This window comes from Xiphias gladius, chromosome 16 (assembly GCF_016859285.1).
Source record: "Xiphias gladius isolate SHS-SW01 ecotype Sanya breed wild chromosome 16, ASM1685928v1, whole genome shotgun sequence".
NCBI lineage: Eukaryota > Metazoa > Chordata > Actinopteri > Istiophoriformes > Xiphiidae > Xiphias > Xiphias gladius.
The window spans coordinates 16786063-16928109 of NC_053415.1; the positions used below are offsets into that span (position 1 = coordinate 16786063).

A 142047-nucleotide genomic window follows, 5' to 3' on the forward strand; every position below is an offset into this window, starting at 1 on the left:
TGGCTCACTTGATTCAAGAGTCAGCGAGCCAACATGAAAAAAACCAGGACCCTGAAACCAAAATCAGCTAAATATAATTTTGCCATCATCAGTTTTATTATCTAAATCTTTTACTCTTTCTACTGTGACATGTCAAAATGTTGTCCATGAAAAAGGCCTATCAATGAAGTGTGGGTTACCGGCCAACTGCTAGCTGTGGTACTAAGCAATGCTGTAGCTATCTGTATTTTTTTTTATTTTGGAGATGTTACTTTACATAGCTGCTAGCATGACTGCCAGTTCTCATAAGTTGCCACTATTGTTGATATTAGTATGTTTGCAGGCTCAGGGAATCACACCTAAATGTTTTTTTTTAGGTTGAGCCTAACAGGCAGTCCTAAATCCTGCCTGTTTTTGAGGTACTGACAGACTTTAACCCCAACCCCTAGGCCCTAAGCCTTAATCATCCATTTAACGTGATCTATTTGATTAGTAGAGCTTGTTGGAGTCAGCAGAGAGCATGTCAGGATACGCTACCTCAGAGGATAAACTCAGCATTAATGAACTTCTCTTATTTTACATCCCCCGCCGCAAGATCACCACCCTGAAAAGTCCCATAATGTGAAGACAAATTATAAGCAGAAGGCTTGGTCACTGTAAACACTGGCAGACTACCAACGGGATGCGAGTGGAGACTAACTAGCTTATTTTTATGTTATGGTGTTTCATTTGTCTAAGTCCCGCTCGGTATGCCTTTAGACAAAAGAATGACGTCTTATCCTCCACAGAGTTCATCTGACAGTGATATGTTGCTAGAGTAGGCTGAATATTTCCAAGATATGTAACCTTTACATCTGTGAATATGACATATGGAATGTTAGGACAGGTTTTCATATTTAGACTGAATTTGCAAGCCTGCATAAAATGTAACAATTCAATATTTAATAACATTCACACAAAATGACTAAATTTAAAAAATTTTTTAATGCATGTGACACATAGCTATTGACAGATTGTAATGCATGCAGCCTAATTTATCCCGTCCAATAATATCATAATTCCAATGCTGTGAAGCATTGGAGCGTTTGTTTAAGACTGTTGTTCGTGTTTTCACTGTCCAAAATGGACAATGAACAAAGCACGGCCCGGATGCCAGTACTTTTCCACAAGGACAATATCATTAGTTTCCTCTTGGGAAAGAGGGAGGGTATGAGTCGACAGGGGGCTGGTGGAGGAGTAAGCAAAATGTGTAGGAGAGTTGGAATGATAAATGACAAAGATAGTCCCAACTGGACTTGAAATACAGCACTGTCAAACTCAAAGTGTGTGTTTACAACAGTGATATAAAATAAAAATTAACACAAGAGATATGAAGTCCTGGCCTGCAGCTTTAATACAATTAGAAGGGAAACACAAGCACAGGTGGTGTATCCATTAATTGAAATCTACTACATGACAGGTATCCATTCGGTAGCATTTAAATAAACAGTGGTGGCGTGTTCAGATCATTTACTTAAGTAGCAAAACCACACTATGAAGTACTCCATTACTACTCCTGCATTCAAAGTTTTACCTAGAAGTTTATTTTATTAAACTTTTATTTTACATTTTATTAACTGGTGGTAAAGGAAAAAATGCAAATTGCTAATGGCGTGGCTCGAATGGCGGCCTGTCAGTCAGTCTGAAGTCAGTTTGTCCAGACTGAAATATCCCAACATCTACTGAAGAGATTGAGATGACATTTTGTACAGACACTCATGGTCACCAGAAGATGAATCCCACTGACTTTGGTGATCTCCTGTCTTTTCCTGGTTTGCTACCAGAAGGGTGACACTTGGGCCTTTTAGCGAAATATCTCATATTTATCATATGGATTGGCACAAAATTTTATTTTTATTGTTCATGTTCCTGAGATGATGTCTCCTAATGACTTTTGTGATTTCCTGACATTTTTTACAGTGAAATTTGTGACACAGAGTCGTGTTCCTCTCAGAATTTAATCCAATCACATTGGTGATTCCCTACTTTTCCCACGGTGTCATCATCAAGTCAAAATTATAATTTGTCCAACACTTTGGTTCATGACCACATACCTGAAAACTAAAGACTATCCCATTACTCTCAGCTATAGTTAATGTTTTGTGGTACTTAGCAAATGTCAGTATGCTAACATGCTAAATTAAGATGTGTTAGCATTTAGCTCAAAGCACCGTTGTGCCTAAATAGACTTAGACTTTGTTTTAGCAACTGATTGGTTGTTAAAGAAAAAGTATGAAGCTTTATTTATTTTTACACTGAATTTTCATTATTGAAGTAACAATATTATTTATTGACGTAATCGGGTTTTCATATTTTAGACTTGAACCTTTCACTACATGATTTCAGTTTTGGAGCTCCATACAAAAGTACAGTATTTAAGTAAATGTTCTTTTCCACCACAGAAAATAAATGTGCTGACACCACAGCAGCAAAAAGAAACCATTGTTCGATCAGTTAAGTAGCAACACTGTAACGTATTTGGTTGTCAATATATAATTTACGTGACATATGCCTAAAGGGTGTAATGGGGCGTAGTGCTCTTCAAGCAGAGGTGAAATAAGGTTACCTGATGTTGAAATATTTATAGTCATTCACAGTTATTGTCGAGTGAATGATGCACAAATATTAATCACATTATCCATCACGCTATTTTGAGAGAAATGTACTATTTCTTTGATCAAATGAGAGCTAGCTAACATTCTGACAGCAGTTTAGCATAAAATTGCAAGACGATAACCTTTCGTAAAAATCTAATTTTCATAACACTTTACAAAAACTGTCACAATCAACAGTGACATACCAACGTAACTCTCATATGACATTCTAGTTTTCCCCCTATTAATACATTTGAAAGTAATGCAATAGAGAACCAATACAGTGTTTGACACTGACAAACCGCAAATCAGAAACACAACTGCAGTACATTGAAATACTAGAGCTGGTAGTAATAAAAATTACAATTTGTTAAGTTTAGTTATGATTATGATTACATTTGCTAATGATTATTTCAGACAGCTGTGCATGGTTGCCTGTCATAGCGTAATTTTTTTTTCTTTTTATATATATAGTTTTTTATATAAATATATGGAGGGGGGGGGGGGCGTTATATCTGAATATTGAGGGGGTATGTCCCCCCAATATATATTATAATTACGGCCCTGTTTTTTTTGCATGCCTTGTTCAAGGCACCAGCTAAAAACCTGTAAGGAAAGGCAGGTAATTTTCTCAATTTATTCCCAGCTGCTACCCACACACTCCCCTCTGGAGTTTGCATGCTACATTATAACTTGTTGCTATGGAGTCACAGGACATCACTGATATGAGTCACGGTCTAAATGGGAATACAGATCATGGCCTCTGAATGCCACCCTCCGACTAAAAGAGATTAAGTCAACAATGTTGATTTTGTTACTCCTAAAAACAGTGTATTAGTCAACACATTACCTAATCGTGTGAAAAATTATGATACGGCTTAGTTTTGTATTTCATATTTTGTTGTCTGTGCCTTTTAACAAGTAGCTTGACATGTTGAAAGTGTATTTTTATGTGGTAACTTGTTATTTACTCTCATTAAGTTATGGAAAGTTACAGAGGTGCAAGTTTTGGTCAACAGGATAAATGGATGTATGGTCCTAAACTGGTAAGAGGTGGAGATTTGTGCCACTGATCCTGGCTTTTTTATTGGTTGAATCTTGTGTAAAGAAGCCCGGAGTCGCCCAATCCTCTTCTGGCTCAGAGCAGATTAATAAAGCCTTGCTGGGGTTTATGTAATCCTGGTCAGCAATAACAGAAAGCCCCAAAATATATAGAAAAAACTGAATCGGAAGATTTTCCTATTATCCAGATCAAGTGTGAATTTCTTTGAGTTTTGAAAACAACATCTCAGTCACAACATACTGGAACAAGTTCCAGAAATATTACTGACAAAACAATGCAGTCATCCATAAGTTGTAAAGGGAGTTTCAATAACAACATAACCACATGAGATAAATTGCAAAATCGAGTCCACAGCTAATCTGGTTTGAATTAAGTCATTCAGCTATTTCCTTAAAACAGATGCTTTGACTTCTTATAACTTGGATCCAGCTGATAATCACGTGATCAATTAAGAATGTCTCTGGTCACAATATTCTTTAGTAAACCAAAATTCAACATATCACCTGAATTTACAGGAACTTGAAAGCACGTTCAAATAACACTAAAATGAATACTAATGTTAAGCAAAACTGACTTTGTTAGCCAGTTTGACAAGAAAGTATATTCTCCAACTGTTCCTCTCAGTTTTGGTCCCAACATAAGGAATGAGTACACATTTGTCTTTTTTGTCTCCACAGAAACTTTATTTTCAGCCTCTAAAAATAAAATCCATAAAAATAACAATGTATATTCTCTCAGAAAGAAAGAAAAGGTTTTTAAAGCTCTTTCCCAAACATCAATCATCAATTATCAATCCTCCAGTTGTTATGCATCATTTATGCCTGACATTGATAAGAAATGGCCTGGCACATTATGACACTGACTGTTTGGACTGAGGTGAATCAACACTGCTTACAAATTACAATATAAACACGTTTTTAGTTTTTAAATTCTGAAGGGGGGGGGGTCATATTTGGACACCTTACACTGTGGAAATAATGAGCACAATCCAGAAGGCCAGTAATTTTATTTACCTGGTTGAATTACGCTTATTAACATCATGAGTAAACTCATCCAATCATGTGCTAATCCTGCAACAAACATTATCATTCTCTGCTGATATGCAGTTAACTGAAAATGAACAATATGAGCTGATTTATGACATGGCTTTGAACAAATGTGGTATTCACTGCACAAAAAATTTCAGGACGTAAAACTGAGCACTTTATTTTTTATTTTCTTTGTATATGTTTTTTTTTGGGTGTTTTTTCACTTTAGCATTGCACACTAAGACACATTTGGTAGGATTTTTATTAAAGATGCACTTGAAACAAGATTAAATGACATTTCAGCACTGCAGGGCACTAGAGGTACATTGACACACAGTAGATACACAAGAGATAGCCTACTATACTATGATGAACCCTGTGTTATAATTGTACGCAGCGTTAACACAATGCAACAGACTCAACACACTTTTCAACAATGTGAAACATAAAACCACATATGGATAAAATGTAAATTGATACAGAATCATAAGCATAGGTACTTTTTATTATATAATAGTAGTGCATGAAACGATGTGTTGGTATTGAAATCTAACAAAGAATACAGCCACACACACAAAAAAAAAAAAAAAAAAAACACAGTAGTAGAAAATGAAGTATTTAAACCATTTAAAAGAAAATACCAGCATAGAGCCAGATGCGAGTAGTAATTTGGTCATCAGTGACAACAGATGAAACAGCCAATCAAAATGAATAAGTACCACACAATGTTAAGTTTGGCTATTTCTTCTCTTCTGATGGAAAAGAAAAATCTTAAAAAGGGATAACAATTTCGAATCTTGTGCTTCTTCTCTGTATGTACATATTCTAAATTCCAGGTATTGACTGTAAGCTTGACAAAATGATTTTTGATGCAGTACCTCGAGTAGGCTAAATCAAACCAGTAAATATAATTATCACCATAAACATATTGGTCATATGCAGGACCAGCAGAGAAGCAATGCTTTTAAGCACTTAATACTACCTCGTTTTATAAGTGTCATAATGATCCCCTCATAAAAAAGAGAGGCTTCGATATCATACTCCCTACAGCAAAACATTTGGACATTTATCATGTAATTTGCTAATAACCTTGAAGATATTGTCCAGGGCACAATAAAAATAAATAGCAATGACATACTTGAAATTCTACTGATAAAAATGTAGTAATAATCATAGTGATCAGTGGCAGAAATTTATATAAAATTCTCATGGCCTATAACCTAAAATAGATTTGAGTTACTACAGACATATGTATGCTACACCAGCAACTAAGCCTACAGTCACTGTCAACAAGAGTCGAAAAAAAAAGCTTAAATCACAAAATACATGTTTTTTTTTTCCACCATACAAAAAATAAAGACAAGTGCATGTGTCAAATAAGGCATATATTAAATTCACTTAGAGTACTACAATTCTAAAAATCCCAGTAGATATTCTGAATGAAGGATTAACAACAAGCACTGTACAAAATGGACACACCAGTGCCAAATGAGCTTCATAGTCATACAGGTGTACAGTTTTTTTTCATGTAGAGAAGCTTTAATCATTTAAAAAAAAATGATTAGAATAAGCTTAGATCCCTGTTAGAGAGCTACAAAAGACAACTGTAAATATTACAGACAGAGCTTCTCAAATCTCTGAAAATTCAACTGTTTGTTTGTAACAGCCCCCAAACCCCCCACATACCTTCCACGTTCATAAAAGCCCCCACACCAGTCCCCATTAGTTCAGTGCAGGATTCAGTCAACTACAGTGAAAAATAAACAAACATGAAGATGCCCACAGAGCAGACGCATAACAAACCCAAGTTGAGGAGAAGTTTAACTCTTGGTGGCTCGTACAGCATCTCTGCGATGACTCTTGCATCCTCCTGCATCCCTTTTTGCTGAGCGTTGTGTGCTCCCTCCTTATAGCCACAAAACCAGTCCATTAAGCGCATGCACCTGCTACTGTCCCCATTCCCATTGCAGCCTTCCTCTGCTCTGATCATCTCCATCTTTCCATTATCAAAACGATCTGCAGGGGTGGTTGCAGGGGATGTTTCTGTACTAGGGGTTGCTGTGTCATAGTCAGTGGATGGGACCAGGAGTTTGACATCCGCCCCATCCAAACACCTCTGCTTTTTGACATCTGGGGGCATTTCTTTATGGAGGCTTCCATCACCGTTACAATGGCTCTTGTCAGTCAGCCTGTACATTTCCTCTCGGTCCTTTAAGGGAACCATCTCAATGTTGCGTAGCCCCCAGACTGTGGTGGTGCGAACCTGGTCCTCACCTGGTGGAGAGGTACAGAGACTGACCACCACCGCGACAAGCCCTGAAATCCAGAACAGCCCAGCAGCAAAATACATGTAGTGAACATGAATGATGAAGGCAGGCCTATCATCTGGCTGGTCACAGCGAGGCTGGCGGTAGATAAAAGCTAAGATCAGTCGTATGGTACCTAGTGTGAAACCTGTCATGCCTCCCCAAAATGCGCCTGTCTCATTACACCGTTTCCAGAACACACCTAGCAGGAAGAGGGCAGCAATCGGTGGAGTGAGGTAGCCAGCAACTTCCTGAATGTACAGGTATGTCTGTCCACCTTGCATTTCAATAATAACAGGGACCCAAGCAATGCTGATGGCCACCATGACCACAACAAACATGCGGCCCACAATCAGCAGCTCACGCTGCAAGGCCTTCTTCCGAAAGGTTTGGTAGATGTCCAGGGTGAAGATGGTGCTTGCACTGTTGAAGATAGAGTCAAGATCACTCATCAGTGCAGCGATCATGACCGCCATCATCAGACCCCTGAGTCCCACGGGCATCACAGCCATGACCAGGCGCGGGTAGGCAATGTTTGAGCAGCCGGCCTGAGAACCACACACAGCCATGCAGTGTTCTGGCCCAATGCAGGCGATCTCATCTGCAAACATGATGCGGGAGATCATTCCAGGAATGACTATGACAAACATGGGCAGGATCTTGAGAAATCCAGCCATGAGGGTCGAGCACTTAGCGTGAGAAATGTTCTTTGCTGCTAGTACTCTCTGAACAATGACTTGGTCTGCACACCAGTACCAGATAGATGCAGGGGTCTGGCCAAGAATGAAGCCTGGCCAAGGAATATCTTCATCCAGAGGACCTCGAAGGATGCGCAGTGAGTTTGGTTTAGGCTCAATGCGACAGGAAGGAGAATAGGTGAAATTTCCAGTAGCCATTATAGCAGACACGTTGGGAACTGCCTGCATGTACTTAGTTCTGACACCTTCAAGTCCACCCACTTTGACTAGGCTGATGATGGTTAAGGTAAGGGCTCCACCAATCATCAAAACTGCCTGAAGGGCATCCGTGTACAGTACTGCCACCAGTCCACCAGTGACAGTGAGTAGTGCAGTCATGCTGATGAGCAGGACGATAGAGAGATAAAGGTTCCACCCTAGGGACTCCTGAATAAAGAGAGCTCCAGCATATAGGTCGACGGACAGCTTGGTAAAAATGTAAAGTAACACAGACAGGAAAGCAAAGTAAACCTTTAGCCTATTGCCACCATAGCGTTTCGACAGGTACTCAGGCATGGTGTAGACTCCTGAGTGGATATACACAGGGATAAAGACCCAGCCAAGCAGCTGCAGAAGTAGAAGTGCATTAAATTCCCATGCTCCAACAGCAAAGCCACATGCTGCTCCTGATCCAGCGAGGCCTATGAAATGTTCACTGCCAATGTTACTCACAAAGAGTGATGGACCTATCACTATCCACGTCATGGAGCGTCCAGCCAGGAAGTAGCCACTCACAGTGCTGCGATTGGCTTTCCACATGGCAAAAAACCCGATGACTAGCACCAAGACAAAATACAGTGCTACCACAGCTATGTCCGCTGCTTCCATTCCAGGACCCATTTTTAGGAGATCACTTTAGAAAAATCTGTCTTGGAAGTAAAGCTCACAGCTAAAGGAATACTTCCAAAAAAGGGAATATAAATAGTCAAAGATATGGATTTAAGTAATAAAAATGGAGAAATGGAAATGTTCTGCTTTGGTTTGCTGTCTGGATGGAAGCTGTAGTATCCACCGTCAGTACAAATTCAATAGGTGTGCTTCGGAGGGGGTTATCCACCGGCACTGAGGTCGTTCTAGATTTAGAGGAGGATGTTGTAGGCCTCTGGTCTAGAAAAGCCTAGAGTTTACATTCCTGCAAGACAGCAAAGACAAAGAAAAACACCTCATTAGAGCCTTGATTTGAGAGGGGGAAAAAAAAAAACAAAAAAAAAAAAAAAAAAAACAAAAAAAACAGCGAACACATGCTTCAGAGTTTACAAGAGTCTGTCTGAAGAGAGGGTAGAAACATGAAGTAATGTGTAAAAAAATACTGTAATCAAACTGAACAACATATTACAATCCATAACATAAAATCATTAATAAAAGAATTGGTCAAATATGGCATATCACTATAATCCACATGAAGATTAATAAAATTGTTGATATTAATTAATTCAGTTTCGGAAAAGGAGTATTTTTTCAGTGCCGGTCCTTGGGTTTAGCCTGCATATGACTTTCCTCCTAAATCCTTTTAACACAAAAGGACCTCAAGTCGTGCCACTGTAGGAACTTCAAAAGAAAGCTTAATAACATTATGTAAGAAATCAAGAAAAGTCTAGAAGGAACAATGTGTAGCCAAAGCCTATGTACCTCTACATTACCTAATAAAGTAGCCTGACTTACTTCATTTTGAAAATCTTGCAAAACTGCAACCATACCTGCAGAGTCTCAAGCATTTTAGGAAAATTCTTAAGACAGCCAATCTGTGCTGCCACAAAATTGATGATGTTCCATTTCATGGTTTAGGCCATGAGTAAATAAAGAACAGGGGGAAGTACAAGCTAACAGGACATTACCCAATCACACGAAATAACCAAGACCAATTTAAAATTTCATTTTGATATTTTGCAGTACCATACTCCATATACACACACAATTCAGTTACAATGACATTAACAAATCTAAACCTAAACACTTGCCTAGAATTGACAAAACCCAAGTTACCTCAGCCTAGGAGTGAAAACACCAAAGTACATTTAGTTGTATGCTATATACTGAACATATGTTTATAATTCAAACTCAGATACTAGTGCATCCAGACCCCTACACTTTTTTCACAAATTCTTATGTTGCAGCCTTAATCTAAAATTGTTTAAATTCATACTCACTCATAGCCCATAATAACAAAGCGAAGACAGAATTTTTGAATTTGGGGCAAATTTATTAAAAAAAAGGCACACCAAGTTTTCACAGTTGACAATGCATATCAAAAGACAAAAAAAAACAAGCCATTAGGTCGAAGGAACTGCCTGCAGAGCTGGGAGACAGGACTGTGTCGAGGCACAAATCTGGGGAAGGCTACAGAAAATGTTCTGGTGAATTGAAGGTTCCCAAGAGCACAATGGCCACCATAATTCATCAATGGAAGAAACGTGGTACAACCAGGATTCTTCCTAGTGCTGGCTGCCCATCCAACTGAGCAGTTGGGGAAGAAGGGCTTTGGTAAGAGAGGTGACCAAGAACCTGATGGTTACTTTGGTTGAGCTCCAGCGATCCAGTGTGGAGATGGGACGAATTTCGAGAAGGACAACCATCACTGCAGCACTCCACTCCATCTGGGCTTTATGGCAGAGTAGGCAGACAGAATTCTCTCCTCGGTGCAAGACACACGAAAGCACGCTTGGAGAAAAAGAAGCAGCTAAAGCAGAGACTGTGAGAAACAAGATTCTCTGGTCTGACTTAACCAAGATTTAACTTTTGCCTCAGATTTAAGCATCATGTCTGGAGGAAACCAGGCACTGCTCATCACCTGCCCAATGCCTTCCCAGCGGTGAAGCATGGTGGTGGCACTATCAAGCTGTGGTGTGTTTTAAGCAGCAGGGACAAGGAGACTGGTTGAGGTTGAGGGAAAGCTGAGTGGAGCAAAGTACTGAGATATCCTTAATGAAAACCTGGTCCACAGCGTTTAGGACCTCATACTAGGCCGAAGGTTAACCTTCCAACAGGACAATGACCTTAAGTAAACAGCCAAGACAACGAAGGAGTGGCTGTAAAAGTCATTGAGTGGCCCAGCCGGAGCCCTGACTGGAGCCCAATCAGACATCTCTGAAGAGACCCAAGAATGACTGTCCAACGACGGTCCACATTCAACCTGACAGAGCTTGAAGGAGCTTGAAGAGGTGTATTTTGTCCATCCCATTTTTATTAACAGGTTTACAAAATATTAGGAACACCTCTTAGTATAAACCAGTACAGTTCAACAGCACCACAAATTACAGCCTACAAAATGACCATTAAAGTAAATCAACAGCTCTTCCAAACTTTTTCAATAAAAACTGAACATTATAATCCTCATGAAGGGAGGATTTATTGCAGGCCTGTAGTATCCTGCATTCATTTCATTTCAACTGTACTTAATAAATTTGCAAGAAAGAGTAGATTAATTTAATTGCTGTCATAGTAATCCTTTCCCTGATCTGGAGAATTTGTATTTTTACTGAAGAACTTGACTTAAAACTTGAAATTGGTATGACATGGATTAATTTCATAACTAGAGTAATATGCATTTAAGAAAATCCCCGGCAAATGTATTTTTGCATCAGCAAGGAAAACTTTTGGGGATTTCCCAAGTTATTAGCAGGATGGGGTATTGACTGTAGGTTGGTGAGGCAAAAAATGAATTTAAACGATTTTAGCATAAGGCTGCAACATAACAAAATGTGAAAAAAGGGAAGAGCTCTGAATATTTTCTGAATGCACTGTAATAGTGAGATGGACCAATTTTAAATCAGTAAGTCAGCAAATAATTTGCATGGTGATGTGTTAGCACATCAGTTTTGTGTTAATTACACACACACACACACACACACACACACTTGGCCGGCCATGCATGGTAGAAAATAACCCTACGCCATTGTCTTCAATACCAGGCTTTATAAATAACTGTCTTTCTCAAAGAAAGAAGTCTTTGTTTTCATTTTACCATCTCATCATCAATGTCCATGTCTCCCTTTGTTCACCATAAACTGGCCATAAGTGTCCCTGGCTCTGAATTACAGCAGTGTCATTCAATAGATTAATATAATTTTATTTGCAAAAGTTATATAATGTGGGATTCAAACATATAATCACTACCATCCCAATATGCCAGGACCTACTTGTAGAGCGCTCACCCAGACCACTGCCAAAATAATATGGTGCTGCCTGTACCACACGGACACTAACATTAGCCCAGGCTGATTCATATAATTGTCTTAAACAAAAACAACAGGTGTAATTTGTTCATTCTTACCCTTCCTACATCAGAAGCCAATAAATGGAGCTCTGCTATAAGAAAGTTTAATGTGAGTGTCTGTCCTAGGTATTCAAAAGCCAACAGAGATGCCAAGGCAAATCAGCACTGACATGCATGAAGCACAGGGAAGTCAATTAACTAAACCTTGGGGGGTCCATAAGGTAAATTATCCATTGCCAAAAACATAGCCAAACTTACTTTCTACAGCTGAGGGGAAATTAAGATGAATGGTACTCTTGCACAGGTCCGAACAGCTTAAAAAGTGGGGACTTAAATGCCCCACCTTTGTATTCTATTATAATAAAGAATATTATATCCAATCCAGGCTGAATTGGACCGCAGGTAAGGCAAGCTGACGCCACGACGGAGCAGCGGAATAATGGACAGTTGGTGTCCAGAACAATGCCGCTTTAATTAACGGGCAGATGTGGCTGACAGCTTGAGACCGCCTGTGCGAATACAAAGGAGAGGCGACACCAGCCCACAGCGAGGCATGTAGTGCACAGATGCACCTATCAGGCGGTAGGAAATTTCTAGAACAAGAGTCATTAATCCGACTGAAAAAGCTGCGCATCTTCAAGGACCTTGCATTTACAATTATTATCTATCTTAAATGTCCCAAAGGAGAGATATGTGTGTGTGTGTATATATATATATATATATATATATATATTATATATATATATTATACACACATATATACACACATATATACACACACACATTTAACAGTACAGGCGAGTGAGGTATGTGATGTTAGTCAGGTGTTTGAAGCATCTTTGCCTGGTTGACGTCAGTGTTAAAATATAGGCCAGCCACGGTCTGTTGAGAGAGATCTGACAAGAGATTATCAATTAAACATTAACTGTCATGTCCGAAAACACAGCGTTGCGGGGTTAACGCTGACAAACGATCACATATTTTAAAAATTATAGAAAGTCACTCGGGGGCTCAGGTGGTCGCCACACACTGACTCACTGGCTCCGCTGCTCAAAAACACAAATCAACACTAAACATGTTACCTTGTTTGCTAACGTTAGCAGACGCGTTTAAGATGCTAAAACGATACTCCACGCCCCGGAGACGAGATTTGGATGAAGAAGAAGTGGCCCAAGCCCCCCCCCACACACACCCCCCCACACGGTCGCAGCTTCCTCCACGTACCACACAGTGGTCCTTGTCAAAATACCGATTAGACGTGGGCAGCTCCTCATCTTCGCCTCCGCGCGTCCACTTTCCCGGGAACTGTGCCGCTCGTCAAACAAAGCTGCCTCTCCTCCTTATAGGCGGCGGTTCAATTCCACGCCCCACACGTGTAGCACACCCGTGACGCGTTTGGGTGCAAATCGTCTACTAGAAATTACTCCAGCTAATTATCCCGGTCTTTTGTATTGACCTGAATGTTTATATAAAGCAAAGAACAAGAAGGGCAAGTGTATTTTAAGTAAATGTCACTCAAAACGGGAAGCCAGTGGCCATAAAACACACCCTATTTGCACAGCGTGTTTTAGCTGCGGATGAGCACTTTGTTTTAGCTTCTTTTGAATTAACACAACAAGTAAATTGGACCTATAAATCGGATCCAACTGATGGGAATTAAGTGATGACAGCTCTTCTAAATACATGTAATGCTTTTTTTTTTTTTAATTTTACTGGAAAAGAAGATTTGTTTATAGATATTTGTGTATATTGGTGATTAACCGTAGAGAGGTGTCCAACTTTTTGTTAACCCAAAGCCTTAACATAAGCAAATCTTCTACATCATGCAACTGCAAATAGATACCAAGGCTCTTAACAGAGCTGTAACGTCTCTAAGCTGTTGTAAATCATAGAAACCTCTAGAAACCCCAACTCTGACTGATTAGAAGTCTAACTGCTGAACAGATTTTAGGAAGAAGCTTGCGATCTGGAGTAATCTAGAAAATGCCAACCGCTGCCTCTTTGAATAATAGTTAAGGGTTTTATATTTTATATTGCCTTTGCCACAGCGCTTTATTTTTTCTTAAGCCTCACTTGAATGGAATTTCATCCTGTATGCCAATAATAATGCCCATAAGAGATATAAAGTTACACACACTTTAACTTTTGCAACAACACGTGTTTTCGTTTCACAAGTGATCTGGCGCAGATGAAGCTTTTCATTGAAAAGCATCAGGCTAATGATCAGGAGGAAATGGTTGTCACTTTAGAGCAACAGGCAGAAACTGTTTGCTCATAGCCTGTCATCACAAGCACGTAATTTATAGCAGCTATTGTGCCATGATTGTATGAGGTTCCATCATAACGCTGTTTCTGAGGGTTAAGCCATATTGGGGTCACTCAAAAGACGTTATATGAAATATGGGAGAAAATGCACATCTCCAACATCTCTGTATATTATCCAATATACATGTGGAAAAACTGGATATGCATGTGAAAGCGTGGGTCATCACAGTCAGACCCCCACCTAAACATTTCAGTTTGCTAACTTGTGCATGTGTCACATACGTTTGCACAATTTTCTGCTCTATACCGTAGTTATACATTTTTCAAGTGTAATATATTGCACCGGCTATTTACTGGATGGATATTTTGCATTTCATCTGAACGTGCGTGTGTGTGTGTTTTGATCTACCTGACAATGGAAGCCCTCCAGTTAATTTGATCCCATGGATGTATGTGTATGTAGCAGTCTTGCAATGACACTGTTGTACTACTACTACTACTACTACTACTACTACTACTACTACTACTACTACTACCACTACTACTATTAATAATAATAATAATAATAATAATAATACAGCATAACATAACATAACAGGACGTACCAAACCACATCAATTACTCAACATAACAAAAATACCATAATACATAAGCATAACTGTTGTAATAATAGTGATATCCTATCAATCACAGTGTTGACCGTCGGCAGAGTCAGCAGTCAGATGAGAATATTCTGAACATGGTTGACTTCTAACAAAACATCCTGCAAGGCAGACACGGCTATGCATGTTACAGGGGGAGGGAAACAGAGTAAATTTCCACTCACTCCTCTGGACAGATATCTTGGAAATTTCCATTTCATCAAAAACTACATTTCCCATGAAATCCCGGGCGTTTGTGTTGCGCATTTCTTGCGCGACAGCAGCCGGTCGCTGGGAGAGAACTGAGCTGGAAGTGGGAATTCATTGCCTTGTTATTTTGGTACCGCGTCACTCCCCCGTTTATTTTTCAGCGCGGAAACCTTACGTGGTTACATTTTCACTCGACTTTAGATCGCGGTGCCTTCAAATGCTCAACCCACGGTACAGTGTGGCGTTGCTACGACGTTAATACACCGAAGAGAATGAATTCGAGCCATTCATTCACTGCATCTTTCACACAAGCACATGCCCACCGGAGATCTTGTTTGTTTTGTGCACAGGCAATAGACGTACTGTCTAGTGCACAGTCTAAACGTATGCAGTTAATAAATAAATATGACATCGTCGATAAAAGCCTAATGATGTAGTTTATCGTGTTATTTTTCTCCTCCTAATAAAAGCTTTGGAAATATATCCTGAGAACACAAAGACATGATCGAAAAGTTATCAAAACAATAAAGTCTCCATCCTCACTTCTACTCAAATCTGAATCTGGAAAGTGATCTTTACAGTGTTTGTCACTAAAAAACATGACATAAAGGCCAGATGTATGAAATAAATAAATAAAAGTTTTGGGTTTTTTTTAATTATATTTTGCATTATTTGTGTTACCTTATTTTAAAGGGATATGTAAAAAAGTAAAGGCAAAAAGTTTTAATTCACTGATGTATCAAATGTAAAATATCCACTACACACTAATCTTTAAACAATCATAAAAACCATTTTAAAAGTCAATAATAATTATTCACTTATTGCAAGTATCTGGAATATTTTGGGTAACGCCCCATTTTCTACACTCACACACACACACATTTATATATATATATATATATATATATATATATATAGTCTATGAAAAACAACCGTGTTGATCATACTTCTGAGTCATTGAGCACTTAGGGGAAAGCCAATGGTTTCCCATTAGTGGAGAGCAACTGCAGCACCTGGATCTAAAAACTGCTGCCACTTTGGTCATGAGATATACTGTCCGCATGATTCAGCTAACTGCTATGCATTGTACACTGAGTTATTGATCCTCTGCAGGCCTGGCCTCATCCCCAGAGAGTCTGATGATTTGCACAGACGCAGTTTCAGCGTCAGTGCAGTTTCGGTTTAATTTTGGCCATCCTTTGCTTTATCCAGTCATAAGACTCGTGGTGCCGATTAGCATCAGAGCTCAACAGCTGTGTTTTATGGTGGGTTAAAGTGAGAATTCATGACCAATTGCCAGTTCGGCAATTGGGAACAAATATAAAAGGACTGTAGACTTTGAAATATTTTGAACACTTAAGATTCATGCTTTTGTGTTTCTGAGCACTTTGCTTGAATCAAGGATCCAATGGTGATGGTGATTCCTTCATGGAAAGTTTTCTCCGTGGTTAATGAATTGGGGGGGGGTTTCTTAAGCAGTGGAATTTAACGACGACGGTCACACATTAACTAGATCTTTTAGCTAATACATAAACAGAAAGCTCCAGCATTGTGACCAAAGGCAACATTGAGATGCTACATTGCCACATACACCGTCGGACTGATAAATTCTGTCAAATATTGTTTAAAACCTTTTAAGATTTTTTTCAGCAACACAAAATTGTCAGATTTCTCAAACAGTCCAATACTAAAAACTGTTGTAAAGTCAAAGTACAGTATGTGTTGTGTAAATTTAATAGGGCTTTTGATTGACCACTAACTAGCATCTTATTTAACCTATTATTGGTGTGTTTTTTTGTGCTTTATAACAATTTACACTGTGTATCCGTGTCAACCTTCCTGCTTTAGCATCTCAGTCAGGTTTATGGGCAGAATGCTGCAAAGCCACAGCTTTCTTTGCAAACAGAAAAAAAGTTAGACCAGGTGTACCAGGAGCGGACTTCACTGTCAGTCAAGTTATTTTCAGCTGGCTTCTTTTCTCGGATGTATTACCTTGTCAGTAGTCAGCCACACAAAAGGAGTGGCCACTTAACATGAAAACCATCGGAAACATTATTTTCCCCTAACTAAGAATTTAAGTTCACGATTTCTGTACTCTTGCTCTCATGTCGCAGAACTCCAACACTGTAGATTTGTGCAAATTTCCTCCCATTGAGGAGCAGGATAAAGTACCATCAGTAATAACAATCTCATATTAAGATTTACCTTTGGCAGGTACATAGGAGAGTTATGGCTGTGACTACTCCTCAGGATCAATCCCCACAAAGCTGTTTAAAAGGTCAAACCTCAGAGTGATAGGGGCTTATGCACAGGAAAGCACCTTTCTGTTTTGTCTGATGTAGGATGTTTGTTGTTCGTACCAACACTGCAAGGGTAAGAGTGGTATTAGACATGAGTGAAAAGCTCTGCCACTGGCAGTCATCTGCAGCTCGTAGAAACATAATTACATCTGTAAATTATTTTTTTCATTCTAGCCGTCCTACTTCACTTTTTTAAGAAGTTTCCCCCTGTGGTTGAAGTTGTCCTAATTAGTACAATAATATGTTTTGATAATCTGTGTAACTCTTTTTCCACAACAGCATGATAAAAAAAAAAAACAGTCCTCTAAATTTGTAATGTAAGAAAATGCTAAGACAATTTTAATCTCCATCTGGATGCAGATATTTATCCAGATACACATAGTGACGGAAAACTGTGCTATTTTGTAGAAACTACCTGAGATACTGCATGTCTGAATTCATCATGTTGCCGTAGAGCCACCGGCGCCGAAAATGGCACCGAATTTTGGAGATGCAGATGTCAAATAAATTTGGCGTAGTACACTTAAGAATTATGGCTGTAGGCAACACTTACAAACATTTAGAAAATGGGTTGTAGGTAAACGGTATAGCATATCAAAAAACAAATGATGAACTTTCAATAGTTGGTTACATTTACATTTACTCATTTGGCAGACGCTTTTATCCAAAGTGACTTGCAAGTGAGGGACAACACCAAAGTACAGTAGGAGACCTTGAAGTAAGTACTAAGCGCTAGATCTGTTCAAAAGACTACGCGCAAGCAGAGCAGATAAGGAAGCGCACCGAAAGTGCTAGTGTGGCATGTTAGGGTGTTAGTGGTGTTAGGAGAGGAGGTGCTCTTGGCAGAGATGAGTCTTTAAGAGATTCTTGAAGAGGGACACCGCTGCTATGATAACATTTGGTAGCTTGTCCGCCATCGGGGAACCACAAACGAGAACAGTCTGGACTTTGATTGTCTTGAACAGAAGTCTAACCTTCCATTAAATGTCTTTGAAATCTGTTTATTAGTTTTTGAGATATATCTTTAACTGACACAAACAGGGGAAAAAACTTACCCCACAGGTGAGGCAACAATAAATTCATTATTCCCCCCTCCCTCATGTTGGGGGTGAGTAGAAACACCAGTGTCCTGTTAAAACACCACTCTTCATGTGTACGGTATACACACATGACCAGAACTCCCAGCTCGTGACACACAGTTTGTGAACGCATATAACAGGTTCCACGGGGACTACACTCTCATTGTCAAGTGTTAGATGTAAACCTGAATTTTCCAAACCAGATGTGAGCTTGTCTAAGAGGTGGTATTTGTAATGAATAGTCCAGTCAGTTCAGGTGAAGTGCAAATGATACAACCGATCGAAAACCTATAAAAACACTCAGAGGCCACATACAGCTACAACGGCTGCACAGTCCAACAAAAATTTTGAATTTTTTAATCTGCATCTGCATGCGTATCCTTGGTCAATGACAATTTTTATGAGAATAACACAAATTCTGGGAATGTTAGAGCTTTGTACAAGGATGAAAACTTTCTGTTGAGTTGAGGCACATGACCACTGAGTTTAGCCCATCAAAATTTTCACGTGGCTATAGCGCTACCTGTTGCAAAAATTCCATTACACTGTATTTGAAGGATCACCCTGATTTGATATGTACAGGTGTCTCCAGAGTGTTTCTTGCAATTGCCCGATGTGTTTAATAATTATGTCAGTTTGTGCCAGTTTGTCATGCCTTGAACAATTTGGCAGTCAGTTGTAGACAAACACTAAGTACAAGCTGTACTGAAAACTTAAACTCCTAGGTGGAAGTTAAATGAATGAATGAAAAAAAAAAGAAAAGTGTTCATAAATAAGCATGAGAAATAAAAAAAAATTAAAAAAGCATTTTTAACATGGAAAAGAAATTCTGTTGCCAAGGCTAGATAGGTTTTAGATGGTGTCAATGCAGAAATAGCAGGCTTATCACTGCCCCACTTTAGGAAAACAGTGGGCAGGTACTTTCCAATACTAGGTTTTCTCACTCTGTCTATATAAAGCGCTTCTATTATTGGACATTCTTTCCTTGGGTAAATACTGTATTATCCCATTGAGTCTATAAAAAGATTCTCTCCTCTAGAAGTGGGCCCATGTTTTTCTGGTGCGGCATTGATGACATGAGCAAAGGCCAAATCGATCCAATCCCTGTGAGATAACAAAAAACATATATGCTTTTCACTATTAATCACTTTTCACTTCTTTTCTTTTTCTTTTCTTCACTTACATAAAACATTCAGTACAGGAGTGGGAGAGCATGTGGGTGAAGAGTCAAAACCTGAAGACCAACCTCTGTTTGACGTCTCTCCTGACTCACAACGTCAAGGGATTCTTTCAACTGTCACAACAGAAGAATGAGTAGTGGTAGTTGTCATTTCATAACTGCCTGTGTTGTACAAATACTAAGAGTTGGAAGTTTTGTGGTCAATGCATAACAAATGCTTATGCCCCTTTATCCCAGGAAGACCCTTCCCTGCTCCGGTGGAATGTTGCTAAAAATGGCTTTTTTGGCCAAGGGTGAGACCGCGGTAAACATGTCCCACAATTTAAGAAGTGCATGTATGCTATGTCAGGACATTGCAGTCTTTAAAATCGTTCATTTGTAGTGATACTTTCAACATAAAGCACCGTCACTGGCCACATTACTGCAGTACAGGCAGGTTCAGAAATGTTTGCAAATACTGGAGCTCCATCTACAGCCATAAACTTGCACATACAAGCCGTTACTGTATATAACCAAACAAGTTATAATCCAGACTTACAGTAAAATAAAAATGCATAACTCTCAGAATCATTACATTTGTCCAGTAAAAGGGAATTTTGTCATGATGACACTGATATAAAGGACTCTCAAACAGGAATATAGTACAAAAGTGAAACCTACAGTACGTAGGGATATGAAGGTCTTATATATATATGAACACCTACCATGCTGTGTTTGGGTTGGTTCTGTTGTTCCCTGCAAACGGCTGTTTTCGAGGTGCAGGAGGAGCAGAGTTCGTATTCGGGGTCGGAATCTATTTTGGTGTGAGTTGATATACGTGTTTAAATGGGGTTGGAGGGCTTTCGTCGTCAGGGCTGCAAAAACAAACACGCAGTTAAAGGGTGTGAACGGTCTTGGTCAGAAGCAACGGCGATGACTGCCGGTTTCCACGCTCAACCACTCGCCCGCGTCTAGTCGACCCATCCGTCCACACCGACCTCCGCCCCGTGCGGACGTTGTCGCTCTCCGTACGGCGTCAGTTGACTTCCTCCTTTGCTCCTGTAATAATTCCTAAGCGCCGCGAGAGGTCGCATGAGAGTAAACCGTAACTATGGGTCATAATAAGCTGCCTGTACAGATTTTATACTTTTTTTTTTTTTTTTAGGGGAGGGCAGCCTCCATTGGGAGAGACATTTTTTTTAATCCAGTTTATTCTAAATGTCAAAACGAGCAATTCAAAAGTCCTCTAATCCAAGTTTTCCCAACTCCTAACTAACTGGGATTTTCAAACAAAGTTGATTTTATTCCTCCAAATAAAATTAAACATTGTAGAAATTATAGAAGTTAGTGTCTCTGATGTAATAAATACAGAGTGACAAGGGTATGTTAGTTATTACCAAAGATTAGTTTCATGGCATCAACTCTTCCAAAAAAAAACACTTCTCTGATACATTCATTTTTATATATAACAGTCTCAAGGTATTTCACCTCCTGCTTAAGTTGAATGTCATTTAGACTTGTCACAGCAGGAAAGCCACAGGTGAAATTACATCAATGACGGCTCCATTCGGATTGAGCGTACAAGTGAGCTAGTCCAGTCAGCTGCAAGCATGCAGGCTTATCACAGATATAGTGGTATTGGCTTTTAAATCACTCGATGAGATGACAAGAAAATTGTGGTACGTAGCTTCCCACCGCAGAGCATTTACAAGTCAACGGTAAAATAACCCACTCAGTATATAACTTGGTTAGAATTCTGTAATAACCAAATCTGAGTGATATTTGTCCCAAAAAAAGTATGCTTCAGTGCATCAGTAAAAGGCTCACACACTAATGCACACACACTAATGCATCAGTAATAATTGCCCTAAATGGTCCATAATGGTGTAACACTGATAGGAGTCATTCTGCTCCATAATGAGTACTTGTACAAAGTATATTTTGCTGTTAAGTAAGATGCAGGACTTTTACTTGTAGTTGAGTATTTTTACCTTTTGGTATTGCTACTCTAGTTTATTAGGTGGTGATGATGATGTGAAGAGGATGAAGGAGACTCCGCCGACACCGTCTCGATTGCATATAAAGGTTTATTACAGAAGTACAGCGTCAAGTCAAGCATATGCAGATCTGCTTGTGAGAGGGTGTGAAGCCAATGAACCACTCTGAAAATCAGCCTTGGTCACCGACTCTTAAATAAGGCAATTGTTTTCCTAAAAACTGTCACGAACACATGGTTTCAGTCACAAAGCATTAACTTCCTTTTCCAAAGTGTGAGGCACCCTCTGAGGAACTTTGACCTAGGGCCTCTATGTGAACACAGCTCTACATATGTAAACATACACCTCACTACTTTAACTCACGTAAAGAATCTGAGTGCTTCATCCTCTACTGATTTTATGAACCCTCAAATACTGACCAGCATCAGCCCCGAAAATCCAGTATCACTGCGGCTCTATTATTTATTGCACCTCTGCTTTTCAGGCTATGGGCATCAAAATGTCTACTCTGGAAAAGGCCCATATTGGACTGTTAACTATGCCAGTGTTAAGAGTATCTAAATTCATCCTATCTAAATTATTGTGGCCTAGCTGTATATTAGGTAAGCGCAACCATTATAACCAAATACCTACATTTCATAGCGGAAACTGGACGACATGAGAGCCTAAAATTTTTATTTACATTAACAAAAAATCAGTATGGTAGCGTTACAGTGTGCTCGCTTTCAAACTATATCTGACAGCGAGGTGAGAGGTTTGTAAACACGGCACATCCTGGACCATACCAAGCCGGAAGGCAGTGAGTTCACAGTAATGTCCACATCTCCATTCGAAAGCTGTAACCAGAGAAGCCGGTTTGTTTTTGCTCCGGGCGAGAGTTTAGCACAGGTTCTTCGTGTATTGACTTTTTAAATGAAAGTTTGGAGGCAAAAATCTCCTTTACCGTTCAAAATATCCCCGCCCCACCCCTTCTCTCTGAAGAAGTGAACCGTGCGTCCGCGCTCGGCTCTGAATCAGCTGAGTTTGAGGATCCCGCCCCGTTGTGACTGTCATCAACCCTGGTAGTCGGTGGGTGGTTGCCGACATATACAGACACATACACTCTCACACCCTCAGGGAAAAAATTAAAGCTTTTGCCTGTTTCCTTTTTTATTTTTATTTTAGCCGCGCTAGCGTGAAATGTGCACCATGAGGACCGAGCGTATTCGGGTCGGGCTGCTTTGAAGCGAGTGTGCTACGGTTAATCCTCGTCTGGTTTCGCAGTTGGTGAGTCATTGATGCACCTGATAGCTGGCTAATTTTGTTTACGGCTGTTTGTCCTACAGGTACACGCTGTCTTCATTTAAACAGAGGACTCTTTTATCTCCTCTGACACTGTATAAATGAAAACCCGTCGTCATAATACGTGTAACGTTACGTTTTTTTGTAAAAGCTAGCTAGCTATATCTCCGAATTGTTCAGTTGTAGTATTCACGAAAATGTGCATAAGCTAGCTGTACGCAAACATATTTTACCACTGCAAAAACATCTAGTCTTTTAGGCAGTGATGTTATCATCCAGTCTGTGGTCTGAGGTCGTGCAGTTATATAATATACTCAGCTGTAGGCTCCACTGATACTACAGTATATTCACAGGCCAAAAGCTGCAGCAGCCAACATGTTATTTGACCACAGGTTTAAGTTGCATGCAACATCTTCTCATGTGCCATCTCACAGCTAAACACCGACACATTAAAGCCTGTTGTAGTGGTGGTGTCAGTCAGGTGACAGTGCATAGCGGGGCTCGTTGTGTGCCATATAGTGTCCACCCTCAAAGCACACACTCCTCTGCTCAACAACAGCCTCTAGAAATGCATGGTTTGATTGCACTGGCCGTTTTGCTGATAGTGAGAGTGTAGGCTTAGTTCCGCATGCCCTACACAATGTGATTATCAGGCTGTCACCTGCGATCAAGCTGAAATTTTTAAGATCCTCATTTGCTTGATGGTTGCACACACTTTAGTTGTCTTTTTACAGGAAGAATTATGGTCTGTGCGCATAGAAACATCCGAATGAGGTCTGTGTAGAATAGGATCACTTAATCAAGGGATAGTTGCCATTTAGACGGATTCATCTATCACGTGCCGTCTTCAGGCACTTAAATATTAATATCAAAGCTGTTAGTGGGGTTGAAAGGCACAATGGAAAGTTTAATCCGCCACTGACAGGGCTGTAGTCAGGGTTTTACAAATACTGAGGTCATGAGTCCTGCATGTGGCTTTTGAGGGTAAGAAGGGCTTAAATTTCAACAATTTGAGCATTTTTAAAAAGTGACGAGCAGCCTTATTTTTTCATGTAAATGGTACCAAAAATGGGGGCATGTAAGCAAAGGAAATGGGCCTCTTAAAACAAAGTTCATGGTGACACACATCACATATTACTATGTACTGTTAGGTTACTTTATTGATCAGATATGGCACGCTGACATTTTGTTTTAACCACCAAAAAAACAAAACAAAAAAACCCCACAGTGATCCATCAGACTATTTTTCCAAACCTGATTCTTCCTCAAAATTAAAAGCACTTAATTAAAAGAGCACATGACCTCAGTGAAATCCAGACCCTGACCAGCAAAACCACAGGCTGATATTATTGTCAATATTGTTGTACATGTCAGCCAAAAAGCAACAAGAAATTGCAGTACAGGCGTACAAATGATATGTTTCAGGTAATTTGGAGACACCAGTACCGTTTTTATTTTTCAACTGTAAAATGTCTTGCTTACTTAATAACCAAATTTAAAGGACCCTCATCAAAAACAGTTTTTTATGTCATATTGTTATGCAAAAATCAATCTTGACCAATATATCATCAGTGTCAGCTGGGTTCCATGGTTGCTACTTCCCCGGCTGATGTGGGAGATATTTGAATATTGGAATGAGAAGAGAAATGCTCTCTCCATCACTCTTCATCACTTGGGGATTTAATTATTCACTCATTTTACAAGTTATGCCCCCAATTTTAATATCTAGTTCACTGACTGTCTCACTACACTGAACAAAAAAACAAGCCCAACTTTTTTTCCCTCTCATTCCCGTGGGTATAGAACTGGGTTAGCCTTTTCTCAGTTGTTTTTTTTTTTTTTCTTCTATTATTGTACTGAAGGTCTGCTCTAGGCAGTGCGGTGCTGCAACTACCAGCTAATATTTTCTTTGTTGATTAACCTATTGACTGTTCTCAGATGTATTGAGTAAATGTTTAGTCTGGAAAAAGTTTTGAAAAATGCCCGTCACAAGTTATCAGAGCCTAAACCTTTGTCTTTAAATTGCCTGTTTTGATTGCGCATCAAAGAACCCACAGTATTTAGTTTTTAAAGATACGAGATGGCATAAATCAACAAATCCTCGCATTTTCAAAGCTTTAACCAGCAATTTGCTGGGTATTTGTATTTTGCAAATGACCCAAAAGAGTAATCAGTCATTACATTTTAATCGAGTTTTTTTCTGTCAGTCACTTGTTTGTTTAAGCACTAATTCACTGCCATCCCCAGCAACGTGTTGTTGAGGATGTCCACGATGATAAAGCCCCTCTCAGTTCAGCCACAGGGAGTCCAGATGTCTGTGCTCCTCTAATCCTGCCTTCCTACTCCCCCACCCATCTCTCTGTTTTGTTATATTCAAATACACTAGATGCACCGCACACACACACCGCTGCCTTTGCCATGTGCATGAAAGCAAGGAAGCTACTCTTTCTAGATCATACAATACATTTAGCAGTCGGGTACGTTGTATCAAATTTTGGTGTGTTTTTTGCCAGTGTAGCCTAAAATAAGATAATTTGCATATTTAAGTTCTTCCTCAGGACCCTTCTAAAGCTGCATTAATCAATATTGTTATATAAACAAAGGATAAAACGTCTACATTTAATGTGAAAGTGGTTACTTGTAGTCTGCTCAGAGCTTTACAGTTTGGTTCAGGCTCACCGCTCTCATCACCATCATTTCCAGGTGCAGCAGGCGGCTTTTTTCAGCAAAAAGGTTTTGATAAAACCACTGAAGCCTACCCGACATTACCGACGGGCAGACAGAGCAAGCTGGTGAACATTAGTGGAACATTAGCAGCTAAAGAGCCAGATATCTCCGTCGGGATTTTGTGGAGACAAGGAGAGTGAATATTAGATTTAGATGCAGCAGTTGGCCAGAAACACAACTCCAAACAAATGGTTTGGAGTTATGGTAATGATATGTTGCACTTTGTCTGTTGGATGTGTAAAAAGGCAACTGTTTGGTGAGATCTTAGCAATAACAGCTTTATAAGGTGATTATGTTACCCCAATTTTGCCACTAAGAGGCATAAATTCAATTAATGCAGCTTCAAATTTCACTGTGTAGATGAGAGAAATAGACTGTATCCCTCCGCATGTTTGTGCCCAGTCATAACTTGTTTTTCTCTAGAAGTGCACATAGGGCCACAAAGTTTATGTTAGGGCTCTGGTAGGACTCCTCCCTCCTCGGCCTGAGAGACAGGTCAATCAGACAAACACCAACCAGTCATGAATGAGGACATTTGTTTCCTTTTCCTCGAGCATGTGTATGACAGTGAACACGGCTAAATTGACTGATTTTATTTACCATAAATAAGCCTCAGAGGCAGAGGGATATCCAACGGGTTGCAGACAGACATATACTACTACAGAACTGATGTGTCTTGTGAGTTTGATAAACTTGCTGTTCCTTTCCTCGAAACCTCTCATTTGTTTTGCCTCTTTTCATTTTTGTTTTGCCTCTCAACATGCTGGGACCAGACTGATATATCATGGATCCTGAGGAGTTAGAGCTGCAGAATGACTACCGTTACCGTAGCTATGCGGCAGTCATTGAGAAAGCGCTGCGAAACTTTGAATCTTCGAGTGAGTGGGCAGATCTCATCTCCTCCCTGGGAAAGCTCAATAAGGTACAGTGCATACCATACAAACACTGTAGCTGCTAATGACTTTCTCTGAATATCCCATTATGTGCTGTACATGAATAACCTGTGTTCAGGTGTTTAACCTGAATTCATATTAGGATTTATTGTATTTCGGTTTTCTTTTTCTGTGTTGATATGATGTGTGTCTTTCAGTTCTCGGTGGTTAAGGCGAAGTTCTTCTTTCTCATCAAGATGCTAGGTGTTACACAACCTTATTGATCCTCTGGCCATTTATTTTGGGCAATAAATGTGCCACTTTTCTGTTGACTTACAAAGCAGCTATTTATTTTGGAGTTTCTGTGTGTGTTGATATGCAAAAATTTGTCCTTAAGGTACACAAAGATTGTGAGGGAGAAAAAAATTTCATCTGTTATGCACTTAGACCTGTTTAGAACTCATTAAATTTTGGTGCTGATCTGGTTAAAGATGTGGAAACAGGATTTTTTAAATTTTTTTTATCACTTTCTTTAAAATTGAAGGATAAGGCATTTTTGTATGGCTCTTGATGTAAAAAAAAAAAAATAATCACATAAACGTATGATGTTGAGATCTATGATCCAGATAATAATCCGGATCTGTTTCGAAGAAAATGCTGAATCAGCATTACACAAACAGTTGTACTTACCATGTTTTATTACAAATTAATCTTTTAAGCTATCAGACTACTTCCTTTTCCCTTTTATTTTTCTATTGTAAAAGCTAGACAGACGTGTAGGATTGTTTGGCCTTGGCGGAGGTATTTTCCCTATTGAGTGCTATTCTAATATTTTATTTATTTATTTGATTTTTTTTTATTTTTATGGTTTTGCCAAATTCACTCTGTGTGCCAATCCAGCTTCTCCATATTGTATCTCTCCTTCTATCAGGCCCTGCAGAGTAACCTCCGCTACTCACTCCTACCCAAGAGGTTGATCATAGGGAAGCGTCTGGCCCAGTGCCTACACCCTGCCCTGCCCAGCGGAGTACATCTCAAGGCGCTGGAGACCTATGAGGTCATCTTCAAAATCATTGGAACAAAATGGCTGGCCAAGGATCTGTTCATTTACAGGTGAAGAAACTAACCGGAATCTTTTACTGCTTCAAGGAGACTGCTGGCCTGATTATGAATGCAGTTTTTTTTTTTGACTGATGTGTTTGTGTGGCTGTTTGGTTTTTAGCTCAGGATTATTCCCGCTGTTGGGCCATGCAGCCATGGCAGTCAAGCCTGTGCTGCTGACACTGTATGAGCGTTACTATCTCCCGCTGCAGAGGGCTTTGCTGCCCAGTCTTCAGGCCTTCATAACAGGACTCCTACCAGGCATGGAAGAGGGACTTGAGGTCTACGACAGGTACAAAGCACATACAGTTTCTTACAGGTGTCAGAAGAAAGAAAAAAACCTCAAACCGTTTTTTTTGTTTTTGTTTGTTTGTTTGTTTGTTTTTTTAATTTAAAGGATAAGTCTGACAATATTCCGTATTTTTCTTATTGTCAGCAAATCTCATGAAAAAACCAAAACCAATATACTGTCTGTGTAACCAGAGTGTATTGTTCTGTGTTACAGAGCTCTATTGTTGTCTAAAAACTATTAAAACACAACAGTGAACCAAACCATTATATCTTTCATTATATTGAACATGGACACTGTAGTTAATTTGAGTCAGTCCCACATACACCGTCCTGCTGCTGTAAACACACGCCAGAGTACCAAATGAGTATTAATCTGCTGCTGAAAATAGTCCCTGAAATGCACTATTTACTACTGTTTGAATACCATTTACTAAAATCTACAGTTCCCATCTGTTTAAGGAAATTATTGAACCTTTTTTTTTTTTTAACACAAAGTATACATTAGTGACTTGCTACAGAAGAAACAAATGGGCTTGTAGCTGAGCGTCACAGACACAGTTGGAATGTCAGAAAGTATCAAGAGATGGACAGTTTTTGGTTTTCTTATGGGATTTTTTGGGTCTTTCTCTAAACTATAGAATCCTTTACCAACAGTACAGGAATTGCTCCTTTTGAGGTGCTGGGTGATTCAGCTTGTGTGATGGACCTGGACTGAACATAAGTTAAAGCATAATCACGGGTATTCTAATCCTGGAACTGAATTCTCTCATTATTTTTATCTATACCGACTCATCGTGGTAGAGCAAGTTGTATCTTACGTTCCCTTGTTGTCTTTGCTTATTCAGGTTTGCGCCATTTAACATTACAGTTTAGAGTTGCATGCAAAAGTTAGGGCTCAAACATTCGTACATGCCGTAAATAAAAAGTAACAGTGCATTAACATTTGAAGAAAGGCCAATTTCAGTGTCTGTTTGCTGCAGGGGTTATATTTACTTGTCTTCTTTTTAAAAAATCAGCAAAATATGGAATTACCCTGGGGTGCCCAAACTTTTGCATACAACTGTATCTATGATCTGACAACTTTCAGTGTTTATTTTGCACTACCTTTGCTCAGTAGTGCATGTAAACTGGAGGCCACAGCTTGGTATTAAAGTGTAAATCAGAAAGTGCAAAAGCAGCGACAAAGGTTTCATCCAATTGGTATGAAGAAGACAGATTTACAACTTTGGATCTGTATGTTTACGACTTTCAACAGATGTGTCTTTAATAGGATGACCAGCTAATTAACTTACAAAGGCTTGCTCTAGTTGCTTTTTGGGGTAATTGTGGTAGAGTTGGTTGACAGCTAAATGGTATTACTATACCGAAGGGTTGTTTTGATCAGAATTAATTGGTATGACCACAAAGGTGATCTGCCACTCAGAAATACGGATTTATTACCATATGTGTTGTTGAACACATGCCAATGACTTTCCTCCATTTTGTCCTCGCTCTCTCTCTCTCTCTCTCTGTCCAGGACTGATGCGTTACTGCTCAAGTTGTCACTGCTGGTGGGTCAGCAGGTCTTCTATGGTGCCCTGTGGGGCACTATGGTGGTTAGCCCCATGGTGCGGCTGCCCGCCTCGGTCTTTATAGTCACACATTTTGACCGCATGGCGTCCCTGCGCCAGCAGACCCACATGCTGGGCTACGACCACCGCCTAGTGGTGAATGTTTGTTTTTGTCTTACTGCACACACGTGACATGAAACACATTTAATCATGAAGATCTACACTTATGGGGATATTTAGTATTATGGACATATTTCAGTTAAGTTCTACAATCCACTCAATTTCTGAACTTCTTGGCTTCTGTCTGTTTCCAGATAAAATCGGTGTGTCTTTCTCTGCAAGATTCAAATGTCCTGGTGCAGAGGAACATGCTTGAAATCCTGCTATACTTTTTCCCCTTTGCCACATGCCTGGTAGGTTCACACAGGGACACGTTTCTCTCCTGTTTTTCTGGACATGCTTGTTTCTAAGTGATCTAAGTAAAGTGTTTCTCCATGTCTACTCACTTGTTAATCAGAGTCCTGTAACATCTTTTCCCTCTGTTTACTGTACAAGATACCGTTTTATTTATTTACAACCAGTCTTATTTCAAATCATTATGATAACATTTTATGCACTAAATATCTGGGGACACTGCCATATCACTAGAATGCAGTCCATTCTTGCAGGTAACATGAGTGATGAGACAGTCAGAAAGGCTGGAAATAAAAAGGCTGGAGATAAACCCACAGTTAATCCGAACTACAAATAGATTCAGGTTATTTAGGAAATAAAAACCAATTACTGTAATTGTGTTTCTGTGCAGTGCACCCTGTGATGGTTATCACTGCTATTGTCAGCCATAAAAATGTTCTTTTCATTTATTTCTGAGCAAACCCTTTGCAACTGCTTGAAACATAAAATATCTTATACACCCGAGGATTTTCCTGGAAAAGACGTACTCAGTGATGGATGTTTTAGAACAGCAAATGTGAAAATCTTCTTTAACTGAGTCTTAGTTGGATCACTGTGTGTAATGTATATCAGACATAGACAATAGTAAAACATTTCTTATGAAGTGTTGTGTAAAACTGTTACAAGTTGTTTATAATATGCCTTGTTTTCTCTCTTCTCCACTGAACATGGCAAGTGTTGTGTTATTACTCTGCCATTCTTTCCTGTTGTTCCTCCGCTTACTGTCACTATGTGTGTCGTTGATGTAGGACCCAGCGGAGACTTGTATTGCTTTGAGTGACGAGGACATGATCACAGTGGTGTCCGCAGCTTCACTCACACTGCTCCGCAGAGACATGTCCCTTAACAGACGCCTTTACGCCTGGCTGCTAGGTGCTCACTTTAGTAATGAAGCATGCGTATCACACCACTATTTGGCAGAGTTCGGTCAGTAACTGGTTCTCAGTTCACTTGCTAATGTTTGTCCTCATGCGTATGTGTTTTCAGGCACAGACATTAAAGGAGAAATGGTGGCACCACACCCCACCCTCTCCACCACTACAGAGGAACATACATCGTTCTACTTCAACACCCACTCTAGAGATTTCCTTGTACAGGTAACTTATTCATATGTTAGCACTGAGACACAAATCCAAAAAAATACATAAACATATATTTTTTTATCATAACCTAATTTATCAATGGTGTTAAAGAAAAAGTTTTGAGAAATATGCTGATTTGTTTTCTTGCTGAGAGTTAGATGAGAAGATCAATACCACTCTCATGTCTGTACGGTAATTATGAAACTATAGCCAGTAGCCGGTTAGCTTAGCCTAGCAGAGCATAGCGACTGGAAATGGGGAAACAGCCAGTCCTAAAGTAACGAAATCCATCTACAAGAACCTCTAAAGCTGACTAATTAACACATTATATCTCGTTTGTTTAAGCTGTGAAAAAACAGAGGTGTGAAGACCAAACGTTATGGTGTTACGGGGTTGATGTGCGGGACTGTTTCTTGGGAGCAGAAATTTGTTTTGTTTTCACTGTGAGGTTTCAGGCAAACAGCGGAGACTCGAAGTGACTGTGCCCAGGAAAGCAGTAGTCCCACACATAACTTCTATCCAACTCTTGGGGAAAAAGCAAATAAGTATATTTCCCGAAATAGCTAACTAAACAATTCCTTTAAAGGTTTTAAATCGGATCAATCCTGAGTAAAAAGAGTACGTTTCAGCTTTAATGATAGCTCAAAATGATAAATGATAGGAACCATAATTAACATGTCACATCTTGGTCAGGGGTGTCTGTTTGAACAGAGTACTAATGTACTGTATGTTTGTCACCTGCTTCTCTTAATCACATGCGTTCATTTCTTTGACTTCAGGCTCTGATTAACATCCTCAAACAGAAGGATGTGGAGAAGGACCCAGAGAATGTGATTGGATACCTCAGGCCCTTTCGCATCATCATCAGCCTGCTGGATAAACCAGAGATTGGTAGACAGCACTCATCACAACAGTACACAAATATGTCAAAATGCTGAATTACTTGATCCACCACTCTCTGTTAATGTCTCAGCCTTACTCTAAGCCTGTTTTACTGTAATAATGATGATGTTTCTGCCCAGGTCCAGCTGTCTTGAGCAGTGTGTTGTTGGAGGTGGTCCGAGCCTTCTACAGCTACTGTCGAGAGATGCTGGGGGAGGAAACCATCGCCAGCTCAGGGCTCTCAGGCAACCAGCTAGCCAGGTGAGAGTCATAGATGATAGCACACAAGCAAGGATGTTCACTGGAACGTGATAAAATTACAACCAGCGAGGTGAACACAGAAACAGATGGTGATTTTGCTGTGTTTTCCTGAACAGCAAGATAAAGGAGAATAAGAATGCATCAGAGATCATAAAGACGGTGAATATGCTTGTGAGCTCCTTGAACAGTGAATACCTGTGGGAGTACATGACACGACGCTTCTGCACTTCTCTCAGGTATGGCGGGGCTGACTGTGACAGAATCTCTGAATATGATTGGAAAATCTTCATGTTAATCTCTAAAACTTAAACCTCTCAGGTGTTGACTATGCAGTATATAGTGGTGACACAGAAAATACAAGACTATAAGAAGTGTCAGCATGCTGAAAAAAAATAGCTGTTGGTGTGACTGTCAAGAATACATTCGACATATGCTCGGACTTTCCTTGTTTATCCTCACATATCAACCCACAAGTTAAAAGAAAGAATCATTTTATTTTCTGTCTTTCTCTATAGTGAGAAAGACGACCCACCAACGCCTCCTCAGCAGGACCGCAGTCATCCTGCTCCCTCTGTCAAAGAGATGTCCAGTCTCATCATTTTCCTGCTTGATGTTCTTCCTCTGGTAAACAACACACACACATACACACACACACACACACACACACACACACACACACACACACACACACACACACACACACACACACCTGCATATCAGTAGATCCCCAGTTCCCCATGTCTATATTGGGCAAGACACTGAAGCCTGAATTGCTCCCAGTGTCAGACCAGCACCTTGGTCACACTCCAATGGCAGCAGTAGTGTGTGTGAGTAGGTAGATGAGTGACAGAATTATAAAAATGCTTTGGATAAAAGCTCTATATGAATGCAGCCATTTAAGTTTTTTCTTTAATTCGTTTTAAATTTAAATAATTGAGAAAAACAGAAAATTGCTTTTCTTTGTTTGACATTTCTCTCATTGTGCAAGACTGCATCCCTCTGGTAGTCAGTTGCAGTTAAATTTAAACCAATATTGACAATTATTCAGCTCTATTTGACCCAAGTCTGAATCATACACACACACCTGAAGACATTTCTATACACAAAGAGTATGTTCTACATGTCTGTTTTTATCCTCAGGAGCTCCATGCTGACATCCAGTCCCAGTTCCTCCCTGAGATGCTGGGCATCATGCTGCGGACCTTGCGCAGCCAAATGGACTCTGTTAGCCTGGAGGATGTCACACATGCCCTGCGTGCCTGCTTCAGGGTCCTGAGTAAGATCCAAATGCCTGTGGCTTATATGGACATTGAAGCAAGGTCTCATACAGAGGAGCTGGAGTTACAGACACCAGCGGAGGAAGGACAAGAAACGCAGGTAAGAGATTTTACAGTCAGTGCCATGTTTAAATATTTTTGACGTTTCACTGTGCCTCACCATAAAAATGATACTTTATCTAGGATATCACGAAGGAGGGAGAGAAAGATGTTGGTGTTGGTCAGGTTAATGGTCACCATGGAGATGAAGAGCTGAACAGAGATGGGGAAGATGAGGCAGAGCCGGCAAATGATATTTACCCAACACTCAGGTCTGAAGACAGCGGATTAGGGATCAGTGCCTCACCGTCAGAACAACATCTCCCACCAGGGATGGGGATAGGGGCCGAGGGAAATGGATTTTGCAAAGAAGGTGAGGGAGTGTGGAGGAGGGGAGGCAGTGTAGACACAATGGCCCTGTGTCTGCAGGATATACTGTCCTTCATAACCACAAGGTAAACTACTCAGCCATGGAATACAAATGGACTTCTCTATAGGCCACATTTTTCAATTGTGCTCTCTAAATATATTCACCCCTTTCATGTTTTAGATACCTGCTGGTGCAGGTGGAGGATGTCAGGGGACCTAAGGAAGGACTCCAGCCTCACCTAACTGCTGTCCCTGTGGATCAGAAGGCTTTGTGGACGAACATAGGGGGACGTGAAATTAAAGACAAACTGACTGGACTGTTCACTCCAAACAAACTTAAACCCCAACCTATATCTGACGCCCAGCTCTCAGCAGCCCCTGTGGAGAAGAAAAAGGAACGCTGGCCTCTAGGATGTCTGGACTGGGCGGCGGGCTACATGCCGCGGGGCAGGGCAGAGATATCTGAGGCCTGTCGACAGGCCTTCACCGCCACCTGCCACCTGCTCCTGGAGTGCTCCACCTTCCCTGTCTACCTAAGTGAAGAGGAGACTGTGGATCTCCACACAGACATGTTTGGTAACACAGGTCAGCTCACAGATGGAAATTATTCATGCGGCTGACTTAATAGGACCGTCATCTCCATGCTTTAACCCACAAAGAATTAAAACATTTTTGCTTTTCTTAGGCAGTGAAGTGGCCAGTCTGCCAGTATGGCTGAGGTCTTTGATGACACTGTGCTGCCTGTCCAGGGAGTACAACATCCAACACACAGCAGTGGCCTCTCTGTTGGAACTTATCAACCACTCACAGTCATTAGCACTGGTTATCCAGGACAAGCACAGACGCTACCAGACCTCTGACTCTAACCCTCTGAGTGGACGACTGCAGATGGTCACTGTGCCACCCATCTACCCCGCTCTGCTACGGGCCATAGAGGAGGGCACAGATTTATATCAGGTAAGATCATCAAAAAGAAAATGTCTGAGCAACTCAGAGCTGCAGTATAAATGCGGTATTTTAAGATTTTGCAATTCTGCGCTGTGATCCAGAGGGTGTCCCAGGTACTGTGGAGCCAGCTGGACATGGAGCGGAGAGAGCAGCACATTTCCTGTGTGGAACTCTTTTACAGGCTCCACTGTTTGGCTCCATCAGCGTCAATCTGTGAAGACATCATCTGCCAGGCGCTATTGTACAAAGAAAAGGTGTGTATGCCTGCACACACACTGTACCAGAATTTGTTCTCACGTTTTAATTTTCTCCTTCATCTTCTAGATGTGTCAGTTTAACTGGGGCACACAAACAGACCTACTACGAAATGTAATCAGTTGAGCAAATAAGCCAATGGTTTGCCTTGTGTTTGTCTGCTCCAGGCTGTTAGGCTGGAAGCACTGCACCGCTTTACAGTGCTATGGCACCTGACCCGGGAAATCCAGACCAACAGGACCATGTCTCTCAATCGCTCCTTTGACCGGTTAGTATGTAGTTTAAAAATGGAATGCAGTTAAGACAAATGGAGGGTAGTGTCTGTTAATGTATATACTGAGTCTCTTTGTCATTCCTGAATACTTTATATTCTGTCTCAGCTCTTGTCTTATGTAGTTTATGTAGTTTATCTTCAACATATGGGTCAGTGCTACTCTTTGGATTAATCTGCTACACAAGGAGGCAAAGATGTAAAGTGGGAACCAGGAAGACAAAGTTGATAAAACTTTATGCAAATGTCCTCCAATGCGAAGAATGAACCTTAATTGAAGCAGTAGCACTTGTGTTGATTCCGACAGAGAAGAAATATGCAACTGCTAACCACTGCCCAAATGCCCAGTCTGGATATGTAAATAACATGATAAACTTTAGTGCAAGCAGGTCGATGCTCGATGCTTTATTTGGTTATATGGAAAAGTCTTTGATTTCGTGCCACCAGCAGGTCAAAATTTCAACCTGCCCAACACTGCAGTTAGTGTCAGGATACCTTTAAAACAAACTGAAGTTGCATCAGGCTCACCTTTTACTGTGAAAATGAATGCTCATGTTAAGTGTGTTAACTAATAATACTATGTAAACATAGTAAATGCAATGTCTTACCAAGCAAACTATGCACATTTTCATGCCATCATGCTAAATTCTTTGTTGACGTGCTACCACTAACATGCTTTCACTAAAATTTTACATGCAAAAAAGTGAAAATGGCCCATCCTAAAAACAGAACTTTTGTTGAAGTGGTGTTACAACTGGCATGTTAAGATTGCTAACTTCAACAAATAACCATACTCATTTTAGGACTCTGAGGTTGGCGACGTACACTGGAATATTACAGCAATGGACAAGCTGACTTTGAGATGTCCTAGAATAGCCACTGAAGAGGGGAATGCACCCTCTGGCCAAAATGTACAGTTTTTTGCCCCATTATCTCACTTAAGTCATTCACAGCATGTTGTCAAAATGATGAAAACACTCAAAGAAGTACAGAAGAAGACAGGTGACGTTTGGAAAATTGTTTCAGTCTTTACTGAATCTGACTTTTGAAATGTGTCTGTCTCTCTCAGGTCTCTGTGTGTTGTGGTGGACAGTCTGAGCTGCACTGATGGCTCTATACGTGCAGCAGCTCAGTGCTGGCTGGTCAGGGCTCTGTCCCTCAATGATGTGATTCGAATATTGGAACCTATTCTGTTGTTGCTGCTTCACCCCTCCACTCAGCGCTGCTCCATTCAAGGCATCAAACAAAATCTCACTGCTGGTAAGGGTATGTGTCTGCATAGGGTATGTTGTATGAGTGAATTAAATGTGACTTGAAATACCAAGTTTTTTGGGGGTTGGCTGTATGCTTTGTTTGGTGTGTGTTTTGTTAAGCCGGTATGCTCCTTGATTTGAAGGTAACCTGAAGGTTTTAAGCAACAGATGTCGAAGCTCCACCAAAATGTCTGGGACACCTGCGGATGCCATGGTGACAGAGGTCACCACCTTAAATCTCACCAATATTGTGGACCGGGATTCCCTGTGGGCAGAGTTAGAGAGTGATCCAGAGTTGGCCAAACCACAGGACCCTTTAGTGCTATCAAGGAGTGAAAGTGAAGAGACAGAAGAGGAGGAGGATAGAGCGGAGGAGGAGGAGGAGGCTGAGAGTGAGCACACGGAATCAGCTGACACCAGCGGTGCCCAGGTATCCACGGAGAACTCCAGCTCTGGCTCCGCTCCGTATCGCAGCTATGAGGAAGGAGGAATGGTCAATGGCCTGCGGAGGGCAGAGTCTGAGCATACACAGGCATCTGATTCACTATCAAGTGAGGATGAGGAGGATTTAGAGCTGGAGGCCATGGCCAGGTCTCGCCTGTTAAAACAGGAGCGTGAGAAGAGAGAGGCCATTGATTCTCTGTTCCGTCATGTGCTGCTGTATCCTGTGGCGGGTGGCTGGCGCCATCTGCTTCAAGGCCTGGAACTGCTAGACAGCCTGCTGCGGAGCAGTGCTGAGTGCCCTCTGGTGGATGCTCTTTCCTCCACCTCTCTGGACACAAGCTCAGCTGCACATTTAAACCTGGTCTCTAACCTTTTACAGCGACACCAACAGGCTCAGGATGGCAAAGGCTTCTACGGCTGTCTGCTTTCCCCCTCCTCCTCCCCCTCTGTGCCCCCATCTCTTCTCATTGAACTCCTGGTGTCCTTGTGCCTGCGATTCCTGCGCTCTCATTACCCTTCCTACCTGAACCTTGGTCCTCTTGACCTGCAGGGGAACAGGGAGGTTCAGGTGAAGAGTGTGGAGGTGCTAACCCGGATAGTGAACCAGCTTGGCTGCATGGCACGAGGACAAGAGGGCAATGGGGCCAGTCTGGAGCCCATTCGCAGACTCCTCTCGGGATGCAAAGTGCAGCAATATGCTCTGCTTACACTTTCTGCATCCATGTATGTCAGCCAGAGGGGAACAGACAAGGGACCATCCAGAAATATGGAGCTGCTGGATGAACAGGGAGGTCTTTCGGAGGAGAGCCTGGTAAATCTTGGATCAGGAGGGGGGCAGGAACAATACCCCTTACAAATGGAATTACTTAAACTCCTTCAGGCTCTCATAGTCCTGGAGTACCATGTGGGGCTTGGTGGGGCTGTGACAACAGCTGGATCAGGTGGAGCACCTGGCCAGTCTGGGGAGCCTCGTGAATCCCCAACTGCCAGCACCCCCCTTGCTCGCGAGTGGCAAACTGCAGTCCTTTTCCAGCAGTCTATCAAGGCAGCCCAGTACGTCCAAAGTCACCCCATCACAGCCCAAGGAATGTTTGTTTCTGCCGCGGCCAGGGCTCTGCAGCCACAGTACGGCTATGCCATGCACCCCCACTGGGTATCATTGCTGTGCTCTTCTCTGCCATACTTGGGACGCTCATTAGGCATCATTGTGGCTCCGCTCATCAGTCAGATCTGCAGGAACTTGGATGAGCTGGTCAAGCTTTACGAGCATGATGGAGGAAAGACAAATCAGAGGTAAATTGTGCACCACTCAAAACTCAGGATCTCCCTAACATAGTTTTGTACAATGTGAGGATTTGATGGGTTGCGGTTTGTCCTTTTTACTGTTTAGGAGTGCCAGTCAGATCGCTCTCCTGACATGTAAGATTTTATGTCGCTATCAAGTAAACAAATAGTCAAACCCACAGAGCAACCATGACTAAAACAGAGATAAAAAAGTAAACAAAGAAAAAAAAAAAACAGCATCATGGACAAATAAACACTGCCTATTTTGCAAATTGTTTTATGATTCATGATAATGATTGAGGATTATTATGTTATTTGTATCTGTGTGTATCATGATAAATGTGAAAGAAGCAGCTGTCAATTTATTAATTACCGAAGAAGGAAAAGAAAGCAATAGTACCAAAATTTAGTCTTTTTAAATTGTAGAATTTTTAGCATCATTTTTTTTTTTTTTTTTCACCTTTACGACGAGAAGCCAATTTGAGAGCATGTGGAAGAAAACCTTCACCAGGGCCAGATGGATCCAGATTCTCTTCCACACGATTTGTAGTCTTCAATAATACACTATGCAATCTTCAGAGTTCAAAGTGAAGTAGGTTTATTGTATATTAAAAACAGAGTACAAAAACCCGAGTTGCACCCGGGAGTTAATTTATATCATCAGTCTCTCTGCCTCCTGTCGGCCCAATTGTAAGTACACTCCCATCCTCAATTAATGGTGTGTACATTCCTCAGTAGCTGATATCTTCACAGTAGTTGGACATCAAATGCATTCTTGTATCCCTTGGTTACATACACCAATATATTCTGAAACACAAAGCAATAAAAAAATAGTTGTGCCACTTGACTGCTTACACCATTATATTGCAGAGCAAGCACATTCTCTTATCCTTCCTCCCTAAGCTTCTCTTAGTCAGCACTTGATTCTCAGATTCTGTTTTAACTGACATTTCTAAAGTAAAAAAAATATTAACTTATCACATTCAGTTGCATATGAAAATAATGGTTAGTCAGTAATATATAAAAATGTATTTCCCACAAACATGCACAACAGAAAAATAATTCCTTTCCTTTTCAGTCGTTTGTGAAGAGTAGATCACGTGTCCAAGTACTAAAAACTCCACACCATTATCACCACAAGATTCCAATGAACAAAATGCACCCAAGCTTTAGTCCAATAAATGTCTTGTCACTGAGAAAAAGTCCAAAAACTTGAGGAGTTTTGGTTGCAATTGCTGGAGACCAGGGTTATGACTGTAATTTTTGGATACATTATTTTTGGGCTTGTGCATAAAAATGGGGGTGTTGGGTAACAGGTTGAATCAAATATTTAATTTATTTCTGTGTCTTCTGATCAGCCTGAGTGGTAGGAGGGAGAACATCGCCCCTGACTACCCTCTGACTCTGCTCGAAGGCCTGACCACCATTACACACTATTGTCTACTGGACAACAAGAGGGTGAGGAGTGAGCATACACAGAGATGTGTACCTCTTATATCGATGATCATTTTAATGCTCATTTTCTTCTCTTTCTCTCTCTGTCAGTCCCTGGTTGCCTGTGATCCCGTGGATGTCCGTAATGCACGCAACGCTGTGATCGAGGCTCTACCGCACATGCTCAGTAGTATGGCATTGTTATGGGGCGTGGTCATGAGGGAAGAGTTTCAGAGGAAGGCATCTGACTCTGGCCAGAGCAGCAGACACACTTCTACCTCTGTCTATTTTAAAAGCAACAAGGTGCGTGTTACAAATACGCAAGTTTTCTGCATTCCTATATGCCAGCACAAATGTACCAATTAATGAGAGAGCTCTGTTGTTTGTGTAATATGTCGCTGTGTAATATGCTTACATATTTTCTCCTGTTCAGCCATGTGCATGTGTTATTATGGAAAATTTCACCCATTCATGGCGTGTGCATGCTTAGATCCTACGGCAGCGAATACTCGAGTTCCTGGTCCCTCTGACTGGGCAGTATGGGGTTCAGCTGATGGCTTCACTGGCAGTAGTATGGAGCAACAGGAAAAGTAAAAGGAGACATAAAAACAAAGTAAGAACTGCAGTGTGTCTAGAAACAAAGAAAGGGCACAGTCACGTCTAAGTCACTGATTAGCTTTAGGGTACTTGTTGGCATCTTTACACTCTTGTCTTCTTTAGGTTCTACCTGTGGCCAGTGAGGCTCGTCTAACCATTGTGGATCTGGTGAAATCGCTGAACACCTTGCATACTGATACCATCCTGCAGTTAGTCAAAGAGGTGGTGAAAAAACCACATCAGATCAAAGGAGAACAGGTACACGTATGTAGACACACACACAAACACACACACATACACACAGACAGATCCTCAAAACATGTATCCTGGAAGTTTCTGAAGTTTATTTTCAGTCATTTTTCAAAAACATTTTCTGCCTTTTTCTCCATTAGAAGTCAACCTTGGTAGATGTTCCCATGTTACAGTTCAGCTATGCCTTTATCCAGAGGTCAGTAGGAAGATACAGTGCCAAAAGTCCCAATCCTGGGTTTAATACAGCCATTCTACAAATGCTCACTTATATAATAATCACTGTTTCTGTGTGTAGTATTTCAGCTCAGGCTCTGCAGGAAAACATTGCTCCTCTACTCAGTCTGTTGCGAGAGTCTGTTCAGCTCAACCTGGCCCCGCCTGGCCACTTCTTACTGCTGGGGTCAGTTTTTACACATTCAGTGCTTATTCTGTACTATGATTAGTAGTAGTAGTACTTCTATACTACAGAATAATCTTAGGCACTGCTTATGCAAACACTATAAGGGCACACACACCAAAACAGCTCATAAGTACACTGCAGTTCATGTTTGCAATCAACAGATAGGTCACTGAAAGACTCATAATCATCAAAATATATTTTTATGACAATGAGTTGCCTGTTGGTTGTATTATTTTTAAAATACAATTTTTCCTTGTATGCATTTGTTAATTTCTTTTTGGAAGATATAATATTCAGTCATGGTTCCTATCTTGCAGAATCCTCAATGACATCATCAATAGGCTCCCCAATCTGGACAATAAGAAGGATACCCGAGACCTGCAGGTATGACGCATGTCAGTAACAAATACGCAAATGGTTCAGCGGTGGAAACTGACTTATTTAGACCTCTACAAGCCCCTTTGTGTTTGACAGTTTCAGTTTTAGTGTTTTTTCTCTAGGACGCATCGCTCCATGTAATGACCTCTCCTTTCATTCAGCCAGTCTATTCCCCTTCTTTCCCTGCCTGCAGTATTTTGTTATGCATTTGTAAAAAGCAGATTAAAAAACCTGGTTATTTGAATACATGGCAGAGAAATCAGCATTTTCCAGGAGAAATCAACAGGGGAAATCAGGTGTCTCTACCCCTACTACGGTGTACTGAAACCAGGTTTCTCGTTAACATGATAGTTAAGAAAGCTCATCACTGGAGAAAGCAGACTGTAACGTAGTTACTTAAGTACACGTAAACACAGTCATTGTTGTTGACATTATCGTGTAGGAGGTGACTCAGCGGATCCTCGAGGCAGTGGGTGGGATCGCAGGGTCATCTCTGGAGCAGACCAGTTGGCTCAGCCGCAGCCTTGAGGTCAAAGTGCAGCCACAGGTGTGCCCTGAAGCAGTCGAACCTGATGACGCAGACGTGGATGGTGAACATTGTGGTAACTTTAGATACCTCTTTAAAAAATGCACGTATGCATGACCTCAGCTGCAATTACTGACCACTGTTTGTGAAATGAATGCGGGGATCAATATAGCCCTCGGCCAGATTGGACCAAGTGGAGCTTACAAATCACTACTGTTTCCATGGAAACAAGGCTATTTTTATAGTGCACATAACCTGAGTGTTTCAGGGATAGACACGACTTTTTAACTTAAATTTCACCCAAGAGTAGGCGCTTGAACCCGTATCCAAAACCCGCCCAGGTTTTGCAATAGCCCCAGGTACCATCTGGAAGCAGTGTTGATAAATGGTAATGCTGGCAGAGGCACAGTTAACATGCAGATTTCTATCCTGATTTTCACTTATCTTTATATACACACGTTGCTTCCTTTGAACCTTAACACAAACCAGATTGTTGTGCATACTCGCCACAGCCCCAAGGTGCCTCTTAGTGCAGCTACAATAAAGAAAATACTAGAATTATCAAAAGCTTTGTAACACTCACAAGTGAGCTCACTATTCCTGTACTTCTTGCCTCCTTGTCAGAGTCAGTGGCTCAAGCTAGCACCATGGTTTCCTCCTCAGCTCCCTCAGTTTACAGCGTGCAAGCTCTTGTACTCCTGGCTGAGGTAGGGCTCCGTGATTTTATTCATGGTGAGTGCATTGATGGCTGAGCATTAGTGTCTTTGTATTGTTTAACACATTTCCTCACTGTGTAGATCTTGGCACCACTTCTGGACATGGTATACCGCAGTGATGAGAAGGAGAAAGCTGTTCCTCTCATTTCTCGGCTCATGTACTATGTTTTTCCATACCTGAAGAACCACAGGTAACTACTGTTGCAGGTGTCTGAGTTATCTAATGGTTAACGGCTTTGGGCCCTTCGGTCTTAATAGAGTTCCTCGAACTATGGCTTTCTCTCCTCTAGTGCCTACAACATGCCCAGCTTTGAAGCGGGTGCTCAGCTGCTGAGCAGTCTGAGTGGGTATGCCTATACAAAAAGGGCCTGGAGGAAAGAGGTCTTTGAGCTCTTCATGGACCCCCTTTTCTTCACCATGGATGCCTCCTGTGCGCCCAGGTTAGTTTGTCTGTCTGTCGAATGGGAATTTATTTCAAGATGATTATTCACCACTCTTCTACGACTAGGAACTCCAGGAATATCAAAAGACATACACACATAGAGGACGCATAATAGAAACATAAGTTTATACAGTATTCACCTTGGAACGCTCCACTACAACAGTATGATGGATTAATGGTAGCTACGGCAGCAGTGAAGGATGATAGCACAAGAGCCCCAACATACAGTACTTGGGGCTGTGGTGCTTTTCTTTTTTTTCTTTCTTTTTTTTCTCTCTCTTGTTGATCAGGGCTACAGCAATTGACTTTTCAACATAAAACTGATGTGCACGTGAGGTACCACGACCCTCACATAGATTGTCGGGCCTCTTAGAGATTCTATCAACAAATGAATCGCAGAGACTGAATACAATTAAATCCTCATCGGTTTATTTGCACTATCAATAAGCGCAAGCAAACCGGGTTGTCTCCTGAGCAACTGCCTAACAAAGAAAAACCTCAGTATTTTATACCCTAAACTGGACAGTGGCTGCTAGACCCCTGGAAGGATTCGTCTGGGGTGGACAGGCACAGACTTGAGATTTGGAACATCCTTATACAATAGATTGTCTTTGAGGATAACTATTTTTAATCCAACAATTATCCTATCTTGCACGCTCTGTTTTCCTTATATTTGATGCTAGGTCTCAGTGACCTGGCAGTTTTCATTGTGCGACCGTTGGTTATACAACTAACACCGTCTCAAGCGATCATTTCAGTGTCACTCCCTTACAGCGGACATTGTTGTCTCGAGACCAGGTAGATTTTGTTCAAACAGATCCCAGGCCTCTGACCCAGTTCTCAGCCCCTGTGAAAAATGTTTCTCAATTGGTCACCTAATTAGTTGCACCAAATTTGCTTGCACAATAACCAAGGCATATGTATAGGACAGTTGAGACAGAGCTCGGTTAAGAGACGTCAGTGGGAAAAGTGTGGTAGGAGTGTGCGACTTTAGGTTTTATTACCAGAGCTTACAGAAGAATGAATGCAGGAATGCATTTGATTGGTAGCCCAAAGGGATTAGGTGTTCTCACTTAGTATTTAGAGTGAGTTCTGGTTTATGCCACATTATTAGGATTATTCGTCTTTTCGGGACGGAACATGACAGTCTAAAACCAAAGCTAAGAGTACATACTGTGTGCAACCTATTTTGCTACATCCTCATAAGAAAATTAAAGTATGTTGTCTGTCAAGTGCATTTAATTTTATTACATAAATGAATTGAAAAACACTCATTTCTAATGTCCTCTGTTCGACTTCCCTGTGTTCTCTATAGTTGGAAATCCATTATTGACCATCTGCTGACTCATGAGAAGACCATGTTCAAAGACCTCATGAGTGAGTACAGCCACAGCCTCTAGGAAATGTTTGTGATGCTGTAAAGATTACAATTGTTCCTATAACAGTGAGAGCAAGCCTGTGATACAGAAGGTTAGTTTGTTACTTTGAGGTGACTGCAACATGTTGGGAAAGGGATGTACAGTGATGGAGAGAGCTCACGAAGGTTGTTTAAAATAATCCATTCATACAAAACAGAATAAAATTCTGCCTTCTCAAGAACTCAAAGAAGTGATGTACTGTTCAGTCAAGAAGGTTTTCAAACCAGTGCAGTCAAAATATCACCTCTGGGAGACATTTCTGATCATTTGCAGTTAACCAGTATTTATCTGTGATGTAGGCATGCAGAGTGGCTCCTTGAAACTGTTTGCTAATGTAGATCAGAAACCCATGCTGCTGAAGCGCCAGGCATTTGCCATGTTCAGTGGAGAACTCGACCAGTATCATCTCTATCTGCCCCTCATTCAAGGTGTGGTACTGTTACTGAAAAATTATTTAAGTTTTTTTGTAATTGTGCATAATTTAGTGGTTAAAAAACAGAATTGACTGTGTTTTTTAACGATTTATAAAACTTGAATCCTCTTCCTTTCAGAGCGTCTCACGGAGGCTTTGCGTATGAACCCTAGCCCTGCTGTTTCAGCCCAGATGCTCTTGATGTTTCGTGTTCTACTGTTGCGGATTTCATCCCAGCACCTGACATCTCTTTGGCCAATCATGGTCACAGAAGTGGTAAGATCCCATCCTCTGAGAGCCTGGTTTCATACACAGGGCCAATACTGTACAAGTGTCTATTTTAATTATTGTAATGAACTTGTTTTTCAGATTCGCGTATTTGCACGTCTAGAGAAAGCTCTGCAGGCAGATAAAAATGTCTCAAAGTGAGTTAATTCTTTTATTCACAACTTCTTGTTTCATTGACACCCTGTTGATGCTCTCACTCAAAATACTTTGGTCTTTTTTTGCATTCTCGTGTACCACCTAGGCTGGCTAAAGTGGTGCGTGGAGCCCTTGAAAGAAATGGACCAGTGAATTTCTCTCAGGCAGAGTTGAACATGTACTTGTCAGCCTGCAAGTTTCTGGACACTTCCCTGGCTTTTCCTCCAGAAAAGATACCACTGTTTCAGATGTAAGAGCCCAATTTAGAACAAAAGAACTTAAAAACATGACATATTCTTTCGTATAAGTTCTGGTGTTGTATATTGGTCAAAAGTTGTAGGATACCTCAGTTTTTCCAGCTGTTGAAATTCACATAATTCAGTGTCTCAGTGTTTCTGAAATTAAAGCATAGAAAACATAAACAATTGGAGACTTTAAGAACAGAGAATCATGGCATCTTCTTGTTCAACTAAATTTAATCTAAATGTTTTACTCATTCAGCAGTTGAACACACTCGTAACCGTCTTTCTACAATGGATATCAAATATTGTTCAGAAAGTTCATCCCAACTCTGTTGCAGAAGTTCCCAAAAATGTGTTGCACTTGTAGGTTGCTTTGCTTTCACCTTCTGTCCAGTTCATCCCAAACCAGCTCCATGGGGTTTGAGTCTGAAGACTGTGCTGGTCTTCCATCATATGAGGCCACAGTCTGGTTCTTTTCCTCTAATGTTTTGGGTCATTATCATGCTGTAGGCTGAACCCCTGACCAACCGGTCTGCTTTCCTTTATTACTCGCCTTTTTCTCACCATTCTGAAAGCAATATAAAGAACTACTTCCTGCAGTACAGTATTGTCCTAATAATGAATCAGACGCTGCAGTAACACACTTTGTTCCAACACTGCCTTTGTACAGAAAGAGGGTTTGTAAGCAATCAACAAGAGTTGGGGAACCTTTAGGAATAGTTTGCTTCAATTTGCAAGGCTTCATTTACTTCCATTGCTGCAGGGAAGCTGTAAATGAACCAAGGTAATCCCTGAGAAAGGCCTGTTTTTATGTGAAATTTACATGATTTTTCAGTTTTTGGAGACCTAAAGTTTTTATTTTTACTGGGGCAGTTTACTACTCACCTTTTTACCGTTTAAGATTATTCACTGGTCCTGAACTGCTTAAATTTCAATAAAAACTGGAAAAATGGGGGTGTTCTAAAACTTTAGACTGGCAGCGTAAGTTATTTTGTCCTGATATTATTTTCTGGCTTACTTTTTCTCTGTAACTGCCTGTTCCATGTACAGGTATCGCTGGGCATTCGTCCCTGAGGTGGATGTGAACCGCTACAGTGGCCCAGAGACTGCACTGATAGAGGGCGAGCAGGAATGCATACCCCATGTTGTCAAAGTACTGGAAGGGATACAGCAACGATATGGGGTAAAATCATATGAGTGTTGGAGATGTGAAATTCAAAATTATAGTCAGTTCCACTAAAAAGTCACTGCATGCAGGACGTAGTGGGATCATCATCCCATCAGCTAGGCCGCATTTGGAGGTGGTCAGGCTCGCAATGTGATCGGATCTCAGTCAGGTGTAAATGCAATCTGTACGGCATGACTCCATTCTTAACAAAAAAATATAATATGCCCAACAAGTTGAAAGGTCACTTTTCTCCACCTCTCCCTGCAAACTCAAGCAAGCCCAGCAAAAGGTACAGGTACTAGGAGTAATGTTACCTAGCAAGTCTTGCCTTGCCTTGCTGACAAGTCATATTGCGATCCAGTCATAATGTGGGCACAATCAAGATAACGAGAACGCATTGACCGGATGTCGTCACCCAGATAATGTTTGTAGATGCACATCACATGTTTATACCAGCAGTAAATGGGGCCATTGTCATGCATTGTCACTTGGTGTTTGGCAATGATCTAATAGACATCCGTGTTAGTTGGTGCTTCAGACTCCGAGCGCCAATGTGTTTCTATAGAAAATGACATCATATGAATTAACATCCCAGGGTCAGCTGTGATGAACATTAACTGAATGTGAGGTTTTTGTGTTCATTTATAAGAAAAAAGTCCAATAAACATAATTAAAGTTATTCATTCAAGTTTTGTTTTGTGAAAGAGCACTTCTCACTCTTATTATGATGCCCTGACCTCTTATTCCAGACACTGAATGGACTGAGTGAGGAATCTTCCACAGAGCATTTGGAGTTTCCCCTCCTCACCCAGCGCTCCCTGTCCTCCATCACCCAGCTCTTGCCTTTCCTTCGCACCCTTTGCTGTTCCTTCCAGGGCCCTCCCCCTTACGCCCACCCTATGCCCCACTGCCCAGTAGCGGACTACCCAGCAGCCAGCCCGGACACAGTCCTGAGGAAGCTGGAGCACATCATTGAAGAAGAGTTCCTGGACTTCATGGAAAGTTAAAAACTCAAGCATGAGGCTTTCATGAACAAATCCTCTTCTTAAACTTTTTGACCTGCAGCCATGTGAGTGGAATACCTAAAATTGGCACAACCAGTAATGATATTGTATTGTGAACTAGAAAAAAAAGGAAATGCTTTTTAATGTTTTAACTTGTCTGATCTCCACATACATACATGTACGTCTGAGGTGCTCTCACACTGAATCTTTACTGGAAAAGCCAAGGGACTTGTAGTTAATTCAGTGGGCTTTTTGGATATCTTAAAAAAATGGTAATAATTACAAATGACTAAATTAAGCCTCCTTCTCCCCCCAGAATGCCTATCATCTGAGTTGCAAAATATTCACATGCAGAAATTGTGTCATAGTGTCTACTCTCTTTGCTTTATCTCTCTTTGGACTAAAAATTTTACCATTAAATATAGTTGGTATGTAAACCAAATTATTACATACTGTTATTATAAGACCTGCACCTTTATAATAACGATACTTCCAGTAACAATGTTTTTGTTTGACGCCAATAGTAGATTCACTGTGAAGAACCTTACTAAGTATTGTTTTTGTTCTTTTGACTTTTTCATAACTCTGGTTAACAACACTCTCTGGCATAGGCATACATACTGTACGTCTGTCTGACTCTTGAGAATGTAAAGACTGTATATCTGCAGGACCTTGTTGTAGAAGTACTTTCTCTGTGATTGTTATTGGAGTCATTATGGGACCTTACAGATTTACGTTGAGTTTTATGAGTAAGTTACTGAATGTGATTCGTGTAGGAAAACCCTTTGAAATATTGGGTGTACCTCAATAATATAATGTACATGCTTGCCATTTTTGGTGTTCAAGGGAAATCGGCCTTTCTTTGTAGTTATTCATGGATAGTTTTTACAACTGCCAAATGTCTTTTTTTCCACAGTGCTGAATGTTTAAGTAATTTATTTTGGATGTTTAAAGGACCATGTCAAGTTTTGAATTAACAAAAAGAAGATTCATTAAATCAAGTATTAAGCTTAAATACTATGTTTTCTCTTTGCAGCTTTAAATTGGTTGTTTTCCTTTATTTGCATTGGAACGAGGTCAAAGAATCAAAACTGTGACAACATTTGCAGGGTTGGCGGTTCAGTTCTCAGCTACTACCACACACATTGAAATGTCCTTGGTGTAAAAACAGTGAACACTGAACCCCATTCTCCTGCCTTGCATGGTAACTCTCTGCCATTGGTGTGTGTGTGTGTCTGTGTAGAGAGAGAGCAAGAATTGGTGAATGAATGAGAAGCAAAGTGTACTTGTGCTTTTGATTTAAAAAAAAAAAAAAAAAAAAAAACAACTATAAATGTAGTTACCATTTTACCACATACCACATATTCTACCACATGTTTCAATGAAGACCACAGACAAAACATGTCTGGTCCACATTCAAGTTGTTCTCTATACTACAAATGTAGCAACAAAACCCTCAGTAGGAGCTGGAGGACATGGCTGTAGAAACAGAAGTCTGGACTCCCTTGCTTAACCAGCAGCCATGACCCAGACCCCTGGAAGCCATGAAAAACTGCTAAATAACTGTACAAATAAGGTAGGAAGGGATGGGTATGGTCCAGCTTTGAAGCATTGCAAAAAAGCCTATTTTCAATCATTTTTGCTTATAGGTTGATCAGAAAAAAATGTAACTAACAAACACACAAAACTGACAGGAAAAAATAACTATACAGATCAGAAAGGGGAAAAAAAATCTTAACTGCAGCATTTTTAAGCTGAAACTGCACTGTGCAGACCATCTGTCTTTTTCAGAAAACTACAAGCAGAACCCCCTGGGACTAAATTTACAATGCAGCCCTTTTTATCCCATGATCTCTCTAGTTTATGCGGTACACAGCCCTCCAGTGCCAGCATCATTCCTGTCTATTGTTTAGTTATTCAAATTAAAAAGTACTGCCCTAAATAATTAGTGTAGTCGTGTGCAAATAAAACATTACCTAGCCTTTATCAGAAGATATATTTTGGGTATACACTATATCTCCTCCCAAGCCCATAAGGAGCAAATATGTGATCATGATTGTGGTTATATTATTCATTTTATTATAGATATTATCTGGGACTTCACATCAGGTGTGATTGGGAAGTCCTTTACAGAAAATACAAACATCCCAGAAAATTGCCAACTAATGGGTTCTTACTGGACCGTGATAAGCTGAAAGCTGTCATTAGTGGTGAGATGATGGAACACTTTCAACATGTATGCAAATACTTATCAACATATAAAGCAATGGAAAGTATGTAGATGATTTCTTGTACTGCTCAATCAATTTTTTAAATCAGTGTACCAAGTATTGTAATTTGTAGATGTCACGGCTTTATTCTAGTACAGTTTACAATTAGCTTAAGTACAACAATGTGTAGTATTAATATTACATTATTATAATAGCAATGACAAGTAATAAATATCACTAATATTCAGGGGACAACTGAGCTCACAATGTGACGACAGGAACTTGCATTTTGACAGATAGCTGTTTAATAACTGCTTTAGGTACGTTTCCATATGGTAGAGTAGAACTTAACAACAGAGCAGGAAAATGTAAATATTAAGGAGGCTCGGGCTGTAGCATATGTGGGAAATATTTCCCTGTTCAAGTATTATTCAATATAAGCACTTATCATTAGTATTATTCAATATTAGTATATAGTATATAGTATTTATCATTAATCAAGTAGTGAGTTAGACGATTATCTAATAATTTTTTCTATTAAATCAGATGATATGGATGTTACACCATTGTTTTAGAACTCCTGCACTTACTGTTTTTTTTTTTATATCAAGAGTTGGAAAAGATATAACACTATTAGTTATGAGACCAAGCCAAATGCATAAAAAAAACGAAAAACACTGGAACTATCCTTAGTTCCAGGGTTGAGGTTGTAGGCTCCACTGGGGCAGGACAAGTGGAAATGTACAAATAACAATATTCTCAAATTCAAGTTCAGTTGCTCCCGGGACCAGCTCGGTTTATATTGTAGGCTTTCTGATTACATGCAATAAATCTACTACATCAGACCCGGTAGACTTCAGTTAGCTACCAGCTAGGTTGAGCTTAACTGTAAAACCGTGCGGTGTGGAGGCCCAAGCCTAAGTGGCCCAGGTGAGGATTTCCTCTTCCCACCTCGGATGTCCCTGTTCGCCAGTTATGCTCCCATCAGTGCGGAACCGCGCGTTCTACTTCGCGTCCTCTTGCTGCCTCCCGTACTTATGACAACATGGCGGCTCAAACGGACCGCGGTATCCCGCTGAGCACGGTGGGTGGAATTTACTTTCTTTCTTTTTTCTTTTTCTTTTTTTTGGCAGTTTTGACAATTGCACTGTGCGTCAACTGATACGAACGGTTAGAAAACGAGCAAATTCGACCAATGCGGGCACTAGGGTTACAAATATTGTACGTATACTGTTTAATATGCCATGTTGACTGTATACACAGACTCTACGGTGCGCTGTGGTCTCATTTTCTCGTTCTTTACCAACAAGTGACCGTTGGCGATTAATGAACTAACGATAAGTAACGTTTGGTTGAAGTCTATCACTGATCTTAGCATCTCCGTCTGCCTGGAAACAAAAACTAACTCGTAGTCATCAAGTGAAGCACTTAACCAAGGCTAAAGTTGGCTTCCGGTTCGCTAGTTTATTTTCTCCTGTCTCTTAACGTACTCCGCTTAACATCACGCAGGTTATGTCAGGCTGTAGACTGGTTAAACCCGCAGCCGTGTCCCGATTCCGTACAGAGCCACAAACCCTACACTTGTGCTGTTTTTGTTCGGGAATTGAATGATCGTATGACCCCGCGCCGAGCTAAAAACACCAAACTGCGTCCCTGTAACACAGCCTGCCAAAGTGGTGATGTTTTTGGGGACACGTTAAGTGTTTTCCCGAGGATTTAATACATTTTTTAATGTTTGTTTACCCTTTTTAATTTCATTGTGTATTACAGTGCGGGGCGAAGTCTGTTATCGCATTTAGGAAAAAAAAAAAAAAAAAAGACGGTTTCAATTTTCCCTCATTTCAGACAACACAAGACATAGGCTGGTACGCGTAAAGCCGCTTATGACAAATTCCGCTTATGCTAAATCGCATGAAGACTTGCAGGCATAAACTTTATGGAAAATGTTTAATTTTCAGGTTGATCCCATATCGCCGCTTTCTCTGTTTAAGAAACCCAGGGACAAGTAAACGTGTATTTTATTTGCGTACAGACGGGTGACCAGAAATGTCTTTTCTTTGTTGTAAATCACAAAAGCCTCTGCCTCGTTGCATGTACCACAGTGTGTATCCTAGTGACGAATAACTGGGTTAGGAAGCTTCTGGAGCTCTCTTAAATGATCTGTGTGCTGAGACCGAGTCTTAACAGTGAGGAATGTTTCTGTGGCATCTGTTCTTACTTCTCAAAATGTTGACGTACTTAAGACCAAGTCACTCTAGGTCTAGATGATCATTTAAAGCCACCAACAAGGCAGGTGCTGTCGGTAGAGTCACATTTGTTCCGATGAAGACAACAGGCACCGTCGGTCAGACAGACTGACCGGAGCAACACGCTCAGTAGGCGTCGGAGTGTTTGTCAATCTCTCAATTCTTTTCCTGATCTTGGTGTCACGATTCAGTTCAGAGTCGATTCTCGATTCAAAACAATTCTTGCGTCAATAAGTCGAGGGGATGAGTGGGGTTGAGGGGGCACTAGATTTTTGGCTCTTAACACACAAATGTATTAGAGGTCATTTGAACCACCCTCCTCAAACCCGGGGAGGCCAACGTTCACAAATAACACAATTAACAGCAAGAACGTCAGCCCACCTTTTGGAGTCATCCTGGCTGTGAGTCTCAAGAAGAGGGACAGACAAGATAAAGTGTTCATGGAACACAGACAAGGACTTTACTGAACAAACGAAAACATGTTTCACAAAAGAAAAATCATCAGAATTAAACACATCGTGATCTGATGTACAAAAATAATTTGCTCCACTTGCAGCTTTCTCCCAGGTTTCTTCATACCAACTCCACCAGCCACACCTGGCCCTTCAGTGCCATTGCTGAGCTCATAGGTGAGTCATCATCCCAGGGTTTAATTTTCAAATGAAACTGTATGACTTACTTAAGTTTCTCTTTTACTACGCACTATTGATGTTCCTAGTTGACCTGCAAGACTGAGATTCTCGGATGACAAGATAATTATCCTTTGCTTATTTGCTATCAAATGTTTGTGACGTAAGCAAACTATGTTTAAATGCATTCAAATGCAGATGGGACTTACTTTTCCATCCCCAGGACCGATTTCTGTCAAATTGAAAAGAATGTCTAAAATATAAAATATGTCTTCATCTTTATTCCACACCAAGATTGCTCTCTGCAAACAAACAACCAACAATGTTAAAAGCTGCAGCAGACATTTGAACTTAACAACACTCCTTCAAAAACATCATCATCAAAAGGGCCTGATTTAAATATCATCATATACTGTATATTGGCTTTGATGTACTAGTGTTGTAATGACAATCAGGTGCTGAGGTAAAGGCCGGTACTGAATATTGTATGAAAGGAGTGCAGGGGCTCTGTAAGGATTTTACAGTTCATTGAACGTCAAGTTCAAATTCCAGTTTACCACAAAACAAACCTCAACTCCTCTCCCCATTTTGAGACTGAGTACATTTACAGGGTAGCTGCAGGTCTTTAAAAGTGAATATTTTATCTTGCCTGCTGGGAGACATTACACATATATTAAAGTGGACAGTGGATTGTGCTGCCGGAGGATGTTCATTCCTTTTTCTTGGAGTTTCAGTCAGTACCATTCATTCATGCCATTCATTTTTTTTCCCGCTTTTCCAGGTCTGGGTTGTATTAATTAATTACATCATCAGGGATTATTGTTGAAGAAAAGGTGATATACTGTAATAATGAGTAATTCTAGATCATATCATCCCTATTGTTTTTCCATCATACTTAATACTTTAACCGGTATGACTCTGAAACAGGTATTTAAATTGTATTCAATATAGTATTAAAAAGGTCTTTAAAAGTGTTGGATTTAACTTGGTGAACCCTTCAGAAACTGTAATTTATAATTGTTGTTCTCTGATTTATTTCAATAATAAATTTCTACTTACGCTGTCTATTATTGGTTAATTTTTAAATAACTATTGGAGCTCTGTGGATGTTTATGCGATGCACTCACTCTTTGTCTGCTGTCATTGAGATTTCTGTACAATAAAATGTTAATTCACAATTCTTTTCCAAACAACTTCATTGTGTCTTTGTAAATTCTGTCTTTATTTTTTATGCCTGTTTTCAGAGGCAAAGAATATTCTTCGCAAAACTTTGGGGGGGGTGTCATTTGAATTTAATATGTTCCTAAAATTGAATTCTATTTTCTTACAGACAATGCCTATGATCCAGATGTCAGTGCCAAACAGTTCTGGATTGATAACACTGTGGTCAGAGGACAACAATGCCTCAGCTTTATGGATAATGGAAATGGACTGGACTCTGAAACTATGCATAAGATGCTCAGGTACAGACACAGCTGCTTGACATTTCTGGAAAATTATTGGAAAATAAGTTTAATAGTTCGTGCACTTTTAACATTTTTGGAACTGGTGTTAGTTTATATCTTTGAAGATCTACTGTCCATTTTAATTTTTATATTTGTTCAGAAACTTATTCAGAAACCATTATTCATTGTAGGGTGTACTGGTCTACCGAAAGTCACACTGCACTGCCAGTATTGACATACATTGTAATGAGCAGCACCTAAAACCTTTTAAATACAATCTTTAGATAGGATTTGGAACAAGTCAAATTTTCAGGGATGAATGTGACTAATCATGATGCATTTCATATACTTACTAAAAAGTATTGCATATTTTTCCCCCCTAAGCTTTGGGTACAGTGATAAGACTGCTGTAAACGGTGTAGCACCAATAGGTATCTACGGCAACGGCTTCAAGTCGGGATCCATGCGTCTTGGCAGAGACGCCATCGTCTTTTCCAAGTCGAAGAGCACTTCATGTGTCGGGATGCTCTCTCAGACCTACCTGGAAAAGATCAGCGCTAACCAAATAATTGTACCAATTGTCAGCTTTGAACAGACAAAAAACAGCAAGAATATCCTTTATCTAATGTATTCATTCACATCACATGTTAACAGATACAATGTTAATATCTTCTTGATTTATTGGTATCATTAAAATACCGTGTGTACTCAACTGAATTTGGTACAGGAAGACTGTACAAAATTCTGATCTGATACATTTTAAATTTTTTCTCAATGTGAAAAGGGTCTGGGTGTAGTTATTCATTTTTGAATTCTATGTAGGCTGGATTAAAAGCCTACATATATTTTTTTGTGAATTTGACATGTTTTACGGAGGCACATTTTCTCTCAATCATACATCAGCCATATCTCTGTTTGTCCTAATTTTTCAAGTTGTCCTTAACTTAAGCCCTACTCTCTGTACGAGAGGAGTACAAAGCCAGTCTGCAGGACATCCTGCTCCATTCCCCTTTCAAAACACAGGAGGAGCTCCTCACTGAGCTCAGTGCCATCACTCCCCCCTGGTCCACAGGAAAAACCGGCACACGGATCATCATCTGGAATCTCCGCAGGTCTGTCTATAGTCCACACATACCATGGCATGAAAAAGTTTGGGCACCCCAGGTCAAAATTTCTGTTACTGTGACCTGATTTCCAAAAACGCATAACATTAAAGTTGATACATTTGTTTGATATTTTAAGCAAGATTACTTTTTATTTCCATCTTTTACAGTTGAAAAAAGAAAAAAAGGAAAAGGGTCCCAAAAAAAGTTTGGGCAACCTGCATAGTCAGTACTTAGCAACAGCCCCTTTCACAAGTATCACAGCTTGTAAACGCTTTTTGTAGCAGCTAAGAGTCTTGCAGTTCTTGTTTGGGGGATTTTTGCCCATTCTTCCTTACAAAATCCTTCTAGCTCTGTGAGATTCTTGAGTCGTCTTGCATGCTCTGCTCTTTTGAGGTCTATCAAAAGATTTTTCATGATGTTTAGGTCAGGGGACTGTCACGGCCGTGGCAAAACCTTCAGCCCTCGCTCTTGAGGTGTGTTTAGGATCATTATCCTGTTGTAGAAGGCATCCTCTTTTCATCTTCAGCTTTTTTACAGACAGATGTTTGCTCCCAGATTTTGATGGTATTTAACTGAATCCATTCTTCCTTCTACCAGTCAAATGTTCCCCTTCCCACTGGCTGCATCACAAGCCCAAAGCAAGATCGACCCCCAGGCTTAACGGTTAGAGAGGTTTTCGTTTCATGAAATTCTGCATCCCTTTTTCTCCAAACATATCTTTGCTCATCGCAGCCAAAAAGCTCTATTTTAACTTCATCAGTCTAGAGGACTTGTTTCCACAATGTCTCAGGCATGTTTATATATTCTTTTGCAAACTTTTGACGCTGAACTTTGTGGTGAGGAGGCAGGAAAGGTTTTATTCTGATGACTCTTCCATGAAGGTCATATTTGTGCAGGTGTTGCTGCACAGTAGAACAGTGCACCACCACTCCAGAGTCTCCTAAATCTTCCTGAAGGTCTTTTGCCATCAAACGGGGGTTTTGATTTTCCTTTTTAGCAAAAGTTTTCTTGGTCTTCCAGACCTCTACTTGACCTCCACCATTCCTGTTAACTGCCATTTCTTAATTAGACTACGAACTGAGGAAACAGCTACCTGAAAACATTTTGCTATCTTCTCATAGCCTTCTCCTGCTTTGTGGGCATCAATTATTTTAGACTTATGTATGGTGTTCCTTTCCTTTTTTTCACTCTAAACTTGTACAAAACAAAAAATGTTTAATCTCTAACTTAATGCTCTTTGGAAATCATTTCTTCTCATCATTTCTTCTTCTCATCTTGTCACTTAGCTGTTGACACTAACATACATTTTGACCTGGTGTGCCCAAACTTTTTCATGCCACTGTACATGTGCAGGTTTTTACATGTATGTTTTATTTCAGAAGCTAAGTGGTAATGTGTAGAGGATCATTTACAGTGTTTTGTGCTATGGCTCTAGTAAAAACCTCAGATTTGTACAGTGACGAACAGTGATAGAGGCCCATATGCCTATCTTGTTTATTTCAATTCAATTCAATTCAGTTTTATATATATAGCACCAAATTATAACAGAGGTTATCTCAGAGCACTTTTCATATAGAGCAGGTCTAGATCGTACTCTTTATGTTTTCTTCTTAATAGGACATCTACTGGAACAGTAGAGTTTGATTTTGAGAATGACCGTTACGATATCCGAATTCCATCTGATGTCACCGAGGCAGTGAACGACTTTCCTCAACATCAGATCACATCACACATCCCTAGGAGTCTTAACTCGCTGCGGGTAAGGAGCAATCATGTGGGGATGTCCTCAAAAAGTCATCATGACTCTGTTATACCTACGTCAGGTACAATTTTTATACATTACCCACACACATTCACTTGTTAACATATTATACGATGTCATGTAAACAAACATCAAAAACTTAAATTTTTAAAGTCCCCCTCCACTGAAAAATGTGTTTTGCTTTATTACTTCACTTGGATATTTGACCTTCACTGTGTAGAATGATGTATGTGCAGAGTTTGTCACTAGAAGGCTGTTTATACAATCATCTGCTGAAAGGAGAAAATTTCTCTGAGCTCAACCTAAATCTATGTTTAAAACGTCCATCTGCCAGCAGGAGTTTTAGTTTGGAAGCCAGTGGTGCTTCAGTGTGAAACTTACATAAGTTTGATGTGGAAATTTGAAACCTCCAGTGCTTATATGATATTGAGAATGACCATTTCAATGAAGTAGGAGACATGTTGTGTCCAGCAGTTAAACTTTTGAAATGACCAATAGTTGCATATTTATAGATTCCAGACTTTTCACTGAGGGAGAAGGAGTAGATGTGGTCAGTGTAGAAATGGACTTTATTGTTGAAAAACTATATCAGTCACAAATTAGTATTCAAAGCAGAGAATTTTTATGAGTCTTAATACATATCTGAAGGGTGTCTGTAATAAATACAATTGGGCTAATCACAGGTTTTTGGTGCTTTTTTTTTTTTTTGCATAATTTGTGAAGCTTAGGCCAATTGGTTTTTTTAATTAAATGCATTTAATTGTATGTAATCTCTCTTTGTGTGTATCCAAGTGAAAGAAAAAAATCATAAAAACGTTTCACTTATGATTCTTTGTCTCTCCTAACTTATGACTCTAACACTTTTCCTTTGCTTTTATGACTAAATTGATAGTTGTGTTTTTAATGGGTGCAGACATATTGCAGTATTCTGTACCTGAAGCCTCGGATGCAGGTCATCATACGTGGTCAAAAGGTGAAATCTCAGCTCATCAATAAGAGTCTGGCTTGCATCAGAAAGGACCACTACAAGCCGACTTTCCTGGTATCCTTTCATCAGAGGTTTTCTAGGGCTGTGCCTTTTTTTTCTTTTTCTTTTTTAAATTAATTTGTGCCTACATTAATACGTAGGGGACAAATGGGTGTGCATCGAAAGTGTTTATATCTCTGCTCTTGGGTTTTCCTTAGATGTTATTTCAGAACAAACGCATTCCTATCACTTTCGGGTATAACACCAACAGTAAAGACCAGTATGGTATTATGATGTACCACAAGAATCGTCTCATCAGAGCCTACGAACGTGTGGGCTGCCAGCTTAAGGTGAGTTTCTGCTGCTACAGTGATTGTGTCTATCGACACATTCTAAATGTTATGATCCGGTGTTTGTCTCATGAATCTTTGCCTTATACAGGCCAACAGCCAAGCCGTTGGTGTCATTGGGGTGATAGAGTGTAACTTTCTGGATCCTACACACAACAAACAGAGCTTTATGGAGAACGATAAGTACAGGTAAATGGCATCAATTCTGTTTTCAGTTTTGATCAGATTGGTTTGATTGTTTTAATAATCTTGATCACATTCCTGCATTATTGGTCAACACACGGCCAGAAATGTAGATGACTAAAGTGCCCAATTTTCTTGGTTCAGGAAAACTATGACCAATTTGGGGATCAAACTGGAGGAGTACTGGAAAGAAATCCGCTACAGGAGGAACAGAGACAATCCAAACAGCACCACACCAGTGGAAGATACCATGTCAGTACATTTGCAGTAACTGACTGACTGTATTCTACATGCATATTTGTCTAACCATGTTGATCCCTTACATGCTCTGATACTTGTCTCTCTTTATGTCCTCAGGAAGCGACCAGATCAAAACTGGGTGCAGTGTGATGACTGTTTGCAGTGGCGCAAACTCCCCGATGGGATTGACTGCAGCAAGCTGCCAGATAAATGGTTCTGTCATATGAACCCTGATCCTCAGTTCAGGTAACCAGAACATTATCAATAAACCTGCCACAATAATCATAATCTGATGTAATTAAATAAAACAATATAACTGGAAAAAGTCAGCTCATATTCCTATCCAGATTTGTGGATCAACTCTGTAGGATTATTTAGGATTATTTCTAGATTTACACATAATAATTGTTACTGTTACTTGTTCTGTATACATGTAGCATCATGTATAAAACCTTTTGTCCTAAAAGAGTTTAAGGTCGATGTTATGCCTTGACTGATGATTGATGATATCAAGGCATTTGGTTAAAAATAGCTTAATGTCGCTTGGTCTCAGTGGATGTTTGCTGATGTTTTTCAATCTCTTATCTAATATGCCCTCCTAGGAGCTGCATGGTAGAGGAGGAACCTGAGGACTCTGATGTTGACCAGCCTTCATACTGCAAGACCTATAAACAACAGTGAGTCACAAATTTCCACTAAAACACTGCCATGCGTTTTGCTCAAAAATGTAATTCAATATTTAGACTCCAATAATAATTGTATATCATTATATTAAACTGCCAAAATTAGATCTCACATGATAACTGGCTCATGTTGTGGGTCCTTACCTCCGTTCCCTCTCTTTTACAGAGAGAAGGAGGACAAAAAGCAGCAAAAGAAGAAAAAAGAAAAAGTAAGGACACATTTTTATAAATCACCTGGGATTGTTAGTTTCTCCACATGGTAACTGTAACACCTCAGCGCGATTTGGAATAAATAGTTCTTTTACTGGTGGTGTTGATTTCTGATTCCATAGAAGTTAAGACATTAATATTGCTTTTCGGAACCTGTTCGTCTAGGACGAGGAGGATCAAAAGCTTCAGGAAGAGCAGCGTCTGGCTAATCTTGCCAAGCAGAACAAGGTTCTTAGACTGCAGCAGGAAGACCTGAAACAGCAGCTGCGTCAAACAGTGCGATTTCCTATTTGACACTAAGGGGGCTGAGGGTGATGACTAAAGTTGTTTAGTTTTTATTTAAGATAGAGATTGTGTTTATAGTCTAGTCGTTTAATAAATAAAGATGGTGGATATTGTTTAGTAATATGAACAATTAAAAAATGTTAAAAAAATTACGTGTTTCTATCTTTGTTTGCTTTTTGTTCTTGTTGATAGACTGTCCTTTCCCCCCGGACTCCAACTACCCCAGGGAATAAGTTTAAAACCCAGTCACTACTGGGGGTTGCTGTGAGAGCGGCATCCTCTCCAGTAATGTCCTCCACCATTTCACAAGCTGGTAAGAAAAAATACTATTTGTGAGTGACAGCAAGAAAAGTGTGAGAGATTAAGATATTAATAAATCTTTTCTTCTTTCTCTGTAGCTTGCAGCCCTTCCAGTAGCAGTTATCCAGTTATTTCTAATGTATGCTCTCTGTCAGCAGGTCCCCAGAGGTATGATTTTGTGATGTTTGTGAGCCTAAAGATATAAATTTCACTTTGTTTAAGAAGTATATTAACTGTGCATTGTGTACACTGCAGGGGGAAAAGAACACAGCCTGTTAGTCCACAAACAACACCCAAAAGACCTCGAGTAAATGGCTTCCATAGGAGCACTTCAGATATCCCCTCATCAGCGGATGTGAGCCCACTGTGCTCCCCATCGGTGCACGTTGATACTGATGATGAGGATGATACTGATGACACTGATGATGACATTTTTATCTTGGAGACTGCCAGTACGCCCAAGCCAAAAAAGCCATGCTTTGATTTGACTAAAGTGAAGACAGAGGAAGAGCCAAGTGATGCGAATGTCTGCATGCTGTTGGAGTGTGGCAATGATGCCGCTGTGGATGCCGCCTCAGAGACGAATGCCGCGAAAACAAGCTCTACAGGGTCGGCAGCTGTGGGTACCCGCCCCCCCTCAGCACCTCTTCCAGAGCTGGCCAGCACTGCCACCCAGACAGAAGTACCCAAAGTGAAGAAGGAAAAGGAGGACCAAAATAAAGCTGAAGGGGACAGGAGAGCAGGGCAGAGTACATCTAATAAGAATGGTAAAGAACAGAGTCAACACATGGACATTGAGGTCTGCAGCACTGATCAAAGAGTAATTAAGCAAGAGAACGGGGGAGACACTCAAATTGACCATCAAGAAAACCATTCCCTGCTGAACAGAGTGACACATCATCTTGAAAGTGACAAAGCTGCAGGACCTTCCTGTGCAGACGCCTGTGATACAAAATACTCTCCACTTCTCCACCCCGGTATTACTGAGGTAAGGGAACAACACGACCAGCTCCTTGACCTCATGCAGGCAACAGCTCAGGAAAGAGACTCCTATAAAGAGCAGGTTGATAAACTTACCTGCCAGCTGCAAGACCTGCAAAGCAGACTGCAGGAGCTGTCTCAGATCAATATGAAGGAGTGCTCTCACAAGGCCTGCCAGACAGAGGTGGGGGAGGACTACAAAAGTCTGTTTGAGAAGGCCAAACAGAAAATCAATGAACTGATTAAGGACAAAAAGGCTTTACTGGCAGCTACTGAGACCAGGACCAGTACTGTTCAAGGTGAGGAAAAGGACGCTGATGAGATTGCACTGCAAGTTGCCTCTTGATCAAAGAAACAAGGAGAAGGAGGAACTGCGCTCACAGGTTAGTCTTTCAGCTGTGTTTTGAACAATTAAAATTACCAAGAACTCTTTAAATGTACATATGGGCATGTGAGTATTGTTTTAAGACAGACTTGAAAAAAATGTGAACGTATCCTTTAATGCGGATGTTATACACCTTTTCCTCAATTCTATTACCTAAGGCATTGTTACAAGCTGAAAATGCTACTTGACATCTTTTTAAAAAACTGCTTCCAAGTCTTTGGCATGACGGATCAGTCTTGACCTTTTTGAGAACATTGTGTAACAAAATAATGTAAAGTAAGAGGTCAGTGAATGGATATGGCACATGTGTCATCATGTGACATACGTGTGATATTTGAGATTGGAAGACCATGACATGAAGTGGAAAGCTCTGAAAAGCTAGTAAGAGGACTTTTTGTTACACCTGCTTCCAGGTCTGCTTCCAACACTGATAAGAATTATGAATACATTTGTAAAACCAAAATAATTCACAAACAACATATTATGTATATGTTATTATGTATACAATGTTTAAGTCATCATGTGTCCTTCATACATATCATTATGTACTGTTTTCTTTCCTCTTGGGGATCACTGTGTGCTACGCCACCAGTTGGACAGTCTGGAGGAGGAAAGGGCCACACTGGCAGCCCAGTATGAAGAGCTCAGGTTGAGCCTGCAGCAGCAGAGGGAAAATGCACAAGAAGGAAGCACAAGTCCACAAAGAGCCAGCGATTCCTTCTGCATGAGCAGATACAGAGGAGGCAGAAGGGACAGCAATCTCTGGCACAGATTCAAGCTCAGATACATTCAGAAGGTTAAACTGTTGTAAAATCACTCCCCTTACATGTTGTATGAAATGTCACAGAAGTATCACTCTTACAAAGCCATTTATGGCAACACAGCAGATCAATGGTCTAAATCTGAGTTTCCCTCTCTGTATTTGTCCCCCTTTCATCTCCCTTTCCCTAAGTTTGCTTGAGCTTCGGCAGAACATTGGGCGCCTTCTCGTCACCTTCGTGCCTGCTCTGGACCTGGGCCGAGTGAATTATAAGTTAAATGTAATTGATGAGATCCCACTCTGATGTGGAGTTTGTTGGAGCATTGGGGCAGAGGGACAGGGCACAAAATGAATGAAAAAAAATCATCAAATCCTAGACTGAGGTACCGCATTACACCTGTAAATACTTAATACAGATTCCTATGAGTGTGAAAAAATTTAAGTCATATTAATATAAAAGTATGTACAGGTTTACAGATTTCACTGTATATTGATGTATAGTATATGCAAAACCCTATGACCTGCTTTGCATTGTTTCTTTCAAAAAAAAAAAAAAAGCAATATAACACTAAAATCACAGCATTCATAAATGAGTTATATGCCACACGTTTTGAAGGTTTTGCGTAGAATCATAAAAGTAGACAATTCATCAGTCAAATGTGAGATGTTGATCTGGTCATTGTAGTGTATTAAAATCACAGTATTGCGTTTTCTTGAGGTTTTCCAAACAAAAAGAGATCTTGTTCTGGTTGTTTTGGAAAAGCCCCCTGCTCTGTATCTAATTCCGTTTCACAACGACAACTGTTTTCTCTTTGCTTTGTATTGAACCATGTTTTGTATACATTCTGTCAAATATATTTTTTTAATTCCAATCTTTGCTCTGTGATGAAATGCTCTGTGGCACAGTATCATTGGTATCCTTGTGAACATTTCTGAACACACAAGATGTGGCTGGTGATGAGCCTTTCAGTACGTTTCTGAATGATACAAACTGAAACCGAAAGAGTTAGCGCAAACTTCCCGCTAAGTCCTTGAATAGGTTGTGCTTGCGTACGCAATGTCTAGTAGCAAACCATGATAGAGAACCGAATCTGCATGTTGTGCCTGTAGGAAAGTAGTTCTTCCTCTCTGGGCTGAGGGGTTACGAATGGTGGTAGATACAGATCTCCATATCCCAGTGTATCAGATGAAATGATTATATTTTTCTTTAAACACCCAAAAAGTCTTTGGAGGGACACTGAACATCATACAGTGTAGTGGCTGATGTGTATGAGAACAAATTTCCATCACATTTCACAGAAACTCAGTTATTTATTAGTGTAGTAATTATTTCAAAGATAAGTTTCAATGATGTGTAAATGTTCCCTTAATAAGACAGTTTTGCATACTATACTTTAAACTGCATATCACAGGTTCATATACATTTTATACAGTATCAGTTAAAGCAACTGAGCGTGTTATTCAATATATTCAATTTATGCACACAATATTTCCCTTGAAGGTACAAATTTAGTTAAGATAGTTTTCTACCAATACTGACCAATACTTGTTGTAATTGTTACATTTACTTAACTTAAAACAAACCTGTGTACTTCTTCCACCAGTACTTCTTCCAAGTGAGAGCTAGCCAAGTAAAGAAGCTAACACGAGTCTAAATTGATAATAATATGAATGAGCAGAAAGAAACTCATAAATTACACTTCAAAATATTCATTTATTAGCATATTTTAGAGAATCGGCAAAACAGATGTAATAAACATGGCGGTGGAAAACTCAGGTGAGCTCGTTCTCTTAGATACATCCAATAATCTGACGCTGAACTTCGTTTATGATTCGTACCTTCCGATTCGGCATCTAAGGCGAAACATAAAGGAACTTTCAAGCGACCGATTCTGAGTTTTTTGCAACAACCTATTGTTGTGAAACTGTGTTAGACATCCTAGTTGAAGTCTTAACGCTGTTGGGATGTCGCTGTCAAATTTCGGAAACCTTTATTTTATTTATGAAAGCAAAAAAAAAAAAAAAAAAAAGAAATAATGATAATAAACCTCTTTTAAAAAATGGCGATTTAGGGTTTTCTCTATCAAGACACTAGAGGACCAAGTATAGCTTAAAAAAAGAACATACCTTTATAATCCTGTTTAAAAACCGGTCTCAGATTTATGAAACCTTCATCCTCTTTCTGAAAACCTGCCCCCAAAAAGGGCAATTCACTGCTACTTTTTTTTTTCTAGCCATTTAAACCACATCAGACCAGGTCTACATCAGAAACCGCAAAAGACAGTTTTCACAACTGTGTTTTAGCAGTTGCTGGAGACTAATTTGTAATGAAGTCCAGGTTTGATAAGTATAAATGTTGTTGGTTTTGATCTAAACCTTGTCTATCGTTGTCTGTTCTTTTTTTTTTTTTTTTTTTGGCTTTCATTAACAAAGTAAAGGTATCACAAATTTGACAGTAGGTTTAACTGGGATGTCTAACTCACTTTTACAACAATAAGTTGTTGCAGGACAATTGGCTGCCCAATATTGTAAATTAAGTTTCGCTTTACCTTTCCCTTAAACGTTAACTTCAGGTTCTCCCTGCAAACAGTTAGACAAATGTAATGCAATTAAACGTGTGCTACATGTGCTAAGAAACGTCATTAGGAGAACTTTTAATTGTAAATATAGTTTCAAAACCGTATTTTTGTCTGAGCTGAATAAATTCAAACGTTTCCGTTGGGCGCCGCCCTTTCCGCATGCTCGTCCAATCACTGCAGCCCGGTCAACCGGAAGTTTTGGATGAATAGTACGCGGGAAATTGCCGGAGTCTTCAGCTGGATAACGGAGGAGGTAAAACACCGTAAGATTTGGCCAGAGATAACTTCATGCCAATTAATAAACAGACAGAACTCTTGTGTAATCGTAACGAACATACGCTTCAGCTAAAAGTAGCGTATGTACACATATAGGTGTTTGTCCATAACGTTAGCCACAAATCATCCAACAAACAATAAGTTTGTTGCTAACCGTGTTAGCTCGTTGTAGCATTGGTTTCCAGTGACTGTGTGGGCAGGTTAGCTATTTAAAACAATCTGTTATCGTCTGTTGTTCGTAATACAGCATCCATATTCGCCAGAATGTAAAAGATAACCGACTGCTGTAGCTACGGAGTCAGTATCAGTGCATCTAAAGCCGCACGAAGTACCAAATTTACACGTTTTTTTTCCCCTCCTGAGATCGGTGTTGGATATAAAGAAATGAAGGTGGTAACGTGTGAGATTGCATGGCACAACAAGGAGCCAGTCTACAGTCTGGACTTCCAGCACAGCCCTGATGGACGCATTCATCGACTGGCAACAGCTGGAGTGGACACCACCGTCAGAGTGAGTGGAGAGAGAGGAATGGATAAATCTGGTGGAAGCTGCGATGAACTAACTGGCTCGTAAAAGAAAAGCAGATTTGTCTTGCCAAGAATCACTTTAATCACCATCTAATGTAAATCTGTGCACATGCATTTGTCTGGGAAAGGCACAGTCTAACACACAAGGGAAAACACAAACATTACTTTACCTGTGTGCATGAATTTGACCAGTGGTTGCATCTGTAAGGTGAAATGTGCAGGACCAAATAAGTGGGGTTTACAACCTGTAACGTCAGCACAGGATTCAGCAAACAGCACTTATTTCAGTAATGAGACTTTTAAATATTAAACCCGTTAGTCGTACAAACTTAGTCCCTTCCAAATTCATTAATGGGGATGATAGGAAGCAGTAAAAATGTTTTTATTAAATTTTGTAATCAAACTGCAGTATACCATAAGGTAGGTCATCCTCAAACTGGTAATGAAGTTTCATGGTTGAAAATATTATTACTTGCAAAACGCACCTGAAAATAAATGTGTTTGGAAAATATTAGTTTATAAATATTAGTTTGAGTGTTAGTGTTAGTTTGAATGTAGTCAGACCTGTTTAGAGAGTGAATAGAGTGAATAATGACCTTTTGCACCGATGTTGATGCAGCTGTGGCGGGTAGACATGGGCCCAGATGGGAAGGCAGCGGTGGAGTTTCTGTCTAATCTGGCTAGACATACCAAGGCTGTCAATGTTGTGCGCTTTAGCCCTAATGGAGAGCTGCTTGCGTCAGGAGGAGATGGTATGTAAAATTTCAAGGGTCACTATTTATAAGGCAGTGGTGATGTTATTCTCTAAACAGAACAGGCTTTTTAAAATACGATGGCCTTTAATAATCATAATGGTTTTTATTTGATACAGATGCAGCGATTCTGCTGTGGAAGCTCAATGACTCCAAGGAGCCTGAGCAGGCACCTGTGTTTCAGGAGGATGAAGATGCTCAGCTCAACAAGGAGAGCTGGTCTGTGGTCAAGACACTAAGGTACACGGTTTTGATCCCATCAAGTTAGAATGTCATAATGACAATTTCTACCTACTTTCCCTCCACAAAAACACAGGCTCCTTATTCATTTTTGATGTGACCACAGTGAAGGCACTGTGTAGGGTCCCATCTAAACAGATAAACTTGGCTAAACTTTTGCCGAAGCACAATTAAGTGTTGTCTGGCAGCACACTGCATCGGCCGATCAATAATCCAAGTGCAAATTCCTGGTAGGTAACTGTAGGGGAACTGTGTAATACCACTTTTGACCTCGCAGTTGTCCAGACATGATAAAATCCTCCCATCATGATAATATTTCACAGTTGTAGAATCCTGCCCTGCAATATTATAATCCACTGTTCATCAATTTTGCGTCTACTTTCTGGATCATATTGTGTCTTCTCACTGGTGTCTGCCTGGCCCAAATTTGCTTGCTTTGAAAAACTGACAATCATATACAGTAGATCAGTAACTTCTCAATTTTTTGCTCAGCGCTTAAAATCACTAAGGTCTGGCAAGTGAGACAGTTAACATGTTTAGACTTAGAAGAGAGCCATTACTTTGTTATGAATACTACTAAATAATAAAACCACATAATAGAAATTAGACAGATGTGGCAGAAGAGGTCATGAAACAACAGGCTTATACTAATTATTTTATAACTATACTAGTTTATATTAATCTGGGTATGGAAATCTACTTGTTCTGTGCATCTTACAATTTCCTATCTGATGTGTTTTTACGGCTGCCTGTGGTGTGTGTTATAACAGTAAATATCATGGTTGACAAATCGTTTTATTTTTATGCTATAATTGCAAGCTCAATACCAAAATTAGAGTGCCTAGCCTGAGAAACTGAGTTCAAGTACGACCACGGTTTTGCTTTATCTAAATTTGTAGCAATAGTGTGGTTATACAAAGAGTTTTGTTATCATTTGATCTGTTTTTAGGGGACACATAGAGGATGTGTATGACATCTGCTGGACACGGGATGGAAACTTCATGGTGTCTGGGTCTGTCGACAACACTGCTATTATGTGGGACATCAACAAAGGTTTGCCTGTAGTCATAGATACAAGATATGTATGGTCATTGCATAGATTTCTGTTTTGTTCCATCTGTTTGGTTAAGAATTTCAGTAATGCAAAGCATTCTGTATAGCATACTGTAAAACATGTGAGGATATTTCTTACTTTGGCTTTGTATTTATCATGTTGGTTGCAATGGTTTGTTTGTTTTAGGACAGAAGCTGTGTATCTTGAATGACCATAAGAGCTACGTGCAAGGGGTGACCTGGGATCCTCTGGGGCAATATGTTGCCACTCTCAGCTGTGACAGGTACAACAACACACTCTTTGGAACTCCTCTTTCAGACTACTCTTGGCATGTCGTTGGGCCTAGTATTCATTAAATTATTGTATTTGCTGCTTTTAGCTAGTCACTAGTCAGTGGCAGCGGAATTTCAGCAGCTTGATGCTCAAGATGTTTTTGTTCTTCCTCCCTTTTAGGGTGATGCGTGTGTACAGCACTCACACCAAGAAGAAGGCTTTCTGTATCAGTAAAATGAGCTCTGGGCCACTTGCAGAGGGAGAGGTCAGTGGAAATTTAGCTTTTTATGATACTCATATGAATCACTCTTTTGTTTTAGGTGTGACTAAGGTCTTTTAATTGTCGGAATTAACCAGTTTTCTCTGCAGTGGAATCATAAATTCTGAGCATGTAAGCTTGTAAATCCCTCAGCCCACCTTATACTTACATGTACACCAAACATTAATATGTTTATTTTTACCTTTTGCATGTACTTTTTTTTTTAGATTTTTCTTCATGAGCTCAACTCTCCATTCTCACTCGTGCTTCTGTCCTCGCCACCTGTTGACCAAAACCTGTTAATGATGCTTCAGGATATTTGTCATACAGTTCCTTATATTCAGTCTTAAAATTATGAAATAGAACTCCATAATATCATCAGAGACATTCTGTTCGGCTGCCAAATAGGTGAGACATGTTACATCAACGCTCTCAGTCCTACACATCTATGTGTCTTTGCAGGTCAAGCAGCACAGAATGTTCCATGATGACAGTATGAGGTCGTTCTTTCGACGTCTTGCATTCACACCAGATGGGTCCTTCCTGCTCGCCCCAGGTACATAAACGGCAAGCTCAAAATGTGGCTATTACCTGGCATTTATCTGGTGTAACCCAGTGTTGTAATATCCTAGTGAAAATAATTTATATAAACCAAGTTTCCTTTTCTGTCGGCATCTTTTTTTAACCTCAGCTGGATGTGTGGAGATTGGAGAAAACATCATAAATACCACCTACATCTTTTCCAGGAAGGGCCTTAAAAGGTAACTTTTCTGTGCTATTCAGATTCAGTGTTGGACATATTAATGCTGGTAATTCATGTACAAATCACTGTCTGTCTATTAGGCCTATCGCCCACTTGCCATGTCCAACTAAAGCTACACTGGCTGTGCGCTGCTGCCCCGTCTACTTTGAACTGAGAATCACGAGGGGAGAAGGTAAGGACATACGCCCCATTAGTTAACAGACAAAACTAATAACAAAGGCCTTTTTGATTTGTCTGTACTCTTTATTTCCTCTTTTCCTGTATATTTTCTTCATTCCTCTCCATTTCTGTTTCACAGATGGTTCCATCCAGGCTCTTCCCAACGTATTCCAGTTGCCTTACCGTATGGTGTTTGCAGTGGCATCAGAGGACTCAATCTTCTTGTATGACACTCAGCAGAACCTTCCTTTCGGCCTGGTGTCCAACATCCACTACCACACACTCAGTGATCTTACATGGTAAGCTAACACTTTCCTCTATTGTCTTCTTTTGTAGTGTGTTCATGCATAGCTGGACACCTTTTTGAGTAGTCAACATTGGCAGAGATGAAATCTGGTGTGTGTCCTGGACTCAATTGCCACTTCTTTTCACTTCACTCATTCAGTCTGACATTTTGCTATTGTTAGCTGGGGTTTTTTTTGTGAAGGAGGGGGTAATAATGTTGTGTTTTGCCCTGATCAATCAGTAGCGAGTGACATGCTCCTAGGATCAGTTAACTTAATGTTTTTCACACTCATCAAAGAAACATGCAAATTTTAGAGTTGTTTTTTCCGGAAGTCAACTTACAACAACTTGTACAGGAGAATAAATCTCCTCCAGGCTTGTTACCATTCTTCTGTTGCTATTTTTCATGAATTTGGCTAGGTAGTTACCTAGCTACGTTCCCATTTTGAATCTCACCTACTATGCTCCGATTGGTCGACTTTTTCTCCAACTGGTAGAAATAATGGGCAAAGCATCGGACCTATTTCAATCGCTGAAGAAATTTGAGATAGGGGTCTGATTCAGATCTCTTGAACTAAACAAAGACCCTAAACCTATCTGAAATAAAATCAGTCTTACTTGCATTTGTTAAATTTTGGAAAGTGCATGATAGCCTCTCAGATGATTTGGAATTTACATCCACAACAGCATTAAAGAACAGTCCCATAACAATACTCAAACCTATCCTTTAATGCAAGATTCTTACAAATGTCAGAGGGATATGCGTCTCGTTCATGTTTGACCATTCTGCTGATGTACTTCTGTTATATCCTTTTCAGGTCTCGCGATGGTTCCTTCCTGGCGGTGTCCTCCACAGATGGCTACTGCTCCTTCCTGTCTTTTTCTCCTGGGGAGCTGGGTACTCCACTGAAAGAGCCCCCCACATTGGAGGTCTTTGTCCCAAGCAGTGGTGGTGAGAAAAAGGGCAAGAAATCATCAGCAGGCAGGACATCATCTCCTGTGTCCCAGCCGTCAAGCTCAGCCCCAACTCCCACATCCCAAACCAGCGTTGGCAAAGATGCCCCCTCTGTCACCACCCCAGAGGAGAGGAAGAGCACCCCCAGTGTCAAGTCTAAATCTCAGCCCCGTAGGATCACCCTCAACACCCTGGAGGGTTGGGGGAAGCCCACTACCCCTAAAACCAAAGCTCCTTCAGCACCTCAGACCCCAACATCTGGAAGCACAAGTGCTCCATCAACTCCCCAACCACATATCCTTCCCTTCACCCCGACCAACTCTTCCACAACCCAGCCACGCATCACCCCCCTCGCTCCTTCCACCCCTAAAGTCCTCAACAGTGCTAATGGTGCTGGGTCCACTACTCCGAAGGGTACAACAACCCCAAAGGGGCCAACCCCAAGGTAATTATATAAGGGCTGTCGTGTTTGATTCTGGCAGGATGAGTGAAAGGCAACCAGGGGATTAATCTCTTACTAAACCCCTGAACCTTCTTATGAGCGCAGGTACACTTTGATTATTTACATGTGTATTTGTGTAGTCACATGAGGGTAAGTGTGTGTGTGTGTGTGTGTGTGTGTGTGTGTTTTGCAGCTTCATCTCATGATGAAGCTCACATTACATTATCGATTAATCAATTCATTTACAGTTTTTCAGGAAATGGTGAGAAATACCCATCACAATTTCCTTCAAACTGCTTGTTTTGTCCAAAACGCAAAGATATTTAATTTAAAACGATTGAAAGAAGCTGCAAATCCTGATGTTTGAGAGACTGGAAACAGAGAATGCTTGACGTTTTTGCTTGATAAGTAACCTAAAAGATTTATCGATGGTCACAATCAATGCCGATTAATTTTCTGTTGATCGACTAATCAACATCAGTGCTGCTCTGTGCAGTACAGTATTTCATGTGATTTATAAGGCCTGTTTCCTCTGTTTGAAACATGATATTTATTTAAATGATAATGTAAGTAAGTAAAATAGGAAGTGAAACTTTATTTATACAGCACTTTTGAAAGCCAGGGTCACAAAGTGCTTCATAGTTACAAAAAAAGACAATAAAAATGATCTCAAACAGTTAAAACAAAGACAAGTATCAGCTGTCAAAGAATAAGGACAAATCATGGTAAGGAAGCATCCATAAAAATCCTTTGAGAATAAATAGGTTTTGAGATGAGATTTAAAACACTTAATACAGTTTTTGGGCTGACCCTAGAAGGAAACTCATCTAGGTGCCAGTTTCTAACTTTGATATACACACTGATATACAGTGAAGCCAAATTGCGTAACACCTTGAAAGTAATTAGAAGAATTTGGACTAAAATCCTAAATTTGAAAGGAAGCCCGTATAGTGAAGCCAGCACCGAGGTGATTATGGGAACACTGTGAAGTTTTACGTAGGAATCGTGCGGCAGAATTAATTCAATTTAATGTGATTTCTGTAGCAATGAGGTTATCCTAAACTTTACAGTTCACTAAGGGTATTGAAAGTTCGATTTAGATGTGCCGTAGACGGTATGAAGAAGGCAGGTTCTGCCTCCATAGAAGTGTACGTATGGTGTTTATATGTGTTTTGACTGCAGTCAGACTGAGGAAGTACCTACAAAAGGCATACTGCATCCACCTCCCTCCCCCCCTAATGATTAAAGTAACTAAGCTGATTATCTCTAAAGATGCAGTTTACAGAGATGAGTACAAAGAGCAAGAAAGCACTGTGCTTTTAAAATGTGTAAAATTACATGTTTTTTAAAAATGGTATTTCATATATTCTTATAAAAAATAAAGGAGAATTGTAAGTAGCTACGATAGGCTTGTGATGTTTTTGTTGTTTTGCATGTGCTCAGTACTGGCAGTAAGAACAAAGCCCTGCCTGGTATGAGGGATCCGTTGGACCCCCCACTGACTATAAAATAATAATCACTCTACCAGACTGCGCATAGAACAATGGCAGGTCTGCACATGCATTTGAATTTGCCTTGTATCTGCAACTTGGAATGTTTCCCTTGACTAGTCTTGACTAGTTTTACTAGAAGGCAGCGACTTACTCAGAACAAAAAAGGATAAATGTGGAACAATGATTATCTCTTCTGTGGAAGAGTACATTTTATTTTAATATTTTGTGCTTGTGTGTTTTCTGTTTATCTCATGCTTGAAGTCTCTTTATCATTCATACTTTTGGGTTTGTTTTCAGGAGAGTATCTTTGACTCCCGTTGCATCCCGGTCTCCAGCTGTAAGCTCACTCTTCAGCACGCCCTCCTCCACTGAGAAGGCCAAACATGGTTAGTGAGGGCAACTTCTCTGGCTGTTGTCCTTTACATTGTACATATCACAGGACAAGTTTTGACGATTTAAAAGCAAATGTGATACAGATGGAAATATCCTCCATCCTCTCTGAAAGCCTTAATCACAATGTCTGCTTTCTGTTATGATCAGGGAGGTACCAATCCAACTTTATCTCTCCCGCTATTGATTTGAATACCTCAACATTGGGTATCTGACAATACAGAGTACCGTTCAGATACCAATGCGCTATTTATCAAATTTAAAATCCATGTACCTCACTAGATGGAACTCATTTGTATCATTGTTAGGTGAGGTAACATGAGGCCATGGATTGCTGTGGTGCTAAAAAAAAAATGAGCAAGTGGCCCACCAGGACTGAGGGTAACTGATGGCGGAAACAAATACATTTTTTTAATGACACTGTCAAAGAAACTGTATTGACTGTGGATCAGTCAAGACATGTTCCGATCCATTTAATCGGGTCGTAAATGGTCCAATATGAATGCTGCAGGTCAGATCTGTGCAATCCTAGCTGTGGTCTCTGTGCATTGGCAGAAGTTTCTGTTGCTGTGCTTTGATATAAGGTTGTTTCAACAAATCAACATTCAACACTTCAATGAAATCTGCGGTACGTGTTCTTTCTATAGCTTAGTAGAAAATTGAGAGCTAAAAGACTCTTAACTTAAACAGTATTACCATTTACATTGTAGGTCTTATTTTTGGAGTTTTTACCATCATTGTATTGGCTATAATAAATGTGTAGTGACCAAAGTAATTGCTGAAATCTGGGAACACAGCCATATTGCAACATTGCAGTCCGATAGAGCAAGGAACACAAGCAGTCTGACAAGTGTGAAATGAAGTAATTCTTCCTTGCAAAATGAAGTTGAACCAGGAAATGGGTTGGTAAACTATGATGGATGTGTACACTGGACAGTTTGGATGTAATTTTTTTTTCTTTTGGTTTCTCTTTGGAATACGTTGCAAGGCTCACACATGGGTTGGATTAATTGTCTGACGGCCAATGTTTTTTGTCTAGTCAGTAATATGAGAAATGACCAAAACAATCAAGATAAGAACCAATAATTGTGTTGAAGTGGAATTATCCTGTAAATTTAATTAAACTAACCATATGGCGTTAAAACATTTGGAATACCACCATGCCCTGTCTTGAACATTTTCATCAAATACAGCATTGTAGTTGCTAGTATGATAACCAGTCAGTGTACTGCTTTGTTGACATGTGTGACCCTTCTGTCACTGAATTCTTCACTGTTATTTCTCCAGAACGCCCTTCTCCTCCCACTGATCCGGTTTGCCAGCCTCCAGAGTCCAAACGGCCGAAGACCACTGACCCCCCCACAAAGACCAGTGTCACCCAGGCTTAGTGTTTACTGGGAACAGTGTGGCACTATATGAGAAAACAGTACATACAGCAGAGAGCGACAGTTAAAGGTGCTTCAGTACCAAAAAAACTGAGGCTCCCCATGGATCTAATCCTATAGTGCAATAGCACTGTCTTCAGGTTTGATCTATCTGTACTTGTCTAACTGGATGAAGCTTTAACCTCACAAAATGTACTGATATAAAACAAACTGCATTGCAGCAGGTATCCTTGAATTAATTGTTCTTTTAGTGGTGTTCTGTATCATAACGTAAACAGATAAGGGTAACTGTATTGTATTTGATTTGTTTGACATTTAGATGCTTATTTGCTGTTGTAAAAAGGAAAATTGTCCCACTTCTTATCAAGAACATGTGATGGTGAAACTAAAACTGCACTCCAAACCCAAAGAAGAGGAGGAAGAGACACGCACTTCAAGGTTTAGTGCTTTGTGTTTAGTGTATAATGCTGAGTCTTAATTTGCTGAAGACTGGACCGGCAGCTTGAGTGAAAAGCTCAAAAACTCATGTTCTTAATGTCAAATAAAGGATGTTTCATATACAGTACATGTTAAAGCGGTTTGTGTTCAATGACTGTCGGATGATGGATGCTGTCTTAACTATAAGCAGCTGATAGTTATTCAAAACAATTTCTATTAGGAAAATGATCAGACCTAGGCCAAATTCAACTCTTGCTGGTGGAGAAATAAGGAATCCTTTATTTCCTTATTGTCCCAAAAGAGGTCAAATTTAAACATGCTGTGTCTTTACAAAAATCCAGGGATTATCCAGTAAATTAATCAGCACGTGTACTTTTACTCCTCTTAATGCAAACAGCCAAACTGAATTGCTAATATGACTTTTAAACACAAAATGCTGTACAAAAAAAAAAAAATCACATGCCCAGTCCTCAAATTACACACCTCATATTAGCATGAGTCTCAGTGCTTATAACTAAATGTACAGATTACTGAATCAATGCAATGTGTTTTCAAGCATTTCTCCTTATTTTGACATTACCCTGGTCATTCTCAATCTCTTCATCTGCCTCAAACAGATGAGCAGTGACAGAGAAGAAAAAAGGAAATATTGGGTGTTTATTCAGCAGTGTCAATTTTTGCAGATTGCGGTTTAATGTTATATGCCTTCCATCTTTACGGTGTAGCTTGCTGTGTTTTAAATTTACAAGTGATTGAAATGTATACGGTTTGGTTCCTTGACAGACTTTGTGGTCGATACAAAACAGAAACGGGGGAACTGATACAGTGAAGTACCATCAGTCATTATTTTGGCTTGTATGAATGTCAGGTCTTCTGTCGTGCAAAGTCCGACCCTAGACCTCCTCATCTGCAAAAATACAGAATAATCACTGAATAACATGAAAGCTTTCATACACCTTTGTTACTCTACACCACCTCCAGTCTCTTACATGTGCAGAAATTGTACATTTTTCTCATTACTACTGTATAATGTTGAGGAAATTGCCACTGCTTTGTTTTGCTAAGAATGAATAACTGTTTGACAGCAGCATTTGACAGTGACTATTTGTGGCTGACACTGAGAGCAAAGACAGTGGCAGCTAACGTTTGTATAATCTGAAAGAATTTGATTGCAATGTGTTCTAGCTAAATAACGTCAGTTTATTCTCAGAGGCTAAAAATGAAACATCCTTTGCTTAAACTGCATCCTAAATGTGAATGTGGAGACAGCCCTCTGGGTGTATCATGTTTAACTTGACTGCAGTAAGTGAAGCAAACACTAGTACACTGGCATCGTGAGCGAGCAACCGACCTTGACTGCGAGGGGGACGAGAACTAAACGAGTGGCAGCCCCGTTAGCCAATCGCATTTCGCCTGGCCCTAGGTCTTTAAAGCTTCTGCTAATGGCTTTTGTCTGAAGGCGGGGAGGAGCTGGCTCGGTTTGGCTACTGATTAGCAACAAACAGAAGGTTACGAGTTGGTAAAATCGGACTCTCTGACCACCAGACAGGCTTTGCGGCAACGGGAAGGGTATGAAGTATGTCGGGTTTCTAGCCGCAGCTTGACGGCTCGCTTTTGAGCGCACCCGGCCGTGATTTCCGACGTTTCGGGCTGATCGCGGAGACAACCTCGCTTTTAGGTCGTTGAAGTGGCGATGCTGAGCTGATAGCTGCGTCATCATGTTGCTTCCGACTCGAGTTGGCGAAAAGAAATCTCAAGTTAACGCCGGAGGTGAGGCTGCCCGCAGTCTTCCAGCCGCGGAGGCCACTCCCGGCCCCTGAAGTAGATGGAAGACGGGCTGCCGGTGAGAGGTCGGCGGTGAAGCCTGCGTGCGTGGTCGCCGCGAAACGGGTGACTTTACATCACTTGGCTCGGTGTTGTTGGCGCGTTATTCTCCTGGCCGAATTTTATCATTTACACTTGGATGGACGGTCAAAAATTTCTGTTGATGTTGCGTGACGTTGGAAGCCCCCCCTCCTCAAATCGTACAGAAATATGAACGAAGGTCTCCCAAACAGAGAGCGCAACTATGGCAAAAAAAAAAAACCTAGGGATGTGAGTCACAAGTGTGCGGATAGTGCAGAGTGATGCCACCATTGACAGCTAGGGTACAAAGCGGGACCCTCCAGTGAAATGCCGCTGACCCCCGTCTGATAGTGACTTTCTTCTTAACAGCCAGTTGAGGAAAAAAGCGAGCTTTTGTCAGTCACAATGAGAGACGTTACGGTTGACTTTAGCTAAGGGCCGTAACCGAGTGGACGGCTACAGAGCCAGGCTATCGGCAGGGGTGCCGAAGGGTGTTCGCCGGGGCTCATTGTTCGATCTGGGGTCTGTTGATCGCTGTCACCGCATCCACGTGGATTTGGTCTCGGGACGGTGGGCGAAGTTTCGCCCGTAGCTCCCACCGCCGTGACGCACAGGGGGGGGCGACCCGGGCCGAGCAACGGAGGGAGTGTAACTGACGACTCCACAGAAGAAGAGGCTGCGAGGCTCTCCGGACCGGAGAAAGTTGCATTTTTCCATCAGAATCATAAACCGGCTAAAATGGCCGGCGACTGCGCCCGCACCAACGCTCACTACGCGAACTCTGAGACGTTTTGTCCGTCCCAACCCTGGTCGGGCGGAGACCGGGAGAGACCCGGGGATATGGAGTCAGCCGTGAACTCACAAGGGCGTGGACCTCCCGCATGGGGGTCGCCCAACTTTGAGGTGATAGACGGACTGCTGTACCGCAAGAAATTGGAGAAGGGTTTCATCAACTACCGTGAGGTTTTGGATGAGGACCGGAGACACGAGGCCATCTCCACCTTTCACCAGCGGCGGCATGGCCAGCGCCACCTCTCTCTGGAGGAGACCTACAAATGCGTGGCTGAAAACTACTGGTGGGAGGGTATGGACATAACCGTCTGCCTTGCATCTGACTTCATAGGACAACATGTGGTTCCCTAATCTGTAAACCATCTTCTGACTTTTCACTGGTTATCTTATCTACATCTAACCAGAGTTTAGTCATTTCATATTGATAGGAGGCATAGGCATATTTGAAACAGCCCCACACTACTGATTGAATCAATCAAAGAGCAAGAAACGCACTCAGACACGAATGATGGCTTTTAATTATGACCCCGGCTTTTGTTGTCTTGAGACAATACAATTCACCCCGTGTCTGTCATCAGGATGAAAAGCCAATACAACAGGTGTTGCTGGAGTTATGAGCTTATAAGATCATTGTCCTTCTCCATGCATCTTTGAAGCTGTACCACAAATCCCTAAACGTCTCTTATGCATTATGGTCTCATCTTTGCATAACTGTTTTCTCCACAGAGATGTACTTCCAGATCAGAGATTTTGTCCTGGGCTGTCCAGAGTGTCAGAGACAGCGCACCAAGAAAACGGAGGTAAGGGCAGGACAGAGTAATAGAGGCTGATCTTGCAAGTATATGCACAAGGTTTTTTCTTTTATCCATGCCTCATTTCTCTGCATCTCACACATTTAAATTCACACTTCCTCACTCTCACTCTCACTTAATCTTGCTGTACCACTTGTCTCCTTGCAAGTTCTTTGTCACACTTTATGATCCTATAAATGATGAACTTCTGTTGGCTTTTCTCAGGAGCTGGGTGGCAGAGGATGTGTCACAAAGACGATGGCGTCACACAGCGCGGACATGCTGAGCAAGCTGAGGAGTCAGCGGGAGGCGGGGCTGTTCTGCGACATCACCCTGCGGACAAACGGCCGATCCTACTCGGCCCACAGAGCCGTTCTGGCGGCCGTCAGCGATCACTTCCAGGAAATCTTCACAGAGATGGACTTGAGCATGAAAGCGGACATAGATCTCACAGGTAAGAAAACATACCCAGAGGCCACACTGACACTAGAAAACATTACTGGGCTGTGCTCAGGTTATGGGGCTGGATCTGGACCTAAAGGCCAGACTGAGCCCCTGTGTTTTCTCCAGATGAGTCATTCTAGCCCGACAGGCAACAAAACAATGCATTTGGACATGTGTTCCTCTATAACGTCTAAGTCAATATTTCCAACCCATCAAAGTACCAACAAGAGAAGGTTAATGGTGCTATATTAGAGTTACAGTATTTCACTTCCATGTATACTCAATCAGAAGTGCTTGTTAGATGGTTGAACAGCTTTGAAACCCCCTCCCTCCCACACACCTTTCCAATGTCCATTCATTACATACCTACTGATTTACAAAGTGGTGGTGGTGGTGTTGAGGGTGCTCGTTCTGGAAGTGGTTTTCCCCATTCAGTATTCCCATTTCAGTTTTTACTGTAAATGAAATCCTTAATGTTACTTAAAGCAGAAACACGGGACTCTCCTGGATATTGTAAGAATCATATAGGCTTTTTTTCTGGCCACCAGTTTTAATTATTTCAGCTTTGTTTATGACAAATCATGTTTTGTCTGACATTTTGGCACGGTAGACGCCTCTGAATGCTACAGTACCCGTGAGCCTCTGGCAGTGTTGGTGTGGAGAAGAAGCCAGTTAGAGGCCTGAATCGGAGTGGCGGGGAATTCAAAACGATTTGTTGGTGCAGTTGTTAACAAAACGTGACACCATAGCTGCTGAATTTGATCAAAACTGACACAGAATTTAAAAGTGAACTAATTTTAGATGCACATTGTGTTTTCCGTTTTCTTAACAGAGCAATCTTTGGCTCTCGCCCCCAACAGCAGATCACGCGACAGAATTTTAAGCTCAGTAATTGGATGTTTCTTGCCAAAATACACCTCGGAGGTCATAGTTAACTTCACCCCTGAATATTTTACGTAAACAAGCTTGTACCTTTTTAAATTTTTATCATGGATCCCGATATTTTGTAATGCAGATGTTAACCTCTCGGACTGATGATCGAAATGGGAGAGTTTCATGCCAGTCTAAGCCGCAGAGGTGTTCCAACTGTGAGTCACATAACATTGCCATTAGGAAAAATAAATGGAACTTTTACTTCCAGGACCGGGGGCGCCCGAAATACTTCCTCCCACTTCAAAACTCTGTTTCCTTCAATTTTTGTGTGTACAAACAAGTGCAGCACTATGAACGCCTTCCTCTCTGCAAATGCGCACCATTATCACAATATTTCAAAAGGTTCATTTCTTATTTGTCAAACAATAAAAGACTGTAGGTAACTGAGAGCTGCAGAGGTTACACTGGTCGCGTTAGGCAGTTTAGGCCAGAGGAGGCTGCATTTCAAAGACCATTTTTTAAAATGGGTACGGGTTGTGATGTGTTTGATCTAGAAATCCTTAGTTGGAGGATCCAGATCCTGAATTCGGACACAGCCGTAGTCTGTCTTCTCATTTACCTATGTCTTTGATGTGTGTCTTCAGATAGGAGCAGAAGTGTCCCCAATTAAAACAGTTGTTATATCATCGCTTAGTCTCCACTGTCATGTTTACACTTTGCTGCCACTCTTCCTGCTGTCTCTCCGATCCTCTTTACGTGGAGTCGCTTTCATCTCCCGCGTCTCACTCTCTGATTGACGAGGCTTCAGCATATCTAATAAAAGGCTCCTTTTTTTTCCCATCAGGTTTCAGTGAGGACAGCCTTCTGTCGCTGCTGGATTTCTCCTACTCCTCCACTCTGTGTGTTCGCCAGGAGGACCTGCCTGAAGTCATCGCCATGGCCCGCCACCTGGGCATGTGGCCTGCGGTGGAAGCCTGCTCCGCTCTCATGAAGGAGCAAGAACAGCAACTCCGTCCTCTAACTCCAGCCTCCAAGGGCTTTACCTCAACCTGTGCTGGTGCATGCCGCGAGCGTCATCACCAGCAGAGGGAAAGCAAAAGGAAAAAAGTTTTGGGACTAGAGGATAACATGAACAAAGGCTTCAGTCTAATGCTGGACGCATCAGATGAATCTCTAGAAGGGAGTCCCAGGCACAATTTGCGCAGAATGGCAAAACCCCAAGGTCATAACGGCCTCCCTCTGAGTCCCTCACACAGGATGAAGCTAATGGACTTCAAATCTCCCTCTTCCAAGAAAGCTACTATACCTCGACACACCATAGCCAACCTTCAGTCACAGAATTACTCACCCCTACCTCCAAACACCCGCCTTCTCCGCTCCACCCCAGGGGCTGCCAACGAGGTTCAGAGATTGCTGCCCATGCCAGAGAGCCCGCGACGAAACAGAAAAACTCATTCTGTGACTCGGCTCTCGTGCACCTCCAGATCAAGGCCCAGCGCAGCGTGCAGCCCCGTGAGGGTGAAGCAGGAAGTAGAGGAGATCGGAGAAGATGAAGAAGATTATGCAAGAGCTCAGGAGAAGTACAAGTTGATGAATGTTCTGGGGCTACAAAGGACCGCACTCCTCCCCAGACCAGAAGATCTGATTGGTTGGAGACAAAAGAAACGACTGAGGAAACTGAAGGCAAACAACTACTCACTGACTAAAAGGCGGAAGCCCCGCGCTGCCTCCCCAGGGCGACCATATGGGGATGTGACACTTCCCCTCTGTAACCCCGCTAACACTCGCCTCCTCAACAAATCAGTAAAAGCCAAGCCTCTCAGCCCAGTCAGTGCAGAGCAGATTACAGCGAAGAGGCCAAAGACCGTACTGCGAAATGTCCCTCCAAGCGACAGGAGCATGCGAAGTAAAGGTCTGTTACCAGACATTTTCCAGCCTGCATCCAGGCCTTCCTTCGGGGGGAGAGAACTCAGACGGTCCGTGAGGAAGGGTGACGGTGCCCACCTTCCTGCCCAGCAGCCCCTGCGACGTAGCACCAACAAACCTCTTGTGAGAAATACAGTCAGGATCAAATCAGAACCAGCTGAATACTCTATCTCAGGTCTCTCTCTTTCATCGAACAGTTGTTGTGGCCACACATCTCACAGATCCCCGCCTTCACAGAGGACACAGTCCAGAAATAAGGTCACTGTAGAAACGGTCAGAACGCTGCGTTACAACAGCAGCCGACCAGCAACAAAGGCTAAGCTTAAGCGGGGCTCCACAAGAGAGGTCGAGAAGACCAAGTGTAAGCCCAGGGAGGAGGGGAGGAAAGTGGGGAGCCAGGGGCTGAGGGGGGTCACGGACACTAGACTGAGAGTGAAGGATAATGAACCTGGTGGGTTCCAGTTACCAGAGCATGGACCTCCACCGTCCATCTACAGCCACCCTCTGTACAAAGTCATTAAAGAGGAGCCAGCAGAGCCAGTGCCAGTTGTTGGACCTTTCCCTGATCCTCCCTCACCAGACCTAGGCAAACGCCAGAGCAAGCCCCCCATCAAATTACTGGACTCGGGCTTTCTCTTCAGCTTCTGTCGGCCAGCAGGGGGGCCCATTGCAGGACTGAAGAAGGAGGAAGAGAGCGTGGATATCTGCTTAACACGCTCTGTGTCACAAGTTGGGGAAAAATTTGGAGCCGAAGAGCCTCCCCACAGGGCACTGAGAGCCAGAGGGCCACCCACCATGCCTGTGGTGAAGAGGGAGAGGGAGGAGAGGAGAGTGAGCCAGAACAGAATTCAGAGACCCAGGGGAAGCTCCGGAAACACCACTCTTCATCTGGCCAAAGCTGCTGGGTCCAAGGCCACACGGACCACGCCAAAGGTAGATAATGGGGCAGGTATTGATGCATGATGATGACTTTGATTTCTTTTGGAACCTTAACGCATCCAGGAATGGGCAATAAAGAAACAACACTGTAGGGAAACACTGATGTCACCTTCCTTTTAATAATTTTAATTTAAAACTGTATAGGTTGTCTTTGGAGTGTAACGCCTGGCTGATACTCCAAATTTGAGTCAACTTTCTTTTCCCCCCTGTCTTATCTTCCAGCAACAAGGTAAACGCCTTGCTCTGAGCAGCAGGAACTGTGTCGTGCTGGATTCTGTACGACGGGCACGGCTGAAACAGCTTCGAGGGCCTCGTAGTCAAGCCCCTAAAGTCCCAAAGGCGGCCCATGCCTGTCTGCAGTGCTCAGCCTCCTACAGGGACTGTGATGCTCTAATCATGCATCGCCTCAGGCACATCGAGGGCAAGCACTGGCCCTGTCCGGTAAGAACTGGCTTTCCTAACCGACCTAGAACCACACGCCTCTGGTCCAGTTTGTGTTCACACGGAGTTCGACAATCAAACTAAGAGCTGCGCGCACACAGTTTTATGGACAGACAGGTAGCTCACAGTTTCAGCAACTGCACCTCACTTCATCTTATGGGTTGATTTATCTTCTCGGGTGTCACAAAGAACTCACAAAGAAATAACTAATGATGAGCAGTATTAGGCGAGACTATACCTGGAGCTTTTATATAGTATATGACTGTCATGAAAACAGCACAGACTCTTGAAACTCAGCCCACAGTGACAAATTCTGATCTAGACACTAGGGCATCACAACTGTATCATTAATTTAGATCAAAGCCTCTGCCTTCTCATTCTCTGGTCATTTCCACGCAGTTAACGCTTTGTCTTACCCACTCTGCGCTCTGTAGCTCTGCAGCAAGACGTTCTTTCGACTAAGGAATGTACGGAACCACATCCGCACCCATGACCCCAAGTTGTACAAATGCCGGAGCTGCATTGTTGCTGGTTCCTGAGGCAGCTGGAGGGTCTGCTTGGGCAGCGAAACTGGGGTAAGCGAAGGTGTGACATCTTACAAGCCCATGCTACATTTAACTGAATAGCTAATATGCCTAATGCTTGGTCTGCACATCTGTAATCCTTTGTGGTGTTGTATAAAGGTGTTTTTTAAATTTGTTGAAAGGAGGAGATGAGTACATGTTTTACTTTCACTCTGTAAACATCTTGCAGAAGTAGCCGTCAATACACTACAGTGCACTGTGATCACATGTGTTCAATATCTGCATTGATTTTCTTTTAGAGTACCTTGTCTGTTTCTAAGAATGTTTATTTTCCAGGATGAAGGCTGTCAGTGTCTGACACCAGCGAACAGAGCTGAAACCAGAGGCACATGATCGATCAGCAGCTTGTACATAACGCATCCGTCACACACAAGCACAACGGTCTGTGGAAAGGCATAATTACTCTGATTCTAATCATTGCCCTTGTCAGTGATTGCTAATGTTATTTAAATAACCGAACCAAGGTTGCTGTTCCTGTTTGCGTTTCCATAGCTACAGAAGGTTAAACTTGAACATTACACTCAGGGGGCGGGGAATGTGATGCCACGGCATAAAGTGATATAACATCACGGTTGTGTATAAAATGAAATGTAAAGTGATTGTTATAACTATTACTGCTACTTATTGTTATCATTATTTTTCTATGTATAGATGAATTTTGAGTGCACTTATATCATAGCTTATGTTGTAAACCTAAGAAGTGGTAATAAAGTTGAAGGTTTGGAGTCCACGGCAGGAATACTTGAAGTGTTGCAAACGTTGGAGGGAATACTTGAAGTTTGACGGGATCGTAGGATTGAGACTGTCTTTGGGTGTGTCAATGGTTTGACTAGTCTCGCCCTCCTTTCATATTGATCTGCTAGTCTCACATAGTCCATGAGTCGGGGATTTGACTCAGTGCTGGTATGATGACATCACTGCATGTGTATTTGCAGGCCATTTATTGTCCACTGTCTTTTCTAAGGCTGCCAATTTTAAAAAGGGAATCGTGTCTCGTTTTTAATGTGAATTTCTGAATAGTAATCAACACAACTGTGTCGTTACTTATGTTTTTATTAATCTTTTCTTCCACTTCAATCCAAAACACTTTTTTTCCTTTTTTTTTTTTTTAACTTCAAATTCCCCTCCTACTGAGTAAATGCAATGTGTGCACATAAAGAGATGTTTCTTTCACAAATTGATTTTTAGAAATAAATGAGCTGTCTCTCGCTATCTGTTAAAAGACTGAATAAATTTTTGCCTTTGATATCCTGTTATTCTTGCTTTAATTACACGTAATATCATTTAAAGAAACCAAGGGTAGTCTAGCCAGTGTGACAAATGTCTGGACTATTTAATGAACATTGATTTTTATGATTCAAACTACACTATTACTGCTACTAGTGTAAAGTAGTAGAGTTATATTCCAGAAAAACGTGACTATGCCACAAGAAGAGCCAACCTAAAATTCAAGAGGAATCTCTCTTGAGGATTTGATTTGTTGCCTAAGAAATGGTGTAACTTTCTTCCTAATTTTTTTTTAAAAATTTCATTTTATACTAATAATTACTTTGAAAAAGGTGGCAACTACTATTACCAACAACCAGTATCATGTTTGTGTAGTTAATACAGATAACTGTTTGCTGTATCAAAGGGACTATGTTTGTGGTTTGGACTTTTGGTCGGACAAGCAAGCATTCACCATCAGTGTCTTATAACCTGATTGATAAATCGAGAAAATAATGCGTGAATGTATCCCATACAGGAGATATTTGTCTGGAGTAGGGTTGCAGCTAACAATTATTTTCAGTATTGTTTAATCTCCCAATTGTTTTCTGAATTAACTGATTATTCCTTTTGTCCATTAAATGTTTGAAAACTGTGAAACATCTATTTCAGTTTTCCAGAACTCAAGGTGACATCCTCAAATATCTTGTTTTGTTAGAACAGTCCAAAACCCAAAGATATTCAATTTACAATTGTATAAAACAGAGAAAAAGCAGTAAATCCTCACATTTAAGGAGCTGGAACCAGAAAATCTTGGCATTTCTGTATGAAAAGTAAATGAAATTATTATTTGATTATCAAAATAGTTGTCAATTAAGTTTCTGTTGTATGATTAATAGCTTAATCGAGTAATTGTTTCATCTCTAATCAGGAGAGAATTTCATGCAGAAAATTAACTTTATGAGTCTCTGTGGCATGCGCACTTCCCGTCCAAAATCGTAGTGGGGATGATTGGAGAAACTGGACTTTTTGATGCATATGAAGAGGGTTCAGCACTGCTTTTATCCAGTCAGGAGGTGGATAAGGAGTTCTGTTGGGGATGTCCTGATCCAAGAGGAATGAGGAACAGCTTTACACGTGAATCACGTTTTTGCGTCCTTTCACACTGACTCACCTGCAGCAATAATGGGGTTCTTTGTTTTATTACACATGGTGCAGTATGACAAGATGATCTACAAACTGGTTCTGCTGATTTAAGGTGAACCCTTGACGATCAATTTGGGGTTATCTCGCCACTACGGCAATAAATTGGACAGTTGTACGGAAAATGTACAGCAATGACTGGTTGGAGAACTGAAAGTATTAGAATAAGACAAAGAGAAAACAATAGTAACACAAACACATTACAAAAGCAAAACAATTTGCAAATTAAAATTAAATCAGGCATGGTGCATAGTGTCAAATGTAGCAGTAGTACTAGTTCAGTGAGGCAATTAAGGAAAATTATAAATATGGAAATAAAAACATAAAATGTGTGAAATATTTAAGATTATTTATTGTATAAAATAAGAAATATTAGATGTCTAAATTATACTTGTATTTGAGGCAAAGTGTGCAGGTGTGCCTTATAAAATGAATTCAAATTTCAGATGTAAATCACATGTACAGCAATTGGCAGCGTACAAGGCATTTTCATTCAAATCAGCATAATACGAAAACAGTGAGGGTGGAAGGGGCAAATGCAGACAAATTGCACTGCTTATGATCAACACACTCAACACCAACAGGGCATTAAAACTATTGCGGGAGCAAAGAACAGTGTGCCAATTCTACTTTTACCATATCATTTGCCCGCTTGGTCCAGCACTTGTTGAAGAGGTTTTTTGGATTTGTGTACTTTTTTTCTTCCAATTAAAACAACTTGTTAGATATTTTGTTTTTGTTTTGTTTTCTGAGTTTTATTTACAGACCATCAAATCTACGGGCACGAATAACAACAGGTTAGTGTTTAGTGTGTGGAGTTTTGAGGCTCATTTAACGTCCTCAGATCCACAAATGTGTGTTGCGTTTAGGTTCAGGTAGCTCTGTAAATGGATGCAAACAAAACTTAGTGCTTTTTAGACATTTATATGCATGAAAAAAATACATATGCATTTGTTGAATAGTTGAAATTTATTTAAGTTGGGTTGTATTTGTGAATAGTAGAATGAATTCAGAAATTGTCGTACACATTTGGGATAGGGGAAAACCCTCCCACACACACACACACACACAATTACACCACTGTGAGCAAAGCTCAGAGGACACATGTCGAAACCTCAGCATTTGCATGCCCAAGTGTCTGAGCAAGTTGCTGAAACCCGAACCGTTCTGCTGCTGAATCTAGCGCTCACTAAATGAGAGGGACTAGTCAAAAGAGAATTTCTCAGCAGAGAAACTTCACTGTTGAGTTTGCTGTAATGAGTGCACTCATCGGACCAGTAAGACAGAGGATGCAAGGACGTCTTTGTTCAGTCTGTGTCTACATTCATGTTTCTCACCCCTTTAACTGTTCCTTTTATTCAAAAAAAACATCTGATTATTTATTCTTATTACGCTTTTCTTTTTTTTCTTTTTTTTTTTTTTGCTGTTAATTCATTTGAATAAACAGCACTGTTCTTGTTGTGAACTGGTGCTTACCCAATTTCAGGTTTTTCCTATGGAGTCCCTCTGAAAAAAATAATCCATGTGTTGCTTCATTAAACCAACAGTCCCTCAACTCAACACTAGATGACAGCCTACACTAATGGATAACAATGGCTGCTCGGTAACAATAAGACTAATGCAAAATGGTTCCATCCAAATCAAAACCCACCTCTGGAAACCTCAAGACACCCCCTATTGCGGAGTATCTCTCAGTGAGGGAAAAATGAGACGGACAGGGTTATTTTGTGAGCAGAAACCTTTACGTGACTTCTACCTAGGCATAAAATATTACTTAACTTCGTGTTCTTACATTTAATTAACCCCTAAAAGCAGGCTTCGCATTTATAATTATAAAAACTGCAAAAAAAAAAAAAAAAAAAAAAAAAGGGTTAAGGTTTAACACTGACTGACCCCATCTGTGAGTTGTGGCTTTGGATAAACTGTCCTTGATTGATAGAAAGGAGTTAGCAGTGCACAACGGCCATATTACATGTATAACACTCCCTGTACGCAATGAAGACTCGGACTAATAATAGTATGTCGGCGTTTGCATTAATTAATTAAAAAGGCCAAAAAGAAGTATGTTTATGTTAACCTTGCAATACCATTAGCCCCAGTATCTGTTGCATCTCATTATAGAGCAAAACTCTCAGTGCCTTCACACTGCAGCATTATTCGGGGGCCGTGGTATACTGTTTCAGACCCATAACCAACAGGGCTTACTTGGGTTACCCTTGTCCCACCAGTGACTGCATATGTAGGCTTATGTGAGTTTAGGGAGCCATGGAGAATACGCCCAGGAACAGCTGACAATTTATGCTAGTGGGGCCCCCACATTCTCAGAGAGAGAGAGAGAGAGAGAGAGAGGGAGAGAGAGAAAGAGGGGGGGAGAAGGAGAGAGGAGGGAAAAGAAGGGGGGATGGAGAGGGTGGAAAGGGTAAGCAGTCAGGACGGGTGGGAGCAGAGCAGACCTGGGCTGAGGGGGTAAGAGAAAGAGAGAAAAAAAAAGGGGGGGTGGAAGGCTGTCTTGTTTGTAGCTTGTCAGCAATTGCTTGAGACAAGCTTCCCCTCCATGTGTGAAAGCTACTTGGCAGGAATGCTTGGGCTGTACCAAGTGTGGCCAGTCGAGAGGGGGGTTCCACAGGAGGAACAGACCCGGATTGAGGGGCCAGTGTGTGGCTGAAGTAATCCTTCGTCGGTGTCGGCTCTTTGATGTTGTATCTTTGTGGGTGTGTGTGTGTGTGTGTGTGTATGGAGAGAGGAGGGAGGCAGCAGTGTGTGGGTGTGAATGGGGCTGGAGAGAGCGTTCTGTATGGATATGTGCTCTCTCTCCCCAGCAGTAACAAAAGAGAGGGAATGAGACCCCCCCCAAACACACACACACACACACCCACACCCCCCACCCCCAGCTCTCAAGAGAAAGAAAGCAAAAAAAGGAAAAGAAGATGATGAAACCTGAAGTGGCCCTGCAGTATGATTCGTGTTTGTGTGTGTGTGTGTGTGTGTGTGTGTGTGTGTATGTGTGTGTGTGTGTGTGTGTGTGTGTGTGTGTGTGTGTGTGTGTGTGTGTGTGTGTGTGTGTGTGTGTGTGTGTGTGTATGTGCATACACATACAGATGCTCATATGTGCATCTGCATATTTGTCTGTTCGTGTCTCCATATGCATGCCAGTGTGAATAGCTTCTCCTATTTAATCTGTTTACTAACACTCTGTGTGTATCCTGTTTGTGCTATTTATGTGTGTGTGTGTGTGTGTGTGTGTGTGTGTGTGTGTGTGTGTGTGTGTGTGTGTGTGTGTGTGTGTTTGTGTGTGTTTTGAGCCACGTCTGTGGGTGGGTTTCTGCATGCAATTGTCCCTGTGTTTTTCACTGTGATCATGTTATGTCTTTTCTCCCCAGTAGGGGCTGTTATTGTCTTAAGAATGTGTGTGTGTGTGTGTGTGTGTGTGTGTGTGTGTGTGTGTGTGTGTGTGTGTGTGTGTGTGTGTGTGTGTGTGTGTGTGTGTGTGTGTGTGTGTGTGTGTGTGTGTGCGTGCGTGCGAGCGCAGGGTCAATCTCCAGTAGCCTGTTGCTTTCTGCCTCTCACTGCTCTCAGCTCTACATCAGGAGGAATGCAGACTGAAATGGATTCCTGCAGGATTCCTCTTCTCTAGCTTCATTATTCCCACCGCCGCTGCTGAACAAACACACAGAAAAACGCACACAAACACACACATTTTGGACTGGTTTGCTGACACAAAGCAGAAGATCCTACAACTTAAACTTACCCTTATCCTAATGATGAACACACAACGAGCATTTTACTCCTTTTCTCCCAAAACTTTAACAAATTTCGACGCTAAATAACTGAGCTACAACTCTCCCCTTTATCTCCTCCCATTTTCTTCCCTTTCACTCACTCCCCTATCTCTCCGCAGTTCCACTCACTCACACACTCTGCTGTTGGCAGTCACAGGATTTTATTTCCTCACTCATCCTTTGTGCGTGTGTTTGTGTGGAAAGGCAGTAAAGTTTGAGAGCGTCCAGTCAGCAACTACCGAAGAGCAGCCTTTACTTTACACAAGGAACTGAAAGCTCCTCTCATCCCTTCACCCCCGCTCATCAACTGTTTCCAGGGCTTGTGGTTAAAAAAAAAATAAAAAAAATAAAAAAATAAATAAAGCAAGGCCAAGAAATGGGATGCAATTTTAAAATGAATTAGGCCGTGAATAATTTTCAGGATGTCAAAGTGTATTGGGGTGAAGGCATTTATGTAATTGGAGCACTTGGTTCACTGGTATACAGCTTAAGAGAGGAAATTCTTCATTAGGACTGGAATGCACTGCACACACGCAATCCATAATGAATACACACACAAATCTACTGACTTACATGTTTATTTTGTGTGTACACGGATCAGGCACAACATTAAAACCAGTAACCAGTTTTAATGGCGTGTGTGTGTGTGTGTGTGTGTGTGTGTGTGTGTGTGTGTGTGTGTGTGTGTGTGCGTATAAATGTGTATATATATATATATATATATATATATATATATATATATATATATATATATATATATATATATATGTATATATATATATATCTCGTGTATGTGTTGGTGCACACCTATGCCAACACCTGAGAGATGTGGTTGATGTACTTGGCTGTGCTGACCTCATTTACATGTCCTCTTGAGGTGGTGTACTGTAAAGAGAGGAGGAGAGGAGAGGGAGAAAAGGAAAGGAAAGGAAGTAGAGAGGGGAGGAAAAAAGTCGAGAGGAGAAGAAGAAGGAGAGGACAGGAAACGAAAGAGGAGGAGAGGAGAGGAAAGGGAAAGGAAAGGGGGGTAGAGATGAGAGAGAAGAAAGAAGAGAAAAAATGAGGAGAAGAGAAGGAAAGGAGAGGAAATGAGAGGAAAGAAAAGGAAAGAGGATCAGTGGAAAGAAAAAGGAGATGACAGGGTGAATGTTTAGCGAACAGGTGATGATGAAAAGAAGAGCTGCACACATGAGGTAAAAATGAACGTGAGGAAAGGCTAAAGGATGAGGAAAGAAAAGGATGAGGAAATCAGGCAGAGAAAGCAGAGAGGAGGTTAGGAGAGAAGAAGTGAAGAGATGATTAGAAGAAGAAGAGGTAAAAACCAAGGGGAGGAAAGGCTAAAGGAAGAGGGAGGGAAGGATGAGGATTTAAGGCAGGGAAAGAGGAAGCATGGGAGGGTATTTAGGGAGGAGAAAAACATGGGGTGTAAAAGGGCAGATGAAAGAGAGGGAAAGTTGAAAGGTAAAGGGGGCGGAGAAATGAATGAAAACTGTGGCGAAGCAAGGCAGGGATGGAGAGAGGGAGGGAGGCTGATGGAAGAGAGAGGGAGGGAGGGAGTGAAGGGAGCGAAGGGAAAGGGAGGAGGGTTGATCTCTGGGGTTTGAAGCACATTAGTATTCATGGGGAAGAGGAGGCCACAGACAGCAGAGAAACAGAGGGACCAGACTGAGAGCAACACACACACACACACACACACACACACACACACACACACACACACACACACACACACACACACACACACACACACACACACACACACACACATGTACATAAATACACTCAAGCTGCATGTAAGCAAGTGCTCACACATCTCTCCTTATACGTGCCCACACACACATGACTTGTGCGTTATGTGGATTTAGATGCTACATAGGGCCTAACCACTCCTTCTGCAGATACTCACACAAAGCAGAGACAATTGCGCTCCATCTCGTCTAATATCTCCAGGTTGCACACATTAATGTGTATACCGGCCGTGAAAATCCTCCCAGGAGATGGTTTAGTGGTTGAGGCCTCTGAAACCGCACGCACCCCTGCTGGCCTCAGATCGAATCCCGCTTCAGAAGCGTCTCTCCTGTGTTTTCACCGCTTCGCATCCCTTTCCCTCCCTCCTACTCTGTCAATAAAAGAAGAACATACTGGAGGGCTGTACATGACGTCTGCTGGCTTTGCTTTTCCCTTTTTAAAAGAAGACCCTAACAGCTACTGTGTACCTACAGACACGGAGAGGAGCAGTGGAGTGCAGGTGACTCATTTCACTGTGGGAGAGAAGGGCTGGGCTGAGCTCTGGGGAGAGGGCGAAAGACAGAAAAGATTTCTATCGTGTTGGAGGCCACCGCTGATGGTGGCAGGAGGAGAGCAGAGAGAGGGAAGAGGAGGTGCGGGGATGGGGGAAGTGGCAACACACTCCGGGTGTTCTATTCTTAGTCTCTCTCTCCTCAGACTTTGGGTGTACGTGTGTGTGTGCGCGTGAGCATCTGTGGGCGGGCAGGTGGTGTACAGCTGACAGTTGATTTGCTGTGACACCAGACACACTGGCTGCCATCGACTCCCGTGGCCTAGATATCAGAGTCCCCTGGAAGCCCCTCACACTCTGTTTCACACACACATGCATGGTCACACACAAACACACACACACACACGCGCGCCCGCTTAATCGCATGCACACGCTCATCTTTGTCCCTCTCTTTTTTTTCCTTCTCTCTTTGCCCCACTCTTTCTCTTAGATCTTCATATCCTTTTCTGATGGGCAAGCAGCTGGTCTGTATTGAATGTTGTGAAGGGTTCAGGAAAAAAACAAACAAACAAAAAACTTAGCCTGGTATAGATAACACCAACAGCAAAGCAGCAGGCGAGAGGAGCCACGGAAAGAAAAGGGAGCTGGAGACGGAGAACCAGAGAGATTGTGACGAGAGAGATAAGTAGAGTGAGAAACAAGGAAGAGGGAGAAAAAAGAGGAGAGGAGTTATAGAGTGCAGGAAGCTGATAGAGAGAGGGAGAGATGAGGGGGAAGAAGAGAGTGAGATCCCATCATGTAAACAGTCTGAAGCGCCGCATAGAGATGGAGGAGGCTGTTGCCATGGCGGCAGAGGCTGCATCCTTTTGTTAAAGATGTCACTCAGGGGGAATCAGGGCTAATGAGGAAGGACTTTGCGCCTGCTTGTGCGTGTGCGCGCGTGCGAGTGTTTAGTCAGTGTGTACCTGAGCAACACAGTCCACTGATATTCTGGAGTACCGGTGCTATGATGGTTTTTCCCTTCAGGAAATAAAAAAAAAGAAAAGGAAAGGAAAGGAAGATAGTGGGAAATGGAGTTGAGGGTGGAAGAATGAGTGGGGAATTAAAATTGGAGGAGGGCTGAAGTCAAGCAGGGGTTACACAGTCCACATAGAGAAATGTCAGTGTCATTGGCGAGGCAGTGAACTACAGATGAATGTAAGTGTGTGTGTTTGTGTGTGTGTCAGCGTGCCCGAGTGAACTCCATTGAGACTTAAGCAAGTGATGTGCGTGTGTGGTTTGGTGTGGCGCTGTGCTGCGTAGGCGGTTTGTTTTCTGTGCTCTTCATCTTGCTGCAAATTAGTGAAGAATCAAAGGGAAACAGGTTTCATTTAATCCTACCCTCTCTGTCTCTCTCCGTATTTCCTTCTTTTTCTCTTTTTCCTCTCTTGTCTCTCGTTCCTCGGCAAACAGCCTTGAGCCTCCCACAGAGCGAATGCAGACATCTGACTGCACTTTCTCTCTCTCTCTCTCTCTCTCTCTCTCTCTCTCTCTCCCTCATTCTGTCTTAGAACCAACACACAAACATGCACACACACACGGAGCATTTGTTTCGCTGTCAGCACCGTCATCAAAGAGAGTGAGAGAGGTCTTCGCGCCATTCTTCCATACTACTCTGTCTCCTCACTCATTTTTTCCCCCTTCTGTTCTCCTCTACCAACCCCCTTTTTCCTGATCTTCCACTCTTCCCCTCTCCTCCTCTGCCTTTATAGACAGGGATAAATAATTTGATCTGGAGGGTTTTGAAATTCCACCACTCTGAGAGGCGTGACGTTAATCTTTTATTATCTGCTCTCTCATTCTTCCTCTCCCTTTCTCTTCCATTCCTTTTTCTCCTTATCTCTCTACCAGACCCTCCCTCCCCCCTCCTGCTTTTCCCCCAGCCTTGTCCTTGCAGTATTCTAATGATTCATATTTCACATCCACTGCCTTTTCATTTAGCCTGTCTACACCGCTTCAGGGACAGCTACTCACGATCTTAATTGACTGAGGAGATAGACGGGCTTGGTAGGTGGCAGAGGCAGTGCCACCATCCAACCCCCCCCCCCAGCGTGCACAAACAAATGTCTATGTGTGAGGGTGAATCAGAGAGGAGCCGTGCATCTTCACATTTGAACAAAAACACATCACTGCTAGGGCAGACGTGCATATTTGCACACTGTTGTAATTAAGCTGTCGATTTTTCTTGGGGTCAAGGGAGTGACGCAGGAGAGCAGAGAAGAAATGATGATGTGAGGGAAAGGATGCTCAGATGATGAGAAATGAGAGGACTCACTCCCTCCCTTTCTCACCTCTTTCTCCATCTCTGCCTCTCTCCTCCTCTCTCTGTCTCTGTACCCCCCCCCATGCACCCTCCCACAACCCATCTCTCTGTCTGTCTGTGCCTGTCTTTGATCTCAGCCTCTGTCCCACACTGCATATTAAGATGCCCGGGCCCCTGTTTGGTATTCTGAGGCGGGCACTGTGATGCCAGTCTCCATATCCTCTCTTCGCTTCTCTCTGAAAGAGACCAAAAACCCCTCTGTCTGTCTCAAGATGCTTATCCCGCTAAATGGGTCTGAAATAGCTGGAGAACAGGGCGGGGGAGTGGTGGCGGCGGCAGGGAAGAGGAGAAGAGGGATGCATGGAGGGGAAGAGGGCGGTAGGGGGAAGTATTAGACACACCACAGACGGGTGGTAGGAGAGGAGGAGAGGGGGAGGAGTGGGAAGGGAAGGAAAGCGGGGCAAGACAAGCAGAGTGATGGGGCTGATTTTAGCTGAGAGGATAATTAAACTCTATTATCACAATGGGCCAGTAATACAGCCAGCTTGTACATAGAGAAGCCAGCCCTCCCATGTTTGCCTCACTAAAAGAAGGAAGGAAGGAATGAGGGAGGAGGGAGAGGAGAGGGAAGCAGGCGGAGGACGAGCGAGAGGAACAGAGAGAGATGGAGGGGGAGAGAGGGAGAGAGACGGTAAAATAGGCAAACAGAATTAGAATGGGAGAGTGAGTGGGAGAGTTTGGTGGTGGGGTGATTGCTCAGTGTTTGGGATTAGCATGACTCTCTCTCCCTCTCACCCACTCTCTCCCTCTCTCTCTCTCTCTCTCTCTCCATATATCGCCCTCTTTCTTTCTCTCCCTCTCCTTCTATAAGCCCTGGGGATGGCACAGCTTTAGTTAAACTGCTCTATTAAACGGCGCCTGCTGAGAAAATCAAATTATAACTTCCTTTAATCAGCGAGTATCAGTGGCCCACACAGGAGCAGCCAGCTCTGACAGCACACAGAGAGAGAGAGAGAAGGAGACTGTGACTGCGAGACCTGAGGGAGGCCGATATGAACCTGTCTCCCGTCTGCTTTGGTTCCCATGGCAACAAGATAGAGTGAGGGTGAATATGGGTTGTGGAATGTCTGCATCTATCGTTTCCTCTCGGTAAGCATTCATACACAACGATAGGAGCGAGGAAGAGAGTACGCTCTCTGACGCAGGGTGTTCTTCTGTTTGGGAGGCGTATGAAAGTACACGCTCGCTGCTGTTGTCCCCTACATCCGCCATCGTCCGGGAGACCTGAGCACTGGTGGAAAGTAACAAAGTACATTTACTCAAGTACTGCACTTAAGTAAAATTTTGACGCACTTTGAGTTATTCCATTTTCTGCTACTTTACCGTCGGCTTCTACTTCACTACAATTCAGAGGGAAATGTTGTACTTTTTACGCCACCGCATTTATTTAGCAGCTTTATTTACAAGTTGCCTTTCACATGTAGCTGTTACATCCAAAAACATAGGATAAGATTATAAAATACAATGCATTTTGACAGATAAAAACCATGGTTCCTAACCTTTTTGGGTTGTGACCTCTTACAAAAAAAAGCAGTGTTTACTTTGGGCCCCTGGTCATGTTTCCAACTCTCCCAGAAATTACCTTTATATAATGCAAAATTGTTTTCCCATTTAAATTGTGCTGACAAATGCAATCACTGCCTCGATGTTCACAGGCAACCTTTTGTGTTTGAGTGAATGAAGCACTATATTTATGAACTGCACCGGAGTCACAGGGAGGTGCTTGGGGTGGATGGAGGGCGTAAAAAGCGCAGGACTGTAACGCCGGAGATCAGGACTCACATCCTGAGTCCCGTATGTGGTTTGGTTTAGGCAATAAAAGCTCTTTGGTTGAGGTCACGGAAATATATTGTGGTTTTAGTTAATTGTTAACAGTGTTGTGTCTTGTGATTCAAGTCACTGTGGACTTTTTATGTATTGAACCAGGCTGTCATCTTTCCCAACCTTAAACAAGTGCTGAGTGCCTAAACATAACTATATATCAGTTTAGTAATGCTGTAATCACTAAAAGCATTTTACATTTTATTTCAGTAGACAACATTTTTGCAATGTACTAAATACACTAATTAAGAACATCCCTTCATTTTGTAAATAGAAAATGTAATTGGTTGGTGTGATGTTTCCTTCAAAACGTAATTTCTTGTAGATGGGGTTGCACATTTCAGACGTCTATGAGATATTAGCAGTTCCACCGCAGAGACCTTTCCCCCCTTAAAAATTCTTAAATGGTGTTATTTAAGTAAGTGTTTGAGGCCCAAAGAGGTTATATTATCTAATTTTTCACAAAACAGAAAAAAAAGAAAGAATACAAATTTGTACAACCGGACTTTGCTTTTTCCTGTCCTCTCCCATTATTCATCTCAAAACCCCTCAAATGTATCTTGTCACCCTTTGGCGGGGCCCAACCCCTAGATTGGGAACCACTAGACTAAACAACCAAACCATACATGTAGTTGTTAAGACTAGCTCCACCTCGAGCAGCTACAACAGTAAAACATAACTTCACCTTGCTGCATCTGTGTTAATAATCTTATAAAATATCAGTCTGTGTACTTTTACTTTGATGCTTTGAATTCATTTAGCTCATAATACGTCTGTACTTTTACTTCTTCCTTTACTTGTAATGGAGTATTTTTAAATTGTTATATTGGTACTTTTACTCAAGCAAGGAACCTGAATACTTCTTCCACCACTGGACCTGAGTTTAGTTTCTGTTATCACTGTAAAGGCTTACCCATATAAGCATAATGGACTCTTGCAATCATAAATCCTTCTCGTTAGGAGGCGATCTAATCACTCTTGCCTCTGATTAGTCATTAACAGTCCAGTTAGTGAAATGGTGAGACGCAGGTGGGTGGGCAACTGCTTGGATCCCCGGGGTCTTCCTCGATTCGTTAATGATCGGATAATTAACATTGTTTCAGTCCTCCAGCTTGTTTACACTCACCTGCCACGGGGAAGAGTCAGAAAACACTGCTGCAGGGGACAGTAAACAAGAGGAGGAGGGTAAAACACGGCTGAGCAAAGGGGAGGAAATGAGGTGAAATGATGTTGAAACATATAATTTAATTCATTACAGTCTTCATGTTTCAAATCTAACACAGAAAGAGGTGTGAGACCATTCAGAAGAGGGCAGGACTGTTGGAGAAAGTGCGGACTACAGAATAGAGTAGCATTAGAATAGAATAGGCCAAGTGGTAGCTTCTCAGTGCATCAGCCATCATTAAGGATCCGCTAGGCAGTGCTTGTCGCTGTTACTCATAGCAACACTACATACCATGATAATCGGCTGACTTACGATTGGTCAGGCTGCCACACTCGGGTAAGTGACCTCACTGCTGTGTGAGTGAGCTCACTGTCTCAGTATTTTGATAACCCAGCCGGTCCCGGTGTTCTTCTCAGCATCGCCAACATACCTGTTAATGAACAAACCCTAACACGAGCAGCCTCTACTGCTGTAGGCCAACACAAGAGCCCCATTACGCTAACCCACCACACCTCCCAGTCTTCCCACAGCCACCTGTCTGAGACTAGCTGGGTGTCTGTTTTATAGTATTTTGTTAATATTCTACATGTGTTATTTGCCAGAGTTAGTTTTTATTCATTAAATGTATCGTGCCTCCAACCCACCACCTCATCCTGTGTCTCCCCAGCATAAGAGTGTTTATCGAAGCTTTAAATAATGCAGACGGTAATATGATAAGTGAACAGTCAATGTTGGTGTCCTGCTTAAAACACACACTCACTCATACTAGATGATGCACGCACACCCACGCATGTAGGAGGCAGATGGGCAAACGTGCAAACCCATAGCGTACACATTACAATAAGTATGATTCAGTTTTTTCCAATTGTTTTAATGTAACATTGGGCAGAGTCTGGATTTTGTTTTCCCGTTTCCAAAGCATTCTGGGTTAGTCATGCCAGAGAGTTGCAATGCTGGAGAGCCAGAACATCGACCTGAAGAGCTTTGCTAGTGTGCATGTCTAATGCAACCCAGTCTGGGAATACTGCCAGTCTACTGTTACTCCACCATTGGGGTTTATCATACACACATGCGCACACCCACACACTTACACACACAGAGATCTAGAGAGGGAGGGAGTGTATGTGTGTGTATGTGTGTGTGTGTGTGTGTGTGTGTGTGTGTGTGTGTGTGTGTGAGAGAGAGAAAGAGAGACGGAGCTTCGTGGTGTGTCACTGATCTCTGCTAGCATGCACAAACATGTCCAACGTAGCCACGGCCTGCTTGTCAAAAGTCACAAATATGCAGCTCTCATCCCATGATTTTGTGTCCTGTGTACAGTATGTCATCATACAATGCTCATTGCCATAAAAGGCTTCAATGTAGCTGATGCTCTACAGCCACGTACAATAAATGCAGAGAGGCATATGGTATGTCAACACACATGACAAGAAAGAAAGAAAGAAAGAAAAAAAAGGAAGAGCCTCAAACAAACTAAAGAACTAATTAGGCTCATATGGGCATAAAGATGTAGACTCCTGTAAGTAACAGCGCACAAAGACGAACATATATGGCCGTTTTATGATGATATTAGAGTGGAAACGATTAGTTTACTAACCAGTTAGTTGGTCAACATTAAACAAATCGGCATCAATTTAGATATTGGATTAATTAGGTCATTTTTAAGGCAAAAATGCCCATATTTCCCTGGTTCTAGCTTCTAAAATGTCAGGATTTGCTGTTTTTCTAAGTCCTCTATGATTGCAAACTGAATATCTTTGGGTGGTTAAACACCGGTCTGACAAAACAAGCAATTTAAATATGTCAACTTGGGCTTTGGGAAATTGCATTGGACATTTTTAACTATTTTCTGAAATTTCATAAATAGAGAAAATAAATGGCATTTTTAATCAGTAATGAAAAATAGTAGTTAGTTGCAGCCCTAAATAATACAGTTATTGAAACCCAAATGTACAATCAAAACAACTTTTAACCACACCATCCCTATTTTGTGTGTGTTCAGTTCCTAATCTGCTATTGCGATGGGCCTTTTCCCAGCTGTTTTTGCATTTTGAAGATTGTGAGCAGAGGAAGCCCCGCTGCTAACTCAAATCTTGTGATGCAACTCCTCTTATAAAAGCTCAATATATATAATACGCTAATGATTCTGTACTTGTACATTTAAACTGTTGTATACACATAAAACCGTGCTCTCACCCTCAAGACTGTTCTCAGTTTGCAAAAACATCTTCACCATGAAAGTCTAAATCAGCAAGAGAGAAGTACAGGAAAACACATACACACACAATCAGGCCAGCTAATAACGTGCACGCTTAAACACCAATTCATTCAATCCCCAGTTGCCCTGATTATACATTTGGGTTGGATTTGAAATGTATCTTGATTAAATATTGAGAAGGACCACTCTCACATTGCATGTCCTTAATGTTTCACTCTTCCTCTGAGGCTTGTGATAGTCACTCTCTGTGAAGTGTGTGTGTGTGTGAGTGTGTGTGTGTGTGTGTGTGCGTGTGTGTTGTAGTCGAACATAATTTTATTTATCAAGTGGCATCAGTCTATTTTTTTAATGTAATTAGCTACCTTGCTCATCATGATCACATTAAAACTACATTGTACTGAATGACCCCGGCTTAAAGGAAAGAATGAAGGGCGATGTGATTAATTTGAGAAATCCCCTACGACAATTTTTGTCTTTTTATTATGTTGTTCCTTTTGTAATATTAAATGGATAAACTATGTGCATCACCAATGATGAGCAACCCCCACTGACACAACTTGGGTGGATAAAATATTGGAAACAGTGCTCAATATAACGCAATACAATTCAGCAGCACCATAGAATACAGCCTCTTGTTATAGGATAATTATATACTGTATACTGTATATAATGTATATGTGTATATGTGTGTATACTTCACACCATGACTGGCCAGCTGTGCGGACGTGAGAAAGTATGCTGGGTTTGAACTTCTCTCTCTAGCTCTCTGTTTTCATTTGTCACTTTTTGTGTGGAGAACGGAGTGCAACACCGTGAATGTCTTCCAGGAGGGACTGCCTGAAAATGTGTGCATGAACTGACCCTTGTGCAGTATTCATTAGAAGTACTACTCACCCTCTGCAAAAGAGAAAACAGTTGTATAATGTCTTCTGAGGCTCTGAAAGGGGCTTTCTCAAGTCTGAGAAAATAACTACTGATAGTGTCATCAGGGTTATCTCCTGTTGCGCTTGAAGACTGCAGATTTACAACAGAAAATTTGTTATAAACTGGAAACATGGATTTTAAAAAAACACAACACAGCGAAAAGTTGCAGTTGGTTTGATTATGGGAAATGTAGGATCCTGGGTTCCTGGGTCTTGACCCATAACACAAAACAAAAAATTAGAAGCTTATAACCTTTACTGCTTTTATTTTTACCATTCTTTTTATACATCTGTCTCTTATAAGTTACCCTGACTTCATAGAAGTACAGTACTAAATTGGTCTTTCACCACTTCTTTTTTTTTTTAAAAAGACCAAACACTTTAATTCAGTTGCGGCTAGATTGACAGCTTCGTTAAGGGACCAAAACATCTGTACAAAAATGAACCTGTATGTTAATTCAACAAATGGCTGAGTATCAGCATTGACCGTAACATCAAGCTGCAACTAACGACATTAACATTGCAGATTAGTCATCCAGTGGTTTTCTCAATTAATTCATTGATAATTTGATCTATATTTTCAGAAAATACTAAAAAATGCATTAAAAAGAATAATTGTTTTGTCTACAGTCCAAAACCTTAAAGATCCCCCTTACACAAGTTTAAGACATACAAAAATACTAGAAGAAAAATATGAAAAGCTCAATTACCTGGTTACAAATTCTATTAGAACTATTAAAACTAGAGATAACTGGCATTTTTGGTTGAAAAATTACTTCCAATGATTAATTGATTATCAAAGGACTTGTCAGTTGACTAATCGATAAACTGACTAACCACCTCTAAAAGCCTGTAATGCTATTTTAGCTGACTGCACTGATACCATGGATGGGTTATGAGAAAACAAGCCCCTCGGCACAGACAGGTTAAACCCCCCCACCCTTCCTATATACAGTGATGACCAGACTGAAAGACATAAAGAGACACAACACAATTTGTGTCTTTGTAGTCATTTTGTTAATTTAAGGTCGTATTGTGTCTCTCTGTGGTCCTTTTGCGTCTCTTTGTGGTTGTTTTGAGTCTCTCTGTAATTGTTTTGCATTTCTCTTTGGCCTGTTGGTGTAGCTTTATGTGTCTCTGTGGCCGTTTTGAGTCTGTTTATGGTCGTTTTGCATCCCTTTGAGGTTGTTTGGCATCCCTGTAGTCATCTCGCGTCCCTTTGTGATCATTTTGGATCTGTGTGTAGTTGTTTTTTGTCCCTTTTGGTCGTTGTGTCTCTTTGTAGTTTATTCTCTTTGTGGTCGCTCTGAGTCTCTTTATGGTTGTTTTGCATCCCTTTGCGGTTGTTTTGCACCTCTGTGGTCATTTTGCCTCCCTTTGTGCTCATTTTGCATCTGTATGTAGTTTTCCCTTTTGGTTGTTGTTTCTTTATGTAGACATTTTGAGTCCCTTTGTGTTGTTTTTTTTACCTCTCTTTGAGATCGCTTAACATCTTTTTTTTTATGTCATTTTGTGTCTTATAACCGAGCTCTGTGACTTTAAAAGAAGAAAAATCAAGTCACTTTATACAGATGCAATGGCCCAAGGGCACCCCTGACCTCTCTGACCCCTGGGGCCTGGGCCCGTGCTCCGTAGGCCGGTTCGGTGATCCATCCACGACTGATACATATAACAGCATCCTGTGAGAACTTCCACAAGTTTGATGCTAAACTACTCCCAAGTTCTTTCACGTGGGGAAGGTCGATGTCGCCGACATAAAAATAGGTGGATTTTGAACCACGGAGGAGGTGTGTTTTTGTATAATATACGGTGTTTACCGTGTCGCACGGAGGAAGACATCGGTGTCTCTCGGCTGTCCGACAGTAACGTTCTCACTGGCACACAGACCTGACCTAGAATTGCTACTTAGAATTCGGGCTAAACCATTGCGCTGAAACGGAGAGGGGGGGGGCGACAGGAAATCTTAACTGGGATGTAATGGAGTAGGACCACTGGAAAGCTCGGGCGAAAGGGGGGGAGACACATTTCTATTTTATAATGTTACCGGGATAATGTTGTGATTTGATAGGCGTGCGGTGTATATCCGTCGTTCGAGGAAAACGGAAATTAAGATAACATTCCAGGTGAGTGCTCTTTTTTTTCAAATCCAGGTGGAAAGTGTCGCTACCACAGCTCGCCTCCTGGCAACGGGCACACGCGGGTCCTCCTCCCGGGGACATCTCACTCCGGTATCCGTTCTTCTCTGCCTCTGTCCCCGAAGGCTGGCTAGCAAACCCACGTCGTGTCTGGCCTGGCAGACAGCGAGAACCCTTTCAACCGTAAACGCCGATTTTTTCCAGCGCAACAAAAGCGGATTATTCACGATGTTTTCGGCATGGTGTAAAACCCGCGGAGAAATATTGGTTTTTACCCCATTATACTGGAGGACCGCCCGTGCTTCGTGAAAATGAAAAAAGGATACAATGCAGCATGCATGTTCTGCATTCTTCGGGAGTACCACGCCGTTGGTATTGTATTTCCTTTATTAAAAATGTGCTTGATATGATTTATAAACGCGTAGCGAGATTATAGGCCTCTGCTGCTGATTGTGTCGGCCAGCCCTATCATCTGCCGAGCGATTTAATTGTTACATTGTTAACGGAGCTAGCAGAACTTGAAAATGAACGTTTGCCTAAGCGGGGCCTGAATTGTTTGATTAGCAGACAAAGCCTTAAAACGAGTCTCATTTTCTGTGCGGTTTTTGTGCGCTTGTGACCGACGTCGTTGTTCTCGCTCTCAGCCGCCGTCCAGTGCCTCCCTCTTCGGGGAAGACTTTGTTTGCGCTGGCCGAGGCTCCATGAATGCAAGTGCTGAAGTCCTCCCTTCCCCCCCAGTTCTCTGGCGAAACAGGAACAACTTCTTTTAGGAAAAAGAAAAAAAAAAGTTCCTGGAGTTTCAAGCGCCATGGAATTACTTTGTCCGCCAAGAGTTGTCCAGTGAGGCGCTGAGATTTCAGGGGGGAAAGTCTAGTCTCTGTAGTTGTTGAGTGCTTTACGTTTATTTGCAGAGTTTTAGCTTTGTAGATGGCTGTGTATATTTTAGGACGACTTCCTCGAGTAGGCCCGTTTGTGAGAAACTTGTGTGGCATTGTGCTGTGTTACCTTGGCAAGACCAGAGAGCTAAACACGACAAAGAATGTGTTCAGTCTTTTAGTTTTAGCAATCTTGAATAACTTGACTTGTGAGTTGGGGGGAGAAAAAAAATCCACAGGTCCTATAGCGTAGAAATGTAGTTAAAGACCTCAGATACCTGGGGATTTTATGAATTTACTCCCCTGATGAATAAAGTCTTATCTTGTTGTCTTTCATGACTTTATTTAGCAAGTGGCCCTGAGTATTTTATTCTACTTCATTTAACATTTTAGGACAAGGACTCGTCAAATTCACAAAAAAATGTGTGTCTGGCATCATTTTGGCTCGATGCTACGTCGTCTCTCTCATAATTGTAAAGAGAAAATCTCAGCAGCTTTTTTGCTTTGTTGCAGTTTGCCTTTTAGTCCTTTTTAGCTGATGCTGTAATCAAGAGCGACTTCTGAGTTAGCAGGTAGGGGTTCAGCGTCTTGTCCAAGGACAGTTTCGAAGGCATACATGCCAGTTGCTGAGATTGAACTGCAGACCTTCCTGTTACAGGACTCTGGTCTCTTCAATTGCTAGGCAACACTGCTGTCTGCGATGAACGTGCATCTGTTGCATAGTCTTGAGGCTGTTTCATATTTATCTTTTCTGCGCTCACTACTTCTACCTTATTGTGCATTGTTGACGGCTAAAAAAGTCACTTTTTAGCTCTCACAGTTGATAATTACAGGAAGGAGGAAGTCCTCTAGGATGCAAAGAAACAAGGAGGGCCTTGATGGAGGATCATACGCTGTCTTGTAGTCCCTTATGTGCACATTGGCTGATAACTTTAGTATAAATGAATGTCTGGGTTAAAAAGGCAAGTATACACTGTTACTGTAACCCCCTAATGACTTAAGCTTTGCACTGATTCTGTGTTTGCTACATTTTGGTCTTGTCAACACGAGCGACTGAGTGCTTTTCCTTGCCATTTGCTTGTTTGTGTTTCACCCGATGAGCAAAGTTCTCTCCCTCTGTTCCAGGTGTGAATGACTTGTGGCTGTAGGGTGTCGTGAGTGGGCCAGGTTCCTGCACAGCCTCCGTGGCTGACTGGGAGGAGTCGAGTGGAGAGCAGACATCAGTGCCCAGGGGACCTGAGGCCTGGTTCTCCATATGAGGCCCTGCTGAAAGGGCAGGGGGGCTTCTGAGGTAACCCAGCTCAACTGTGGCTCTCTTTTTTTTTTTTTTTTTTTTTTTTTTTTTTTCTCTTTTCGTTTTTGTTTCACACTTTATAACACAATTTGTTTCATGCATACATCTAAGACAGACGGCAAGTAAATACAGTTTGGTCATCCTCATATCTTCAATTGCTTTATTTCTCTAAGTATAACTATAGACATGCTTAAAAGCAAGTACCATAAAAAATGGCAGGAACTTATGGGTTGTTTCTGAAATCACTCCCGACTTACTATATAGTACACTTTTTTTTTGAATGTCTGCGTGTGAAATTAATGCAACTTATAGTCCCCTTAAAAATGGGTCATATTTATATATATAATATTGTAAAATTATCAATCACGTGACACTATACCTGTCAGAGGTGAAGGAAAATGAATGATTCATACGTTTCCGAAATCTCAATTTTTTTTTTTTTTTTTTAAATATCTCACTATAGCGTAAACTATTGAGTTTCTACTTTTTATAGGGTACGGTGAATGAGTGAACAAAGGAGTGATTTGGACACAGCCATGGTGTAGCAGTAAAGTATTTTTCTCCATACTTAAGAATAAAAAAAGCCAAATGACAAAGAATGAGACATGCATGTTTTCCAGCTTCTTCTCACCAGCATTTCATGCACTTTCCGCTTTTGTTACAATATCAAGCATGGCAGTAAAAACTTCTTTCTTGCACTCAAAGACAAACTGGTGCCAAAACTTGATAGCTTAACACCGCTATGATGCAACAGTAATAAGCCAGGCGCAGGCTCTTCCAAACATTGGTCTCTATTTTTTTTACATTTATCTATGGAGGTGCCTTCATTGATAGGTGCATTTTGATGAGAGAGTCCTTGCGTTATAGAGCGATTGGCCTGTACAACTGCTCTTGATGCTTAGGGGCTTGAGGGAAAGGACCTCGGAGCCGCACTACTCTGGACTATCACTACAATGTTTGGTCTTACTCTCAGATCTGCACATGCTGAGGACACAACACAGTCAGGGTGCTTTTCCTGAGAACGCTGTGCACACTGTTTATTTATCTGCTATCTAATCCAAAGCGTGTTAACCAAAAACCACAGTGAGGTGAAGGATGCAGGGAAATGGATATTGATGTAAAGCGGCCAAGGATTTATTTTTCTCCTCTGTGAATTGGCCTCTCATGTTTCCATGCATTTGTTTGCCTCATGGGTTTTCTAATTAAAACTCTCAAGGCTTGTGTTTTGTATGACATGGAGGGATGTGTTCGAGGGGTGGTTTGTCTCATCGCCTGAATAGTGGGTGGCAGGGGGCTCCCCTCCCCATTCATACAGTAGATTAGACTCAAGTATTTTTTCTGTTGCTTGAAATATTTATTTTGACTCTGTAGGCTCATTTTGATATTTTTTTTTGTCATGGTTCGCTAATAAACTAAAGTATTTACATGAATGAAACAACAATTTCCTATTTACCTGGTATTTTGATTCACAATTAATTCATTAATGTAGTTTGTATCCTGAATAAGTCCAGTAGTCAGGCCTCCAAAGTACAGTAATTATGTAGTATTCCCCAGGGAGCAGGAAAAATACTACTTTGTTTTTAACGTGTGTATTTGTGCAGTTTTTTGCCTTGATCTACCATCGTAGTACTGCAAGATTACATGCGACTTGTTTGGAGGTTAAAGTGATGTTGAATTATTGCTGTTGTGCAATAACGCTGTAATCCAAGTGCTTGATATACCACTTCTGGGCCTTCAGGGAAATTGATACACCACTGAACTACTGTACATAAAATTGTGATGTACTATTATGTACGTGTAAAGTAGCTTTTTTTTTTTTTTTTTTTTAGTCTATTTTGAAAAGACAGACACAAAAAAAGCTACTTCACAATTTTTTTTATTCTTAGAGAAAAATTTTAAAAAAAGTGTTACTAAGTTCCAAGACACTATGGTTTGATAGAAGACACTTTTTCTTTTATGCTGAAATAAGCGCGTAGAAGTGGAGAGCACATGAGGTGTGATATTTGTTGTTTGATTCATGCAAGTATTGCCCCAATCCCCAGCAGTCATAATGGGCAGTTGTCATGCCCTCCTCGTCATTTGAAATAAGTAGTGATGTGGTCTGATCGGATCAGTATCGGCTCCTTTAGTGACTTTATTAGCCTGATGTGACTGATCCACGTAAATACTGGCTATGCTACAAAGTGCTTTACGGGGCTGAAGCAAGTTTGGACCAATGACAAGATAAAATGGGAGAAGAATGGGAGAAAATAATACCGTAAAGTATAAGAAATGGATGGATAATAGTATGTTGGTATTAAAATAATACAAAAAATGTGTTAAGTAGAGTGTTCAATAAATAAGGTTCTATTGTTTTAGGAGCACACCACCAGTTATTAAAAGCCCAAACTACTGTTAAGTGCTTTAAATAGATCAAATGACAGGAGTCATCTATTACTATTACTATTACTATTATCTGTTGCTCATTTTAAAGTCATTCATGCCACAGAGCATTTTCAGCAAGTATAAGAACAAGTGCATTGGTTTTGTCTATTTATTCATTTCATCAGTTTCTATGTTGATCATTATAGACCAGTCATTAGTTTGAAACATATAAAAGATATAAAGTGTTGTTTGTCATTTTTAAGTAAAAATTACCACAACTTGCCTAGTATAAATCAAGATGAACTTTACTGATCCCACCGGAGGAAATGTGCATTGTTGCAGAAGCAGGAGGATATAGACGAGGGGAGGTATCAAGTACAGTTAAGAGAGAGAGGAAAAAAAGCTTCTCGTTGAAGATTTGCTGCTTTTCTTCGTCTAATGTGATAATAAGCGAAATATCTGGCAATAATGAAAATAATCATTAGTTGGAGCCCTCTTTGTTTGTGCGCTATTTCTTACATATAAACCTTTCTGCTCTTAACTAGAGCGTACCAAGATCTTTTAACTTTTGAAATGAAATTATATATAATAATATAATATTATTATGATAATGATAATGTGCTTTAAAAAGATCAAATGACAGAAGTCATCTATTACTATTACTATTACTATTATCTGTTGCTCATTTTAAAGTCATTCATGCCACAGAGCATTTTCAGCAAGTATCAGAACAAGTGCATTGGTTTTGTCTATTTATTCATTTCATCAGTTTCTATGCTGATCATTATAGACCAGTCATTAGTTTGAAACATATAAAAGATATAAAGTGTTGTTTGTAATTATTAAGTAAAAATTACCACAACTTGCCTAGTATAAATCAAGATGAACTTTACTGATCCCACCGGAGGAAATGTGCATTGTTGCAGAAGCAGGAGGATATAGACGAGGGGAGGTATCAAGTACAGTTAAGAGAGAGAGGAAAAAAAGCTTCTCGTTGAAGATTTGCTGCTTTTCTTCGTCTTATGTGATAATAAGCGAAATATCTGGCAATAATGAAAATAATCATTAGTTGGAGCCCTCTTTGTTTGTGCGCTATTTCTTACATATAAACCTTTCTGCTCTTAACTAGAGCGTACCAAGATCTTTTAACTTTTGAAATGAAATGATATATAATAATATAATATTATTATGATAATGATAATGTGCTTTAAAAAGATCAAATGACAGAAGTCATCTATTACTATTACTATTATCTGTTGCTCATTTTAAATCCATTCATGCCACAGAGCATTTTCAGCAAGTATAAGAACAAGTGTAGTGGTTTTGTTTATTTATTCATTTGATCAGTTTCTATGCTGATCATTATAGACCAGTCATTAGTTTGAAACATATTAAAGATAAAATAAAAATAGGAGGACATCATTTCAAAACAAATCTCGTAGGACTCTTAAGGACCAGCTCCAAGTAGTAAGTCTTTACAGCCTAGTGTGTTTTGTAATGTTATGTGTTTTAATGTGTTTTTCTAATAGCTGCATTTCATATCTTTTTAGTGTAGGAGGTCTTGGTCTCATATGTGTCGATCTGTCGTGGGATTGTTGCCCATACGGGATCCTCATGGATGTGGGTGGCTGAGTCAGAATGTACCTATCAATCTGCTTTTATGTTTTTCTGCCATGATTGACAGTTGTGGCACAGACGGGCTGCTCCTCCTGGTCTGGGTGGAGGGGTCCTCGCAAACAGAGCTGCTCTCAGGTGGAACCTGGGAGCCGCTGTGACCTGCAGTCACCTCAACTATTTGTGCTAAAAGCTGCCAGCTAGGCTGATCTACTCTCCAGCAAGCTGTTACTAGTAAGCATAGTTTAACACGGCATCACACCACAATGCTAACCTGCAAAGGTTTAAAGAGAATACCACATTTTAAAGTTTTATTTTTATATTTTTTCATTGATTTTATTTTTGTCCATGGGGTTTTCCAACAGGAAGTAAATGAGATTCCTGATATTCTCAACTTTCTCAATTTACCCTAAAACTTGGTGCATGTGGCACAATTCAAAGAGCTTGGTTATAATTTGAAAACAGTCTGCTAATTTTATGAGCTAGTGATAAGCATCAATAAATTGTGTGAAAATCTTCATTATCAAGTGTTCTTTGACTAAAATGTCAGTGTAAATGAGAGGAAACTTCTGTTATGTTAAATCCTTTATGTTCTTTGGTTGAGCTCCTGATAAGTAATGGTGTATGTGTCAGTGCTTTGTAGAACATCTTCTGTCATCTTTCACATTAGATTATGAGAAAATTAGAAAAACTTTACAGAGCTGAATATTGTTTGTAGAGCTGAAATGATTAGTAGTCTACTGATCAATTAGTCGGTATTGATAAAGTGTTGATTGTTGTTAGTCATTTTCAAGTAAAAATGACCACAACTTGCCTAGTATAAATCAAGATGAACTTGAAATGTGTATGGTTGCAGAAGCAGGAGGATATAGACGAGGGGAGGTATCAAGTGTAGTTGAGAGAGAGAAAAAAGCTTCTCATTGAAGATTTGCTGCTTTTCTTCGTCTTATGTGATAATAAGCGAAATATCTGGCAATAATGAAAATAATCATTAGTTGGAGCCCTCTTTGTTTGTGCGCTATTTCTTACATATAAACCTTTCTGCTCTTAACTAGAGCATGCCTAGATCTTTTAAATTTTGAAATGAAATGATATATAATAATATAATAATATGATAATTATAATATATTATTAATATAATAATAATAATAATAATAATAATAATAATAATAATAATAATAATAATAATAATAATAACCAATATAATTAGTACAGTAATGATTCATTTGAATAGATATGATGGGCAATTCAGGGGAGGTTCAGTTTGAAACTTTAGAGACAGCTTTTTACGTGAATGCATTAATAACCCAGTGTAACAAAAAGTGGGGAAAATGGAATAAACTCCTGTTATTCCAATTTAATGCTTTAATCCAAGATGGTCACTGGCATTGCTAGTGTAGTTGTCAAATCATATAAATAGCCAAAATTAGCAAATGTTATTTTTATGTACTTGTAGTTTTTAGGTTTGTTAATGAGGGAAACCAGATACATACAGTATCATTTTAATTTTCTGAATTTAATGAATTTAATATTGTTTGGTTAATATTGGATTAAACTTAGATGTTACTGCCAGCAATAGGGGCTTTGCAGCCATTTTGCCACTAGCTTGTTGACGCTTCTGTGGTCCTTTTTAACTAGGAGAACTACAAATCTATAGGGGGCTGTTGTGAAAATTATTTTCGCACTTAGCAGCTCGTAACTTTTGTCTGAACAAAATCACTTGAGCACATCAAAAATGACAGATAGTGGTTTACATCATAATATCAGGATATTACAAAGAGTACTCATCAGGGTCCACCCGATTAAAATATTTTGTTTCCTAAAGTGCTAATTCATCATGAATTGGGATTCCTTGAGTCCTACAGTTCTGTTATATTGTGATTTGATTAAAGGAATTCTGGTGTTTTCTAGTTGCTTTTTTAAGTAGTGGATTAAGTAGAACAGTCAACACATTTTGTAGTATTCTATATTTAAGAAATGATGTAGATGGAGGTATGAAAAGAAAAGGTTTGTTGCCAAAATTGTATCATAACAAAATTTACTGACATGTGTCTGGAGTCTGTTGGAAAGGCAAATCAGTACATCCTCTCTGCTTCTACAGTGTTTAGTTCTGGTTTCGAGCTTGATAATCCCACGCGTTTGTTGTTTTACTACCATAGTTTTTGTCTACAAACCACACCAATCTTGTCAAGATTCACATCATTTAAAAAAAAAAAATTGACATCAAAAATAGTGACAAACTTTGGATTTTAGCTCAACTCATCTCATCTTCTGTTTTTTCACACTATATAGTCATTTGAGCTGCTGCCTGTACTCAAACAAAGGAGGTGAATGTTTTTTGTTTGTGCTTTAATTGATCAGTTTTACCCACCTTGAATGTAATGATAAACTATTATATACCTCGAATATATACAGTGTAATAAATGTAAATTTCTAGATTCATTTGAGAGCAGCTACTAGATCTATACAACCACACCTAGGTGTGACAATAGAGTGTGTAACAACATTATCATCTCATCTCCACAAAAGATCAAGTGTTAAGAGTAAGGGAGGAAGTTCAGTGTGTCTCTAACATCAGGGTTGCACGGGCAATACGCTGTATGCTTTCAACATGTTACCCTGGGGGTAATAGCTGGGTCAAAATTTCTTGTTGTAAAGTATTTATAGTTTCTGAGGAACCTAAAGGAGGCTCACACAAAAATGTACACAGCTCTGACTCATGGGAGCAGTAGATGCCATAAAGTACCAAATTTTTCAGTGCATCTTGGACATTATTAGGACAGCTAAGTACTGCCACATGTGGGTGCGATTGTATTTGTGTGTGTGTGTGTGTGTGTGTGTGTGTGTGTGTGTAGCTATTCCTGTATATTTAATTGGGCAGGTCTTAGCCAGTGTGTTTAAAATTCCATGGGAATGACACACCAGTGCAAACTGGGGTAATTCAGGGACACAATCTGGCTCATATTCTCTCCAGAGTGCTAATTTTGTTGTTTGATAGCAGAGAGGAGTTGGCACATGTATTGTATACTTGAATGTTCTGCTCTAAGTTAAATATATTATTGTTTGTCTGTGGTTATGCCAGGTCAGTAGAGATGCCTGAGTTGTCTCAGATCGTCAGACAGGTTGAGAAGCCAGTTGTTCCTGTTGCTTAGTGATTTTTAATGACCAAAAAGAAGCTTTTGGGCAGCACATCTTAAAATTTAATTCCTTTCCTGCCTAATGTTCTAACTGCTCTAAATTGAGGTTTTGCACAGCGTGGGTTGTATTGACAGCTGCTTGAAATGTGGATATGTATTGTGTGCTGTTTGTTGTGAGGTTCAGTATCAAGACATTAATGACACTTCGTTTTTTGCTTGTGGCAAGTAGGTAGTAGTATTGGCAAGTGGCGTGCAAAAAGAGCCTTTTGACCAGCAAACAAGTAACACAAGTCTCCTTTACACTTTTCCTCAGTGGTCTGCATGGCCTCTGAAGGGACTGGCCGTTGGGATTTCCCACAATGCTTTTGGTCACAGGGAGACGTCCTCCCAGCATGAGCAAGGGAGGAATGTGGCCCGAGTGTGGGAGCGACCGTCTGGATGGAAGGAGGGAGTCACGGACCAGAGAGCACGGTCAAGGGAAGGGGGGAAGAAGGGGTGTGCAGAGAGGGCAGCAGATTTTCTCTTAAGCAAATGCTGTTTCTGTTTGGCTTGTCATTTGATCCACAAATAAGAGAAACCTACTGTATGGAAAACTTCTGCTGATTTGCTTTGGGTGTATGCATTTGAACTAGGAGTTTGACACAATCCAAAAGGGATCTGAAACAATTCAGACCCAGTTTGAAAAAGACCTGAGGATAATTAGGACTGGATTCGAAATGCAGTTCATCTAAACAGGCCCGAATAGAGACCACCAGCGGTTAATTGGTAGTGCAGCATGATGTGCCACCAATTAACAAGCAGCCGTAGTCCAAAACAGCATGTTGTGGCAGTATATAATTTTCCTCCGTGCTTCAGTTTTCTCTTGCCTCAAAAAACACATTTTCCTCTGCAGTGTGACAGACCCCATAATCAAAGCTGATGGCAAATTCGCCAGAATCCATTTGTGTTTTATGCATAGTCAATCCTAGACCCAAGACCCTACCCAGACCAGGGAGTATAATTTGGACCTGGCCCAGTTTGGGTCCATGGACTGGTCTCGCTTATTAGTGTCTGAGTTGACCTATGAAGACCACTGCTTCTCACCAGCCAGTTACAGGCAGAACAATCTACTGCTTCAAAGTAGGACAGTGAAGCAGAATCCTTTTCTATCTAGCTGTAGCTACCATTGCATGGCATGCTATGCTAATGTTTACTAGTCCAGCTACTGAAGTTCAACCAGTTTGTGGTTGCCTGACGAGAAAGAAGAGATCTTACTGCCACAAAATGGCGAACATTGAGTAGGTGTTTGTCCTCATTACTCGCACTACCCCTATTAGCAGAGGAGAGCAAGACCAATAACCTACTTTGCTGCATGAACCTAGGGGCAGAGGTGTGGTCAGTGCGAATGGCTTATAAACTATAACTATTTTGACTGTTAACACCCAAAAGAAATTAGAATATGCTTGACCATGAATGGATGTGTAAAAAAAAAAAAAACAGTTCTGCTCAATTTAAGTAACTTCTAGTCAGCTGCTTGTTTAAGTGTATTTTATGTTAATGTTAATTCAGAAGTTGCTCTCTCTCTCTCTCTCTCTCTCTCTCTCTATATATATATATATATATATATATATATATATATATATATATATATATATATATATATATATATATATAAATAATCCAAAGAAAAATGGTGCGTGAAACAATTGTACTGTATTTGGCACTAATAGCCGCATTTCAGGAAAGTATGAAATGTCATGAAATAATTTTTACCATGATATTTTTGGCAACAGTACTCGTCGCATTAGATACTGGCACATAACCTAATTTGCAACTACGCTTGTTGTGTCAGTGAAATAATGGCACATTATTACCAGTTACCAAGTCCCTTTGTCTGGTTTTGAGTGGAAAGGTGTGTGTGTGTGTGTGTGTGTGTGTGTGTGTGTGTGTGTGTGTGAAGAAGACACACCCACTCAGCCAGAGATACAGGGGGCAGATGGACAGAGATGGAAGTGCAGGGTGAAGAGTGTGTGACGGAGATCAGAGCAGGCCGGAGTGCTGAGTGCCAGTCCTGCTGCTGGAGCTGGCCGCCACACATGGCACTGTGCCCAGGCTACACCAGCAGATGTGTCACTAGTGAGTCAGCTGTGTGTGTGTGTGTGCGTGTGTCTGAGAGACAGACACCCACCCATACTCTCAGTGAAGAGCTCGACTTGTGTAATAACCCCCCTTCCTCCTACGGGTATATTTGTATCACACCCCTTTCCCATCCTCCTGTTTTCATTGCCTCTTCCATCATTGTGATAGACACGGCAAGGCTTCTGTCACCACGATATGATATGACAAAATGTGACATTACACACATGTCGCCTCCCTGGGGATGGAGGGGCATCATCTGCCAACCAGAGGAAAGGATGAACCGAGGATGGTGGAGTGGTGAGGGTCGTTGTATAAATGCAGGACAGACAAACCAGTGGAGAGACAGCTGAGACTGGGGGTAACAGAGTGAGTGAGAGGGGAAGACTAACGCAGACTACAGTGAACAGAAGACAGAACCTGGGTGGAGAAGGATGGAGATGGATAGCTATTGCACTTCGGGAGCAGTTAAGAGTTTGGAGAATGCGGAAAAGTTTAAATGTTCTTTATAAATATTTGTTCAGCTTGGTTTCAGTAGAAACAGGAGTTTAGTCATACTTGTGAGAGTGTCCTTCCTATCACAGTAGATGTATTAAGTCAAATGTTACGTCCATGGTGTCCAAGCTCTATCTTTAGTGACACTCAGCATTCCTCACATTCTGAGTGTACCAAGCGAGTCATGAGTGCTATCTGCAGGGTGTGGCATGTTGGGATAGTGCCCTCAGTAGGTCACCTCAACAGGTGAGCATGCAGGTGCTTCCTCAGCAAGGGTTCCGTGGGCTGTCTGACAGGTGTGTGTGTGTGTGTGTGTGTGTGTGTGTGTGTGTGTGTGTGTGTGTGTGTGTGTGTGTGTGTACGTGTGTGTGTGTGTGTGTGTGTGTGTGTGTGTGTACGTGTGTGTGTGTGTGTGTGTGTGTGTGTGTGTATACGTGTGTGTGTGTGTGTGTGTGTGTGTGTGTGTGTGTGTGCGTTTTCGTGTGTGTGTGTGTGTGTGAGAATGTGTGTGTGCATTATCGTGTGTGTGTGTGTGTACGTATTCGTGTGTGTGTGTGTGTGAGAATGCGTGTGTACGTATACGTGTGTGTGTGTGTGTGAGAATGTGTGTGTACGTATACGTGTGTGTGTGTGTGAGAATGTGTGTGTAGTATCGTGTGTGTGTGTGTGTGAGAATGTGTGTGTACGTATACGTGTGTGTGTGTGTGTGTGTGTGAGAATGTGTGTGTACGTATACGTGTGTGTGTGTGAGAATGTGTGTGTACGTATACGTGTGTGTGTGTGTGTGTGTGAGAATGTGTGTGTACGTATACGTGTGTGTGTACGTGTGTGTGTGTACGTATACGTGTGTGTGTACGTATACGTGTGTGCGTGTGTGTGTGCGTATACGTGTGTGTGTGCGTGCTCACGTGTGTGTGTGTGTGTACGTGTGTGTGTGTGTGTACGTGTGTGTGTGTGTGTGTGTGCGTGTGTGTGTGTACGTATGCGTGTGTGTGTGTGTGTGTGTGTGTACGTATACGTGTGTGCGTGTGTGAGAATGTGTGTGTACGTATACGTGTGTGCGTGTGTGAGAATGTGTGTGTACGTATACGTGTGTGTGTGCGTATACGTGTGTGAGAATGTGTGTGCACGTATACGTGTGTGTGTGTACGTATACGTGTGTGCGTGTGTGTGTGTGTGTACGTATACGTGTGTGTGTGTGTACGTGTGTGTGTGTGTGTGTGTGTGTGTGTGCGTGTGTACGTATACGTGTGTGTGTGTACGTATATATATGTATGTATGTATGTGTGTATGTATGTGTGTGTAATGTAACGTTGCCTGGCATAGCATTTTGCATTATGCAGCAAACTTTTGCTTTTAGGGCTTCATGGCTATACAACCCTTAACAAGTTTTATGGACAAATACATTGATATAGAGCAACAAGACAGCAAACTGTCACTATGCTTGCTGCTGCAAATCTAACATGCAGAGAGGATGAGACAGTTTCCCAGACCAAGCAAACCTGCTCCAGACAGCAATACTCACTATTCTCCCGCCACTATAGCAAACATCACACCACCACCATATTTTGGCGAACTAGAAAGTAAGATAAATTTCTGGGGGTGACACACAAATGTCACATGGGTACCTTCTTGCTAACCAACCAGTTGGGATTAGCTATCCCAAACATTAGCAAAGGGGACAAGACAATTTGCTGTTGGCTCTGTGAAAAACAAAACTAATGTTACCCACCAGTCAAGCAGAAACAGAACAACCCCCGAATCCGTCTTCATGCCTTTCAACTCTCAAAGGTGCCCTATGCCCTCACCTGATCATAGCACTTCTTTTTCAATTTTTGTTCTTCTGACATTCTTCGCTTTGGCTGTTCCTCAGCCATCTCTCTTTATTGACGATGTGATATGTTGTGGACTGTATGATGCCATCACGCCGCCGCTGGGTAGATGTTCCTTCCATGCACTCGCCTTAATGTCTCCGCCCGTTTCTCTTCTGCAGTCCCAATAAATCCCATTCAAAACTCTGCACGGTCTGATGGCAATGGAAGGGTAGACTGCTCCTTCTCCTTCCCCTGGTAATCATTAATTTGGCACTATCCATTAGCATGCACCAGATTTACTGTCTCTCGCTCCCACTGTCCCCTTTACCCCCATTTACCCCGTTCTCCTTCTTTCTCTTGTCCCGTACACAAGCATGAGCGCCCCCTGTTGCTGATTGGCTGGAATAGTGTTGTGTCGCTTTGTTTGAGCTACTATGTTTGTTTCCCATTTACAGAGCCAGGGCTGTGTAGGAACACAGTGTAGTTTTTTTTTAGTTTTTTTTTTTTTTAGCACACACAGAACAGACAGCTAGCGGACCTTGAGGAGATATTCACTAAATTTGACAAAGTGTATTGTATTAGAATTGCTGATTATACCTTTTAAGTAAAGTTAATGTTGTTTGTTACCTCCGCCAAGGAGGTTATGTCTTCATCCGTGTCTGTTTGTTGGTTTGTTTGTTTGTTTATTTGTCAGCAGGATTATGCAAAAAGTACTGAACCGATTTGCACCAAACTTGGTGGAGGGATGGGGTATAGGCCAGGGAAGAACCCCATTAAATATGGGGGAGGATCCAGATTATTAACTACAAATTTGTATATTTTTCTCTGAAGTCTGGTGTATGTTGTTTGACATTGGCCTTGGCCGGAGGTATGCGCTCTACTGAGTGCTTTTCTAGTTCTGTCTGTAGTTAGCATATGCCTCACTAGCAGCCAGGCAGGTATATGTAGGAACTAGTTGTATAAGAAACCTGTTATGTACAAGGAATTACTGTGCTTTTTTTAATTAATATAATACTGCAGAATTAAATACTGGATCATATTAGCCTTTCAGTGATTATATACTGAAATTTAGAGCTGCAAAGATTAGTTGATTAATCAGTTAGTCCAAAGACAGAAAATTAATCGACAGGATGTAATTTGTCTTAGTCATATATGATAATAAACTGAATATCCATGGGTTTTGAACATTTCGAATCAAACAAACTAAAAGAATACGTCACCTCAGGCTGTCTGACATTTTATAGACCATGATTAATCAATTAATAGAAAAAATAAGTATTGGCAGATTAATTGATCATGAAAATAAAAATTAAACCTATTGTATTGTTTTCAGTATTGGTGTATGTTTAATAGTTGTACATTTAAAGCTAGCCTTTATTACTTAAGAATGAAGAAATAATAGTTGTAACATTTAGATTTCATACAAATTGGTGCTTTTTATTTTGTAATTTGTAAACAATAAAATACACCAGTCTGCAATGCAATACACTCTTGGTTTGTTGTTAAGTCTCTGTTGTTTCTGTACAACCAGTCTCTAATGTTTTCTGGCTTCAGCTCAATGTTGCTGCAAAACTGAATTTATGATTCCGTTATCTAAGAAAAGGTCATTTCAGTTGTTTGATCATAACAATTACTACAAAGTTCTTGCAAACCAGAAGGTTTTATATACAGGTGCATCCGATCAAAAACCCCGGCACGCTGTCAATCATTTGTACTAACTTTATTTTATGCTTCAGTCCTCAGGCCCTCATTAGGTAAAACTCATAGTTCACATCATAAGATTAAATCCAGAAGCAAAAACACACAGTAGTACCTCGCAGGCAGACTTGACTGTTGTTTCCATCTTTTTGTCCCGTTACATTTGCTCTCAAGACACTGATGATAGCGTTAAAGCATTCACTCATGAGGATTTTTGAAAAGTATCGAAATTCAATGTGCCATTATCCCATAATTTCCACCTGCGGCTTCTTTTCAATCAAAGTTCCTCAGCTTACCTCAATTTTTGTATTTGTCCAATCTTTGAAAGCAAATGTTTGAAATAGTTTGACTCAGCCTTTGTAAGGCCAAAGAAGAGTTAAGTGTTAAAAAATTACCTTAGTGTTGCATTTTCAGAACAGAATTTGAGGCAATATTTAAGACTAGTAGCCTACCTTAGACCTATTAGATTATGAAGTCCTCTTTCATTGGGTTTCTGTTGCAAGGCTTTGACTTGAGACTGCATACATAGTGATTTAAATCGGGTACATGTAAGTTGTGCCCTTGTGTAAGGCATTCGAAAGGGTTTTCTGTTTGACAGAGCTGGCTGCAGCTTCTTCAGACTGCACAGTTCCTTCCTGATGGCAATGAGTTTCTTTATATTCTTGCAGAAATCTGCAAAGAGAGGTGAAAATAATGTTTCTGATATTGCCCTAAACAAAAAATGGGCTAAAGAAATTCTTGAGATGGGGGCTGAGCAGACGGAGAGCGGGTAGGGGAGCTAGAGAGCGAGAAGGAGAGAGCAATACTCCATTGTGACTGAACTGCAAAATGGGATTTGCATAAATAAGACTGAAACATCAGCAGGCCCTTCTACAGCCAACAGCAGGGGTGAGATGAGGGAAGTGAGATGGTATGTGTATTTGCACTTGTTTTTTTTTTATCCCTTCTTTTTAAAATAATGTCTTTGTAGGATTGTTGCATTAAAAATTTAATCTAGTGGACTAGGTTGGCAGCAAGGTCAGGGTTCCTCTCCTGTTGATTCCACTCCTTAACAGTGGAATATACCAGTGGATACTACAATGGTATAAATCCTCCCTTCTCCCCCTCAGAGGAATTTGGGTGACATAGCTGGGAAGGGTCTACTCTCTACACTGCACTCAGCCAGCGTACGATGACTGTTACATAAGCATGAAATGAAATGCTCCCTTTTAGTGCCACCCGCATTGGAAAACCCAAATCTAATTGAATTGAACTATTTTCTGCCCTCTTTTCATGTGGAACCTCATATTTATATCAGAGGCAAAAAGCTCAATTTTAAAGCCTCATTATACTGTTTTCCCATTAACTTGCATGCACTGCAGCTCCTCGCGGGTGCTGTGATAGACAGTTCAGCGTCTATACTGGAGATGGAGGAAGAGAAATCTCTACGTTGCTTTGTTGTGTGTGTGAGTGTGGCTGGCTGCAGCGTGCATGCCTGATGTGTTTTTATGTGTGTCAGTGCATTCCTTATGACAGTCATGTCAGCAAAGGTACCCAATTAGTGTCTCATTAGCATATGTTAGGGGGGAACAGGTGATTGACAGGTCCTGCTGTTAGTTTCTGTGTGCGTGCACATACTCACATTACACGCATCTATGTATGATTGGGATTTAGGTTTAGATAACACCGTTTGAGGGCATACATGCTAGTTAGGGCTGAATGAGGTAGGAGGCTGGTTCTTTGACAAAGAGCGAAGAAAGTTCAGCAAACTGAACAGATTTTCAAATTGATTCTGCTGGTGTCTCTGGACCGTTGTGTGCCATGTCGCTTATCTCAGTCAAGGCTCTTCTGTCCTCGACTCATAGTGGAGGAATCAACTCCCCACTAAAGTCAGGACAGAAGAGTCACTGTCCAACCACATCAATCCACAGCAGGCCGGAAAACTAACTTTTAAATACACCTAGACAGCCCATGCTAAAAGCGCCACTATGCTTCAAACGAAGTGCTTATTGGATGGTTAAACAGCATCTGATATTCCTCCCCCCACACCTTTCTGAAGTCTGAATAGAGGCTGCATCCAACAATATTTGTAACTTTCCAAAACTGACAATCATGCCCATTTCATACTAGAGTTGAAGAGTTTCATCTCATCTTTGAGTGTGGCCATTCTGAACAGCTATAAACACTTTTTCCAATCAGATATGATTGGACGGTACATATGAAGTAGTTAATTTAAAACATACCACGGGCGTTAACACTGAGCACTAGCATTTTCTGATTAAAAAAAACATAAAACTTTAAGCATGTGTACTACAGCACTAAAGTTTCTCTTAGTTTGTTGGGGAGGGAGGTATGCAGTTAGTTATGTTTTTGATCATATCTTTGTATTGCTCCCACGGAGATCGAGGGAATTTTTTGTAAGTTGCTTTGTACAAAAGCTTCCCCCAAACTGATATGATGTAAATATAATAGATGATGTCTGTCAGCCACTTAATCCTCACTTCTCAAATGTGTCTTGTAAGGAGTTAGGACTTTTGTCCACATTGTCCATTTTTGATTCCCTGTCTTTGGCAAAAGCTTAAAATCCTGCATGCCAAAGTTGACAGTGTTATGGTTCAGAGCAGTTCTCTGGCAGCTTTTTTTTTTTTTTACACTGTGACTTACACAAGCCAGCGCTTCACTTTGATGAGCAAATAACAGTTAAGAGTAAAATCAAAATGCATCTCTGTTTTTGACACCCTTTAATCTCGTTCTCCCTCGTACATTATATTCTGTCTCATAATCCAAACTATGCACTAACAAAAATCCAAACTAGAAATAACAGGGCAGTAATACTAGTAAATGTTATACTTTTAATGTTAGATATAAAGTTGGAGCAAAAGTTCTTGTATAAAATTTCAAATTAATTTCTGTGTGCTGTACATCACAGCTGTAGAATTACTCGAGTAATTGTGTGTTGTTTCTTCTTTCCACAGTTACGTATCAAAGCATGTTGCATCGCAAAATAGAAAACATGTCACTTCACTTAAAATGGAGTTCTTTCAAGCAGCTCTGTTGTAAATAAATACGCAGCCAAATAACTAGCTCAGCATTCAACAATCAGCCCCTTATAGCCTCCACTTGTAATTTGGATACACAAGGCTGTTCTTCGCCCCTCTCTATTCTTGTGTAGAAGCCAGCTTCTGCTCATGAGCAGTAGTGATCTGTGGCCCTGAGAGTTGTAAATCACCTCTCCTGTAGACCAGTGAGAGACTAGAGTATTGCTGCTGTAGCTGGAGTCAGTGTATTTGTCTGGTTCCCAGTGACACCCCTCGAAACCCCCCAAACACTCCACCTCCCTCTCCCCAGGGGGAACTCTGGAGCCAGTTACAATGTTGAGTGTTTTGGAAGAGCTCCTAAATATTTTCAGGATGACAATGTAATCTGACTGACTGGGCTGCTCTTTCGAACAGGATTCTCACGCAGTTCTCATGCTCACTCACCAAAACACACACAAAGAGAAACACACAGTGGTTGGTTGGTTTGGACCACAATACTACCTATCCCATTCCACCACCACACTTATATTGATGTGACTTGACTGATATTGGATTTTTTTTTTTTTTTTTTTACATAAACGCATAACAAACAAATATTTTGGCTAAGAATCCCTTAAATTCCATTTTTTGAAGAAAAACCAAGATATTTACTGAGTGGGACATTTTGCGATTGAAAAATAAGCTTGTTAATGCTCTCTGGTGGACAAACTATGTAATGGTGACACTGTTTCTAGTTGACCTCATATATACAGTAAATATCTAGCTGCAGTTTCTTGTTACTTATTGTCCAGCATGTACACTGATATGGTGTATCTACAATAAGCTAATATTGGCCAATTTTATCACTCTAGCTCCAAAGAATGAGTGGAGGGTTGAAAGGTGGCTGTTGTAAAGTGGCAGTTTTCCATTCTTAGTATACTTATAACGCTGAACACGTTTTTGCCAAAATGTTGTTCAATACCCTGCTTATGTTCTGCCGTTAGCTGTTGATGTTGGTCACTTGTCATACTAAGCACACTGAACAATGTAAATGGAGATTATGCTACAGTAGAGTTTTGATAAGTTTCTATGAACCTTTTGATACTTTATATATACTGTGAAAACTTAGCACCATAGGTGTTTTTCATAGCAGATATTTTGACTGGTCATAACAGGAAAAGCAGTTGTTACTAGTAACATAAACAATGGCTACGCTCTATTGAAGTGTCAAGTTTTTTTTCTTTTATTATAAACAACTGTGTCTCCTTTCAAGCCTACACTGGTAGAATGATACTAAGAAGATTTTCGGTGGAGCGTTGCTTAAGTTTGGTCAGACTATGGCCCCCTTTTTCAGTTTTGTTAACTGTCTTTTTTCTTCTTTTCTCTCAACAGTGTGCCCAAGGGCCATTGAAAGCCCCCTTGGGGGAATTTCATAAATACACACCGAACAAGAAAAGACTCCTGGACTATTGTTATTGCTTTTACACACTTTCTCTCTCTCTCACTCACACACACACACACACACACACACACACACACACACACACACACACACACACACACAGACACACACACACACACACACACAGACACACACACAGACAAGGACATAGAGAGAATGTTGGAGGTCCAAGAGGAGAGGCCAGCGGCGGCAGGTACAGCAGCGACACATTTCAGTAAGAAGGAGCGAGGGAAGAAAGAGCGAGAGGAGGCCAAGGACGGTCGGGGAAACCTCTCAAACATCGGGAATCCTGTTCCTGGCTCAAGGAACGTGCGAGCAAAGGCGCCGCTCACACACACAGGCAGTCCTCACCAGCTCATCACTCCACCCTGTTCTGTAGTCCTAGGAGCCCCATCAATGCACTCCAATAGGCTAAAGAACTCCCCGTCCACCAACACACAGAGGTGAGGTGAAAACATGTGGGTCTAATACAGTGATACCGTTATACAGCACGTATAACCGCGAGAGATCCCAGTGATTGTTTTAAAAGCCTAATCAGCCAAAAAGTGATCTGAATGTTGATTGAAATTGTGCCTTTCTCCAGACTGTCTATGATCAGCAGCACAGCATTTTTAACTGCACGCCAAGCAGAAGTAAAAGTTTCATCTGCTTTATGTTTCCTTCAGTGTTGTTATGTACTACTAACAGTTGATGACTGAACCACTAAGTTGCATTGTTCCACATCAATAACATATAAACAGACTTAATTGGGGAAGAACAAGCTTCTGTCCAGTACATAACCCTTTTTCAAGTAATTAAAAAAATCATTACACAATATCAAAAATGAATAAACTACCAGTGTTTATCAGTTGGGAAGAGAGAAATACAACACTCAACCCTTTGTTCAAAACAAAATGAAATGGAATAACCAGGTCTCGCTCGGAAGTTGGAAACACTGAGGATACTTAAAAAATGCATGTGCCCATTTTCTGTGACAATAAAAACTCTCACAGTTCAGCCAAATACAGATGACAATCTAAGCAGTTTTTTGGGTGACATGATTGGTTGCAGAGTGATCGGTGCATCCCTCATGCCATTGTTTGGTATGTTGTGAAAACTCATATCTTACCAGTAGCAAGGTGCATAATATGCTGAGTTTTGAATTTTGAAAAAGCTGAACAGGAGCAAGTTTACAGACCTCAACCACGGCCCTTATACAGCATTTTTTGTCATATTTTATTAATCCTTGTGGGGAAATTTTACCCATCCCAACCATTTAAATACAGTGAGCAACCATTTCTAGGACGGGTGGTTTGGTTAGTGGCATAAGGCTTTATATTACCTAACATGCACTTTTTTAATATGGGAGGGGAACCAGGTGACCTGGAGAAAACCCATGTAAATTTGAGGAGAACGTGCAATCTCCACACACAAAGGGGCAAGGCTGAGACCTGCTTGTTTTAAAGTGTCGGTGTCAACTATCTAGCTATCGGAGAGCCATGGCAAGTTGTTACGGAGTGTGTGTACATGGCTTGTGATCAGTAGTGAAACTAAGTCTTGACAATGTGATTAAATGGACACAAACCTGAGAACGTCACTTTGGCCTTGCCCGAGTGTTTTAGAACACAAGTGTAGGTCAGGTGTAATGCAGATCTAAGATCAGCTTCTCCATTCCATTATTTTACCTGAAAGGTCTTGATGTGTGATCCAGAGCTGTTCTGGGGTCAGGGAGTACACTGAGCTTGGAAGTTTTCCCTGCTGACTCATGGTTCTGGAGCCTCGGGAAACGGCTGTCTGGACTGCCAAAATTCTGGCTTTGCCTTCTTTTCTACTAGCTGTGTGTCTATGTGTATGTACATACAGTGTGCTAGGCTGTGGCTGTGCTTTTTGGACATGTTGGCATTTGTTTCATGCTACTTGTACAAAGTGTGTGTGTGTGTGTGTGTGTGTGTGTGTGTGTGTGTGTGTGTGTGTGTGTGTGTGTGTGTGTGTGTGTGTGTGTGTGTGTGTGTGTATATGAAGGAGAGAGAGACAGAGAAAGAGATTAGGGTGTGGTAAGGGAGTTCTCTGCCAGTTGGATGTGTCCTGCTTGCCTGAACTGAACTGTTCTAACTAGGAAGCAGCAGTCCTTTGTAGATGGTCTGTCTCTCTACACTCTGTTCCTTCAGGTTTAACTGTGTGCCTTGAATTCCCAATAGCGGTTACCTTATCTTATGTTCATAGACGTCTTTGCCAACTGTTAAATGTCATAATGACATTGTGTATTATGGTTGCAAGGGGGGGGCAAAAAGAACAATAACCACTTTTCCTGGGCGCCACATTGGGTAAAAAGGGTACATGTTCTAGAGGGGAGCTGGGGGATATCAGACTTCATGGATAACCAGCTGCCTCAGTATGTACCTCCCCTTGTTTGGCTTGTGCCCAATTCTAGAGCATGATTACTGGGTAACCGGACTTCAAGCCCCAGGCTTTTTGCTTGATATGCCCCATTTCCCCATTGTTGTGTGTGTTTCATAAGTAGAAATAAGGTCACAAATATATGTAGGAAGACAAAACATAACATTTGCATGCACATACATAACAAGTGTTAAATTGTCCATTTAACAAGTGTTAAATAATATATCAGTCGTTTAGCATTGTTTTAATAAAACAGAAATGCCTTTTTGTTCTTCTCTTAATGCACAGTATAAATGTATTAAGTTTGCCTGTGATCTTTTTCTCTATCCTTTGTCCGTCAGCCCTAAACCTAAGACGGAGGCCATGGTACGATCACCTCCTGTCATGTCCCCCTCCACTGCCACCCAGATGGACTCTAAAATGCCCAACCAGGGGAAACCAGGGAGCACTGGCAGCCAATCACAGCCCTCACCCTGTGATCCCAAGACCCTGGGCACTAAAGGGGCTCAGAATGTGGCAGGGGGCATGGGGCTGAAGAATGGCCAGGGCCTGACCTCTGGCCCAAGCTCCAAGGTTAAAGTCAAAAGGGAGAGAAGCACCTCAGTGGAGTCCTTTGAACAACCAGAGAGCGGCACACCCACCAGTGAAGAAAAAGGTAAGAACCACCGTAGCCAGTACTCATTGTTGTCAGACTATCTAATGTTCAACTGGTAGCTGGGGTCAGAAATTTTTGAATAGTCCTTGTCAAATGCCAAAGTCAATCTTGAAGCTTGACAGTATGAATTTGAATCTCGGAGACTATTTTAAATTTTCGTTTTTTTTATTCCTGCCAGATGTTTTCTTTATGGTGTTTTTAGGAGAGAAATTAGCAGCTGTGCTTTCATACTTTGTTACTGATGGTTATATCTGTTTGTAATGAAATGCTTTGAACTGAAAGAATGCTAGAAAGAATAGCTACAGTGCTTAAACAATGTCATGTCTGTAGTAATTGTGTTAATTGTTCCTATGCATGTGGTACTTATACACAAATCATTTCCTCTAGAGGCAGTTTATCAAATGTATTCAGCCCTGATTAATGGAGGGAAAAGCACAGATATTTCCTAATTGCAGTCCATGGTTGAATTGTTGTGTTCCTTTCATTGTGTACCACTGCAAAATTTAACTAAAATATCTGTACATAGTTATTTTTTTTGTCTCTTGGGTATACAACACAAGCTGCCCAGAGAAGGCAACAGTTGGACATATTGCAAAATATACTTTGTAGTCCCTCATTGTCACTCAAACTGATAAACCCAAGCACACTGATGGCTGGCTTTGCGTGTCTGTCTGTCTCTGTCTCTGTCTTTGTCTTTGTCTCTGTCTCTGTCTGTCTGTCTGTCTGTCTGTCTGTCTGTGTACAGACAGTAGCAGGGTGAAGAGGATGTGTGTGGCAGAGAGGAGGCAGCCGTACAGTGGAGCTGACTGGTGCTCTGGGGGAGAAAGTGACGAAGATGACAAAGGATTCTTTAGTAAGTGTGTTAACGTGTGCATCCAAGCATGTATAGCAGTCCCTCCACTGATCAGCTTGACTTTTGACAGCTCCTCAGTAGAACTACATTGCCCATACGCCTGTGCTGGTCTTAAAGTCATGGTCGTCCCTGTTGTCTTCCTGTAGACTGTAATTCCAGTGATGTGAAGCCCCAGGACTCAGTCACACATTCTACCTCCAATGCCGGACTCAGTCGCTCCTCCACACCCTCCCACAATACACTGGGAGGCCAGGGCTCCACAACAGAACCTTCTAGTGGCCAGAAACCAGGCTCAAAACTTGTTTATGTCTTCACCACGGAGATGGCCAACAAGTAAGGAAGCTGAGACGTTACCATTTTTATCTTTTGTGGCTAGTATAGTATCTTCCAATTATTTTTAGCTCAGCCATAATTTTCTATCCAAATCCTGAATTTGTATAACATGTATATGTACATGTTTTTGCATTGTTGTTTAGTTATCATTAATGATCTGTATTTACAGTTAAAGTTAATCTCTACAAGTTTTAAATATTAATGTGTTTTGACAGGCTAATTTAATACCATCTCCGTATGTAGACCTTTGTTGTTGGGTTTTTTTTGTTGTTGTTTTTGTTGGGTTTTTTTTTTTTTTCAAATAAGCAAAGCATACACCCACAGACAAACCCTTTGTGGAATTGAAGGTCAAAATTAAATTGAATTACCAACAATGTCAATTGCCTGAAGTATAACTATGTGCCCCTGTCATCAGTGGTTGTTGTTTTCTTTGATTTTTGTTGCAGATGTTTGTGTGTATGGCACTAAGATACTTGCTACCCATCTCTTCTCTTCCTTGCCACAAGTTTCCCAGTTATAGCTTAAATCCATTTAATGTATCTGCACAAGCATATGCGTTTCTCAGTGGGAGCATACACATGGCTTAGATTAACATTCTCTTTTAGGAATTATAGATCAAAGATGTGGATGGTTGGGGAAGGTGTGTGTGTGTGTGTGTGTGCAATAGTTTGCCTTGTCTGTTGACCTTGGGATTACCTTCGTGGTCCCATCTAGTACACACTCATCTAGCGAGCCCACTGTGTACACACACACACACATATACGTATATATATAGAATAAACTTATTGTATCTAATGACTGATACCTGTCTGCTTTCTTGTTCTCAGGGCAGCTGATGCAGTTCTAACAGGCCATACAGAAAATATCATTGCCTTCCACATGAAAAACATCTCCAACAGCAAGGACAAAGCTCACCTCCTCTTGGTAAAGACTCAAAAAGGCTTTTTTTATTGCACACATAAGATTACATACACCAGCATCACATGAGAGTGTCATAACTTAATCCTATTTCTGTCCCTCTGTGTTAAAGAACAATACAGGAAGCGCCCACCGAAATGACTCCAAGCCTCCCCAGCAGCCACCATCCCATGCCCAAGATCAGAGCCACCAGCCTGGATCCAAGCCGTCCTTACCTGGCATGGCAGAGCCAGCCCCACCCCAGCCTTCAAACCAAGGGAGCCAATCTGGTGTTCTTCCGCAGGAAGGTTCATCCGCTGCAGGCATGGAATCCAAAAATCTTCCTAGCAGTAGCCCCAGTAATACTACAGTTCCAGTTGACCAGGCCCCTGTCACCCAACCTGAGGCAGGCCTCAACCCTCCGACAGTAGGTGAAGGAGGGCAGGGTGGAGGCTCGGGTGGAGCAGGTCTGACACCCCAGCAGCAGCAACAACAGCAGCAGCTGGCCCAAGAGCTGCTGAACATGGAGGCCAACACAGAGGGCCTGTCCCAAGAACAGTTGGAGCACCGGCAGCGCTCCCTACAGACCTTGCGAGACATCCAGCGCATGCTTTTCCCTGATGACCGTGATGCCCCACCAACTGGGCCCTCACAGTCCCATGGTGGACCCCACGATGGAGGCCCTGATGGTGCACCCCGGAGGTCTGAGCAGGGCCCCCTACAGGCCATGATGGCACAATCGCAAAGCCTCGGACCACCAGGTGGGCCAGGGGGCCCTCGTCCACAAGGTCCACCCTTTGGCCCCCCCCATGGTCCCAGGGACATGCCCCCATTTCCGCAAGATGAAATGGGTCCACATATGGGGGGTCCAGGGGGCTGTGGAGAAGGCGATCAGATGACGCCAGAACAGGTTGCTTGGTTGAAGTTACAGCAGGAGTTTTACGAAGAGAAGAGGAAGAAACAAGAAATGCAACACCGGCCACTTCCTCCAGACATGATGATGCACCCTCATGGTCCACGTGGCATGATGCGAGGGCCCCCACCTCCCTACCAGATGGGCCCAGGAGAGATGTGGGGAGGACCAGGTGGTCCACCAGAGCACTACCAGGAACGCATGGGCATGGGCCCTGGCCCTAGAGGTATGCCCCCACATATGCAGAGGATGCCTGGCTTCTCTGGTATGATGAATCCTGAGATGGAGGGACCCCCAAGGCCTGGAATGGGCTGGCCTGACGAGATGCCTCCCCGGATGGGAGATGCAAGAGGCTTCCCTGGAGGACCTGGGGGAATGTTTGCTGGGCCAGGGGGTCGTGGTGAGCGTTTCCCCAATCCTCAGTCAGTCCAAGAAGCAATGTTCCACCAAGGAATGGGTGGAGAGAAGGGCATCCCTCCAGGGATGATGATGGACATGCAAAGGATGATGGGGCATCAAAGAGGTGGAATGGAACCTGGTAACGGCATGGGTATGTTTCCCAGAATGCCTGGTGATGGTCCTATGAGTCCGTCATCTAGGCTCCAGGGAATGGGGGGCAGGGAAATGGGTCCTGAGTTTGGCATGGGTCCTGGCCCTGGGCCAGGACCTCATATGCACCCTTCCAAACTACGAGATCCTCCCATGAATATGAGTCCAGATGAGATGATGAGAATAAGAGGAGCTGGAGGACCTCCAATGGAGAACATTGGTCCACAAGGCAGGCCCATGCAGGGTCCTGTCTTCCCTGACCAGACACAGCCAGGAGACTTTCCTATGGGGCCTGGGCGGCCTTTCCCAGGGGGTCCTGGAGGAATGAGGGGTCCACATACAGACCAAGCCTTTGGTCCAGAGCACAGATCTACACCAACAGGAGGTAATGGCCGTATTAACCATCTTCCGCCTGCTGGTGGCCCTTCACAAGGTCAAAGGGGCCGCAAGCCACCAGATCTGAATGTCCAAGCAGGAGGGGGGAACTCTCCCAGTGTCAACCCACTCAAGTCCCCACCTCTGAGGCAAGTGCAGTCCCCCATGATGGGCTCTCCCTCGGGAAACCTTAAATCCCCTCAGACACCGTCCCAGCTGGCTGGCATGCTCACTGGTCCCACAGGCCCCAATGCCCCTCCAGCTCCTCCAGCTTCAGCACCAATGAAGTCCCCCCACTCCATGATGGGATCAGCAGGTGCCTCCCCTGTTCATATGAGGTCTCCATCTCTTCCTAACCCCTCCCCAGGATGGGCCTCCTCACCAAAACCACCCATGCAGAGTCCTGGAGTACCACCTCAGGGTGGCAAACCTCCTCTCAGTATCACCTCACCAAACATGATGGGGAATATGGAGCAAGGTACAAGTTTCTTCCCTTATGTGTTCATCAGCACATTTGTCTGTTTCTTGTTTCAGTAGTTAATTCTCCATTTTTTTATAGTGCGTTTTTATTAAATTGCATTCAGATAATATTGGAATTTTTCTTGTAAATGGTGTTGTGTTGAATAGTGTTGAATACTTAGCTATTGGTTAAAGGTTTAGTATTGGTCTCAGTGTTTGTTAATATCACATGTAAAATATCAGACTTAAACAATCTGACTTTTAACCCTTTGAAACAACACAAGTATACCAAATAAAAACTGAAAATAAAATAGATGTGGAGGCTGTCAATTAGGGGTTTATCACTCATGTGTTAACACATCTGTATGAGGGGTGGGGTTGAGTGGGTTATGGTCCAGTGGCTCCCTCTTGTGGCCACTGGACAATAACCCAGTGGGTTAAATAACAAACACATTGCGAGGGGTATCACAATTGCTAATATCATCAGAAAACGCCAGAGAATGAAAAGTCTTGACTGCTAAGTTTTATCATCTCCTTGTCATCTCATCTCTTTCTCATCATTTCATCTTCTAGGTGGTAACGGTCCTCCCTCAGCCCCTCCTTCATCAGGGGCTCCATCTGGTTCCATGTCCCTCCCAGGCAACGTCCCGTCTGGTAGTCCGTACACCATACCCCCTGAGCCAACATTGTCCCAGAACCCTCTCTCCATCATGATGTCACGCATGTCCAAGTTTGCAATGCCCAGCTCCACCCCACTCTACCATGATGCCATAAAGACCGTTGCCAGCTCTGATGATGACTCGCCTCCGGCTCGCTCCCCTAACCTGCCTTCAGTGAACAATAATGGTAATACAACTGAAAATTTTTTGTTTTTTGTTTAACTTTTAGTTTCAATTCCACCTACCTTAGATCATATTTTATATTAATCTTTTTTTGATATTTTTGTACTGAAAATATCAATTTTTTTTTTCTTCTTGCACATACAGGTATGGCAATGAACCACCAAGGCAATCCACGTATGATGGGACCTGGAAACGCCGGACCCATGCCTGCCCTCAGCCCTCTGGGTATGAATCCAATGGGATCCCAGCCCCTCTCCCATGGCATGCCTCCACAGATGCCCTCTCCCAATGCCCCTAATATGGGCCCAGGCATGATGCCTCATGGCATGATGATACCACCAAATCCCCAAGACCCTGGTATGGCAAACCCTCAAATGATGCCCCAAGGACGCATGGGTTACCCTCACCGGAGCCAAGGATACCCCCTCACCCAGTCCCCCTCCCAGCAAGGCCCCTTCTCCCCACACAATGGTCCTGGTCCTCAAGGATTTCCTGGCCATCCCATGGGCTTCCAGGGAGAAGGAGGACCTATGGGAGGACGGATGGGGAACATGCCTCATGGGGGAGGGGGTGACGGGGGTATGTGCAAGCCCAATACCCCTGGAGGGCCAGAGTTCAACAACATGCAAGGTGGATTCAGTGATGCAGACCTTCATGAGGTAATGCGGCCAGGAGCCTCCGGCATTCCTGAGTTTGACCTGTCCAGAATAATCCCTTCAGAGAAGCCCAGCCAGACTCTCTCTTACTTCCCCCGAGGTGGAGGAGACAACCCTGGGGGAAAACCACCACACCCCTCTGGCTTCCCCATGCAGGGCATGATGGGTGATGGCCCACCAAGGATGGGAATGTCCATGCAGGGGATGGGGGGGATGCCAGGGGGGCCTGGCGGGGGAATGGGACCCCAAGACATGCCAATGGGCAACCCTGGCCACAACTCGATGCGGCCACCAGGATTCATGGGCCAAGGCATGATGGGCCCCCAGCACCGGATGATGTCCCCTGGGGGCCCGGGAGGGATGATGCAGGGGAGACAAATGGCTCACCCAGGCCCTGGCGGCTCACCTAACATGATGATGTCACTGCAGGCCATGGGTGGCCCCCCACAGCAGACAATGATGATGGGAGGTCAAATGAGGCCACGTGACATGGACATGGGATTCAGTCCGGGCCCTGGAATGTTCTAATCCAACAGAAACCTTGTATCTAGAATGTTCTTGGACAAAATGCAAGGATGGAGTAAAGATCTTGGCGTTTGGAGAGTGATCAGAGAACTCTGATGGACTCAAATAAAGGAAGTATAATACAAAACAGTAATGTCCTGTGGGAACTATTCCAATGGAGACTCAGACAGGCCCAGATTGGAGTACTTTTGCCACAAGAACATTTAATTTTGACTCATGAACTTCAGAATGTATGGGATTGTTGTGCATCAATTTCGCAAAACTGTTCTTGTGTTTTTTGATTATCTGACTATAAAGATGACTTCGTCGTCAAAGAGGAATCAACCTAACTAAAAGTCAGCGTGGAGATGCTACAGTATATGTCTACTTTTTTCAAATTTAAAAAACAAATTTGTCATGAAAGTGGTATGGAACAAGAGAAAGGAATAAGAAGAATTTGTGCTTTGTGAAGATTTTAGTGGAACTCCATCTTGTCTTTCGCTCCATTGTTTTGACTGTTTCTGTACAGTATATACGTGTGAGAGTGCGAATGCGTGCTTGACAGATCGTATGTTTGTGTGGTATGTATGTATGTGTCTGTATGTATAGGCATTCTATCAGTGACCTCTCAACTCCTCTTACCCAACTTTCATTGGGGGAGGAATGCCCCCTAAAAATACTGTACTGTTTACCATTGGTGGGCTATTCGAATTTTAGTCTATTTTAATTTCCTTTGTAACTCCAGTGTATAACAAACCAAACTATGACCTCATTAAGATAATAGTATTATTAAAAAAGCACAAACATGGACCGTCTGCAGAAAGCGTCTTCTTTCTCTATTTTTACCATTGAGAGCAACACATTAAGTGTGAGGATCCTGGCAGCTTTGCAGCACAATGATAATTTCTAGTCCATTTCAAGTTGTGGATGATATTTGACTTGGTTCTCCAAAACTTTCAGGACTCAACTTTCGCCAGCGTGAATAATACTGCTAATACCCAGATGTGCTATGTGTGTTCTTCTTGTTCCTGTTGTGTTCCTGTTTTGTTTTGACTCTTGTTGACTCTGGGTAATAATCATTCCCACAGCAATAAACCCCCAATGGTCAGCAGAATGGGACAGGAGTGGCTGAATGCCACAGCAGGTATGCCAGTTATCATAGAACTAGAGCTAGGTAGATCTGGTAAAATTTAGTAAGGCAGGTGTGGTGTCCAGAGTGAGACACAGAAATGTAAACACGTACTGCTTACCATCCAGTTGACTTCCTCTTTTCTCTATTGTATAAGCTTGTCATGTGTTTCTCCATTGGCTTTGGTGCAGAATAGCCTACCAGGGCTGTGGTGATGGACTACAAATAAAAGATATTGTTTTGGTATATACATTTTGTCCATGTAGTGTGTGCGCGTGTGTGTGTGTGCATGTGTCCATGTAGCTCTTTGGCTATTCACATCCAGTCAGTTATGCGGACTAGGTGACGTCTTTGTCATTCTAAACGTCAAACCAGCTTACCAACATTCATCTAGAACAAGTCATACCAAGACGCAACATTGCCAAGTTGACATTTTATCGGGAGGTACTTGAGATCTATTTTCAGAGGACACCACACTTTCAAAATAGATGCAAGCATGTCGATGCATTTAAACTCTACTAAACTAGTTGTTTACTTGGTGAGTAAGAATATTACAGAGCCCATAACGTGACACAAGCCAAAAGAGAGACTTAAAATTTATATTTATTTATGCCTCACCAATCCAAACCAAACTTTTACATTTTTAAGCAGCAGGTCATGATGAACTCCCACTGATGAGGTATATGTGTTATTGTAACACAGCAAGACTCAGGTCTATGTAATGGGCATGTATTCATGTATACATTATACTGTGGTCTGATAGTACCAACAAATCCCAACAAGAAGGCAACCAAAAAACTCACTCTTAAACGTACGGTAACAGAATAATTCCCTTTCTGCAGGTTCTACATTGTTATTAAGACATCCATCTACACACTAATGTACAATCCAATTTATGCACCCCTTTGTTAATAAACATCAGATACAGTACATGAAATGCTTAGTATTCCCCTGAGGAATGAAATGACTGAATTCTAAAGATTTGGTTGTGAACACAACCAAATTGGCAGAATAATTGCATCAGCAATTAGATACAGGCTGTTACGATGCCACATTGTCCAACCTTTAAAATGTCGATATTTCAGTGTAAGATTAAACTGCACCAATGATTTGAACTTTGAAAAAAAAAAAAATGCTGATATTATGTATTTGTCTTGTCAAAAAATCCCAAGAAGAGCAAAACCAGCATTTATCCTAACAAGTATTACCTGTGTTAGCGAATCATGATTTAGTTTATTCCTCTGTGCCATACACCTCCAATTTTGTCTAAGAACTTAAAAACACACAAACAGGAGCCAAACCATTTCAATGGGTGACATTTTCCTTCATTCAGTGAACCTGGACACAACTTACTCCTCCCTACATTTGAGTGTCATTTGCTAAAACTAGTCCAGTCGTTCTGGGAAATTACTTTTTAAAAATGAACCTACGTATTTGTGATTTGTTTTTAAAGATTTCTAAAGTTACTGAGAGATGGAGAAACACGGCTGGTTTTAGTTTTTTGGGATTTCTTGGCAATTAAAAAAAAGACATGGAATAACACCACCCTTCATCACTAAGCAAACAAATGCAAACAAATGAATTGCAAAAGACACCTATGCACTAAGCATCTGATATCAGGCACACTGCATAGCAAAAATCATTCTGCACATAAACTTGTCAGTGTGCCACAACCATTATATTCATTTACCTATATGGAACATTTGACTGCCATGGTTACATGGAAATGAGGAATAATGAAATTAAAAGATCGCTGAAAGAGGCTGTAATCCAGTGTAGTCTGACAGTGAGGTATAATTAAAATGGTGGCTGGATGGAGTGAAAACTGAGGACGTTAAAGAAAACATGATGCCAGAGTGTTGGAGTGTAATGTCATGGGTAGCAGTGTGTTCAGATGTGACGGTCGGTTCAGGGTTCAGGGCTCAGTTAAGCCCTCCTTGCTGTTACAAAGTGACTGGTAGAGTTCGGCGCTCAGTGTGTATGCTGAGATGGCCTGTTTAAATTCCTGCAGGGGGCAGTAGACTCCACTACAACCTGGAATAAGTTGATCCTACAGAAAGACAAGCAACTTGAGTAAATCACAAAGAAAAAAAAAAAACAAATGCAACAGCTTATCAAATGTAGACACATGCTCACCCCCTACCTGGCCTATGTATGACACTTTGACAAAGGCTTCGTTGGTCTGCCGGTGCTGGTGCAGCTCCAAAGTGATATCAGCTGCATACGGTGGCCATCTCATGTCAAAAATCCCCAGAGCCATCAGACAGGGAATCAAAGTGGTGTCATGTGCAGAGTACAAAAACAACTTCCTGTTTGAGAGAGGATTTTTTTTTTTTTTTTTAAATGGACCATCTAAAGACCACAAACAACAGAGTATGTTTAAGAATGGGTTTGTTCATCCTGAGGTGTCCAACCTGTTTGGCTCTGATGAGGTGCCCTGTAGTTTCTCCTCCAAGTTGGTTAACAATATGTGCAGGAATGGTCCCACACACAGCTGCAAGTTCTCCCTGCCAAAAACATAGCAAAAGAATTAAAGGTGGTCTGTTGAACTCGATACAAAACTGTTAATAAATTCTCCTTATCGGCACTGATAGAGGGTTATTGTTAAACCTCAAATCTAGCCTTTCCAAAAGCTCTGCCCTCTGCTGACTGTTTAATCTAACCTCTTGCTGGGTTCATAGACATGGCAGATCATGTCCACAGCTCTCTGTTCCACTTTATCCCTCCAGGTGTCCAGCACTGGTGGGCAGGGCAGGCCGTGTGTCTGTTAATGTCCAGAAACATCATAATTATTTGTCCCAAATGCTGTCTATTGTGGGCAACTTACAGTGAAGAGGGTGTCAATATTAAACCCATTCAAATATACACAGAGCTTTATTTTCTGTTTAGGTGGAATATGGCTGTATTGAGAAACATGGTGCTTTAATCTGTCTGTTAATTTGAATGAGTTGTAAATGATATCTGGTGGATCTGAACATAACTAGTCAGAATGTTGGGCAGGTCTTCAGTATTTGGCTTTGGCTGCTGAGGGAGGAAACACAAATCAGTAAATTCAGCAAGGCTCAATAAAGATGCCCCTCCCATCTTGTTTCATATCTTGCAGTGGTCCAATTGTGCACATGTATAAGATGGTTATTTGAACATCTAGTAAAATGCCTCTAAAGTCTAATATTACCCTACTCATTCTAACTTTGCAAAAAATTTTATTAGGTCTCCAGTCCAGTAATGAATTTCTTTCACTGACTGAATTAGAAATCTTTAGATTTAACATCTGTGCATTTATTTTCAAATATCTTCAAATATGGCACAAGTAAACACTGTCAGTGTCCTAACTCAAATCCTGCTGTATAAGTTATTTTTATAAACCTGTTAAAATCTCTAGAAATTTGATGAACTCGTTTGCAGAGTTTCATCTTACATAACTAGCCACTTGTTAGGTTGCAGCCTCAGGTCGACAAAGTCTTAATGGCAATCGTATGTATTCTGATAGCTTGTGTTGAGATCTAATAAACGTCATATGAATTATGATATGGCAGTGGCACCTCTCTGGCAACCATGTCGTCCCTAATGAGGATGAAGTCGACGTGCTGGTGAGCAGCGATGCCCAACGCGTTCTGGATGCTCTGCAGGTCTGCTGCAATGTCTGGCAGAGTGGAGGACTCTGCCCAGCGTTGGCTGCACAGAACACACGCAGTGTCAGACACAAAACACAGATACAGAATGACAACCTGTCAGAGGCAACTCAACTCTGCTTATAATTTTGCAAAACACATTATATGAGATTCCAGTTTTGGATGGTGAATGCCTAGGATCGTCGAGGCCTGACTGTGTGCTTGGTATGAAAATTTACTCTACATACCTGCCAAGGATTTTGAGCAGTTTACATCCATGATAGTTTGGATACAGGATTTCAGATTCTGCCTCCGTTGTTAATATATGCATAATTTCTTCAAGTAGAACCGAAAAATACACAAACAGATGAGATGAGATCCAGAATAGAATAAATAACATCATGCACATATGGGCTTCTACTCTACCTGTTTGTTTTTGCTGGAAGAGCCCTGCGACGAGGCACTTGGCAGATTCAATGGTCCTCACAATATTAGTAGAGCGCACACTAAAAATGGAAAAAAGAGGTCATGGAAGGGAGCCAACTCAAAAATAGGGAAGGATTTAGGCTGTCATCCTTTATCCTGCACTTATAAACCCAATGTATAAAAACTGTAGAGTACAGAAAAGTATTTGTGCTCTAGCCACCCGTCATGACGTGCAACACTTACTAGACCTCAGATGGGCTAAAGCTGCAACTGAGGAAGGGAATCTCCTCAATGTATCTCCTCCTCAGCCTGTTGCCCAGCTCATACAGCTGCTGCATGCCCACTGTGGTCAGCTGACCGGGGAACGTGCCACCCTGCCAAAAATGACAGAGGATCAAGTTTTTCTCACAGGTGTGGCCCAATAATCTTAGTGACCACTAGAGGGGGAAAAGCTAAATGAATCAATGAAGGAATATGGGTGTGAAACACGTTCTAAACCCACAGGGTGCTTCACATCTCTTGAGTCTATTAATCCAAAATCCCTTGTCACTGGCCTTTCTCCCACAGCAGATATTAACTTGTCATAGCAAGAAAAGCACAGATGTAGCTAACATTACCGATGATTCGCTGGTTCCAGGGATTGTCCAAGTAAACTATGCCAGATTGCACAACGTCAGGGCTCTGGCACAGGCACAACTAAATGGAATGGCATCATTATGTTACTCTCTACACCTGTGCTTTTCCTGCTACGATGTGTGTAAATGTCTGCTGTGACAAAGGCGTACTGGCTGGACCACTATATATTTGGACTTTATTTGTATTAATTTGTAGGTGTTTGATTTCATTTTATCATTTAAGACTCTACTGTAACACAATAAGGTTTTTTATTTACAGACATTTAGCTGTTACCTTCCCACAAAGCCTCTTACCAGAAAAGCAGCTATACGAGTCCCTGCACGTGATTTTTTTCGGTCTCCGCTTTTGTTATCTGACTGTATTCAACACATAACACAACTACTCACTGTGAGCAGGTTTTTCCGATAGCTGTCTTCTACAGGAGCTGAGGGCCTGGGGCCACCATGAAGATCTGTCACTACATAGTTAATATGGGTGTGTGCTGGAGGCTCCAAGAGTGCTGGCAACCACTGGACCTTTGATGAGACAAACAAACCCGGACAAGAAATTGCACAGTTGTTATTTACAGATATTACTTGACACTACGACACAACATTAAATGAGTTGACGAAACGAGTTTTACCTCCATTACATCAGGTATTGACTTGAGTGGCGTTCGAGCACCATGTCGGAACAGGACTTGGACCAGTTTTAGCTCGTAGGGAAAACTGGAATTTTTGTCAGCAGGGGTGCAACTGGAAGCAACCTGGTCTGAGTCAGTCTTTTTTTGTGACCACAGCATTGAGCCAAAAGCTATGGACACTGAACCTAAAACACCTGCCTTGGTCCAAAGATTCCTCATGGCTTTGCTGTGAATGAAAAAGGCAGTTTGTCTTATAGTGTCTAAATTAACTACACAAGCCTTTGAGTTAATATTAAGAGGAAATTAAAGATGTAATTTTATTATAATGACCGTAACATCAACAGAATTACTATTTTTGCTGGTGGTGTTAAGAAAGGCTCAGACAGTCTTGTAACACATCAGCTCAAGCATCCTTTGTGCTATGTAGCAAGGCTGCCACTATCAATTACGTATTAAATACAGTGACTTGTTCAAACGGCTTGTTTTGTCTGAGCAGCACTCCAAAACCCAAAGATATTCAGCTTATAATCACAGAAGATTAAGAAAATCAGCAAAATATTCAAATTGAGGAGGAATTCCTATCATCTCTTTCTTAACAAAACAATTAATCAGTTATTAAAAATGTTGCAGATTAGTTTTCTAATCGACTAACTCCCTCAGCTAGGGGTGCCTCTATGAATATTTTAACAAGGGAATAAAATGCACATTGTTTTCTCAATTTATTGATTAATCACTTGATCTATGAAATGTAAAAATAATGTGGAAAAAAATGCTCATCACAGTTCAGAGCTCAAGGTGATGTTTGTATTGACTGAAGATTAGTCCAAAACCCAAAAGATACTCAGCTTACAATGATAAAAAACAGAGTTAATCAATCCATCCTCACATTTGAGAAGCTGGAATGAGAGGACCTTTGGCATTTTGACTGAAACGATTAATCAGCTATCCAAACAGTTAAAATAGGGCTGCAACTAAAGGTTATTTCATAATCAACTAATATGAGGATAATTTTGCTGATTAAATTGATTGCTTGTTTAGTCCGTAAAGCATCACAAAACAGCGGAAAAATATCAATTTTATAGCAACCTAAGACCGAGAAAAACTGCAAATTGTAAGATGTGAGAAACTGGTATAATGGTATGTTGGAAATTTTTGCTTAAAAAATGAATAACAAATTAATCAATTATCAAGTTGCCAAGTTAATTTCTGTAGATGGACTACTGAATTAGCTGACAAATCGTTGCAGCTCTGCTTACAAATTCTTTGTTGATCAAATAACTGCTAAATCAAGTAATCGTTTTAGCTCTATTTTAAGCTATAATGTGTATTATGTACCAACCTGCGTTAAATGATAAAGTTGCACTCCCTGGCAAGTCCAGTGACGTCGGTGATGATGATGATGAAGAGCTTGTTGATGATGAAGATGATGATGATGATCCAGTATCAGTTGCCAACAATAATACTGGCAGTATGGCAGGGTTATCTGCACAAGGTAGATCAACAAGAAGACCCTCAAAAGGTTGAAGGTAATATTTTTGTCGTAACAAGTTATAACGGTTAACTTAAACGAGACTCCCAGCTTTAATACTGGCTGGTGCAACTAGGTCTATAAGGTTTCATCATTCATTCATTTCATTAAATATATTATCATAAAGACCAAGCTGTGACATTAAACTCCCAAACACTGTGGGATTCGGACTATTCACGGATAAAGTAGATAACGTTGCCCAACAAGCATTGCTTAACTTGTTTCAACACAAGCTCGCCGCTAACAGAAGCACGTTAAGAAAACACCACTCGGCACACTCTTTCAAAACGGGCTAGCTGCATCATAACCTGAAAGCAGGAAGTTTAACCTCCGTCTCAGGAGTCAGCCAGGGGCTAACCGCTCCATGACAGAGAAGCTCGCTTTTATCACAGATGTAACTACTTACTTTTCTTCCAGGTAGATAAAATGAAATTCTTCCTCTGCTCTCGATAGAAAACACAGCGTTCAGTAAAAGATAAAGTCACTTGTCATTCGGCAACACTCGCCACCGGTTCAAGCCAAAAGACACGTCGGGAACTGTAGGACAGCAGATGCCATTTTCCAATGGAAGTACATATGTTAGCTACAAAGATAAAACTACATTTCCCGACATACACATTAAACGCTTGCCTTTCTTCTTTTTCTTTAATAAGATTTGCGGAGGAGGAGATGTATCAAAGTATGCTTCTGACCTCTAGAGGACATAGGTATACCTGCATGTCAAAGTGCCCCCAGTGTCAGTTCTCGGCAGTCACGAGCTGTTAGAGCCGATTAATCAGTTAGCCGATCAACAGAAAAATGATGTAAAATTATTTTGATAATTAATTCATCATTTGAGTGATTTATTATATAAAAATATCATGTAATTATTTGTTCCAGCTTCTTCAAAGTGAGGATTTGCAGCTTTTCCTTGTTTTGTATAATTGTAAACTAAAAATCTTCGGTTTCTGGACTGTTGGTCAGATTAAAAAAGCAATCTGAATGCCTTATTTTGCCCTCTTTGAATTGGTAACTGGTATTTTTTTTAACACTACTTTTGGCACATTCTGACAAAAAATAAATTCAGAGGTTTACCAAAATCATAATCAACTTACTCAATGATAAATAATCATTAAATGAGGTGGAAGTGCAAAATTACATACAAAATTGTAACTCACTTTACTTAAGTGTTTCTGTTTTACTCTCCTTCCTTTCTGCTTACCTTTACTTTACACTTTCTACATTTCAGTAGAATATCCTTATTGTGTTTTTACTACACTACATTTATTTAAAAACTATAGTTACTAGTTACCTAAAGATTTAAATTTCCATCCAAAAGTCATGATATGTTTAAAAAATATGAAGCACTGATGTACCCATCAGTATATAAAGTAGTTAGTAGCTGATCATAATTCTCACCATACCATTTGAATGCAAGTTCTTATAATTTGCTGAACCCTATTGTCAGTCAGTTTAAATAAATCTTATACATGTATATGAAGTGTTTTATAAACCAAGAAAGCCCGAGTAAGTGAGAAATGAATGTCGCTGTCAGTTTTTAAATAAATAAGGAGATTAGACAACAACAACCCCCTACCAGAATATGAAAACATCACCTCAGCTTTGTCTGTGGGTGATTTACAGCAAAAAAGAAATTCTTTTACTGAACGGCAACAAAGAAGTACCGCTCTGGCTATTGCTTGCCGATTGATCAATGATTAAATGAGGGTAACTTTGCAGAGGAGAAACAAAACTAAACTAAACTAAACTAAACTAAACTAAACTAAACTAAACTAAATGGCAGCAGCAGTTTCAGCTTGTGAAAGAACACATTTGATATCACTACTTAGCTTCCTGGCAGAGCTTTTTTTTGTGTCTAAATACTCCACATCTTCTGCAGGTCCTTTCTGGTGACAATGGGCTGAAAATTAAAGTGGTGATGGGACATTGATGTAAAAATGCAGGAAACCCTTTATATGTGTGTGTTGTTCATCAGTGTACAGCCGATAATAACATCTTTGTCTTGATTTCCAGTTATTCTTCAGTTGTAACCTCATTGCCATATTTACCACATGGTTTGGATATGGTGCAAGGTGGTCTCGATGTAAATTTACTCTGACTATTGACAACACTTTGTTCATTTTCATTCTGAGTTCATGTGCATGTAATATTTTTCTTTGGTAAGATATATACATACCTTTAAGTTGATGTAGGAAACATTGCAATCTAAGAACTATGAAAAATTATTTAAAGTACTTGAATTAATAACACACCTTGAGAACAACAGAGCAGACTGTACAGAGGATGATTTATTAATTTGTGATGCATTAGTGACGAAATTTATTGCATAACGGTCTGTGTGAAAGAACCAACAACTGTAGTGAATGTACAGTAGGCTGAACAAGATTCGTTTTCTTAAAAGAATGTTTGCTGTATATGTAGGATAAAACTCGAAAACCTCCATTTGCAAGGATGTTCAC

At 41.2% G+C, this 142047-nt stretch overlaps 8 protein-coding genes across 26 annotated transcripts in view; 5 read left to right on the plus strand and 3 right to left on the minus strand.

Annotated features, from left to right (window-relative positions):
• Positions 1 to 4319: 4319 nt before the first annotated feature.
• slc5a3b (solute carrier family 5 member 3b) lies at positions 4320 to 20649 on the minus strand. 4 transcript variants are annotated; one of them, XR_005709164.1, is made up of 3 exons: positions 20339 to 20648; positions 19701 to 19748; positions 18014 to 19558 (listed from the first exon to the last, which is right to left on the minus strand). XR_005709164.1 is itself a non-coding variant. In XM_040149498.1 (2 exons), the coding sequence occupies exon 2, from the start codon at positions 8584 to 8586 to the stop codon at positions 6451 to 6453; it is 2136 nt and encodes a 711-aa protein (XP_040005432.1). In that variant the 5' UTR covers positions 8587 to 8878; positions 20339 to 20649; the 3' UTR covers positions 4320 to 6450. The 4 variants fall into 4 exon arrangements, 3 of the variants coding, with proteins under 3 accessions (XP_040005432.1, XP_040005431.1, XP_040005433.1); XM_040149498.1 differs by lacking the exons at positions 18014 to 19558; positions 19701 to 19748 and adding an exon at positions 4320 to 8878 and having other exon boundaries at positions 20339 to 20649; XM_040149497.1 differs by lacking the exons at positions 18014 to 19558; positions 19701 to 19748; positions 20339 to 20648 and adding exons at positions 4320 to 8878; positions 13184 to 13609.
• A 1999-nt stretch (positions 20650 to 22648) lies between these two features.
• Positions 22649 to 48665, plus strand: dop1b (DOP1 leucine zipper like protein B). Of its 4 annotated transcripts, XM_040148106.1 has the most exons (39): positions 22649 to 22678; positions 22775 to 22876; positions 26392 to 26540; positions 27422 to 27603; positions 27713 to 27883; positions 29399 to 29588; positions 29747 to 29845; positions 30635 to 30758; positions 30873 to 30982; positions 31747 to 31858; positions 31990 to 32110; positions 32227 to 32346; positions 32626 to 32734; positions 33251 to 33487; positions 33571 to 33881; positions 33977 to 34380; positions 34481 to 34752; positions 34845 to 34997; positions 35166 to 35266; positions 36339 to 36535; positions 36666 to 38259; positions 39609 to 39708; positions 39796 to 39987; positions 40175 to 40297; positions 40405 to 40539; positions 40674 to 40729; positions 40829 to 40933; positions 41251 to 41317; positions 41754 to 41913; positions 42462 to 42544; positions 42635 to 42744; positions 42844 to 42993; positions 44311 to 44372; positions 44713 to 44841; positions 44965 to 45101; positions 45195 to 45250; positions 45355 to 45498; positions 46541 to 46673; positions 47408 to 48665. In XM_040148106.1, exons 3-39 carry the CDS (start codon positions 26403 to 26405, stop codon positions 47663 to 47665), a joined length of 6945 nt encoding a protein of 2314 aa, XP_040004040.1. In that variant the 5' UTR covers positions 22649 to 22678; positions 22775 to 22876; positions 26392 to 26402; the 3' UTR covers positions 47666 to 48665. The 4 variants fall into 4 exon arrangements, with proteins under 4 accessions (XP_040004040.1, XP_040004039.1, XP_040004042.1 ...); XM_040148105.1 differs by lacking the exon at positions 22649 to 22678 and having other exon boundaries at positions 22691 to 22876; XM_040148108.1 differs by lacking the exon at positions 22649 to 22678 and having other exon boundaries at positions 22691 to 22876; positions 44752 to 44841.
• A 2148-nt stretch (positions 48666 to 50813) lies between these two features.
• Positions 50814 to 62979, plus strand: morc3a (MORC family CW-type zinc finger 3a). The gene is given in 20 exon segments (XM_040149224.1): positions 50814 to 50956; positions 52675 to 52747; positions 54078 to 54210; positions 54577 to 54803; positions 55148 to 55304; positions 56916 to 57057; positions 57974 to 58102; positions 58258 to 58377; positions 58469 to 58566; positions 58705 to 58812; positions 58918 to 59046; positions 59403 to 59477; positions 59650 to 59692; positions 59859 to 59969; positions 60171 to 60291; positions 60377 to 60446; positions 60534 to 61595; positions 61597 to 61642; positions 62237 to 62374; positions 62376 to 62979. Coding segments are annotated over 20 exon segments (3354 nt in total). The 5' UTR covers positions 50814 to 50917; the 3' UTR covers positions 62709 to 62979.
• A 2135-nt stretch (positions 62980 to 65114) lies between these two features.
• On the plus strand, positions 65115 to 74801 carry chaf1b (chromatin assembly factor 1, subunit B). 6 transcript variants are annotated; one of them, XM_040149470.1, is made up of 14 exons: positions 65115 to 65236; positions 65623 to 65769; positions 66406 to 66538; positions 66658 to 66778; positions 67728 to 67831; positions 68019 to 68115; positions 68286 to 68370; positions 68827 to 68920; positions 69056 to 69125; positions 69208 to 69299; positions 69426 to 69585; positions 70390 to 70971; positions 72759 to 72847; positions 74139 to 74801. In XM_040149470.1, the coding sequence occupies exons 1-14, from the start codon at positions 65186 to 65188 to the stop codon at positions 74237 to 74239; spliced, it is 1926 nt and encodes a 641-aa protein (XP_040005404.1). In that variant the 5' UTR covers positions 65115 to 65185; the 3' UTR covers positions 74240 to 74801. The 6 variants fall into 6 exon arrangements, with proteins under 6 accessions (XP_040005404.1, XP_040005407.1, XP_040005406.1 ...); XM_040149473.1 differs by having other exon boundaries at positions 65142 to 65236; positions 65642 to 65769; XM_040149472.1 differs by having other exon boundaries at positions 65212 to 65246.
• Positions 74802 to 76008: 1207 nt separating this feature from the next.
• si:dkey-229b18.3 lies at positions 76009 to 85065 on the plus strand. 3 transcript variants are annotated; one of them, XM_040148589.1, is made up of 7 exons: positions 76009 to 77603; positions 78038 to 78111; positions 78328 to 78556; positions 80264 to 82278; positions 82507 to 82725; positions 83160 to 83310; positions 83586 to 85065. In XM_040148589.1, the coding sequence occupies exons 1-6, from the start codon at positions 77258 to 77260 to the stop codon at positions 83262 to 83264; spliced, it is 2988 nt and encodes a 995-aa protein (XP_040004523.1). In that variant the 5' UTR covers positions 76009 to 77257; the 3' UTR covers positions 83265 to 83310; positions 83586 to 85065. The 3 variants fall into 3 exon arrangements, with proteins under 3 accessions (XP_040004523.1, XP_040004522.1, XP_040004524.1); XM_040148588.1 differs by having other exon boundaries at positions 76010 to 77603; positions 83160 to 83300; positions 83586 to 85063; XM_040148590.1 differs by lacking the exon at positions 76009 to 77603 and adding an exon at positions 77638 to 77910 and having other exon boundaries at positions 83160 to 83300; positions 83586 to 85064.
• A 17000-nt stretch (positions 85066 to 102065) lies between these two features.
• On the plus strand, positions 102066 to 132444 carry bcl9 (BCL9 transcription coactivator). 3 transcript variants are annotated; one of them, XM_040148047.1, is made up of 10 exons: positions 102066 to 102348; positions 104361 to 104526; positions 122155 to 122667; positions 124942 to 125255; positions 126001 to 126108; positions 126255 to 126441; positions 127269 to 127365; positions 127472 to 129653; positions 130208 to 130480; positions 130621 to 132444. In XM_040148047.1, the coding sequence occupies exons 3-10, from the start codon at positions 122381 to 122383 to the stop codon at positions 131658 to 131660; spliced, it is 4488 nt and encodes a 1495-aa protein (XP_040003981.1). In that variant the 5' UTR covers positions 102066 to 102348; positions 104361 to 104526; positions 122155 to 122380; the 3' UTR covers positions 131661 to 132444. The 3 variants fall into 3 exon arrangements, with proteins under 3 accessions (XP_040003981.1, XP_040003980.1, XP_040003983.1); XM_040148046.1 differs by lacking the exon at positions 102066 to 102348 and adding an exon at positions 102382 to 102732; XM_040148049.1 differs by lacking the exon at positions 102066 to 102348 and adding an exon at positions 102382 to 102728.
• Positions 132445 to 133331: 887 nt separating this feature from the next.
• On the minus strand, positions 133332 to 140163 carry acp6 (acid phosphatase 6, lysophosphatidic). Of its 2 annotated transcripts, none has more exons than XM_040148440.1 (12): positions 139995 to 140163; positions 139400 to 139543; positions 138061 to 138286; positions 137825 to 137953; positions 137046 to 137176; positions 136803 to 136882; positions 136625 to 136712; positions 136308 to 136440; positions 135429 to 135529; positions 135180 to 135272; positions 134909 to 135074; positions 133332 to 134815 (listed from the first exon to the last, which is right to left on the minus strand). In XM_040148440.1, the coding sequence occupies exons 3-12, from the start codon at positions 138277 to 138279 to the stop codon at positions 134681 to 134683; spliced, it is 1275 nt and encodes a 424-aa protein (XP_040004374.1). In that variant the 5' UTR covers positions 138280 to 138286; positions 139400 to 139543; positions 139995 to 140163; the 3' UTR covers positions 133332 to 134680. The 2 variants fall into 2 exon arrangements, with proteins under 2 accessions (XP_040004374.1, XP_040004375.1); XM_040148441.1 differs by lacking the exon at positions 139995 to 140163 and adding an exon at positions 139897 to 139970.
• A 1713-nt stretch (positions 140164 to 141876) lies between these two features.
• The window catches only part of gja5a (gap junction protein, alpha 5a), a 10201-nt gene continuing 10030 nt past the window's right edge, over positions 141877 to 142047 (minus strand). For all 3 annotated transcript variants that reach the window (XM_040148444.1, XM_040148442.1, XM_040148445.1), the window contains exon 2: positions 141877 to 142047. This exon is cut by the window's right edge. The gene's annotated coding sequence lies outside the window, so the exon portion shown is untranslated.

Excerpts from the sequence above, each read along its gene's own strand:
- slc5a3b (XM_040149498.1), bottom strand. The coding sequence starts at position 8,586 with ATGGGTCCTGGAATGGAAGCAGCGGACATAGCTGTGGTAGCACTGTAT.
- dop1b (XM_040148106.1), top strand. The coding sequence starts at position 26,403 with ATGGATCCTGAGGAGTTAGAGCTGCAGAATGACTACCGTTACCGTAGC. Across the intron at positions 26,541-27,421 it reads CCCTGGGAAAGCTCAATAAG|GCCCTGCAGAGTAACCTCCG; the intron begins GTACAGTGCATA and ends TCCTTCTATCAG. Across the intron at positions 33,488-33,570 it reads AGGAAGGACAAGAAACGCAG|GATATCACGAAGGAGGGAGA; the intron begins GTAAGAGATTTT and ends TACTTTATCTAG.
- chaf1b (XM_040149470.1), top strand. The coding sequence starts at position 65,186 with ATGAATAGTACGCGGGAAATTGCCGGAGTCTTCAGCTGGATAACGGAG. Across the intron at positions 66,539-66,657 it reads GCTTGCGTCAGGAGGAGATG|ATGCAGCGATTCTGCTGTGG; the intron begins GTATGTAAAATT and ends TATTTGATACAG. Across the intron at positions 69,300-69,425 it reads GAGAATCACGAGGGGAGAAG|ATGGTTCCATCCAGGCTCTT; the intron begins GTAAGGACATAC and ends TCTGTTTCACAG.
- si:dkey-229b18.3 (XM_040148589.1), top strand. The coding sequence starts at position 77,258 with ATGGCCGGCGACTGCGCCCGCACCAACGCTCACTACGCGAACTCTGAG. Across the intron at positions 77,604-78,037 it reads TGAAAACTACTGGTGGGAGG|AGATGTACTTCCAGATCAGA; the intron begins GTATGGACATAA and ends TTTTCTCCACAG. Across the intron at positions 78,112-78,327 it reads AGCGCACCAAGAAAACGGAG|GAGCTGGGTGGCAGAGGATG; the intron begins GTAAGGGCAGGA and ends GGCTTTTCTCAG.
- bcl9 (XM_040148047.1), top strand. The coding sequence starts at position 122,381 with ATGTTGGAGGTCCAAGAGGAGAGGCCAGCGGCGGCAGGTACAGCAGCG. Across the intron at positions 126,109-126,254 it reads AGATGACAAAGGATTCTTTA|ACTGTAATTCCAGTGATGTG; the intron begins GTAAGTGTGTTA and ends GTCTTCCTGTAG. Across the intron at positions 126,442-127,268 it reads ACCACGGAGATGGCCAACAA|GGCAGCTGATGCAGTTCTAA; the intron begins GTAAGGAAGCTG and ends TCTTGTTCTCAG.
- acp6 (XM_040148440.1), bottom strand. The coding sequence starts at position 138,279 with ATGAGGAATCTTTGGACCAAGGCAGGTGTTTTAGGTTCAGTGTCCATA. Across the intron at positions 137,177-137,824 it reads ATCGGAAAAACCTGCTCACA|GGTGGCACGTTCCCCGGTCA; the intron begins GTGAGTAGTTGT and ends CATTTTTGGCAG. Across the intron at positions 135,273-135,428 it reads GTCTATGAACCCAGCAAGAG|GGAGAACTTGCAGCTGTGTG; the intron begins GTTAGATTAAAC and ends TGTTTTTGGCAG.